General features: G+C 48.6%; 1 protein-coding gene across 4 annotated transcripts; it reads right to left on the bottom strand.

The window, feature by feature from the left end:
• Positions 1-28,185: 28,185 nt before the first annotated feature.
• Positions 28,186-100,166, bottom strand: LOC144670129 (AP-3 complex subunit beta-2-like). Of its 4 annotated transcripts, none has more exons than XM_078532579.1 (19): positions 100,090-100,166; positions 98,805-98,876; positions 98,644-98,706; positions 91,510-91,642; positions 90,147-90,256; positions 87,730-87,906; positions 84,540-84,726; positions 82,877-82,995; positions 76,282-76,338; positions 67,772-67,883; positions 61,466-61,625; positions 57,301-57,469; positions 54,300-54,375; positions 48,931-49,040; positions 47,330-47,588; positions 46,189-46,273; positions 43,030-43,127; positions 31,844-31,982; positions 28,186-29,457 (listed from the first exon to the last, which is right to left on the bottom strand). In XM_078532579.1, exons 1-19 carry the CDS (start codon positions 100,105-100,107, stop codon positions 29,307-29,309), a joined length of 2,295 nt encoding a protein of 764 aa, XP_078388705.1. In that variant the 5' UTR covers positions 100,108-100,166; the 3' UTR covers positions 28,186-29,306. The 4 variants fall into 4 exon arrangements, with proteins under 4 accessions (XP_078388705.1, XP_078388706.1, XP_078388707.1 ...); XM_078532580.1 differs by having other exon boundaries at positions 47,330-47,561; XM_078532581.1 differs by lacking the exon at positions 76,282-76,338.
• Positions 100,167-102,270: the final 2,104 nt, after the last annotated feature.

The raw sequence follows: 102,270 nt of genomic DNA, 5'->3' as shown, positions 1-102,270 counted from the left end.
AAATGTGGAAGTGGGGAAAGGGGGAGCAGGGAGGGGGAAATGGGGAGGGCGAAATGGAGGGAATGGGGGGAGGGTAAATACGGGAGCAGGGAGGGGAAATGGAGGAGGGCAGAAATAGGGGAGGGAGAGTGGGGGAGTGAGGGAAATGGGGAGGGGGTGAAATGGGGAAGGGGAAATGGGCAGAGGGGGAAAACAGAGCAGGGGAGGGGGAAATGGGGAGGGGAAATGGGGAGGGGGTAAAATGGAGGGATGGAAATGGGGGGGTAAAATGGAGGGGTGGGAATGGAGGAATGGGGAGGAGTAAGTGGGAGAGGGTGAAATGGGGGAGCGGGGAAATGGGGGTGTGGGGAGGGAGAAGTGGGGGAGTGGCAAATGAGGGAATTGGGAGAGGTAAATGGGCGAGCAGGGTAACTGGGGAGGGAGGAACAGTGGAGAGGGGAAACGGGGAGGGGGAAAAGGGGAGGGGTAAATGGGGGATGGGAGGGGGAACGGGGGTTGTGGGAGGGGAGGTAGGAGTGGGGATGGGGAGGAGGAATGGGGATAATCAGGGGAGGGGGCAATGGGAGGAGCGGATGGGAGTGGGGGAGCGGGGAAATGAGGAGGGAGGGAAAACAGAGGAAGGTGGAAGGAGGAATGGGTGGAAGTTGGGGCAATGGAAGGTGGAATGGGGGAGAGGGGGTTGGAGGATGGTGGAAGGGGGGAATGGGGAGGGGAGGGGATGGTGGCCGGATGGGGGAGGTAGGGAGAAGGGTGAGGGTGAGGGAATGGAGGAGGTATGGGGAATGGAGGAGGGGAATGGGGGAGAGGGGAATGGGGGAGGGAGGGTGAATGTGGGAGGGGGAATTGGGGAAGGAGGGGGGATGGTGGATGGAGGGGGAATGGGGGGTGGGGGAATCCGGGTGTGGGAATGGTGGGAAGGGGAATGGGGCGAGTTGGGGAATGGTGGGAGGGGCATTGGGGGAGGGGAGAATGGTGGGAGGGGGAATGGGGGGAGTGGGGGAATGGTGGGAGGGGGAATGGTGGGAGGGGGAATGGGGGGAGTTGGGGGAATGGTGCGAGGGGGAATGTGGGTGGGCAATAGTCGGAGGGGGAAGGGGGTGGGCAACAGGGAGGCGGAATGGGGGAGAGGGGAATTGCAGGGAGGGAGATTGGAGGATGGGGGTAGTGGGAGAGGGAATGGAAGGGAAAATGGGGGAGGGAGGGCATCATGGTATAGTGGGGGGGAGGGGGGAACGGGAGTAGCAGGGTGAGTGGGGGGACAGGGAAATGAGGGGAAGGTGGAGGAATGGGGAGGAAGGAGAACGGAGGAGGGAGGTGGATGGGGGAATGGGAGACGGGGTAATCGGTGGAGGGAGGCTGGGGCAACGGAAAGAGGAAGGGGGAATGAGGGAGGAGGAGGGAGGGGAGATGGAGGAGGGGAAGAGGAAATGAGAAGGGGAAGGGGGAATGTGGAGGGAGGGGAAATGGGGGAATGTAAGAGGGAGGGAAAATTGGGAGGGGACAATGCAGAGGGGCAATGGGGAGGGGGAATGGAGGAAGAATGGGGAGGGTGAGTTGAAGGAATGGGAGGATGGAGAGGGGGAATGGGAGGGGAAGGAATGGGGAGGGGGCATGAGGGAGGGTGAATTGGGGGGAGGAGGAATGGAGGGAGGGGGAATAAGGTGAGGGAGGTGAAGGCAGGAGGGGGAAATGGGGGAGAGGGAAGGGGAGAGCGGAGGTAGGAAATTGGGGAGGGTGAGTGGGGAGAGGGAATGGGGAGGAAGAGGAATGGAGGTGGAGGGAGGGACAGAGGGGGAGGGACAGAGGGAATGGAGGTAGTGGAATGGAGGGGGGAAACGGGAATGGGAAGAAGGGTAATGGAGGGGGAAGGGAGGACAGAGGGGAATAACAGGGGGAAGGGAGGGAAGGAGGAGAATAGAGAGAAAGAAGCGGAATGGGGATGGAGAGGAATCGAGGGGGGAAGGGGATTGGGTGAGGGAGCGGAATGGAGAGGGAGGATGGGAATGGAGGGGGGAGGGAGAAGAATAGATGGAGGGACTGGAATGGGAGGGTGGGAAGGAGCGAGGGAAGGAGGGGAATGGAGGGAGGGAGGGGGAATGAAGAGAGGGAATAGAGAGAGGTAATGGAGGGAGGGAGGGGAAGGATGAGGAATGGGGGGAGGAAGGTGGAATTGGGTGAGAGGGAATGGAGGGAATGAGAGGGAATGGAGGGAATGAGAGGGAATGGAGGGAGGTGAAATGGGGAAAGGAGGAGGAATGGGGAGGAAGGGAAATGGGGCGGGAGGGGGGAATGGGAGGAGGGAGAGGGGGAAGGATAGGAAGGGAAATGGGGGAGGTGGTGGTTTGGGGAAGGGGAGGAGGGGGAATGGGGGGAGAGGAGGAGGGGGAGGAATGGGGTGGAGGGAGAATGGGGAGGGGGAGTGAGGGGAGGGGAATGGGGGAAGGGAGGGGGAGGGAAGGAGGAGCTGAAAAGGAGGGGGAGGGAGGGAGCCACAGGGAAAAGAGGGAGGGAGGAGGGGGGAATGGGGCGGCAGGAGGAGGAGGGAAAGGAGGGAGAGAAGAGGAATGGGGGAAGGGAAAGGGTATGGGGAAGGGAGGAGGAGGGGTTGTGGGAGGGGGTAGGAGGGGAGACAAGGGAGGGAGAAGGGGAAAGGAGGGAGGGAGGAGGGGGAAATGAGTAAGGAAGGTGGGAGAAGGGGTAAAATGGGGGAGGGGAGTGAGGAGGGGAAGGAGGGAGGGAGGGCAAGAGGAGGGAGGGGGAAAGCAGGGAGGAGGGAGAAATGAGTGAAGTAGGAAGGAGGGAGGAGGGAAAGGAGTGAGGTAGGAAAGAGGGAAGGAGGGAGGGAATGAGGGAGGAGGGGAAGAGGAGGGAGGAAGGGGAAAGGAGGGTTTAGGAGGGCGATGGGGAAAGGGATGAGGGGGAATCAGGAAGGGAGGGGAGGGAGGGAGGGGGGGAAGGGAAGGGGGAAGGAGGGGAAAGTAGTGAGGGAGGGGGAAAGGGGAGTGGGGAAAAGGAGGGGTGGGAGGAGGGGAAAATTCGGGGAAAGGAGGGAGGGAGATAGGAGGGAGGGAGGAAAGGAGAGTGGAGGGGAAGGAGGTGTAACGGAGTGAGGGGGAAAGGAGGGGAAGGTGGAATGGGGGAAAGGAGGGAGGAGGGGGAAGCACAGGGGAGGGTGAGGATGAAAGGAGGAGGGAGGGAGGAGGAAAAAAGGAGGGGGGAGGATGGAGGCAGGGAGGAGGGGGAAAAGGATGGATGAGGGAGAGAGGAGGAGGGGAGGAATGGAGGGGGAATAGGGGTGCGAGGGAAGGGTTATCTCAGCAGGTACATAAGTAGACAGACTTATAGATAGACAGATAAATAGGCAGGTGGATAGACAGACAGGTAGCTAAATAGGAAGACAGGTAGTTTGACAGAGACAGATAAATAGACAGACAGGTAGCTAGGCAGACAGGCAGATAGACATACAGGCAGATACACAGATAGATAGACAGAAAGACAGACAGATAGATAGATAGATAAAAGCAAAATACTGCGGATGCAATACCCCTCAACACCCCTTTGTCCTTTTGTCTGTGACATCTTTGGCAGTCTCTTCTTGGCCTCCACCTATCACTGGCCCCCTCTCCAGCTCTACCTGTCCCACCCCCCTCTACCAGCTTATATTTCACCTCATTTCTATATTTTTTAATTCTGATGAAGAGTCATCAGAAATGTCAACTGAGTCCCTCTCCGCAGATGCTGTCAGACCTGCTGAGTTTCGCCAGGTACTTTTGTTTTAGATAGATAGATAATTGGTTTAGTGAAAAATCATCCTGGTTACATGTGCCGAATTAACGATGATATTAAATATAACAGGTAATCATAATTTGTAACAAAGTTAGAGACAATCATTAAAATAAAAATAAAGTATGAAATAATAAAGGGTTTTCACAATTGTGAACATTTCAGCATACAAATAATTACAACATGTTGCAAAATGCAGGTCCCCTTAATCTACAGAATAAAAATGAAAGGTTGACTGCATCTGCAGTTTGTATTAAAGTCCAGAGATCATATGTTGTCAGGTTGAGTTCATTAAATTCTCGATCATTTACATACTGTTCATGAGTTTTATAAAGTCGGGGATCGGGCTGTCTTGCAGGCTATTCATTCTATATATTATTTGCATCTTATAAGATCTATATCTTATCAGTGTCTTTTCTCCTTAATTCCAAAATTACAATTTTAATTAAAAATAATTAATTAAAATTATACACAGAAACATGACACTGAGCCATGCATGGAGATATTAGGTCAATGACCAATAGCTTAGTCAAATAAAGGGACAAGAGAGACAAAAACAGATCAGCAAAGAAAGATGAAACAAGAGGTTACGATTTAAAATTATTGCTCAATGTGGAGTCAGGATGCTGTGAAGTTCCCTGTCAAAAGATGAGGTGGGTTTCCTCAAGCTTGCATTGAGCTTGATTGGAACAGTGCAGCAGGCCAAGGACAGAAAGGTCAGACTGGGAGAATTAAAACGTCTGGTGACTGGGAGTTTGGGCCCACGCTCCTGGACTGAATGGTGGTGTACTGCAAAGCGGTCACCCGATCTGCCTTCGGTCTCCCCAGTGTAGAGGAGATTACATCGTGAGCAGTACCCCGGCCAATAATACATCAACCAAAACCTATAAATCTGGGTCATTGTCACACTGCCGTTTGTGGGTGTTGTTGTCTGCAAGTCGGCTGCTGAGTTTCCTACAGCAGCGACTGTACTTCATCGGCTTTAGGAAGTCCTGAGGTGGCGAAAGGTGATAAATAAATGCAGCCTTGCTTTCCAGAGGTCTGACCTTGAGCCTGGTCATGACTCTCTCCTGGAGCCTTGGGGACTCCTTGGTCACCTTTGAGAGGGATCCTGTCTCTGGAGATCTGTTGGCCTTTTGACATTCCAGTCAAAAGTGGTCCTGTTTCCTTGTTAGATGCTGAGTCTGGTTTTGTTTCAAAGTGTGATCATACTTTGGTCTTACACTAACCCACCGTCAGTAATTAGTGTAGTTCTCAAAGCAAAGGATGTTGGATTGAAGTGCTCATCGCCGAGTATCATTATTGGGAGCCTAGATCCTTCAGGACTGAGTCTAGAAGCTGGTGATAGGTTGGATGTATCAGTCCAGGCTGAGTGATTGCTGAGACGTTGGAAACTGAAATATCTGTTGTCCCATTGGATAGAGGTCCTAATGGCTATACCATGAAGCAACTCAAACCAGGAATCCAATTTCCAATCTGCACTAAGCACAGTGCAGCACTGAGGGAATGCTGCACTGTCAAGGTGCTTTCCTTCAGGTCAAACTGGGGTCCTGTTCACCAATCCAGGTTTGGCGTAATAAATCCCATGGCCCGATTGGGAGAAGAGTAAGGAAGTTCTCTTTGGTTTCCGGGCCAATATTCACCCCTTAACCAACAGCACCAGATTCAGCTGGTCATTATCATCATTATTGTTTGTGGGATCTTGCTGTGCACACGTTGGCTGCCATGTTCCCCACACTGCAGCAGGGAATATGTTGCAGAGATGCTTAATTGGATGTAAAGCGCTCAGAGATGCCCTGAAGTTGAGAGAAGCGTTTAATTAAGCGTAAATTTAGCGGCCAGTGATTTGATTTTCAATTTGAGGAATGGGATGAAGATGAAGGTTTGGAATGGAGGTGGAATACTCTTGGGAAAAGCCCTATATCCAAGCGAGAAAGAGTCATACGGACTCGAAACGTTAACTCTGTTTCTCTCTCCCTAGATGCTGCCAGACCTGCTGAGTTTTTCCAGCATTTTCTGTTTTTATTTCAGATTTCCAGCGTCCGCAGTATTTTGCTTTTATTTACCCCAGTAGTGGAAATAAATTTTCCCTCTATCCACCCGCCGCTTAATACCTTGAAAATCTCAATCGAATCTCCCCTTGATCTTCCACATTCCAAGGAATACGACCCTAGTTTGTGTAACCTCTCCTCGTCATTTAACCCCGGGGTCCAGATACCACACCGGGAAACCTGTGCTGCTCTCCCTCCGAGACCGGTCTGTGCTTTCTAAGGTGTGGTGCCCAGGGCTGCTCACAGCTCCCTAGGGGTAACATTTTTAGCTCAGCGGGCGGGCGCCCGACCCGCTCGAGCGTAAAATGACTTGCGCTAACGTCGGCCGAGCCTGCTGACGATTAACAGGCCTGTTAAGGGCATTAAATTATCACCGAACTTGAATTTCCCGCTGCCTGTCCAACCCTCACGGCCAAGCGGCCTTTGCACTTTTTATCCACGGGTGGGGTGAGGTTTCCTGAAGCAAATAAAAACATGAAATGAAATGTAAAAACTTAATTAATAACACGTCCCACGCTCGTGTGACGGAGTCGCTTGAGGGGGACACGTTTCACGACATTTTTATTTTCTTTATTGTTTTTTTTCAATGTAACACTTCACCTCCCGGAGGCCGCTCTGTGCTTCAGGGAGATTATGGACCGTGCACTGGCGCAGAGGTCGTGCTTGTCCGGCTCGCACTCCCCCCTCCCAACCCCCACCCCCCCCCCCACCCAACCCTCGCCCACCCCCACCACCCAACCCTCGCCCACCCCAGCCGAGCCCGCCCGACAGGGGTGAATTACTGCCCGGGTGTAATCTGACCAGCGATTTGTATAGCTGAGGCGTAAGCATCATTGAATGGTTAATGGTGTCGGGGCAACTCCCCAGAGTCACCCTATTTGTTCGGCAAAATAGGCATCTGCAGGGAGTACAGATCGTCTACATTTTGGGGGTGCAGACACTTCATCAATCCACACCCGAAAGGTACCTGTTCCCTTCACCTCCCTGTACCACTGGGGACAGAGTGAACAATAGCTGCATCGATCAGCTATGCTCTGATTAAACAGTGGAACGGGCTCAAATGGCCCCCCTCTCGTCCCCGCTGTCTGGAGTGCTGGGCCCCTGCAGTTTACATTTATTTACAGCGCTGGAGGTTGTAGCCCATCTTCCATCACTTAAGGAGTCTCAACTTTTCAATGAAATTTCGTCAATTTGTGCAGGTGATGGGGAGGGTGGGGGTGCAGTGGTGCATGGGGGTGGGGGGGGTGAGTGGGGAAGTGACTAGACGTTGGACCTCCCCAGTCTCGAGAACAAAATCCAGGCTGACACCCTTGTGCAGTACTGAGGGAGTGCTGCAATGTTGGAGATGCCTTTCCAGGCATCAGCTCCATCAAGTGGGGTGGATGACATCCCCTGGCACTATTCAATAATGGACAGGAAGACATCCCCCACCCCCCACTATTCAATAATGGGTAGGGAGACATCCACTGGTATTATTCAATAAGAGATAGGATTGAAAGGTAGAGAAGTTAGGTTAAACCTATATCGAACCTTGGTTGGACCACGCTTAGATAACTATACGCAGCTTTGATTGCTGTTTTATAGAAAGGATATCGAAGCACTGGAGAAGGCACAGAGAATATTTAGACAAATCAAACCAGAAATGTGTGGGTAAACATATCAGGAAAGGATTGACAGGCTAGGTGTCACCTCTCTTGAAATAAAGAAGGCTGGAGGGTTGATCCAATAGTGGTCTTTAAAACGATGAAGGGTTTTGGTAGAGTGGATACAGAGAGAAAGTTTCCTCTTGTAGGGAAGGGCAAATGAGGGAGAAGAGAATCGAGGGTAGATTTAGATGGGGAAAGGTGGGAGGGGGCTCGAGGGGAGGAGGCACAGTGCAGAAACAGGCCACTCAGCTCATGTAATCCTCCACAATATCACAGGAAACGGGAGCAGTGACTAGGGAGGTAAAAGTCCTCCAGGGAAGTGGCAGCATCGAGGTCGATCATTGTAACGCTGAGCTGACGAGGCAGTATTCCAACCCCAGTATTCGGGTTTCACAAGGCAACTCAGCCCTTTCTCTCCCCGGGATTGGAGGTTGCAAATATCAACCAATCGGAATGCTCGGAAGGCATGAGTGTCGGTCCAATCTTGGCAGTCGGAGGGCCGGACGGAATTCTGAGAGAGCCAATCAGGTCAGCTGTAAGATGGGCCGAGGCTGTCACAGCCAATTAGGCAGGTCTCAGGGTAAACTGGAGGTTGTCACAATTGATCAACCAGATATCAGTTTCACCCACCGTTTGTCGCACACAAACTCCAAGCAGGAATGTGTAAAATGAGTGTTGGTTCTGAGAGTCACAGTTTAGTGTTTTTTCTGCCAAGGATGTGCCTAACAAATACGACGCTAAAAATAAAGTTTCCTCAAGAGGAATTTTCAGGGACCTACAACTTGCTTTGAAGCAAATCCAACGCTCCCCGGTTTTATTTCAGTATTCGCACTTGTAGAATTGAGAATTAAAGGGGATGTAGGATTTTAAATGTTAATGAGCGTTACTTAATTTTGGAAATGATGCTGAAATCTCCCTGCAGAATACAGTCAAAGACTTGCACTTCCATAGCACCTTTCATATCCACCAGATGTCCCAAAGTGCTTTAGGAATGTCGGAGCAGGAGTAGGCCGTTCGGCCCATCAAGCCTGCTCTGCCATTCAATTAGATCATGGCTGATCATCTACCTCAATGCCACTTTCCCCCACTACCCCTTATACCCCTTGATGTCATTAGTATCCAGAAATCTGTTGCTCTCTGTCTTTATGCTCAATGATTGAGCTGCCCTTTGGGGTAGAGAATTCCAAAGATTCACTACCCTCTGAGCGAAGAAATTCCTCCCCATCTCACTCTTAAACGGCCTGCCCCCTCATTCTGAGACTGTGGCCCCTGGTTCTAGACTCGCCAGCCAGGGGAAACATCCTATCCACATCTACCCTGTCACACCCTTACAAGTGGTGAAGTAGGTTGGAGTGCAGTCACTGTTGTAATGAAGGAAATGCGGCAGCCAATTTGCGCACAGCAAGCTCCCACAAACAGTAAATTGAAAATGACCAGTTAATCGGTTTTTGTGATGTTGACTGAGGGATACATATTAGCCGCGGACAATTTCCCTGTTCTTCTTCAAAATAGTGCCATGGGACCTTTACATCCACCCGAGCAGGCTTAGAGTCCCATCCAAAGGACAGCACCTCCAACAGTGCTGCACTCCCTCAGTACTGCACTGGAGTGTCAGTCTCGATTTTTACACTCAAGTCCTGCGCAGTGGGGCTTACACCCAACAACCTTCTGTCCCAGAGGGAGGGGTGCTACTGACCGAGCCATGGCTACAGAAAGCTATAAAGTACCAAAAAATAGGCGTGAAATCAGGTGTAACAAAATAAATGAGCATTTCGAGACGTGTCCTCTTGGCTATTTAAAAAAAAATAAATTTGCTGCCTCTGGCGCTTGCGTTTTCCTTCAATAATTTCGAAATGGCCACTGCTTCAGGTTGTGTGGTTGTGTACCGTGTCTTTGCTCAAGAGAGGATTATATTTAGGTCTTTTTCTGAGCCGTCGGCCTTTTTTGAACTGCTTGGTCAGCCTTTACCGGTTGAATAGGAATTGGCCTGGATTCAATGATGTCAGTTTGCCAATAAAGCAGCGGGACATGATCTGAGGGGGCGTGATCCACGTTTTTCTGTGTCACGGTTACCCTGTTATCCCAAATTCCTCAAAAACTCTGAATTCAAGTTTTTCAAACTATCCTGCTGGAGATAGGAACACAAGTCTCCTGGGATTATTAGCCCAGGATTAGCCCTGAGATTATTAGCCCAGGATTAGCACTGAGATTATTAGCCCAGGATTAGCACTGAGATTATTAGCCCAGGATTAGCACTGAGATTATTAGCCCAGGATTAGCACTGAGATTATTAGCCCAGGATTAGCACTGAGATTATTAGCCCAGGATTAGAACTGAGATTATTAGCCCAGAATTAGCACTGAGATTATTAGCCCAGGATTAGCACTGAGATTATTAGCCCAGGATTAGCACTGAGATTATTAACCCAGGATTAGCACTGAGATTATTAGCCCAGGATTAGCACTGAGATTATTAGTCCAGGATTAGCACTGAGATTATTAGCCCAGGATTAGCACTGAGATTATTAGCCCAGGATTAGCACTGAGATTATTAACCCAGGATTAGCACTGAGATTATTAGCCCAGGATTAATAATCCAGCAACATATAACCACAACACTGCGATTTATGGCATTCCTCAGATATTGCTCGAAGGTCTATCCTCACCTTGAACCAAGACACAACAGATCCACTTGGTCATTAATTTCCACAAAGATACAAATCCATAGTTGGAGAGGCACCAACAATAAGAATAGGAGATAGGAGCTGAAGTAGGCCATTTGGACCTTCATGCCTGCTTTGCCATTCAATAAAGTCGTGGCAGACTTTCTACCTCAACTCCACCTTCCCGCACTATCTCCATATCCATTAACTCGCTTAGTACCCAAAAATCTATTGATCTCTGTTTTGAACATATTCATTGATTAAGCCTCTACAGCTCTCTGGGATAGAGAATTCAAAAGATTCACACCCTCTGATTGAAGACATTTTACTTCATCTCAGTCCAAAATGGCTGACCCCCTATTCTGAGACTGTGACCCCATGTTCTAGATTCCCCCAGCCAGGGGGAAACGTTTTCTCAGCATCTACCCTGTCAAGTCCTTGGAGAACTTCTTATGTTTCCATTAGATCACCTCTCATTCTTCTAAACTCCAGGAAATATAGGCCGAGTCTCCTCAATCTCTTGTCATAGGACAATCCTATGGGTACCATCTACAAGATGCACTGCAGGAACTCACCAAGGCTCCTTAGACAGCACCTTCCAAACCCACGACCACTACCATCTAGAAGGACAAGGGCAGCAGATATATGGGAACACCACCACCTGGAAGTTCCCCTCTAAGTCACTCAACATCCTGACTTGGAAATATATCGCCGTTCCTTCACTGTCGCTGGGTAAAAATCCTGGAACTCCCCCCCTAACAGCACTGTGGGTGTACCTACACCACCTGGACTGCAGCGGTTCAAGAAGGCAGCTCACCACCACCTTCTCAAGGGCAACTCGGGATGGGCAATAAATGGTGGCCCAGCCAGCGATGCCCACATCCCATGAATAAATAAAAAAAACCCTTATCCCAGGAATCAGTCCACTGAATGTCGTTGCGAGTATGTTCAACTTATCTCCTATGTATGGAGACCAAACTCTGCTGGTTCCCCAAAGCCAGAGATATGAATATATAAAGAAGCTATCCAGAGTGTAAGACCATTGTGTACATCAGTGCCCAACAGCCCAACTGCATTCAGCTGGAGTTACAAAGTCATTTATGCCCTTATATAGGCTAATAGATTCACAAACTGCAAGGGCTTTTATATAGTTAATATATGGGTGCTCAGCAATTCCAAACCGAGGATCTTACATGTTAGTGCAGAGAGTTTAGGATCACCACACGACTCCATTTCCATCCAGTTCTCTCTGGCTGCAGCATTTTAATGTGAGGATTGAGTGCAAGGCCAGGGGGTGGGGAGGGGTGGTTATGGAGATTTGGACAAAGGCTTAAAAAGGCAGCTAGTCACCTCAGATGTGCCACCTGCAGCACACAAAATGGGATTGTTTGTCACATAGGAGATATTCAGTGTGCTCGGACAATAACTCCAGTGCCTGGATCACTCGGAGTTTATAACAATGGGCCAGCCAGACTGTGCGGACTGATGGCGGAGGTCCCTAAGCAACTTTGTCATCCAACCGCAGAATCACAGAACTGTTGCAGTTCAGAAGGAGGCCATTCGGCCCATCGTGTCTGCACCGGCTCCCTCCGAATGAGCATTTCACCCAATGCCGTTCTCCTGCCTTCTCCCCGAAACCCTGCAGATTGTTTCTTTTCAAATAATCATCTAATTCCCTCTCGAATGCCTCAATTGGCCCTGCCTCCACCACATCCTCAGGCAGCGCATTCCGGACCCTGACCACTCGCTGTGTGAAAAAGTGTTTTCTCAAATCGCTTTCGCTTCTTCTACCAATTAAATTAAATCTGTGCCCTGGTTCTTGATCTCTCCACCCATGGGAACAATTTCCCCTCATCTACTCTGTCCAGACCCCATAGGGTTTTGAACGCTTCTATCAAACCTCCCCTCAGCCTTCTTTTCTCCAAGGAAAAGTGTCCCAACTTTTCCAATCTATTTAGCTTTGGAATTCCCTTCCTGCACCTCTCTGCCTGTTCCCCTCCCTTTAAGCTGTTACTTAAAACTCTTTGACCAGGCTTCTTAAAAGTTCTGTCACGGGACGCAGGCATCGCTGGCTGGGCCCAGTATTTATTGCCCATCCCTAATTGCCCTCGAGAAGGTGGTGGTGAGCCGCCTTCTTGAACCGCTGCAGTCCATGTGAGGGGTAAGTACACCCACGGTGCTGTTAGGGAGGGAGTTCCAGGGCCAGGATTTTGCCTTTGGCATGCAGGCGTGGGTCCCGACGCCATCGTGCTGTCTCGCGATATTTCATTTGGCGGGCGCGCACCAGAGTCAGCTGGGCGCCCGCCGATAATTGAAAGGCCTGTTAAGGCCATGAACGGACTAAATAACTTCAAATTTAAGCTGCCCGTCCAGCCTAGCGGTTGGCGGGAAGGCGAAAAGGCCAAGCGGCCTGTACATTTTTTAGGAAACCTCATCCACGAGCAGGATGAGTTTACCTGAAGCTTTTACAAATTAAATAAAAAACTTTCTTTTGACATTAAAAACGTGAGATGGGACACGTTTCATTACATTTTTATTGTCATTATTTATTTCTTTAACAATCGCTTCAATTTCCCTGAGGCATCTCCGTGCTCTTTCATGTGCGTGTGCGCACTGCGCGCTAGGCCTGACTCTCCCTCCTCCCCCCCACCCCCACCCCCACCCGCACAGGCAGCGCTCAGTGCTGCCGCTCGCGATCCCAAGCAGGGTGGGCCTTATTTGGCCCGCCCGTGTGACATCGCGGTGCGGAGCCAATCACGGGCGGCGGTCAGCTCCCCAACCACCCCTGCCCACTCCCGCTCCGAGCCCACCCGACAAGGGGGAAAATTCAGGCTCAGGATTCCGACCCACCTGACCTAATATGTACCTCAGTGTCAAATTTGGTTTCCCTGTGAAATGGCTTGGAAAGCTTTAATATTTTAACGGTGCTACAGTAATGCAGTTCGTTCTTGTTACACACAGGAACATAGAAACAGAGAGAAAATAGGAGCAGGAGTAGGTCATTCAGCCCTTCGAGCCTGCTCTGTCATTCAATATGGTCATGGCTGATCCTCTATCTCAACACCATACTCCCACTCTCTCCCCATACCCCTTGATGCCTTCATTGTCTAGAAATCTATCTATTTCCTTCTTAAATATATTCTGTGACTTGGCCTCCACAGCTTCTGTGGTAGAGAATTCCACAGGTTCACCACCCTCTGAGTGAAGAAGTTTCCCCTCATCTCAGTCCTAAATGGTCTACTCCCTATGCTGAGTTTGTGACCCCTTGTTCTAGACCACCCCAGCCAGAGGAAACTTCATCCCTGCATCTAGTCTGTCCATCCCTGTCAGAATTTTATACCTTTCATTCTTTTAAACTCCAGTGAATACAGACCTAGTCAACCCAATCTGACCTCATACGACAATCCTGCCATCTCAGGAATCAGTCTGGTGAACCTTCGCTGCACTCCCTCTGTGGCAAGTATATCCTTTCTTAGGTAAGGAGACCAATACTGCACACAATACTCCAGGTGTGGTCTCACCAAGGCCCTGTACAGCTGCTGTCACCAGGTTCGCGATCCAAAATAATTGAGGAAAACACATCCACGGCATGAAATAAATGAGAAAGACTTCAATAAACTACACAACGGATGACGTAACATTGGCATGGGGTGCAGGGACAATCTAATTAAATCAATCCCACATGATGAGCTGAGAAAGTTCATGCACTCGTCTGGCTGATACAAGGGAAAACAGCGTTGAGCAACACATCAATATCACACCCGCCGGCGACACTGCATATCACAATCGAACAAAAAGATAATAACCTGAAAGAACAGCAACATTTGCCGCAGGGAAGGTTTCCCTGGTATTGTACTGGCAGCATTTCTTAGCATCAGAATTGGTGTTAATGGATGCAAAAAAGGGCCAAGTTGGTTTTCGAAATGTGTTATCAGGTCCTTTACAGAACATTGAACTTGTCTCCATGTGTTAACAACCGCGCTTATACTGCCATAAAAACAGGAAATGCTGGTACAACTCAGCAGCTCTGGCAGCATCTGTGGAGAGAGAGTTAACATTTCGAGTCCGTCTGACTCTTCTTCAGGTTTCAGATTTATTTCAGGTTTCCAGCAGCTGCGGTATTTTGCTTTGACCTTTTAGTGCTTCTACTGCCCCCCCTCCCTCGGGTCTGGCCAATTTCGCCAGCTACAAGCTCAGGTGGGGCGGGGGTGGGGAGGTGACCATCAGGCCTGACTGCCTGTCTCCCTTCTGCGGCTGTGCCCCTGAAGAGGGAGCGGGGCAGTGCCTGCTGTACGCTTGAAGCCTCCTGCGGACTGGTGGGTGACGCAGGGACTGGAGGCCATGACTTTTTTTTGATTCATCCATGGGAATGTGCGCGTCGCTGGCTAGTCCGGCATTCACGGCCCATCCCTAACTGCCCTTGAGAAGGTGGTGGTGAGCTGCCCTCTTGAGCCGCTGCAGTCCAGGTGGTGTCGGTACACCCACGGTGCTGTTCCTGACACCAAGAGTAACATTACACTTTCATTTGTCAAGTTTCCTTTTGTTCTAGTTATAAAAAGTCCGTTGTTTGCCTCCACCTGGAGAAGCAGCTCTTCTGTTGATTATTTTTCTATTAGTGACGTCCGTGCCATCCTCATTGGCATCCCATAAGAGACAGCAACGCTGGTGCTTGGCATCTGGTCCGAGCAGAAACTTTTCCCTTTCCCCTGAGGGAATAGTGTGGGCCGTGGTCACCTGGCTGATTGTCTCCCCTCAGACTCCGTACCTGGAACAAGGATTGAGAAGGCAGAGTGTTCACTCTAGGGACAAACGTGAAACCTTACGGCACAGGAAGAGGCCATTCAGCCCCTCCTACGTGTACACAGTCAGGGACCCTCCAATATCCAGGAACAACTCCGCCGTGATGTAGGAATTTGTGCACAGCAAGCTCCCACAAACAGCACTGCGATGAAGACTGGATAATCTGTTTTTTATGATGTTGATTATTGAGCAGGACAATGGGGATAACTCCCTTGCTCTTCTTCAATGTAGGATAATGGGATCTATTACGTCCACCCGAACAGACAGACAGGGCCTTTCATTAACATCTCATGTGAAAGACAGCACCTCCGACAGTGCAGTACTCCCTCAGCGCTGCACTGGAACATCAGCCTTGATTTTTGTGCTCAAACCTTGGATTGGGACTTGCATCCAGGCAGTGGATTATATGGGGTCATGTGGTCCCTGACCGACTAAAAAGTCGGTGGCGAGCCCGCCCACAAGCCTGATGCCGACCTGCATCAATTTAACATTGGGAGCAGTGTCCGTTGCTTTAAGGTGAGACTTCCAGAGAGGAAGTCCCGCCTTAAAGAGCTGCCTGGCCTATTGGATGGCCAGGTGCTCTGTAGCCCCACCTAGTGGCACCAAGCGGGAGCAGTGGCCACTTCTGGGACCCTAGCCAGGTCTGAAGACTGGATTCGGAGGTAAGTCCAGGGTATCGCCAGGGCCGGGGCCAAGCGGGCAAGCCCCAGTGAGGGGTGAGCGGGAGTGGAGGGGGGCGGCCTGGTTTGAGAGGTCAGGTGGAGGGGGTAGTAAAGTAAGATCTTGGGTGGAGGTAGGGGATACCTCTAATGGACCAGGGGACCCACAAAGGAGGCCCCCCCCACCCCCCCCACCCCGACACCCACTTGCCCGACTCCAGTCCGCGTTGCTAAGCTATTGGGCTTCCTGCATGGTGTGAGCATCCCCCGCCATGGGTGAAATACCGGTGGGGTGGGGATGAGGCCCTTAAATGGCCACTAACGGGCAGATTGTATCAAACAGCATGTCCCTTTGGCTGTTCACAACAGGCAAACTACTGACCCTACCCAACCAGCCCATGCCCGCAAAAATCAAAACTTAGCATCCAACATTGGGTTGATTCTGCAGTTGGACAACACTTGCTAAACAATCCTGATTGTGCTAAGGATTACACTGAAAGCCAATTAAAAATTAACAGTCAGGCTTTCAGTGTGGCTCGCTTTTGCATGCTAGAAGCCACATAAATTCACACACAGGGCCCTGTCCTTTGCAGGCAGAAGGAACATTTTTATTTTATTCTTTCATGGGATTTGGGTATTGCTGGCTAGGTCAGCATTTATTGACCCTCCCTACTTGGCCTTGAGAAGGTGGTGGTGAGCTGACTTCTTGACCTGCTGCAGTCCAGGTGGTGTAGGTACATCCACAGTGCTGTTAGGGTAGGAGTTCCAGGATTTTGACCCAGCATGTCCACACGTTATGCCTTTTCCAATAAACAAAAGCTTGGGGGATAGCCATTCCCTGGTTCATTCCCCATGGCAAAGCCTTGACAAATCAGAGCCGACCTGCTTTGTTTGAATTTGAAACAAAAGCTTGGCAGTTAGTTGCTCCCTGCTACATTCTCCATGGCAACTACCAATCACAGCCCATTTGCCAAACAATCGGCACTCTCTCTTCATGCAGTATAAATTGTTGTTCCTTTTACTGTTGGTTTATTCTTGTGTAGCTGTCCTGATGAGTGCAAGATGAAGAGCTTTGATATCATGTCTCTTTCACTAATAGTCAAGTTTATTTTTTATACATTCATGGGATGTGGGCATTGCTGGCTGGCACTTATTGTCCATCCCCAATTGCCCTTGTTCAGAGGGCATTTAAGAGTCAACCACATTGCTGTGGGTCTGGATTTACATGTAGGCCAGACCAGGTAAAGATGGCAGATTTCCTTCCCTAACAGACATTAGTGAACCAAACAGGTTTTTATGACAATCGGCAATGGTTTCACTGTCATCGTTAGACTTTTATTAATTCCAGATTTTTATTGGATTAAATTCCACCATCTGCTGTGGTGGGATAAGAACCCAGGTCCCCAGAGCATTGCTCCTAGGTTTCCAGGTTACCAGTCCAGTGACAATACCACACTGTTCTGTACTACCTAATGACCAATTGGCTGTTTCTAGGTTATGAATCAATTTGGTTCTTACAGGGTCAACAATCCCCTGCTTCCTAAGATGTTACATTATCATGGCTGATCTCTGATTAAATGAATGGGTTGAATGACCATAAGTTAGATACTGTGATACTGCTGACAGGGAGTTGTTATGTTTGTAAACTAAGTGCTATAAATTACTGCGGATGCTGGAAATCCAAAACAAAATAAAAACAGAATTACCTGGAAAAACTCAGCAAGTCTGGCAGCATCGGTGGAGAAGAAATCAGTCAACGTTTCGAGCCCTCATGGCCCTTCAGCAGAACTGAAGCATAGTTTCAACAAGGGAGAAATATAAATTGGTTTAAGGTGGGTGGGGGGGAAGAGACACATTGAGGGTGTGGTGTGAGCAGATAATCAAAAGATGTCAGAGACAAAAGGGTCAAAGAGGTGTTGAAGGTGGTGGTCTTTGTCTGAGAAAAGTGCTAATTAAGAATGCAAGACAGGATATTCAAAGTACAGCTCTAGTGGGGGTGGGGTGGAAAGACTAAAGGTTTTAGTTTTAGATTTAAAAATAATGGAAATAGGTGGGGAAAGAAGAATCTATATAAATTATTGAAAAAAAAGGCGGGTGGGGGGGGGGAAAGAAACGGGGTGGGGATGGGGGGAGGGGGAGTTTAAGATCTAAAGTTGTTGAATTCAATATTCAGCCCAGAAGGCTGTAAAGTGCCTAGTCGGAAGATGAGGTGCTGTTCCTCCAGTTTGCGTTGGGCTTCACTGGAACAATGCAGCAAGCCAAGGACAGACATGTGGGCAAGAGAACAGGGTGGAGTGTTAAAATGGCAAGCGACAGGGAGGTTTGGGTCTTTCTTGCGGACAGACCGCAGGTGTTCCGCAAAACGGTCGCCCAGTTTGCGTTTGGTCTCTCCAATGTAGAGGAGACCGCATTGGGAGCAACGAATGCAGTAGACTAAGTTAGGGGAAATGCAAGTGAAATGCTGCTTCACTTGAAAGGAGTGTTTGGGCCCTTGGACGGTGAGGAGAGAGGAAGTGAAGGGGCAGGTGTTGCATCTTCTGCGTGGGCATGGGGAGGTGCCATAAGTGGGGGTTGAGGAGTAGGGGGTGATGGAGGAGTGGACCAGGGTGTCCCGGAGGGAACGATCCCTACGGAATGCTGTCAAGGGGGGTGAAGGGAAGATGTGTTTGGTGGTGGCATCATGCTGGAGTTGGCGGAAATGGCGGAGGATGATCCTTTGAATGCGGAGGCTGGTGGGGTGATAAGTGAGGACAAGGGGGACCCTATCATGTTTCTGGGAAGGAGGAGAAGGCGTGAGGGAGGATGCGCGGGATATGGGCCGGACACGGTTGAGGGCCCTGTCAACGACCGTGGATGGAAAACCTCGGTTAAGGAAGAAGGAGGACATGTCCGAGGAGCTGTTTTTGAAGGTAGCGTCATCAGAACAGATGCGACGGAGGCGAAGGAACTGAGAGAATGGGATGGAGTCTTTACAGGAAGCGGGGTGTGAGGCTCTCTCTGAACTCACTGCACTCCGTTCTCTCAGGTCCAACCCCAACATTGTCATCAAACCCGCTGACAAGGGTGGTACTGTTGTTGTCTGGCGCATTGACCTCTACCTCGCGGAGGCTGAGCGTCAACTCGCAGACGTTTCCTCCTACCTCTCCCTGGACCATGACCCCACCACAGAACATCAAACCATTGTTTCCAGGACTGTCACTGACCTCATCTCCTCTGGAGATCTTCCTCCCACAGCTTCCAACTTGATAGTCGCCCAACCTCGGACGGCCCGCTTCTACCTCCTACCCAAAATCCACAAACAGAACTGTCCTGGCAGACCGATCGTGTCAGCCTGTTCCTGCCCCACGGAACTCATTTCTCGTTATCTTGACTCCCTTCTCTCTCCCCTTGTCCAGTCCCTTCCCACCTACATCCGTGATTCCTCTGACACCTTACGTCACATCAACAATTTCCAGTTCCCTGGCCCCAACCGCTTCCTCTTCACCATGGATGTCCAATCCCTCTACACCTCCATCCCCCACCAGGATGGTCTGAGGGCCCTTAGCTTCTTCCTTGAACAGAGGCCCCAACAATCCCCATCCACCACTACTCTCCTCCGTCTGGCTGAACTGGTTCTCACACTGAACAATTTCTCCTTTAACTCCTCTCACTTCCTCCAAATAAAAGGTGTGGCTATGGGTACCCGCATGGGCCCCAGCTATGCCTGTCTCTTTATGGGGTATGTGGAACATTCCTTGTTCCAGTCCTACTCCGGCCCCCTCCCACAACTCTTTCTCCGGTACATCGATGATTACTTCGGTGCTGCTTCATGCTCTCGTCGGGACCTGGAAAAATTTATTAATTTTGCTTCCAATCTCCACCCCTCCATCATCTTCACGTGGTCCATCTCTGACACTTCTCTTCCCTTCCTTGACCTCTCTGTCTCAATTTCTGATGATAGACTGTCCACCAATATCCATTACAAGCCTACCGACTCCCACAGCTACCTCGACTACAGCTCCTCACACCCCGCTTCCTGTAAAGACTCCATCCCATTCTCTCAGTTCCTTCGCCTCCGTCGCATCTGTTCAGATGACGCTACCTTCAAAAACAGCTCCTCGGACATGTCCTCCTTCTTCCTTAACCGAGGTTTTCCATCCACGGTCGTTGACAGGGCCCTCAACCGTGTCCGGCCCATATCCCGCGCATCCTCCCTCACGCCTTCTCCTCCTTCCCAGAAACATGATAGGGTCCCCCTTGTCCTCACTTATCACCCCACCAGCCTCCGCATTCAAAGGATCATCCTCCGCCATTTCCGCCAACTCCAGCATGATGCCACCACCAAACACATCTTCCCTTCACCCCCCTTGACAGCATTCCGTAGGGATCGTTCCCTCCGGGACACCCTGGTCCACTCCTCCATCACCCCCTACTCCTCAACCCCCACTTATGGCACCTCCCCATGCCCACGCAGAAGATGCAACACCTGCCCCTTCACTTCCTCTCTCCTCACCGTCCAAGGGCCCAAACACTCCTTTCAAGTGAAGCAGCATTTCACTTGCATTTCCCCTAACTTAGTCTACTGCATTCGTTGCTCCCAATGCGGTCTCCTCTACATTGGAGAGACCAAACGCAAACTGGGCGACCGTTTTGCGGAACACCTGCGGTCTGTCCGCAAGAAAGACCCAAACCTCCCTGTCGCTTGCCATTTTAACACTCCACCCTGTTCTCTTGCCCACATGTCTGTCCTTGGCTTGCTGCATTGTTCCAGTGAAGCCCAACGCAAACTGGAGGAACAGCACCTCATCTTCCGACTAGGCACTTTACAGCCTTCTGGGCTGAATATTGAATTCAACAACTTTAGATCTTAAACTCCCCCTCCCCCCATCCCCACCCCGTTTCTTTCCCCCCCCCCACCCGCCTTTTTTTTCAATAATTTATATAGATTCTTCTTTCCCCACCTATTTCCATTATTTTTAAATCTAAAACTAAAACCTTTAGTCTTTCCACCCCACCCCCACTAGAGCTGTACTTTGAATATCCTGTCTTGCATTCTTAATTAGCACTTTTCTCAGACAAAGACCACCACCTTCAACACCTCTTTGACCCTTTTGTCTCTGACATCTTTTGATTATCTGCTCACACCACACCCTCAATGTGTCTCTTCCCCCCCACCCACCTTAAACCAATTTATATTTCTCCCTTGTTGAAACTATGCTTCAGTTCTGCTGAAGGGCCATGAGGGCTCGAAACGTTGACTGATTTCTTCTCCACCGATGCTGCCAGACTTGCTGAGTTTTTCCAGGTAATTCTGTTTTTATTTTGTAAGTGCTATAAATGACCAATTCTCCTGTGACATTGGCTGCCAAGCAGTAGAAAGGGAGCTTTACTAGTGATGTACCTTATACTAGAAGTGCTTGATTGCTGGTGGGAGATGCTTCACTCTGTTATGTGTGAGTGTGTGTGTGTGCATATATGTGTGTGTGTGAGAGAGAGAGAGAGAGAGAGACAGAATAGTCCTGGCCAATATTCCCCCATGGTGGAGTAGCTTGCCGACTGTCATTGCCAAGGCTCACATGAAGAAGAGCCAGTGGGTGAAGTACTCAGAGGTGCTCGTGGGATTACACCCCAGGCAAAAAGCAAACACCTTCTGGATCAGTGCCAAGTGGCAGACACTAAAGGAAAATATAATTTCTTGCTCGTAACTTATTTCCATTCTATGGCACAGCTCCCCGCGGCAGTTGTACCAAACGCGTTTCATGATTTCCACTGGGAATGTTGTTTTGTAGGTTAGCTCGAACAGTGACAGGATACAGATGGAGCTGAAACGGAATGAGGGCAGATTTCTCGAAATCCCACCCCTGATGATTTGGGCTGGAAAAGGCCACAGAGGAGATTTACTAGAATGGTACCAGGCATTGGGGGGGTGGGGTTCAGTTACCTGAGGGGGCTTAAGAAGCTGGGGTTGTTCTCCTTCCATCAGCAAAGGCTAAGGGGCAATTTATTTATTTTTTTATTCATCCAGGTGTTCGTTGGCCAGGCCAGCATTTATTATCCCTAGTTGCCCTTGTTCAGAGTACATTTAAGAGTCTGGAGTAGGCCAGACACGATAAGGATGGCAGATTTCCTTCCCTAAAGGACATCAATGAACCAGAGAACAACTGATAATGGTTTCATGTCATCATTAGACTTTTAATTCCAGATTTTTATTGCATTCAAACTCCACCATCTTCTGTATGACCCTGGGTCTCTGGATTACCAGTCCAGCAGCAATACCACTTTGCCATCGCCTCCCCCATTACTGCTTCGATAGAGGTATTTAAAATCCTGACAAGTTTTGATAGAGTTAGTGGACAGAAACTGTTTCCATTGGCAGGAGGGTCAGTAACCAGAGGACCCAGGTTAAATATAATTGGCAAAAGAGTCAGAGGGGGAAAAGTAGAATTATTTTTAATGCTGTTTAACGTTGTTGTGGAATTCACGGTCTGAAGAGGGAGTGGAAGTAATATTAACTTTCAAAGAGAATTGGATCCCTACTTCAGGGAACCTTAACTTTAAAAAATGCAGGGCTATGGGAAAAAGGCGAATTGGGTAGATCTTTCAAAGAGGGAGGCAAAGGTAGGATGGGCCAAATGGCCTCATTCTGTGCTCTTCTGTCCAATTTTTAAAAATTCTTTCATGGGATGTGGGCATCGCTGGCTAGGCCAGCACTTATTGCCCATTCCAAAATATACCCGGACTCAAAAACACTGGCCTCAAGTGAAGGGGCACACTTGGGCCACCTGTAGACAATGAAACCAGTCAATCTTCCTAGGGTCAAATCCTGCAGCAGAGAGTTAGTATCACTTCATTAATAATAATAAAAACTGGAAAACTCAGCAGGTCTGGCAGCATGTGTGGAGAGAGACACAGAGTTAACGTTTCGAGTCCGTATGACTCTTCTTCAGAGCTAAAGAGTCACTTCACCGTTGGGATTAAAGTGATTTGTTTCAAAATGATTAACTAATGCTCCTTAAAATAATTTCCCCACTTCAATAATTATTATTACTCCCCTCTTTAGGAATTCCTGTGCTACCATTATTTCCAGATGTTGACAGCGGGCATGTGCCCAGCTATCCGCTCTCAGTGAATGCCATTCTCCCTTCCGCTCATGGGGCCACAGTGATCTCCATTGCTTTTCTGGGGTGGGGAGTTCAGATGGGCTGAGTGGCCTCCCTCTTCTGTATTTACCTCATAGAATCAGAGGGATTCCAGCACAGGGGGCCCAGTCAGCCCGTCGCCCCCTCAACCAGAGTCGCGTTCCCCAGGAGCGAACCCCCAGAATTTCTTCAGCAATGGAAGCATCTCACAGCCAATCAGCTTCTGGCGAGGGCCCGACTGAGATCAGGAATCTGGTGACGAATCCTGGGAATGGACCTGCACTCAAGCCCAAGAAGCAGTTGCGTTTATGTAGCACCCTTTACAACCACAGGGTGTCCTTGAGTGCTTTACATCCTAGCAAGTCACTTTACAAGTGTTGTCCACTGTTATAATGAACCACACTCAGGTATAACACATTGTTGGACCAATACAGTGAGCTGATGCTGGATGGTTTATGGGCCATTTTGTGTTAATAGCGCAGAAGGAAAGGTAGATCACCCACATCAGTGATGGGGAAACTATTGGAAGCGATTCTGAGGGACAGAATTAATCTACACTTGGAGAGGCAGGGATTAATCGAGGACAGTCAGAATGGTTTAGTTAAGGGGAGGTCATGTCTGACCAATTTGATTGAATTTTTTGGAGAGGTGACCAGGTGTGTAGATGAGGGCAATGGATTTGACGTAGTCTACTTGGACTTCAGCAAGGCTTTTGATAAGGCCCCGCATGGGAGACTGATAACGAAGGTAAGAGCCCATGGGATCCAAGGCAATTTGGCAAATTGGATCCAGAATTGGCTGTGTGGCAGGAAGCAGAGGGTGATGGTCAAGGGGTGTTTTTGTGACTGGTAGCCTGTGTCCAGTGGGGTTCCACAGGGATCAGTGTTGGGTCCCTTGCTGTTTCTGGTATATATGAACGATTTAGACTTGAATGTAGGAGGGTTGATCAGTAAGTTCACGGATGACACGAAAATTAGTGGGGTGGTAAATAGTGAGGAGGATAGCCTCAGATTACAGGAGGATATAGACAGGCTGGTCAGATGGGCTGATCAGTGGCAAATGGAATTTAATCTGGATAATTGTGAGGTGAAGCACTTGGGCAGGACAAACAAGGCACGGGAATACACGATGAATGGTAGGACCCTGGGAAGTACCGAGGATCGGAGGGACCTTGGTGTACATGTCCACCGGTCCCTTAAGGTAGCGGGACAGGTAGATAAGGTGGTTAAGAAGGCAAAAGGGATACTTGCCTTTATTTGCTGAGGCATAGAATATAAGAGCAGAGAGGTTATGCTGGAACTGTATAAAATGCTGGTTAGGCCACAGCTAGAGTATTGCGTGCAGTTCTGGAATCCACATTATAGGAAGGATGCGATTGCACTAGAGAGAGTGTAAGGATTTACCAGGATGTTGCCTGGGCTGGAGAGTTTTAGTTATGAGGAGAGATTGGATAGACTGGGGTTATTTTCCATGGAGCAGAGGAAATTGAGGGGAGACATGATTGAGGTGTATAAAATTATGAGGGGCATAGATAGGGTAGACAGGAAGGAACTTTTCCCCTTGGTGGAGGGATCAATAACCAGGGGGCATAGATTTAAGGTAAGGGGCAGGAGGTTTAGAGGGGGTGTGAGGAAGAATTTTTTTCACCCAGAGGGTGGTGGGAATCTTGAACCCACTGCCTGAAAGGGTGGTAGAGGCAGAAACCCTCATAACATTGAAGAAGTATTTGGGTGTGCACTTGCAATGCCATGGCATACAAGGCTATGGGCCTAGTGCTGGAAAATGGGATTAGAATAGTTAGGTACTTGTTTGACCGGCGCAGACTCGATGGGCCGAAGGGCCTTTTTCTGTGCTGTAGACCTCTATGGCTCTATGACTATGACTGATCAATGAATAAATGCCAGAGTCTTGCAAAGGTTTGGGTTTCTCAGCAGCTTTTTAATTTAAGTTTTAGTACAATAAATTAACCTGCCCAAGCAGTCCCGTAGGCAGCCATGTAATACTGCACAACCAAACACAGCCACTGGAAAGACAACACCAGCAGGGAACCAGTTACCAACAAAACACACAGTTAACTGCATGAAGGAATAGGTCCTCTCTCTCTCTCTCACCCTTAACAACAGAGGAGGCAGGTGGGGGAAATCAGGGTTTTATTACTGTCTCTATGTCGGTGTTATCTCACTGTCAGTGTACAATTCTGGTGATCTTAACCATGATTTCAGGAAACGTCGCAATATGTTCAGAGTTAGGTTCTGGGAGCCGGGGTGTGGTTTTTTTGGGAGGAATGGCCTGCGGGAACAATTGCCTTACCCTACGAGGTGACCAGTAAAGAGAGGGGAAAAGAGTCCTGTGTCCCAGCTCTTGGTTGGAAACCGGAGCGTTGGGGGGTGAGTGACTTCGCTCCTCCCAGGCTCATTCGCCAGTCCGAGCCAAGGCCAGATCTGGAACCCACCTGCAGGGTTAGGTAGAAGTCAGAGCCCATGATGTTGAGGGATGGAATTTATATTTCTCACATCGACCTCTGTCATGGGGGAGGATGGAGGAGAAACTCTGAACGCCTCACCACAGTCCGAAACTTCAACTGGTTTTTCTACCAAGGAGGTGTGGCGTCAACCTGCCAAAGACCCCCCCCAACCCCACACACACACCGCCCCCCCCAACCCCAGCCCCCCCCACCCCCACCCCAACCCCACAAGTGTGGTCCCTTCTTTCTCACCCATGGATGTGTGAGGGGTAGTGGGCACATTCTGCAGTTGTCCTCGGCCTTCTCTATAAGGATCTGCTCTCAATTTGAAAATTCGAGCCAGGCCGTTGGGTGAAACCAGGGAAATGTTTTCCTCACACACATGCTAGTGGAAATTTGGAACTCTCAGCCTCTGAAAAAGCTGTGGCTTTTGAGATTAATCAAAATCTTCGGAGTGTTCGATTTTTGTTAGGGGAAGGCATCAAGGGATCGAAGACACAAAGACGGGGAGATGGGAGTTGAGGTGCGGATCCGCTGCGCTCTCATTAAATGGTGGAGTAGGTGAGGGGCTGAATGGCCTCCTCCTGTTCCTAATGCTCCTTCCTCCACACAGAATTTTGGATGGTGAAAATGAATTGCAATTGGAGAAGTTATTAAAAGATGTCTTCTATACCTTCCTTGTATGGAGAAGACAAGAAGAAATTGCAGGGATGTGTGGAAGAAGTGGAGAGCTGGGACTAATTGGATAACACTTCAAAAGAGCCAGTTCAAAGTAGATGGGCTGAGTGGCCTGTTCCTGTGCTGTCCTGTTCTATGACTCTATGCAGAGTCCATGTTGAGAATATGTGCTACAATGCATGACATGAGAACAATTCTGTCTTTTCACAAAAGGAGTTTTAAACACATCTTAATTGCTAAATGTTTGGCCAGCATTCCATTTTAACTTCCAATTGTGTTTATAACGATCAGCTTTGTGCAGTACAACTTTAATTCAACAGTGTTACAGGAAGCCCTATTTGTCAAGAGCTTAAATAGTTTGTTCGTAGGGATGCAATGCTCACACGTTTTGTGTTTCTGGAGAGTTCAGTACAAATTAAATATAATTAAAAAGCACATGAAAATAGAATAAACATTTGCAACTTCGGATCAGAACAGTGTAGAACATTTTTCAGATAGTGTTGTAGAATGTTCGGTATGCAGCTACCTCTAAACTAAAAATCCATTTTCCCGTTACATAAATCCCTATTTTCCACATATTTGATGGGAATTATCTATGCCGGGCGTATCCAACAGGTTGATGTGATGCGTCAGAGTGTGTGGGCAAAGAGAGTCGGCACACTTCCTGCTTTTTGTGTGCAAGTTTGCTTCTTGATTTCAATCTAGACTGCTGGCTAGCAGCTTCTCCACCAGCGAGTCCTCTGCTGTCACTCCTCATGACAACACGCTCACGTCCCTCACGTACCTGGGTTAAAGCTTCAGAGGAACGCGGAGCAGGTTTGACCTCAGGCACGCGGTGTGCAGGCGCACAGGTGTGTGAGACATGTGCTGGCGCTCATAAACCAAACTCGCAGTCATGGGTGAAAAGCTCTACTGCCTTGTGGATTCCGCGAGGGAGGTGAATGGCTAAAGGGGTAACCGCTGGCAAAAAAAACTGGAGTGGATATCCGAATATGTCACCTTTCTAGAAGCTCCTTTCACTAATTCAGTGCCAATTGCAGTGATCTACATTCCTTTGGCGGCCAAGAGGCCTGATGTTCGGGCAGTCCAAAGTGTCCATTAACTTTGCCCAAGCTCACACCCAAGAGAGGACACTCCAGTTTCGCTGCAGTGTTAACACAACACGGGAGGACGGCAGTTACAGTGTTTAACCACCAGGGCGCAAACCATCACCTCACGAGCTGGAAGGCTGCCAAAGAATGTCCATGCCGATTTCTCATGTTACATTTACCCTCGCTCTGGCGGAGGCTGCAGTGTCACCAGTGGTGGGAGGGTGTAATTACAGTGTGACGTTTACATGGGCAGTTTCCATCACAATTTAAAAGGTAGATAGAAAAAATAAGGACAAAATGTATGACTCTAAATTGGGGGGGGGGGGGGGGGGGGGGAGGTGAATGACATCAACATGACCGAGTCCAATTAATGCCTTTTAACAAACTCACTTCATCTAAAGATTACACTTTGGTTTTGACTCCCTTTGTGAAATAGCACAGGTGATTGATTAGTATGTTATTAAAAGCACTGAGTTGGAGTCTTTTTTTTGTATAATTTAGGCTATTGCCTCATTAGAAATCTATTTAGTTCTTGGATCCATGTGATCCACAGCTCCTTTATTCTAATCATCTTATTGGCCAATGGGAGCCACATGGCTGTTCTTATCATTAGTCAAAGTGATTGCTATTGGCCAATCTTTACCTGCAAACACTCTGCGGGTCTCTTAGCCTCTCTCGCAGCCCAACCCCAGGCACGTATCTTGCTCAGGTCCAGGGCCTGTTCCTTGGCTTTCCATTTTGGAAAACCCCCGCCTAAAACTGATTCCTCTGTCATAAAAACAGGTAATGCTGGAAAAAACTCAGCAGGTCTGGCCGCATCTGTGGAGAGAGAATTAGAGTTAATGTTTCAAGTCCATATGACGCTTCTCCAGAGCTGAAGAGAGGATTCCTCTGTCTCTGGTCCCAACACCTCACCCAGACTCACACCTACAGCATCTCCCTAAGTGTCACTTAGAGGGACTGGGTGCCTCCTGTCTCAGGGCTGCCTACCACCAGCCAACCCAAGGGGGTATCTCAGCGAACAGGCAAGTGCCCATGATATCCCACAATCCCTGTCCCAGTAAGGCCCAAGAAAGAGGCTGGCTTGCTGCTGCTGATGGAGAAAGTTGAGGCATTACCCAAGGAATTCTCAAGCTGAGGGGAAATTGAGAAAGATGTGTCTTAAAAGAACATCCCCGTAATAAATGCGGCAATGGTATTTGGAACTGTTAATGCAAAAGGCATTTTTTTTTTCATTCTTGGCCATCAAAATGGAAAATATTGATTCTTACAGGGACATGCGGCCATTTTGGGCTGCTTAGCAGGGAGTGTAGTTTGCTGATGGTTTAGACTTAGTTTGATGTACATCACATCGGCAAACCAATCACAATTCTACAAGAGACCAGCCCAGGAGACGGAGTACCTCATTGTTAAAGCGAAATCAGTCCAGGAGACCAAAGTGAGGAGAGGGCGGGGGGACACTAAAAGCCTGGTCAAAGTGGTAGGGTTTAAGTAAGGTCTTAATGGAGAGAGAGAGAGTTGGAGGGAGGAAATACCAAAAGGAGTAAGCACTCGTCATTAAAATCCGATCACCTGACCTCATTACAGCGAGTATCTCAAATAGAACTGGGGGGAAAATCCCTTATTCAGGGGCCCTGACCACCAGTAGAGTTCAAATTCTTCAATGGAGCGGGGACAGGACAAAGGGCTGGATGCTCAACTTTTATCAATGTCAGGAGAATGAAGAAACGCAGTCACCTTCCCTTCACTCAGGGTCCCATGTATGATAGGAGGGATACGGGAAAGAGGGATGCCAACTGCGATTGACTGTATTCCTGGAGGTTTCATTAGATGACTTTCCCCCACTTTCCCCCAATCCAGCCACGAATCAGCCAACACATCCATCCTCGTGATGCACGGCCTTCCTAGGCCAATTGGAAAGCAACAAGACTCATTACCCAATTAGGTGATGCTTGACTATCAGCCAAAGAGCGTTTATCCACCCCCACCACCCCCCCACCATTTTCCATATTTTTTAATATCTGGTAAAGAGAAATGTTCAAAGAAAATGACAATAAAACAACTTTTCTTAATGTCCCGATGATTTTCTTTCTCCGGGGTTGCATACAGTAGTGTCCTGGAGATTGATCTTCAATTCCTGGAGACTCCAGGCCAATCCCGGAGGGTTGGCAAACCAAATTGGAGAAGGTTCCCCTCCTAACTAAGTGGATGCTGTTTTCCGTCTGTGGGGCTGATTCTCCTGCGGTCAGCGGGGTTTCTTGAGCAGCTTGAGGATTGCAAGAACCAGGAGGCAGCCCCTCCCCTCCCGCGTCCCCCTTCCAAACCCCATGAGACGGAGAGACGTCTGAGCTGCCTCAGTGGGTCAGCGCCTGCATTATGTCTTTCACCATCATCGTGCCAATCACCATCTTCTCGCAGCTTATTGTCAGTTGGGCCACGCCGCCATCTTTGGTTACCAGGGTAACGAGAACCAAAGCGCCGCCACTCACCGTTCGGGCAGCGAACCTACCAGGAGAGAGCAGACAAAGCCTGTTTAAAGGCAGTTTTTAATAGCACACGTCACAGGTCCCAACGAAGGAGCAAACCCTCTGACCGAAAGTCTTCGATTGGGCAGTGACTGCATTTATGTTTAAATACAAAATTACTAATAGTGATTAAAGATTGCATTTTTAAATAACTTTGGCTTCTGCACATAGTTCCCAGTACTCAACACCTGGCCACACTTGGGTGGTGATGGGGGGGGGGTGGGGAGCCATTGAGGTTTCCAGCACAGGAGGCCATTCAGCCCACTGTGGCTGTGCTAACCCTTTGCTACAGTTAATCTGACTGCCCCCCTCCCCCATTCTTCTCCACCGCATCTGTTTAAACATTTTCCCTCTTAAAAGGTGCAAGAGGCCATTCCTTCAACTGCTCCCTCTGGCAAGATGATGTCTCACACCTCCAGATGAGCACCGTCTAGGAGACAAATCTCTTTCATTCTTGCAATTCAGTATAGATTGGCAGGTAGATCAGTTCTTGGACAATTCGGAGATAATGTCACAAAGCCTCATGAATAAACCGTATCTTATATCCACCAGCTGGGCTAACCATACTCGCACAGTGGAAAAAAGATAACAGTGCAACATTACCGGTCTCACACTCCTGTAGCAGTTTGTGTTTTGATCCAATTATCATTCCTCAGAGTTAATGTCTTGTCAATTACATGTTTAAGGTTTGTTAGTGTCAATCACATTGTTAAAATTCAGGGAAACAGGTGATGGGTATTAATTGTCTTTGAGCACATATAAATAGGGGATTCGAGGGGGTCCTCTGACCCGACTGTCTGCCCCTCTACCGTGGCTATATTCGTGGCCCGGAGGTCCTGGAGAGGGAGTACGCTGCATTGACCGGTGCGCTAGAGGCTTTCCATGACCAGCGGGCACCGCGGGGGCTGGGGTGCACCATCACCAGCGGAAATTACATTTTGATTTAATTTTGTAAGTTTCCTTTCATGTTTTTGTTTTAGTTACAGTTCCCCACCAGAGGCTGTCACCCCTTATTGATTTTTAGTTTACTTTACGGATTTTGTTTTTCAAAAAAAAAAGGGTATAAATAGGGGATAGCTGGGACACTGGGTGTGTGGGACGAGAGCTGTGAGACTGAACAAGTCAATAAACTCTCTCAATAAAGGAAAGCTCCATGTCTTGGTTTTGGCTTCACCAACCGGCTTGGATTCTGTTAACACTATAGGGGGCATTAGTGTGTGCTGTGATAGGTCTCTCAGTATATGGATAGGTTAGTATCATGCCAATGTTGCTCTACTGAAGCTGATCCATATTCATTTCCTGCATTCATGCCATCTTATTCTGATAGAAATATTGGATGGGCATTTTTTGCAAGCATCTTCACAGATGTTCCTTTCTAGTTTCTCCTCCCTTCAAGACGCCCACTCCTAAGCAGTTGCTGAGGGATATCTAATAGCCCGTAGGCTTTTTGCCTTGTCCATATAGGGAAAGACCAGACCTAGAACCTCCACTAGTGTTACAGCCAGGATTGGGAATGTACCACTGTGACGATCCTGGGACGCTATGCTGCAGTATCATTGTTTCACCAGTAGGCCGTGTAATTTGGATACTTGAAAACACAGAATCAGGCCATTCGGCCCAGCACGTCCATGTCAGTGAGTCTCCTCCCACTTCATCCTACCCAATCAGCCTATTCTTTTCTCCCTTGTGTATTTATCTAGCTTCCCCTTAAATGCACCTATGCTATTTATGCTATGCGACCAGGAGTAACGAATTTGAATGCGATTGGCAAACAAATTGCTTCTGAAGGATCATTTTTATTCATTTCAATTTTTGTCCCCATCCCTGATGAATGCACTAACTCGTGGTGAGGTCGGGTTCCACAAGTGACAGTCGTGTTTTGATACATTGTCGAACTGACCATTTATTCTGGCTCGGGGCAAGATAATGACATTCTTGAAGGATCGTTCCAAATGAAACCTTCATCGTCATCATCTTCAATCTGCCTACATCTAAAATAAACAGTCGCTTTGTAGTACAGAACTTGAATCTTGCTGAAAAGAGAGACATTTTGCTGAAGCTTTTTATCTTGAACTCATCAGGACAAATGCAGGAATGCCAAATTTCAAACAAATCACAACAATTTATACTGCAGGAGAAAAGGGTGCTGATTGGTTCCCTGTTGCTTTCTCCATGACAACACCTCAGCCAATCAGAGTTGGCTTGCCAACCAATCATCACTCTTTTCTCCTGTGTTATAAATTGTTGTGATCATTTGAAATTTGACACCTATTTCTTTGTCTAGTTGAAATCATTCCCCACACCCCACAATAAAAGCTGGTAAAGTAAAACTCCAGCAAATGGTCAGTTCAGGCCCCTCCATTTACCTGTATTCATTGTCCAGTCCACAGGGCACACGCCCAAGGTTAGCAGTAGACATCACCTGCTGGACAATGGCTTGGTCGCTCCGGCATTTCTCTGGGAGGGTCAGTTTCTCCTTAATTTCATTCATTCCCATCAGTTTCCCTATGTCACAGAGAGAGAGCTGGGTTAGGCCACTTCTGAAATGCCTCAATTTCCCGCCCCTATCCCTTAACGAAACAAAGATGCTTTCCTTATCGAGAAACAAAGTCAATGAAACTCAGGCCTGTTCTGGGTGGAGCTGGAAACCCACATGCTGAACAAGGGGGCGTTTATGGAATTAACAGGGTCTCTGCTCTCCCCTTTCTCAGTTTGTCACACCGTGGATTATTCCTTGGCTAGGGAGGACCTGCTGACAGCAAAACTGAGATTGGGAAACACTTTGATCCTGTCATCCACCCGAAAAACTCCGGGGAATCAACGCTCCCATTAAGATTTAGCAGCAGCGAGAAGGTGCAGCAGTGTGATGCAGTAAACACCGTGGTAGGTGTGCTTAGGAAAACTCTTGCTTTCAAGTTAGGGCAGGGGAGATGGTCTCATTTATTGTCAGGCTAATCACCTTTGAATGGTCTTCCTCCTCAGTGGGTGGACAACTGGAGGTGTGGTGGGGGTAGTGGCGAGGGGCAAGGCCCCTCGGTGTTCCGCCAAATGCCACCCATACAAGATGCCCAAGAATAGCCCGAGGGAATCTATCTGTGTTATCTGGAATCTATCTGTCCATCTCCTCAATATTCCTTGCCCATAGCCTGCCGCCCCTCTGTTGTAATATGCCTTTACGGGATCGCAGCATGCAATCCAAGTTTGGTTTCACTTTTGCTTTTCAACAGAGCACACACGCACAGCTCTGCAGCTCTGACGTCTTTAAAAGCTTTCTATCCATGTGTATCTGTTCCCCTGTGCCTCGTCTAAACGAATGAGCCCGCAACATGTTTACACAATCCCTCATGAGCGATTGGTGCCTTTATATCATTGCAAAAACACACGACGCTCTCTGCCATTGTCAGAGATTCAGAACGTAGCAAAACCACTGGCATCAACCTGTGTTCCATTCGCTTTGTGCTGGACTTTCCCATCGGCTTCCTTCTCCCTGATCACACTGCTGAACGGTTTGTGGGGTTGGGGTTGATCACAGGCTAGTGGATCAATCCCCAGAATCTGCCAACCGCAGCGTAACAGCACTTGATTCACTACCAGGTACCGGTCAGTTTGATCCCTGGTGATCAGCGTAAGCTAGTGATCAACCAGCTCCGTGTTTCTCTCAGTTTTAGAGAATCGGACCACTGCTGAGAAGGAAAACAGAAAACGGTTGTAGTGCGGTGATGGTGGATTCTGAGTGGGGGTTAGAGGGACAAGAACAGGCCCCTCGAGCCTGTTGCACCATTCAACTAGATCCCAGTTGATCTGCGGCTAAATGAAGCCACAGGGAGAGGCGGTGACCTGGTCTCCCTAAGCAGCGATCTCCTCTTTCCTAACTCTTGGAATTCTCAACATTCTTCATCGTCATCCACCCCCCCCACACACCACCCCACTGACCCCCTCCCCACCCCACCCCCCCTGCCTCTGCGCCACCCACCACCCCCCCTGCCCACATTGTGTTCACATTGCAGGAAGAGGCCTGGGAAATGAGAACAGTCAAACAGCCAATGCATCATTTTCCTCACAATGACATATGCGCCAAGCAATGCAATGTCTGAATGATGCAGCAACTCCGATTGAGTGCTAAACCAGCCGGGAGGAGGGGAGGGATGTGTGCCAAACACCACTGGACTCAAAACGAAAAACAGCAACTCTCCAAAGAGCAAAGACATGAATCAGGTGATGCTCTACCACTAGAAAGCACAGACAGTACAGACAAACACAGCGAGGGCAGGGGAAAGGAGCAATGTGCAGCAGGACCTGACACCCACATGGTTACACACTGACACCTTTCTTTGTGCGTCTACTTACCAGCGCTGGGGTTTAACAGTTGTTCTACGAGAGCAAGTGGGGAAAACAAAGTGCAACGAGGTAAAAAAAAAATCGACTGTGATGACTACACCAGTTGTACTTTGAGCTGAATCCCTGTCAAGTTTAGTTGGCTTCACCTCGCGCCAGGGTTCACAGAGCTGAATCAGAACGCCCTTGTCCGAGCCTTCATTACCTCTGGACCCGACTATTCCAACCCACTCCTGGCTGATTGCCTACATTCTACCCGCCATAAACTTGTGGTCATCCAAAATTCAGCTGCCTGCGTCTCAACTCAGAGAGACCCATTCCCCTGTCACCCACCCCCCTCTGTGCTCACCGTGACTGACCCTGGCTCCCGGTCAAGCAAGGCCCTGATTCTAAATGTCAAATCCCTCCATACCCTTGCCCCTCCCTATCTCTGTAATCCCCTCCAATCCTCCAAGATATCTGCGCTCCTTTAATTCTGGCCTCTTGTGCATCCACAATTATAATCACTCCGCCAACTGGTAGGCTTGCTTCAGCTACCTAGGCCCCAGGCTCTGAAATATCTGGATGGACAATAAGTGCTGGCCAAGCCTGTGACACCCACATCCAGTGAAAGAATAAAGAAAAAACATATTTTTCCTCCTTTAACACACTCCTTAAAACTTACTTCATTGACCAGGCTTTTGGTCACCTGACCCACGTGCCTGGTATCAGATTTTGTTTTCCAAAGCTCCTCTGAAATGCCTTGGCAAATTTTATTATGTTTGAGGTGCTATATAAATACAAGTTTTTGTTATTGAGGGTACCTGAGACCCCTTGGGCAAGAGTTCATAGGCAGGCTCCATGTTCTAACCCACTCACTCCCTCGAGGATTGGAGAAAGCCTCAGTCCCCTCTGGTGTGATGGTGAACTGAGCCTCAGAGCTAAAGGTTTATAGGGTACTGTTCTAACCCCAGCCCAGGCTAATGCCCTGGAGACATGGGTTCAAATCCCACTATGGCAACTGGCAGAATTTAAATTCAATTAATAAACCTGGAATTGAAAGCTAGTCTCAGTAATAGTGACCATGAGACTATTATTGATTGTTGCAAAAACCCATCTGGTTCACTAATGTCCTTTAGGGAAGGAAATCTGCCGTCCTTACCCGGTCTGGCCTACATGTGACTCCAAACCCACGGCGATGTGGTTGACCCTTAACTGCCCCCTGAAATAGCTGAGCAAGCCACTCGGTCCATGGGCAGGTTGGGATGTAGAGCAACTGCTGGCCTTGCCAGTGATGCCCACACCCCATGAAAGAGCAAAAGAAAACCCACTGCCTCATCCATTCCTCTCAGCTGTGGCTCAGTGGCTAGCACTCTCACCTCTCAACCAGAAAGTTGTAAGTTCAAGCCCCACTCTAGAGCCTTGAAGGCAGAACCTAACCTAGGTTGGCGGTCTGAGGGAGTGCCGCACTGTCAGAGCTGCTGCCTTTTAGATGAGATGCTTAAACCAAAGCCCTCCCTGTCCTCTTGGGTGGACATAAAAATGGCAATAGGTCAAAGAAGAACAAGGGAGTTTTGCCTGGATGATCTAGAAACATAGAAACTAGGAGCAGGAGTAGGCCATTCGGCCCTTCGAGCCTGCTCCGCCATTCATTATGATCATGGCTGATCATCCAACTCATCCAACTCCTGACTAATGTTTATTCCTCAAACATCATTAAAACCAATCTGATTGTTAACTTATTTCTATTTGTGGGATCTTACTGTGCATAAATCGATTGCCATGTTTTTCGATTTTACAACAGTGACCACACTTCCAAGTGTCGTTCAGGGGTTCGAAAGTGCTTTGGGACATCCCAAGGTTGTGAAAGGCTTTCCTCTACTCGAGCAACAAGCTACGATTGACCCCTGTGGTGAGTTTACCTGGAGCAGCTCCTGCCCTAAGATACTGTGGATGCTGGAAATCTGACCTTGCTAACTAATGCCACCCTTGTTCTGCTATAATCACATTCTGCTTTCTTACCTTTACGCCACTCTTAGCACCTTTTTTTTTAAGCACTCACCACAACCATTAACACTCCCTTTGTCCTTTAGTTCATGACATCTTTGTCAATCCCTCCTTTGTCTCCACCAATCGCTGGCCTTCTCTATCCAGCTCCACCTGCCCCACCCCTCCTTAAACAGTAAACTTAATCACATTCCCACTTCTCCGTAGCTCTGAAGAAGGGTCACACGGACTCGAAACGTTAACTCTGTTTCTCTCTCCGGAGATGCTGTCAGGCCTGCTGAGTTTTTCCCCTTCCGTGGGTCACCATGTGCCTGATCTGGAGAGCTCTCCCTCCCTTCCCCGCCCCTCCCCTGTCCTGCACTCCATCACTACCGAGCCCACAGGAAGATTAGGAAAAACAAGCAAAACTTGGAAATGACTGGTACTGGTTCTAACTGGAGTTCCATTTTAAGGTATACAAGGCCAGTTCGGACCAGTACCCAGAAATTTCCCAAATTTTTTTCCTTCTGCAAGAGTTCACCAGGCAGCCTCCCCGCACAGCAATGGTGGGAAGAGGCCCTTAATTGGCCACATAAATGGTTCTATTGGGCTCTGGGCAGGAGTGCCATCTGCCCCCTTCCGCCCCGCTGGCAAAGTGCCTTGACGGCGGGGAGACAACAGGCACGGCGGTGCCCTGCCCCCCTTCCCAACTGTTCGATCCTCCCGCCTCCTATCCTGCTCCTTCAGGCCCCGTAAAATAGGGGATAGCTGGGACACTGGGTTGAGTGGGAGGGGAGCTGCGAGACTGAACAAATCTCAATAAAGATTCCTTCCCCACCCAAGTGTCGGGCCGCATTGACAGCAAGTCTCCCTCGTTCAGGGCGTTGCTCCAAAGCTCCGGCTTTCCGGTCTTTGGGAAGCAGCTGGCATCTCGGTTGGAGAAGCGTGAGATAATGGGCACTTGGGGAGGGCTAACGAAAGAAGGGAATACGCAATAAATGACAGGATACTGAAAATGTAGCAGAACAGAGGGGCCTGGGAGTCCATATCTGCAGAACTCTGAAGGGAGGAGGACAGGCAGATAAGAGGACATACGGGGTATTTAGCAGAGCTGGGAGATTATGCTGGAACTGCGTTAGGCCTCAGCTGGAGTATGGCGAGCATTGCACTGTTGGGACGATGTGATCACACTGGAGAGGGTACTGGAGGAGATTTATAAGGATCTCCTGGACTAGAGCATTTTACTTACGAGGAAAGATTGAACAGGCTGGGGTCGTTTTCTCTGGAACAGAGGAGGCTGAGGAGAACCTAACTGAAATAAAATTATAAGGGGTCTAAATAGAGTGGATTGGAAAACCCTATTCCCCTTGGTTGAAGTGTCCCTAACCAGGCAGCAGAGATTGAGGGTAAGAGGTAGGTTTAGAGGGGCGTTCGAGGGGAAATTGTTTTCACCTGCCGGGGGGTGGGTTGGGGAACTCACTGCGTGAGAGGCTAGGGTTGCCAATCCTCCAGGATTGGCCTGGAGTCTCCAGGAATTGATGATCAATCTCCAGTTGTGCGCAAGCCTTGAGTAAAATCATAGGGGCATTAAGAAAGATTGTTTTTTTTTTGTCATTTTCTCTGAACATTTCTCTTTGCCAAATATAAAAATATTGAAAATGGGGGGAGAGCTGACAGTCAAGCATCATCCAGTTGGGTAATGAGTCTCTTTGTTTCCCAATTGATGTAGGAAGGCCGTACGTCACAAGGATGGACGTGTTGGCCAACTAATGATTGGAGTGTGGGGGCAAGTCATGTGGTGAAACCTCCAGCCATACATTTAATCATAGTTGGCGACCCTAGTCAGGCAAAAACCCACATATCAATTAAAAAGCACTTAGACATGCACTTGCTGTGGCATCACCTCCGAGGCTAGGGACCAAGAGCTGGGACGTGGAGTTAGACTGGATGGTTCCTTGGGCAGGTGGAGACATGATGGGCCAAATGGCCTCCTTCCACAGGATAAATCTCTCAGCAGCAGAGTGCAGCTGAGATTGCCAACCACGCGTGGAAGGTCACGACCCACACTCAACTAAAGTTCACTGAAGCTCCAAAGCACTGCTGTACCACCCTAGGGGAACAGTGCAGGGTCTTACCGCTAATCGATATGGCGTTCGCATGACCTCCACCACGCTGAAGGACAAGGGCAGCAGATGCAAGGGAACACCACCACCTGGAAGCTCCCCTCCAAGCCACGCACCATCCTGACGTGGAATTATTTCGCCATTCCTTCACCGTCACCGGGTCAAAACCCTGGGACATCCTACTCCCTCGAAAAGACAGCTCAAAGCTCTCACTTCTCAAGGGCAACAAGGGATGGACAATAAACACGGGCCTTGCCAGCGATGCCCATTTCCCACAAATGAATTAAAAACAAATGAATGCCACACAGTCCTGATTTGGACATCACTATCCTGTAGCACGCAGTCGCTCGGTGTAGGTACAAATCGCCCCCCAAAAAAATGGCAATGCACACGCGGCTCTTCACAACTAAAGCTCCAGCTTCTTGTTCACTGAGGGGGAATCTCACTCTCCCCTGGGCAGTGCCGCAGGAGATCCACATTCCAAAGGAAGTGAAGCTTGGCTGGAAATCCCGGCACGATGGTACAAGTTGCCATTTTGACCTGATGACGCTCCTTTGAAGCAGCCACGTAAATGCAGGCTCTTGTTGCAGCCCGGTTGGGGGTGGAGTCTGTCGGTCTTTCTCCGGGAAAGCCCGGAGGGAAATCCCCAGATATCAGGAAGTCCAATGGAGAGAGATCTATCGTAATGTCTTAGATTACATTGTGAAGATTTGTCAATTACCTTATTAACGTTAATAAAAACAGGTGATGGGCATTAATTATCTTTGAGCACATGTAAGAGGGGGAACCTTACGCGACCGGTCACTGCAGGGTCTGGGGTGCATCATCATCACCCCCTGGGAAATGATATTTTACTTTGATTTTGTAAGTAAGCTCCTGACTTAGCTCAGGACTCCGTGAGGGACTGTCATCCCCTTCCACTTGTAGATTTTTGTTTAATTTATTGATTTTGTCATTTAAAAGAATATAAAAAGGGGATCCCCAGGGGAGGGGCTCTCTTCATGGAAGTCCTCCTTTTCTCCATGGGGGACCTGGTGTGGAGGGCGTGCAACCCTAGGTTAAGGTGGCTCACGGACCCCCAGGCCGCGTGTGTTCTCCGCAGGCAAAGGGGAGCCCGTGTTCCGCCTCTACGTAGATTGCCCGAGGTTTTCAGCCCCTCGCTCATTACTTGAGGGGGCTGCTCCTCAAATTTTTGGTTGCACTTCAGCTCCACATTCCTGGTCTTTGGCCAGCCGCTGCGGGGAGAGGCGGGAAGGGAGGAGGACCTCCCTTGTAAACCCGCTCCTGGGCCTGGCCAAGGCGGCCATTAACAGGTCCAGGCAGTGGGCGGTTGAAGGGGTCGTCCAGCCTGACTGCCTGTCTCCTTCCCGCGGCCAGGCGGCACTGGAGAGGGAGCATGCGGTGTCCACCGGTACGCGAGAGGCCTTCCCCGATCGGTGGGCACCGCGGGGGCCTGGGGTGCAGCATTACCCCCGGAAAGGGCAATTTGATTTGATTTTGTAAGTTTCCTTTCAGGTTTTTGGTTTAGACAATGGCCTCTCTCGATATGTGTGAGTGGCTTTCTCCATGTCTTATCAAGATGCAGATTTCCGGTTATGTACTTGGAGAAACCACCCTGCCTCCCCACAAACTCCACCCCCCACTGCTGACAGCAGGAAGCGACCACAGGCCGGTGGTCTTGCACAGCCGTGGTGGGATTGATAAGGCATTGAAACCCAATCAGATGACCGAATAATATACGAACATAAGAACTAGGAGCAAAAGTAGGCCATTCGGCCCCTCGAGCCTGCTCCACCAATCAATAAGATCATGGCTGATCCATTTGTGTTTCAAATTCCACATTCCCATCTACCCCCGATAACCTTTGATTCCCTTGCCTCACAAGAATCTATCTACCTCTGCCTTAAAAATATTCAATGACCCCACCTCCACCACCTTCTGAGGCAGAGAATTCCCAAGACACACAACCCTCTGAGAGAAAAAGTTTCTCCTCATCTCTGTCCTAAAAGGGCGACCCCTAATTTTAAAACAGTTCTGGACTCACCCACAAGAGGAAACGTCCTTTCCACGTCCACCTTGTCGAGATCATTCAGGATCTTATATACTTCAATCAACTCACCCCAACTCTTCTAAACTCCAGTGGTATTACGAAAGTATAATAATTTTCATAATATTTTTCTAGCTTGTTGTAAAGTAGGTTTATGGGTGTGAGCATAGATAGTTCTGTCTGTGTGATTTTATTACATTTGGAGTCAGGTAGACTGCAAGCTTGAAATTATCAAAAGAAGCTAGGTGTAGAAATGTACTCGAAATGCTAATGAGTAAACATGGATGCTCTCTTAGCATGTAAGGTGCGAAGGGAATTTGCATTTTTACATAAGCGAAGGGATTGTTTGGATTTCAAAGGGATGTTAGTCTGTATGCAACTAGCCAGATGAGCAAGGCTAAGAAGTGTGTTTATTTTTCCCAAAGGTTACTGACAATATTGGCAACATGTAAGCTTTTATATTATGGGAAAAGTCCAGTTCCCAAAGACAAATGGAACAATGGAATTTACATATTAAAGAGAGAGAAACATATATAAAGGTGAATGAAATGGTATGTGGTGTGGGCCATGTAAGATCTAACAGGAGTGTGTGAAACAGCCTTGAAGCAACCTCCAGCCTTTTGTGCATAAGCCTGTTGTGTCCAGTAACTGAAGTTGGAGAAAGCCATCTGGAATTCCACTGTCAAGTGGGTACTATGCTAACTTGCTGTTTTAAAAAAAAAAATCTATTTTGGACTGTTGCCTTAAAGGGGGTGTAACTTAGAGTCAGGTTAAATACGAATTTTAGGAGTTATTATAGTATTAAGTAAGTGTAGTCTTATGTATGTGCTTGAAATCTTTTATTTTATTAATAAATATTTTAATTTAACTTCTAAACTCTCTAAAGGTCTTGGTGGACTCATTGCTTCTGAATGAACACATCTTGTCATAATAAATACAAATTGCAAAACCGTTGTGATAGTGCGGCCAAGTTTCCCTTGTGGATCTGGCCTGCCTGGCACACATCATCTGCCGTGCCAATACAGCGGAAACAAGCCCAGCCTGTCTAACCTTTCCTCAGAAGACAACCTGCTCATTCCAGGTATCAATCTAGTAAACCTCCTCTGAACCGCCTCCAACGCATTTCCATCCTTCCTTAAATAAGGAAATCAAAACTGCACACAGCATTCAAGATGTGGTCTCAGCATTGCCCTGTATAACTGAAGCATAACATCCTTACTTTTATGTTCAATTATTCACAATAAAGGATAGCATTCCATGAGCCTTCTTAGTTACTTGCTGCACCTGCATACTAACTTTCTGTGACTCATGCATTAGAACACCCAGATCCCTCCGCACCTCGGGATTCTGCAGCCGTCCTCTGTTTAAGTAATACTTTGCTTTTTTTATTGACCCGAGCAGTTTGGTTCGGCCTCAGTAGTGGGATGGAGCCGGTAGCTAGGGAACAGAATCTTGTGGCGCGGACTGAAGACCATGGCTTCAGTGATCCCAATAACTCCATAGCTATGAAGGGTCTGGACAGGGTAGATAGGGAGAAACTGTTCCCACTCGGGAAAGGATTGAGAAGGAGAGGGCGCCGATTTAAAATAACTGGCAAAAGAAGCAAAAGCACCACGAGGAAAATCTTTTCACACAGCGAGTGGCTCGGGTCAGGAATGTGCTGCCTGAGAGTGTGGTGGAGGGAGGTTCAATCGAGGCATTCAAGAAGGAATTGGATGATTAGTTGAAAAGAGACAATGCGCAGGGTTATAGGGAGAAGGCAGGGCAATGGGCACTAGGTGCAGGGTTATAGGGAGAAGGCAGGGCAATGGGCACTAGGTGCAGGGTTATAGGGAGAAGGCAGGGCAATGGGCACTAGGTGCAATGCTCATACAGGGAGCCGGTACAGGCACGATGGGCGGAATGGCCTTCTTCAGTGCTGTGATCCTGTGAATAGTTAATTGGAGGAGATTTCTGCTCATCCAGTACCGGGTGTGGAAAGACAGTCCGATAATTTAGCAAATAAGAGAGGGAGCGAGGGAGAGGTGGCGGCGAGGAGGTGTCATCAGCGTTTGCGCGAAAGCTTCCACTGGGCTTTCGGATGATGTCCCCGAGGGGCAGCGCGTGGGTGAGATGTTGAGAGGCGAGCATCAGTGCAAGGCTGGCACACGGACAGAACAAACCGTCTAAAACCCGAGCCCCCGCAGTCAGGTAGGCAGGCTCAATTCCTGCATCGACTTCCTTTGCCTTTTAATTGATTCTTGGGACGCGGGTGGCATTGGTAATGCCGGCATTTATTGCCCATCTCTGGGTGTCCTGGAAACAAGGTATTGGTTTTCTGGGCACCCACTTGCCTTGCTGCACCACTTCAGAGGGCAGGTGAGATTGGTTGGGGTCTGGAGTTGCATTTAGGCCAGACCGGGTAAGGATGAGAGATTTCCTTCCCTTAAAAAGCACCAGCAGTGAACCAGTTAAATTTTTAACCACAATGCAACAGCTTCACGGTCACTTTTTACTCAGGCCAGCTTTTCAATGTCTAATTTTAATTTTCAGTTAAGCCAATTCACATTTGCAAAATGCACTGGTGAGATTCGAACGCAAATTCTCTGGATTATTAGTCCAGTAATACGAGATCACTAATAAATGGGTCAGTTGACTCAAGGGGTGGGATAAGGGAAAGGAGAAAGTTGACAGGGGGTAGTTTCGCACAGGGTGCAAACTGGCGTTCCGCCTGATCCCGGGAATTTCCTGCCTGGGGACTTAGGATAAAAACAATGTTACAGGTTCCGGGTTCAGACAGGGAGAGGGGTTCCATGCTCCTTACGGTTCAGACAACCTCAGCTTAACCGCGGAGGTGTCAGCCTCCACAGCATAAAGAGACGAGGGATGGTGATCAAGTGATCAACTTTTTATACAGAGAGCACCTTCTCTTCATCGCAAAAACGACAGGGTGTCCAGGGGCAACTAGGAGTGCAGTTTCATTAAAGGCTTTGCTTAATAAACCCGCGAGACTATCACGTGTTAAACCGGATACAGTGCAGTTATTTATCATTGACGCGTGGAGATGCCTCCTCTGAAGTGAGCGGCTAATGGAGACACTCACCTTGTTCCTGTTTAAAAGTGTTCTCAGTCATGAAGACAGGCATCATTAGCTCACCCACCGGTGGCTGGATTGACATATAAAACTGCCTGGTCTGGGAGCTGAGAATAAAAAGCCAAAAAAAAAAACACCACAACTCAATTCCACAGCAGCCTTGAATGACATTGAGTGATGACTGTCATGTTTTACACAAACATTTGAACTTACCAATCAGGAGCAGGGGTAGGCCATTCGGCTCCTCGAGCCACCAATGGAACAGTTTCCCCTATCTACTCTGTCTGGACCCCTTATGATTATGAAAGACCATAAGATGTAGGAGCAGAAGTAGGCCATTCGGCCCATCAGGTCTGCTCCGCCATTTAATGAGACTATGACCATCTGATAATCCTCAACTCCACTTTCCTGCCTTTTCTCCATGGCCCTTGATTCCCTTACTGGTTAAAAATCTGTATCTCCACCTTGAATTTACTTAATGATCCAGACTCTACAGCCCTCTGCAGTAAAGAATTCCATAGATTCACTACCCTCTGAGAGAAGAAATTCCTCCTCTGTTTTAAATGGGCGACCCCTTACTCTGAGATTATGCCCTCTGGTCCTAGACTCTCCCACAAGGGGCAACAACCTCTCATCATCAACCCTGTCAAGCCCCCTAAGAATCTTATATGTTTCAATAATGTCACCTATCATTCTTCGAAACTCCAATGAGTACAGGCCCAACCTACTCAACCTCTCCTCGTAAGAAAATCCCTCCAAACCCGGGATCAACCTAGTGAACCTTCTCTAGACTGCCTCCAATGCCAGTACATCTTTCCTTAGATAAGGGGACCAAAACTGTTCACAGTATTCTAGGTGCGGTCTAACTAGTGCCTTGTGTAGTTTTAGCAAGACTTCCCTATTTTTTTACTCCATTCTCTTTGAAATAAAGGCCAGCATTCCATTTGCCTTCCCTATTACCTGTTGAACTTGTATGTTAGCTTTTTGGGATTCATGCACGAGGACTCCCAAATCCCTCTGTGTTGCAGCTTTCTGCAGTCTTTCTCCATTTAAATAATATTCAGCTCCTCTATTCTTCCTGCCAAAGTGCATAACCTCACATTTTCCCACATTATATTCCAACTGCCAAGTTTTTGCCCACTCACTTAACCTGTCAAATGCATCTGTAGACTCTAGTGTCATCCTCACCACTTCCCACCTATTTTTGTGTCATCCGCAAACGAAAATATTGGGAAGACTGAAGCCATGGCCTTCAGTCTACGCCACAAACTCATGATTTTGAACATCTCTATCGAATCTCATCTTAATCTTCTCCCCAAGGGGAACAGCCCCAGCTTCTCCAATCTATCCTTGTAACCGAAGTACCTCACCCCTGGACTCATTCTCGTGAACCTTTTCTGCACCCTCTCTAATGCCTTCACATCTCTCCTGAAGTGCAGTGCTCAGCCTGGAAACAATACTCCAGTTGAGGTTGAACCAGTATTTATTAAGTAAAAGCAGAAGGTGCTGGACAAGCTCAGCAGGAGAGAGAAGCAGAGTTAACGTTTCGAGTCCATATGACTTTGGAACCCAGTCCTGAAGAAGGTTCATATTGGACTCGAAAGGTTAATTCTGTTTCTCTCTCCACAGACGCTGCCAGACCTGCTGAGTTTTTCCAGCATTTTGTGTTGTGATTGCAGATCTCTGGCATCTGCAGGATTTTGCTTTATTTCAGTGTTTATAAAGATTCAGCATCACCTCCTTGTTTTTCTGCTCTATGCCTCTATTTACAAAGTGCCCTCATCATTCACCCATTGGGAAGCAGACACTCTTTGGCTTCTTGGGGTCATGTTGACCCAAAGAGTGGGTCATTTATTGACTTAAGATTATGACCACTCCGAGACTAAATGTGAAGGGGGGCAGGGAGTCATTGCTGACAGGAATAAAGGACTCAGGCCGCCCGGCTCAGGAGATGTGTCAGAGGCCTCTACCTCTTGAGACCAAAACATTGTATGTTTTCAAGAAGGAGTTAGATATAGCTCTTGGGGGCGAAAGGGATCAAAGGGTATGGGGAGAAAGCGGGAGCAGGCTATTGTGTGGGATGATCAGCCATGATCATAATGAATGGCGGAGCAGGCTCGAAGGGCCGAATGGCCTCCTCCTGCTCCTAGTTTCTATGGTTCTAAATATCATGCCAGATTTAGGCTTCGCAATAGGAAGGGCAGCAGTTCTCTTCTGACTCTATCGGTATCCTAAAGTGAACTTTAGTTCTGTGAGATGGCCCAGGTTTCTTTGCTCTTCCAGGCCCAGGGGAGTACTCCAATACACTGTCTGCCGTTAAACAGGACCCAGGGCAAAGGCAGGCTCAGGGTCATCCTGAGGGAGTGAAAAGCACCGAATAAACGTAGGGTCCTCCCTTTAGCATAGCAAGCAGAGACTGCCTCCATTGCTTTTGGAATCAGCCTGCATCGTGTAACCAGCTGTCTTGTGCTTCCTGCCGAACTGCTGCCTGTGTGAATGTTGTCGGTACATTTATATCCATTACACACAAATTAGGAGCAGGAGGAGGCCACTCGGCCCCTCGGGCCTGCTCCCCCACTCAATAAGATCATGGCCGATCTGATTATAACCTCAACTCCACATTCCCGCCTTACCCCCGATGCCCTTTCACTCCCCCCCCGTTGCTTATCAAAAATAATCTATCTACCTCTGCCTTAAAAATAATCAAAGACTCAGCCTCAACTGCCTCAGGGAGAGAGTTCCAAAGTCTCACCGCCCTCGAAGAGAGAAGATTTCTCCTCATCTCTGCCTTGAATGGTGACTTATTTTGAAACGATGACCCTTATTTCTAGATTCTCCCACAAGAGGAAACATCCTCTCTGCCTCCTCTCTGTCACGTTCCCTCAGGATCCCATAAGTTTCGAATTACACATGCAGGGAGCTGTCTTATAAAGTTTTTTACGCAGTCAGATAATTGAATTAGTTAAAGAATTATCGGGTGAACTCGACCTCAATAAATTCTCTGGTTCTTTAGTTTAGTTTTTTTCCTTCATCCCCAGCGTCGAAAAGGTTGTATTTTTTTTTTTTGTTTGGGCTTCTCCCGCAGCGGAAAACGCGAAGCGAGGTTTTGCGGAGGGGCCAGAGACGCGGCTCCGAGGACAGTGGCCACACCTCGTGACCCTCACTCACCACAGCTGGAAGTTGGCCGCTTGCGTGGAATCGCAGAAGTCGATGCCCAACGTATCGGTGACCACCTCACCAGGCTGGAGACTCGCTGGGTCACGTTGACGGGAAGTTAACAGGGGAGGGTAAGGAACAAAAGGAGGTAAAAAGAACAGATTTGTATTTCAGTCTGGGCCTTTTGTGACATCCCAAAGCACCTCTGAACCCTGAGCACTTCTGAAGCAGTGCAGGAAACAGTCAGTCATGAGAGGGCATCAGTTCAAGGTGAGGGGCAAGGTTTAGTGGAGGGGGGGGGGGATGTGAGGGAAAACTTTTTTACCCAGGGGGTGGTGATGGTCTGGAATGTGCTGCCTGGGAGGGTGGTGGATGCGGGTTGCCTCACATCCTTTAAAAAGTACCTGGATGAGCACTTGGCACATCATAACATTCAAGGCTATGAGCCAAGTGCTGGTAAATGGGATTAGGTAGGTAGGTCAGGTGTTTCTCACGTGTCGGTGCAGACTCGATGGGCCGAAGGGCCTCTTCTGCACTGTGAGATTCTGTGAAACATAGTGGCCAACTGACGGACAGCAAGCACCCACAAATAGCACTATGATAATGACCAGATAATCTCTTTTAGTGATGTTGATTGAGGGGTAACTATTGAGAATTGCTGAAAAAAAGAGACATGTCAAAGCTTTTCGTCTTGCACTCATCAGGACACTGCGTGTCCTGATGAGTGCAAGACGAAAAGCTTTGACATGTCTCTTTTTTCAGCAAAACTCAAGTTCTGTAATACCAAAAAGCTATTTGGATAATTACTGGTCAGGACACCGGGGAGGACTCTTCGAAATAATGCCACGGGATCTTTGACGTCCACCTGGCCAGCTGACCTCCTGTGGCATTGCTCAGTGCGAGTTGGATGGACAATCTCCACATGGGACCTGGTGGAAGAGACAACACGAGGGTATCCGAAGATCCCAACCTGTCCACCGGAGAATGGTTTTTGGGAGCACGGGAATCAACAAAAGGCAGCAAAATAAAAAAAAAAGTATTGGAGAGAGGACAAAAAGGTCACGGGGCCTGAAAACACCTGAACTCTCTCCGCAGATGCTGCCCGTTCTGCTGAATATCTCCAGGATGTTTACCGTTTTGCCCGGATTCTTACCAATCTCCTTGAATCCCTGCATCCTCATTCCCGGCTGGAGTTTGGGCTCGCTGATGTGGAGGTTCTTGAATTCCGTCGCGGAGTTGTTGGTGAACTGCATCTGGACAGATACCATGGTGTGGTCCGGGCTGAACGGCCGCCTGTTGAAGTTGTACTCCACCGACAGCCCCTCCCCCGTGACGCGGTGCAGCAGCTCGTAGGTTTTCGCCCCCGCCAGCGAGGGGCTCACCACCTGAAACAGACGACAAAGGCCGAGACCCTGAATGGGGAGGGGCTTCATCAGTTACCACCGGTCTAGGGATTCCGCTAGGTCGGGGGGAGGGGGTGGGGTTCAGCTCCAAACTGGGAGTCTGGATCGCTGGCCCCCCCGCCACGGAATTAAAAACACAGGGTCAGGAAGAGGCCATTCAGCCCCTCGGACCTGCTCTGTCATTCGGTTAGACGACGGCTGACCTGCATCTCCATTCTCAGTCCCAAAAGCACCAATTATCATCCAGCATCCACAGCCCTCTGAAGGAGCAAGTTCCAGATTCCTACCAACCAGAACGTGTTTCTCGATTGCCCTTTGAGAAGGTCCTGGCGCTACTTTTATAGATCCTCCTGCTTCTCCCGATCCCTTTGCAAGTGGGAATAGCTGGCTCTATATCGACCCTAACAAATCCATGCATTGCCCTTGCCGTGGGAAGAGGGGTGGTCATTTAAAATGTTCCTTCACCTGTCAAAGCAACGCAAAGCAACCAGGAACACCAAAAAAACACAGAGACTTGCATCTATATAGCACTTGTCACGACCACCAAGTGCTTTACGGCCAATGAAGTCCTTTTAAAGCGTAGTCACTGGTTTCCAATGTAGGAACCAATTTGTGCACAGCAAGCTCCCACAAACAGCAATGTGATAGTGGCCAGGCAATCTGTTTTTGGGATGTTGATTGAGGGGGTAAATGTTGGCTGGGGCACCGGGGAGAACTCCCCTGCCCTTCTTCAAAATAGTGCCATAGGGTCTCATACACACACAAGGAGGCAGATGGGGCCTCAGCTGAACCTCTCGTGGCACCTCCAACAGTGCAGCACTCCTTTAGTACTGCACTGGAGTGACAACTTGACTTACGGTCCTGAAGCTCTAGAGCGGGACTTGAACTTGGAACCTTGTGACTCAGAGGCGAGGGGGCTACCAACTGAGCCACAGCTCAAAGGCCATAAGAAGCCCCAGGCAGGCGCTTTTCCTGAAATCCTGACGTTTGGCATCGTGAAGCGAGATATTTAAAGAATGGCAAAGGCAGTCAGATGGTTTTACTGAAAGTCATATGAAAGTCGCTGCTATAATTTGGGCAGATGCACTCAACACCTGTCATCACCTCCAGGGGAAAACGGCAGAGGCTGTGTCAACGAGCGAGGGAGCCCAAGGAAGGACCCCTCGGCCAAAAACCCCCTCCTCCCCACCCCCTCCCAGTCCACATTCGATCGGAAAGCAGGCAGCCAGGATTAAAAACAAGGACATGCATTAAAAAAAAAGCCTCTTGACGAATTCACTGGATCCCGTGGGTAAGCGTTTGAAATTAAATTCTCAGCTTAACCTGAGTATCAAGGTATCACAACACTCACCTCAGATGGTAGGGTTGCGTCAGTTAACGTTAGTCCCTGTAGATCCAGGTTGAGGCTCTTAGACAATGTGTTGGGTGAGGGGCTGGTCTGGAAGGTTGGGGGTGAGCTGACTGTGGAAGAGAAAAAAAGGGAGGGAAGGGGTGAAAGAGAAGCATTAACTCCGGACAACTTTCACAAATCGCACAAACAGCCCTCATTGAACATCGATGTGCTCCAGTGCTGCTACACTAAATGGACCACCCGATCTAACTGACAGTGGCTAGTGACACGTGCCAATATCACCACAGGACACACATCTGCAACCTGATCTGGGTCCTCAGGGTAGTGTCCTCGGCCCAACCATCTTCAGCTGCTTCAATGACATTCCCTCCATCATGAGGTCAGAAGCGGGGTTGTTTGCTGATGATTGCACCATATTCAGCACCATTCGCGACTCCTCAGATACTGAAGCAGCCTATGTCCATATGCAGCAAGACCTGAACAATATCCAGGCTTGGGTTGATAAGTGGCAAGTAACATTTATAACAGACAAGTGCCAGGTAATGACCATCTCCAACAAGAGAGAATCTAACCATCGCCTCTTAACATTCAATGGCATTACCATCGCTGAATCCCCCACTATCAACATCCTGGGGGATTACCATTGACCAGAAACTGAACTGGACCAGACACATAAATACTGTGGCTACAAGAGCAGGTCAGAGGCTGGGAATTCTGTGGAGAGTAACTCACCTCCTGACTCTCCAAAGCCTGTCCACCATCTACAAGGAACAAGTCAGGAGTGTGATGGAATACTCTCCACTTGCCTGGATGAGCGCAGCTCCCACAACACTCAAGAAGCTTGACACCATCCAGAAAAAAGTAGCCCGCTTGATTTGCACCTCATCCACCACCTTCAGCATCCACTCCCTCCACCACCGATGAACAATGGCAGCAGTGTGTACCATCTACAAGATGCACTGCAGCAAATCACCAAGGCTCCTACTACAGCACCTTCCAAACCTGCGACCTCTACCCCCCTAGAAGGAGAAGGGCAGCAGATGCACGGGAACAGCACCAACTGCAAATTCCCCTCCAAGCCACACCCCATCCTGACTTGGAACTGTATCGCTGTTCCTTCACTGTCGCTGGGTCAAAATCCTGGAACTCCCTCCCTAACAGCAAGTGCCGGGTGTACCTACACCACACGGACTGCAGCAGTTCAAAGCGGCAGCTTACTGCACCTTCTCAAGGGCAGTTAAGGATGGGCAGCAAATGCTGGTGATGCACACCTCCCATGAAAGAATGAAGAAAAGAGATGGTGGACAGGCTTTGGGAGTCAAGAGGTGAGTTACTCACTGCAGAATTCCCGGCCTCTTACCCGCTCTTGTATTTAAACCTGTATTTATTATATTTAATCTGCACTTGAAAGTCTGCAACCATTGACTGGGTTGGCCAATTTTGGCTGAACCCGCGCTAAATAAAGGCAATGGAAACTCCAGGTGTGGAAGAATAAAATACATCTACAGGTCAACTAAGGGTTAAACAGTTAGCACCATGGTGGAATACTAGTTCCCTCTCTCGTTAGCACAATGGTGGAATACTACAGCACAGTTCCCTCTTTTGTTCTAGCAGGCACACCTGCAGCTGCCAGCTAATGGAGCAGGAGGGGAGAAAGGGGAGTGTCATGGGCAGGCTTCCTGGAGTTCTTGAGACGGGATGTCTGCCCCCAGGATCAAGCAATGGTTATCTATTCTCTGTCTCACTTTTATTACTACGTGAGCTTCCCCCAATATCCTGTATAGTCATAAACTTAGAATAGACTAATTGCGTGACAATGATTCTCAATGTAATTGATCATTGAAAGTTAGACAGCCTCATCACCTTCAAGCTCTTTGATATGTACAACTTCTACTATAAATACGTGTGTGTGCTCTGATGCTTCCTCAGAGTGTCAGCTAGCTACCTTGTATGCTACTGGGCTCTCCGTGATATCACGATTAATAAAGGCTTCCGAGACAAACCTCCTGGGTCTGAGTGTTCACTCTGATTTCCGTGACACCAGGGGCAGGGTTTTATGTTCTGAACAGGCGTAAAATCGCACGAGATGATGTCGGCGAGCGTCTCGCCATCATCGTCTCGCCGACATCGTGCAATGTTTTGCTCAGCAGCAGCAGGAGGAGCGCCCGCCACAGGTAAGGGGGCGATTCAGCCCATTGACGGCGTAATGGTCAGAGACTTTTCGTGGCCTGTCCAACCTCCCGGTTGGCGGACGGGTCAATCGGCCAGGCGGCCTTTACATTATTGATGAAACCTCAAATCCAAGGACGGGATGAAATCTCCCTTCGGAAATAAAATAAGAAGGAATGTCTGGGGACAGTATTTTCATGAGGGGATCCTTTCAGCTGCTTGATTGACGTCAGTGCCCGTGCCCTCTTCCTGCCCACACCCTGGCAGCGCTGAGCTTCCCAGTGCACATTTCAGGCTGGCTGGTTGTTAATTGGTCAGCCGGGGTGAAACCACATTCGGGGGGGGCCCATTTCCCGACAGCTCCCGGGCCCCACCCATAGCCCGTGCCCAGCGAGGGGAAAATTCAGGCCCAGGTTTTAGGCTTTGGGAGATCTAATCTGCGCCCGTGTGGGGAGTCATACTGTGGGTCAGGCCCACGGTTGTGTCTCTGTACATTATTTTTTAGCCAAGTCCCTGGGAGTGCACACCGGGCTAGATTTCTGTCTTTAACCACCCGGGCATCGCGCATCGCGATATTGTGTGAGCGCAGAGGAGAAAATCACCCAGGGATGTCCTCCGCCCTGGCCCAATGTTCACTCTCTCGTTAATGGAGAAGCAAGCAGGCTGTCTTCCCGCCGTGTGATGCTCCCTTTCAATTGGATAAAGAGGATCTTTTCCTTTCAGTCTCTCCAGAGACCTTCAAGCCTGGGGGTCCGCGGGGACCTGCTTTTCTTGGATCGCAACCAGATTTGAAGCCCGTTTCTGATAGTGCACTCTCCACCTCCACCTCCCTGTGGTTAAGATAGAAGACAGGCCTCCGTCTAACTCATCATCAATCTGGTCAGGTCTGGGTGAATACCTGGAGGGGCCCGTCTGTCCATTGCCGCTACTGCGATAAGGACGCACACGGCCTGCACTTGACATAATTGCAACTGGGAACTCCCAGAAAGGCTCCGCCATGGATTACTGCATTGCTGTATCTCAGATAGCCCCCTACACATGATAATCACAACTGAAAATCTAAATAGATTCATGGACTCAAGTAAAATGAAGACAATAGTTGAATCAAGGAAAATGCAGATCAAAATATTAAAATGCATCGCATTCTGAAAGAACTAAATGTGAAAAGACTTTTTAAAATGCTCTTTCACAGGGTGTGGGCATCATTGGCTAGGCCAGCAGTTATTACCCATCCCTAGTTGCCCTGAGGAGGTGGTGGTGAGCTGCCTTCTTGAACCACTACAGTCCATTTGATGTAGATACACCCACAGTGCTGTTAGGAAGGAAATTCCATGATTTTGATCTAGCAACAATGAAGGATTGGCGATGTAGTTCCAAATCAGGATGGGTGTGTGGCTTGGAGGGGAACTCGCAGGTGTTCCCATGCGTCTGCTGCCCTTGTCCTTCTAGATGGTAGAGGTCGCAGGTTTGGAAGGTGCTGTCGAAGGAGCCTTGGTGAGTTCCTGCAGTGCATCTTGTAGATGGTACACACTGCTGCTACTGTGCGTTGGTGGTGGAGGGAGTGGATGTTGAAGATGGTGGATGGGGTGCCAATCAAGCAGGCTGCTTTGTCCTGGATGGTGTTGAGCTTCTTGAGTGTTGTTGGAGCTGCACTCATCCAGGTAAGTACAGAATATTCCATCACACTCCTGACTTGTGCCTTGTAGGTGGTGGACAGGCTTTGGGGAGTCAGGAGGTGAGTTACTCTCCACAGAATTCCCAGCCTCTGGTGTGGTCTTGTAGCCACAGTATTTATATGGCTAGTTCGGTTCAGCTTCTGGTCAATGGCTACCCCCAGGCATGTTGATAGTGGGGGATTCAGTGATGGTAATGCCATTGAATGTCATGGGGAGATGGTTGGATTTTCTCTTGTTCATTCCCTGGCACTTGTGTGGCACGAATGTTACTTGGCATTTATCAGCCCAAGCCTGAATATTGTCCAGATCTTGCTGCATCCATAACAAGACATTTAGATTGTTGCTGCATTAGTGAGCAAGAGTTAATAACTTGGAACTGTCCAATGTTGCTCTATCACAATGCTATATTTCAGTACCATGGACAGCTCTAACACAGAAATACCACAATATAGAGATTGAGCCCAGAGAGCAAGGGGTGGTCCAGCCCAGAACAAGTGCTGCCCCCATAGCTCAAGTTTGAGCCGTAGTGATGTTACACCGACAGGAGCTTAGCACTAAAACACCCAGAGAAAATTCCAGAACAATCTGGGTTTAGACCAAGAGGATACATTTAGCACAGCCACATCATTTGCCAAAGCCAAAAGAGCAAAATGCATCACAACTCCTTGGAATCCTTTTGCCGAATCCCTGTACCTGGATCGTCCATTAACAGACTATGGAGTTCTGGCCAAATTAATTAAAGATTTGGAAAATGTCACAATAACTACATCAAGTCCTGACAGCTTCAGGTCACAGCGATTCCTTCACAACAGTCAAATGAGTGAGGACCTAGTAGTGATCGAAACATCACCTGCTCACGGCCATGAGGGATAGGCAAAAAAACGTGGCCTTGACAGAGTCGGCCGCATCCCGAGAATCAACTAAAAACAATCCTAAAACCCCCTCTCAATAGCCTGGCAATCAATCGGGATTATTTCGGTGCCCTGGGTGTAAAGGAAGTGGAAAGCTGCCTGCTGTGTGGATCACCAGTTCTGGAGTGAAACAAAGAACACATTCTGTGGGGCCAATTGGAGGTATTTGGGCTTCCCATCAAAATCATCACACCCTAAACCCTCGAAACTACAGAGCAACCTGCAATTGTCCCATTAAATGGCTGGTTAAACAGCCTCTATGCCTGGTACCAAGGCAGCGACATCTGTACATCATAGGACCTGACCCGAAACAGGCGAGTGCCTAAGACACCCATACAGAGGTCCTCCGGACAATGGTAATGGTGCCGCTGGCATGGCAACGCAACTTTTGAGCCCCAACGCCGGCAGAAATAGGTAAAAATTGGACATTTTGCTGTCCGCTTAGCATGTGCACACCTGGTAGCAAGCAGAGTTATTTAAATACGGTTAACTTGACAATCTGGAGCCTCAAAGCGGCATTGGAATTTCAGAGGTGAGCTCAATGCAGACACTTTAGAGTAATCTTAACACCTATTTTAACTCTTCTCAGAACTGCTGAATGCAAAAGACTCACAGTCATCCAGGTCGAGGAGGGAGATCTCCTTCTGTTTAGCATTGAGCGGCCTAGGAGGTGGTTTCGTTGTGGAAGACTAAAAGAAAAGATTGAGGCAAATCATCGGGAAGGAAAGGCCAATGAGAGTTTCAGGATTTATTTGTTAGTGTTTAATATTCCGGTTCTCCGATTTCAACCACATCCCCCCAATACCTCATCACACACCGTTCCGCAACCTTTCCCCAAAACCCTGCATTTGGACTCAATAATGGCGCGGAATCTGAGTTGTTCAGTCTGACCAGATGTACTGTACCCCAATTTCCCAAGATGCATAGTTTTGACGGGTGCTTCAGCCACTTATGAGGCAACTCGGATGTCCAGCTCATGAAGAGGGATTGGAAGGGAGGAGTTGCATTGAGACGATGGGGATGTAGGTAGGGGGATAAGGTGTCCCAGTGTTAATGTCACTGGGTTAGTAATCCAGAGGCCCAAACGAATGCTCTGGGGGTATGAGTTCAAATCCTACCACAGGAGCTGGTGGAATTTCTTGAGCATAAATGTCATATGATCAATTATCAGATCACATAATTGGTATTGTACAGAAGGTCATTTAGCCCATTGTGTCTGCACCAGTGCAAAAACCCATCTGGTTCACTAATGTCCTTTAGGGAAGGAAATCTGCCGTCCTTACCCGGTCTGGCCTACATGTGACTCCAGGCCCACAGCAATGTGATTGACTCTTAATTGCCCTCAGAAGTGGCCCAGCAAACCACTCAGTTCAGGGGCAATTATGGATGGGCAGCAACTCTGGCCTTGCCAGCGATGCCCACATCCCATGAAGAAACAAAGAAAATAAAAAGTGGAGTGGTGGAACTCAGCCATGTTTTGTTGGCTTAAGATTAAAAAAAAACTTCAGTTGCGGCCAGGGTTTTGAATCTTGAGGTTTTCCTACACATTGTTACTAATTTAAACTCCTCCCTTCTCTCCTCCACCCCCCACAAACATGGCCTGATGTTACACTGGATGACATGTGCGGGCAGATGTGTATGTATTGCTTCCTTGGACAGCCCCTTCCAAACCCGTGAATTCTATCACCTAGAAGGACAAGGGCAGCAGATAGATGGGAACACCACCACCTGCAAGTTGCCCCTCCAAGCCATGCACCATCCTGACTTGGAAATATATCGCTGTTCCTTCACTGTCGCTGGGTCAAAATCCTGGAACTCCCTCCCTAACAGCACTGTGGGTGTACCTACACCACACGGACTGCAGCGGTTCAAGAGGTTGGTTCACCACCACCTTCTCAAGGAGCAATTAGGGATGGGCAAGAAATGCTGGTCTTGCCAGCGACGCCCACGCCCTGTGAAAGAATAAAAATAAAATCCAAATGAAGTTTGGAGGGATGGGAATCAGAGGCAGGAACCCAGAATAAGTGGGGCCTCACTCTGATGACTGAAGAAGCCTGCACCAGGTTATGGCATCTTTCCATGACTGTACTGAGGAAATCCAGGAATATTGCCGAATAATCCAGCCTGATAATGATCCTATCGAAGCCTGTGGTATGTTTTACTGTCGATGGCGCTACATAAATGCAAGTTGTTGTTGTTGTTGTTGTTGCTCCCTCCAGTCCGGCAGGGGCCCAACTCTGGTCAAGGGCAGTCAAGTTCACCCCCAACTTCTCTTCAAAACCAGGTGAAGATGGGGCCCTCAATCCTAAGCCTCAATGGTTGATTTGAATGGGAAAGGATGGGAAGAGGCTGGAGTGGGGTATAACCACCAGCAAGGACTGGTTGGGCTGAATGGCCTGTTTCTGTGCCTGATATCCTATGCAAAGGCAGACTTTGAAAGTAATGACAAGTCTGAAGGGAGAAGGTTTCCAAATTGCAGGGAAATGATAGATGGATGTTTGAAGGGATTAGGGAAGGGTTGGGGCCTATCGGGGAAAGAGGACAATCTGGGCACATGTGGATGGGTGGAGCCCGAGGAGGAATTTTTTTTAAAAGTTTGCTCTTGGGGTGCAGGTGATCCAAACAGATGTTTGTTGCCCATCCCGATTTGGGCTGAAGGTCATTAGTCCAAGGGTACATGCAGTTTTCTGAAGGAGTTTCCTGGCTCCTTGTCCAAATCAATGGCAGGAGAACAGAAGTTCACCTCAAAGAGTCAACCACATGGACCTGACCTTGTAAGAGGAGATGATGGTGCGGTTGCTAATGTTGCTGGACTAGTAACCCAGAGGTCCAAGATAATGCTCTGGGGAGCATGGGTTTAAATCCCACCATCGATTGTCGTAAAAACCCATCTGGTTCACTGCTGCCCTTTAGGGAAGGAAATCTACTGTCCTTACCTGGTCTGGCCTACTTGTCACTCCAAACCCACAGTGATGTGGTTGACTCTTAAATGCCCTCTGAAATGGCCTAGCAAGCCACTCAGTTCAAGGGCAATTAGAGATGGGGAACAAATGCTGGCCTTGCCAGTCAGGGATGCCCACATTCCATGAAATAATTAATAAGAAGGGTAGCAGGTCCCTTTCACAGAGGGACATTAATGAACCTGGTGCTTGTCTAGAACTATATGGAAACTCTGCAGTCACTCCGGCATCAGCGGTCAAATTACCAGAATTTTTGATTTCGAGAACAATAATGAATAAAAACAGAAAATGCTGGAAACACTCAGCAGATCTGGCAGCGTCGGTGGAGAGAGAAACAGTTAACATTTCTCGTCGTGACCTTTCACCAGACCTTTCCACCATCGTTTTCCACTTTTGATGAAAGGCTATTGCCCTGAAATGTTAACTGTTTCTCTCTCCACAGATGCTGCCAGACCTCCAGAGTATTTCCAGCAATTTCTGTTTTTTTATTCAGTTTCAAGCATTCATAATATTTTGCTTTTGTATTATTGAATTCAATAGTTTGCCTCGATGGGATTTGAACTCTTGATTTCTGGGTTGGTCCAGTACATGAAACACCGGCTTCCTGCATCCTTTAAATGCACATCAACACAGACAGACTTGTAACTGGCTCACCTTCTTCCTGCTCTTTTTACCCGTGTCCGATTCCGAGTCCTCCTCTGACTCCGACTCTGACGAGCTTTTCTCAGACGAGCTTTCATCGGAGGAGGAGGAAGACGAGGAACTCAATTCTTCCTTGTCTTTCCGCTTCTTCACTGTCTTCTCTTCACCTTCACTTTGCCCACTGGCAAACACATCAACAAAAACAAAAGATTACCCATCTTCCAGGAACAAGGCTTCACACACATACACACACACACGTGTGCACACACACACACACACACACGCACACACACATGCAGGCACACACAAGCCACACGCAGGTGTGCACACACACACACACACTTGCACACACACACGTGTGCACACATACACACACATGCACACACATGCGCACACACATGCAGGCACACACACGCCACACGCAAGTGTGCGCACACACACACTTACGCACTTGCACACACACACACTTGCACACACATGCGCTTGCACACACACACATAAGCATGCTCACACACACAAGTGTGTACACACGCACATAAGTGCACACACATGCATGCGTGCACATATGCACATGCGCCGCACACATGTGCACACATACACACACATGCACATGCACACATATGCGCACACACATTCATGCACACATGCACGCACACACACCAAGGAGGGTCACAGAATGAGTCTCAATACAGAGTTCAGACGAGTGTCCTAATCAGTCACCAAGTTATCACATCAGACCAATCTCCAACAACAACAACTTGCATTTATATGAAGGCAAAATACTAGAGATGCTGAAAATCTGTAATAAAAGCAGAAAATGCTTGGAATACTCAGTAGGTCTGGCAGCATCTGTGGAGACAGAGAAACAGAGTTAACGTTTCAGGTCAATGACCTGTCTTCAGAAACGAGCTAAAAGATTAACTCTTTTATCCACAGACCTGCTGAGTATTCCCAGCATTTTCTATTTGCATTTATATAGCAACTTTAATGTGGAAGAACTTCTCAAAGCGCTTCACAGGACCGTTACCAAGTCAGATTTAGCACAGAGCTACATACGTAGACATTAGGACTGCGCTTGATCAAAGAGGTAAGTTTTAAGGAGTGTCTTAAAAAGAGGAAAGTGAGGTAAAGAGACGGAGAGGTTGAGGGAGGGAATTGCAGAGCTCGAGTCCTGTGCAGTTGAGGTCTGTCCACTTGACTAGCCCAAGTCCAGGGGCTCCCCCAGGACAGAGGCTCTGATATCCGTTCTGGTGTGGAATCTGTTTGATATGTTACTCAGCTTGGAGTGAGGCCCTTACACACAAGGAGTGAGATTCCCTCTCATCCTCGTCTTACTGGGCACCGTAACACAAGGACTGGGAGGACTTCCCAGGCCCCACCCGTGATCCGCAAATTCCCAATTCCTCTCACAAGTGTGGAATATCAGAGCAGTGAATCCCAAGTGTCAGTTCCAGGTGTGGAAAAATTTGCTCCATTTCAATTCTACAGAATGGGACTGACTGGGCTTTTAAAAATATATTTTTCGTGGATGGGATGTGAGTGTTGCTGGCTAGGCCAGCATTTATTGACCATCTCTAACTGCACCCGGAAGACTGTGTGCAGTTTTGATCCCCTGACCTTAGGAAGGATATTATTGCCATAGAGGGGGCGCAGCGAAGGTTCACCAGGCTTGTCCTGTGAAGAGAGATTGGGGAAACTGGGCCTGTGTTCTCTAGAGTTTCAAAGAATGAGAGGTGATCTCATTGAAAATTATGAAATTAAGACAGGGTAGATGCAGGTAAGATGTTTCCCCTGGTTGGGGAGTCGAGAACCAGGGGACACGATTTCAAAATAAGCGGGAAGCCACTTAGGACCGAGATGAGGAGAAATTTTTTAACTCAGGGGGTTGTGAACCTTTGGAATTCTCTACCCCAAAGGGTTGTGGAAGCTCAGTCACTGAGTATGTTTAAAGCAGAGATTGACAGGTTTCTAAATATCAAATGACATAAAGGGATATGGAGATAGTGTGGGGGAAAAAGGCATTGAAGTGGATGATCGGCCATGATCGTACTGAAATGGTGGAGCAGGCTCGATGGGCTGAATGGCCTTCTCCTGCTCCTATGTTCCTAATTTCCCTTGAGAAAGTGGTGGTGAGTCACCACCTTGAACCGCTGCAGTCCGTGTGGCGTAGGTACACCCACAGTATAATACAACTGAGTGGCTTGTTCAGCTATTGCAGAGGGAAGCTAAGAGTCAACCACATTGCTGTGGGTCTGGAGTCACATGGAGGTCAAATCTCCCCTGATGGACAATAGTGAACCAGATAAGTTTTTACCAAAATCTGTAAGTTTCTTGATCATTATTAACGAGGCTAGCATTTTATTCCAGGTTTATTAATTAATTAAATTTAAATTCCCCCACTGGCCTTGGTGGGATTTGAACTCATATCGCTGGAGTGTTCGACTGGGCCTTTGGATTACTAATCCATAATATTACCACTACTGTCTCCCATTGGCCATTGAAAAGTAGATGCAAACATTGAACTGAATTAGTCAATGGCAAGTGGTTTGGTCCAATTGAACACTATAGAATGATGGGGAGATGACTTTGGAGGCTGTTTGGGTCAACAGGAGACAACCAAATCCTAGGTACTTCTGTTGGGTGGATGTTCAATGTATCTTTACATCCTTCCTCTGACTGCTATTTTAACATAGGTGTTTATTTTGTTACAATTATGAGGTTTATAAGATTGTTGTGTATCAGGGTCTGTGTCTTTAATTTAGGGTAAAAATGAAGGGGGTCATGTGACCTGTTCTGAAGTATGCCTGACAGCAGGCCTCGGTGATTTGATTTTCGAGATTAAAGGGGGCCCAGATTGTTTTATTGGGAAGAAGGTGCAAGGTGTTTACACTTGGAGACGATGGCTGCAGCTGGGGTGCTAACAGTGGATGGACTGTGAGTCTCCAAAGTCCCAGAAAAGTGTTGAGAATGTAAACAGTGTGCTTTAAAATGTCCATTTACCACCAAGGTGGAAGGAAGTTGGGGTCTCAAGGATAACTAATCAGCATTTCTACCTGGATGCAAGGCCCATGTGATTCGCATTGCCATGGAGATGGGCTTTAAGAGGGGAAGGGTCAAAATTATCCCTGAAAATTTACAGACACGGTTAGTCTTCCAGAATTTGGGAAAGGGACAACTGTATGCATCAATATGCTGTGATTCGCCATGCAGGAATGCAGATGGGAGCATGTACTTGGATTGAAAAGACCTATTCATGATAAATTATGGAAGATTCCAGAGGCTGGAAGATTCACCTAGCTTGAGCTAGAGGAAGAATCTCCAGGAGGTAAAACCTCATTGTGAAAGATAGTGCTGAGATTAAAATTTCCTAGACTGAGGGAGGAACAGAACAGAAGTAAATCCTCAGGAGCAAGAATCACCTTGGACAGGTTCCAGTAGAATTGAATATCTTCCAAACCCACGACCACTACCACCTAGAAGGACAAGGGCAGCAGATACATGGGAACACCACCACCTAGAAGCTCCAATCCAAGCCACTCACCATTCTGATTGGAAATATATCGCCGTTCCTTCACTGTCGCTGGGTCAGAACCCTGGAACCCCTCCCTAACAGCACTGTGTGGGTGTACCTACACCACAGGGATTGCAGCAGTGCAAGAAGGCAGCTCAACACCATCTTTTCAAGGGCAATTAGGGACAGGCAATAAATACTGGCCTAGCCAGCGATGCCCATATCCCATGAATAATTTTTTAAAAGGAAACTTTAAAGTGTGTTTTTTGGCTGTTCTGGGTCTAAAGTATATCTTGCCTACATAAATATAGTGTTTAGCCAATAGTGCTTTTATTCTATTGTTACAGTAAAAGTCTTAAAATGTGAGATCTTGTTGTGTCACCCTTTCAACTATAAACCAGAAGCTCAATTTTCTTTTTATAAGTTACTGGACTCTGTGAAGATCATAAAAAAACTTGTTTAGTTTAAATGTTCACCCTACCCCTGCCCCACGAGCCCAGATGGCCCCCTTATCCAATGGTCTCATCTCCTCCACACTCCTCTGTAAGATGCATTTTAATTATTTAGCAGTTGGAAACCTCCTTCCATCAGCTTAACAAAGACAGGCGCAGCCTTGCAGAAGGCTGGGCTGAAAGTGCCAGCTCTCCGACGCACAACTCCACTGACCTGTCCTCGCTCTCATCTCGCTTCTTGCTCTTCACCTTCCTCACTTTCTTCTTCTTCTCATTGTCCAACTTGGTCTCCTCATCGCTCTCTTCGTCACTCCCTGAGCCACTCTCGCTTTCGATTTCACTCATGCTTTCAGACTCACTGGCAGTCAGGGACTCTGCGAACATTAGCCGACATTTATGGTGTTAGGGCCAGTTGGGTTGAATGGCCTTGTATTCAGGTTGTAAACTCTGGTGATGATATAGTCCAACACTGGGGATCGCGCCAACCTTTCTCTTCATCCCTTCATGGGATGTGGGCATCGCTGGCAAGGCCAGCATTTGTTGCCCATCCCTGAACTTCCCTTGAACTGAGTGGCTTGCTCGGCCATTTCAGGGGGCAGTTAAGAGTCAACCACATCGCTGTGGGCCTGGAGTCACATGTAGGCCAGACCAGGTAAGGACGGCAGATTTCCTTCCCTTAAGGGCATTAGTGAACCAGATAGGTTTTTACAACAATCGAACATTAGTGAACTAGTTTTTATGACAATCGATGATAACTGACCATTACTGACTAGTTATATTCCAGATTAATTAGTTGAGTTCTAAATTCTACTAGCTGCCCTTGTGGGACTTGAACCCATGTCTCCAGAGCATTAAGCCTGGGCCTCGGGATTACTAGTCCCATGACAGACTCAGACTTTAGGCCTTCCTCATCTATGAGGACAGCAGGCCAGGTGCCCGAGGTAAGGGAGGAAAGACAATCCTGCACGTGTGGCCTCTGTTTCCTACCACACTGCCCTCTGACCTCACTGGGGATCCCTCCAATGTGCTGAACTGGGCTGGACCTGCACTAGGCCCAACCGTGTTCAAAAAATGATAAAGCGACTCAATAGAGCAGAAATGGAGAGGCCATTTCGTCTGCTGGGGGTGAAAACCAGAGCAAAGGGGCAGCCCCAATCTTAAAATTTGAGTCAGGCTGTTTCGGAGTGAAATCAGGAAGTGGTAGTCTGGTACTCGCTCCCTGAACAGGCTGTGGAGCTATAGAAACTGTTAAGGCAGAGATAGAACTTTTATGAGGTGAAGGTATTGGAGGAAGTGAGTCAAAGGCAGGTAAATGGGGTTGAGATGCAGATCAGCCATGATCCAAGTACAGGTGGTGGAAAGTCCCACTGAACTTGTCTGTTTCCGAGACTGATTTTCGATCAGTGTTCACGAAAATCCAGACCAGGGATACAATTCATGAGTTTGCCCCCACGTTGTACACAATTCCCCTCTGATCGAAAGGAAAACAGACTCTTATCAGCTTCTCCAAGCAGGCTCTCAGGCAGTGCCATCCCCTGTTCACACCGAAGGCCGGAAAGACGATGAGCTCGGCCTACATCACGTGCCTGCGGCCCAGTTGTTTTGTGTCAGTGTGATGTCTTTCAGTTAGACGTCGGACGTCAGAGTCATCTCATTTTGGGACTTTTAAAAACTTAAAATAAAATAAAACACAGGGAATGCAGTCAGGCCCACCCAATGGGGGGGACAGAGGAGGGGGTGGAATCCCTCCAGAGGGCAGCTTTTGGGTTGCACCCTCGCCCAGGCAGGCAGGATGGGCCTGGAGGCCTTTCTGGGACACTCGCACCCCAGCCTGCCACTGGGTAGCCGCCTCCAAGCAGTTAGACATCTCCCCTCGCCCCTCACGCCAGGACTGAAAGCCAACTGGGATTTCCTAGTCATTCTGGGGCTCTTGAAAGCTTTGCCATCACAAAAGTTACCCCTTCCCAGTGCAGATTTTTGGCCTCCACCAGGGGCAGGGTTTTTGGGTCCCGCCGGGGTTGGGAACGGAGGCAGACGGGGGCCCAGAAATACCAGCCGGCTGGTGGGCCGTGTTCCCGCCTGTGTCGCTGTGGGGTGTTGAAGTGCCCCCTCTCTTACTTACCCGCTACTGCAGCCTGCTGCTCCTCTCAGGTTGGAAGGCCTCTGATTGGCCCCCTCCCGCTTCAAACGGCCCGCCCTGCGCCCTTAATTGGACATACAACCTGTCTCCATGCCGATGGGGGGGGCGTTTTGGGACATGGAAAGTCTCCCTCGACTCCTGGTTCCCACCCTGGGAGGGGAAAATGCAGCCCAATATATCGATTGCCCCGCCAACCTGCACAGTGGGTGGCGGGGGTGGGTGGGGGGCGGTTAGATTTACAGAGAGCACCAGCCCTTGTGTGGAAAAGTGCTTCTGATTTCGCCTCTGAACAGCTGGGCCCTCATTTTAAAGGACGTGTTCTCTGAGGGGTCCCGACTGGCGCCAGGGGCACAGGGCGGGATCGGCCCCGATTCCCGCTCCCTGTGGTAGCGGGTGGCGGGGAAACGGACATTTGATCCACCGGCTGCGCTGCAGGCAGCTTTCCGCGCCGTGTCGCCCCATTTCCGGCGTGTTCCGCCTCATTAATAATTCATTCCCGGGAATTCACTCCTCCCATTCGCGCCCCCCCCCGCCCCCGCCATAACCTCAGGCCTTCAGCAATCCGGGCGCCACATTTAAAGGCCGGCCCCCCTGTACAGAGCCGGCTCTCTTCCAGGGATGGGAAGCCGCTGGGGACTGACGGCTGCCAATGAGAGGAAACGTGCTACCCCCAAATTTAGTGATGCCTCCCTCGAGCGCCGACTGGATGCAGTGGAGACTCACCGTGATGCCCTCTACCCCCCTGCTCTGGGCAAAGACCAGCAAACAGGGTCGGTCACCAATCCAACATGGGAAGCAGTGGCACCCGGTGGTCAGTACCAATGCCCTGCAATAGAGGACAGCCACCCAGTGCCAAAAGAGGATGAATGATCTCCTCTGTTCCGCCAGGGTAAGTCACTCTTCTCATCACTCCCAACTCACACACTCACAAACCCATCACACATCCACAGGGATCTCACTCACTGCCAGTGCAAGGGACATCACCGTTCACTCTCTCACACCCACCTTAATCAGGCCCTGAAGAAACCTCTGGAGAGGAATCTGGAGGGACCCTCCCTGAAGTCCCGTCACAGCCTCACCCACACCCTCCACCAGCGCAGAGTCATACAGCTCGGTGGGACCTAGCTGTAGAGTAGACCCGGGGTCACAATCTGGTGAGCACATCACACTGTCTGATCCACAGCAGGCGGAGACAGGGACTTCCCAGGTCCCCGGCACTCGGATGGCTGCTGGAGGCCAGAACGTTGCTGAGTCCGAGTCAGATGAGGAGCCTCTGGACTCGGTCATGTCACAGCTGCTGGAGCTGCAAAGACAAGCTCGGGAATATCAGGAAGGGATGTCCGCTGCACTCCTCAGATTGCAAAGCACGATGGAGGAGTCCATGCATCTTCAGGCTGAGGTGATAACGCCAGCATTGCTAACGCACTGAGGTCAACACTGGCAGGATGGCGGCCTCCATGGAGACCTTGGTCCAGGACATCGCTCCTGCACTGCTGCACGGACTGAACTCCATCGCTGATGCCATAGTTGCCCTCCAACAGTGTCAGTGTGAGAGGGGTGTGGGGCAACTTGATCTCACTCCAGATACCCCTTCTCCTCAAGGAGTCAGCCAGGGACCCTGGGGCACCTATAGGGAGGAGGATCAGCAGGTGCACAGCCCGGGGCCATCAACCCAGGCAACTCAGGGAGTGTCCGGCCCAGCCAAATCCCCTCTTCCTGTGACCCCAGCAGCTCCAGCTCCACAGGCTGAGGAGGGTGACACAGCCACATAACAGGATACTGAAAGCAGGCCGGGGCTCTCCAGGTCTCGGCCCTCCAGAGGACGCTTGTCAAGGTCATCACAGACAGGGTGTCACAGTCAGCAGGCTGAACCCACCTCCGCTGTGGATGTCCGGGGAGCATCAAGACATAGCGGCAGGGTTAGGAAAGTGAAGAAGAATTAGTTTCACAGCCTGGGCACAGGTGTTAATCACTTGTACATAATGTTCACTATTGTCAATAAACTCCCAAGAATGTCTCCCTGCCTATGGTTCCTTGTTCTGATGAGCAGTGTTCGTGTCACTCAGATGTGAAGCCTTTCTGCACAAGATAAAGGCAGGTGTCTCAGTCCAGGGCCTATTCCCTGTGCTTTATGCAGTCCTCCCAGCACTGATGGTGCAGCTTCACTGTCTCTGGACACGTCAGTCATGCCTGCACCTCGATGGGGCTTATCAATTGCTGCCTGAATGCCCTGGGCCAGTGGCACAGAGCTCTGTATCTCTCTCTCTCTCTCTCTGTGCTCCCAGCAGCTTTGAGGTGTGGCTGACCCCCCATCACACCAGCATCTGTGACCGGTGACAGTGTGGTCCTGAAGGGCTCCCCTCATGAAGGATGCCATAGGACCAGGAGAAGTTCAGTTTTCCCCGCTGCATGCAGTCCAGTGGGTGAAGCTGCCACCAATCGGCCGGGTGAGGTGGGGCGGAGGTGGGTGGGATTTCGGGCAGCCGTGCAGCTCACTAATCTCTGGCTGTCCAAGTGGTGGTCAGCGCTCTCCAGCACCAAGGGGGGTTCTTAGTGCACCCACGCTAACTCACGCGTCTCTCTCTTTCATCCCGCAGCGTAGAAAAAGATTGGAAGGGGTTGGGTGGGACTTCATTTGGGGGAGGAGGGGGGGGTGCCCTGTGCGCATTGGTGGGGCACCACCCCCAAGATTGTACCCTCCTCCTTTGTTCCTCCGTGCCTGGCCTCCAAATCCCGCCCTCCCACCCGAGGGTGCTGGATCCCTTCCCACCCTAAAGGCGCGGGCGGCACTTACCTTAGTCTGGGATCCACTGCTCTGCTTGCAGTCCCGGCCGTGACCACTACTCAGCTCTGGCGCTGCTGGAGCTGCTGGCCAATCTGATTGGCCTGCAGCCCTTGAGGGCGGGACTTCCTCAAGGTGGGTGCAGAAGGCCCACTCTCTGCTCTGACTGTGATATTTCTGCCTTTCTTTACGTCACTCGGTTTGGAACTGACTTTTGTCAGGGGGGGTAGGTGCAGGAGCTATACGCAGCCTTCAGGAACACGAGGAAACTCTCCAGCTCCCTCGAGCCGCTTGGATCATGGCTGACCTGTGTGTCAACACCATCTACCCACCTTGGCTCCAGCTCTCTCCATACTCATACCCAAAAAATCAATGCCCTTAATCATGAATGCTCCAATCTTCATATGACCCTGTTCACAGAGCACAAGTGAGGTGTCATCAGCCAGACAGGGGTCAGACATTCACATAAGCTGTCTGAGGATCTATGGAGTGTCCCCACTGCCGGTCGTCATCATCCTCCTGGAATGTAAGGACTAAGGGCGTCCACTGTGTCCCCATGACAGGAGCCTTATCACAGAGGGTATGTGCGCTGCCATCAGCCAGACTGGAGCCAAACGTTCACAGATGCAATGTGAGGATCTATGGTGTCTCCTCACTGCATGTCGTCATCATCCTTCAGGAATCTAGCAGCTATGAGGGCCTCCCTCATCTGGACAATGTGATGGCCTCATCGCCGTCATCCTTGTCTTTGAGGACCTCCTCCCCGTCAGCCTCCTCCTCATCGGAGGAGATGTGCAGCTCCTCCATCTTCTCCTCAGTCAGGTCCACCCCTACCCCAAACCCCCTCCCCGTTGCAGCGCTAGGCTGTGAAGGGCGCAGCAGGTGACAACGATGCGTGACGGACTCTGTGCAGGTCTCCACCAAACCGGTCCAGGCCCCCGAACCTCATTTTCAACATTGCAATGGTCTGCTCCAAGGTGCGAGTTGCAGCCTGGGCCTTGTTGTACCTTCTCTCCGCTGTGTTCCGAGGCCACTGCGCGCGTGTCATCAGCCACAGCCTCTGCAGGAGGAGTACATCAGGAGCATGGGGCCCGGTGACCTAGCTGTATGCTTCATGGTTTACAGAGAGCGGAGACAAAGAAGAAGAGAGCAACGGAGGCGTCTGGCTGCACAAGGAGAGGAACAGCACCCTCAGGAAGAAGGGGCTGGCACCTTGGGGAGGAGGGCTACCCACAGAGAGTTGGCCTGGAGTCTCCAGGAACTGAAGATCAATCTCCAGGACACTGCTGTGTGCAACCCCGGAGAGAAATCATAGGGACATTAAAAAAATAATTGGCGTTTTTTTGTCATTTCCTTTGAACATTTCTCTTTACCAGATATAAAAATATTTAAAACGGGGACAGACAAGCATCATCCAATTGTGTAATGAGTCGTTTTGCTTTCCAGTTGATGTAGGAAGGCCGCATGTTGAGCAACCATCACAGACAGGTTAGCAGTTTAAGAGGCGTGCACACAAAATAAAATGCAAACAATCCCGGGAAAGGAGACGGTGAAATTATAACTTCCGTCGCTCGCGATCTACATCACACATTACTAACCGCTGTCAGCCGATTCTGTAGGTTCAGACTCCAGCTCCGAGTCAGAATAGAATGGTTTCTCCACTTTCTCCTTCCTCTTCTCTCTGCCGCTGGGCTTAGTCCATTCCGAAACCTGGAGGGGGGGCATTAAATAATCATTCGTCCGTTCCACACCAAGGAAAAGGAAAATCAAATGATAAAACAGGCGGCGATTTTGGGTCAGAGTATGATTTGGGGGGGCATTGGGACACTGGTCTTGTAATTACTAAATTCCATGGTTCATTATCCAATCTATTAATGGTTTGCAGATGGACACAGTCAGTGGAGGGCAGGGATGAATATTACCTTGGATTTCCACCACATGCTGTAAGTGGGACTGTTATATAGCCATGCTCTCAAGATGCCTGTAGGCCTTAGCAGCAACATGCAGGCAAGAGGACACACAAATCACACTAGGCCCACACTCCCCTCCCCAGGACACATGCGTTAAGCTTAGTTACAAAGTGTAGGAATTACTCAGCCTTCTGTGTTATCATCAGTTCAGTGTGATAATGGCCCACTTGATTCCTAAGAACAGGAGAAATAGGAGGAGGAGGCCATTCGGCCCTCCGAGCCTCCTTCGCCATTCAAGAAGATCACGGCTGATCTAATTGTGATCTTAACTCCACTTTCCTGCCTGTCCTTCACTCCCTCGCTGATCAAAAACCCGTCTAAACTCAGTCTTGAATATATTCAATGATCCCAGCGTCCACAGCTCTCTGGGGTAGGGAATTCCAAAGATTAATGACCCTCTCAGAGAAGAAATACCTCCTCGTCTCCGTCTTAAATGGGAGGCCCTTAGTTCTAGTTTAACCCCATGAGGGAAACATCCTCCCAGCATCCTCCCTGTCAAGCCCCCTCAGAATCTTATAACTTTCAATAAGATCACCTCTCATTCTTTTAAAAGCCAATGTATATAACCCCACCCTGCTCAACCTTTCCTCATAAGACAACCCCTTCATCCCAGGAATCAGCCTAGTCAACCTTACCTGAACTGCTTCCAATGCAAGTATATCCCTTCTTAAGTATGGAGACCAGGTTTGTACACAGTGCTTCAGGTGTGGTTTCATCAATGCTCTGCACATTTGTAGCAAGACTTCCCTACTTTTATACTCCATCCTCTTTGCAATAAAGGCCAACACTCCATTTGCCTTCCTGATTACTTGCTGTACCTGCATGCTAACCTTTTGTGATTCATGCACAAGGACACCCACATCCCTCTGTATTGCAGCATTCTGCATCCCCCTCCATTTAAATAACATTCTGCTTTTTATTCTACCTGCCAAAGTGGACAACCTCGCATTTACTCACATTATACTCCAAACTTTTTCACTCACTTAACCTATCCATAATTGCTTTACAGATTCTTTGTTTCCTCCTCACAACTTGTTTTCCTGTCTATCTTTGTATCATCAGCAAATTTAGCTGCAATAGAGACGGTTCCTTCATCTCCAAGTCACTAATATAGATCGTTATTGGTTGTGACCCTGGGCCTGACCCCTGTGGCAGTTTACTAGTTACAGTTTGCCAACCTGAAAATGATCCATTTATCCTGGCTCTCTGTTTCCTGTTAGTTAGCCAATCCTCTGTCCATGCTAGTCCATGAGCTCTTATCTTGTGTAGTAACCTTTTACGTGGCACCTCATCGAATGCCTTTTAGAAATCCAAGTACACCACATCCACTGGTTCCCCTTTATCTACCCTGCTTGTTACATCCTCAAAGAAATCGACTAAATGTAATAGATTCAAATACGATGCGACCCAGCATAGTCCAGATGCAGAGAGAATGTTTCCTCTTAGGAACAGCATAACTAGAGGCCGTCAATATAAGATGGTCGCCAAGAAATCCAGTAGGGAATTCAGAATAAACTTCTTGAACCAAAGGGTGGAATTTAATGCCAACCACCACCCACCCTGCCCCAATGCCCAGAGGTGAGTTCCCAGACTGGGGCATTTAATCACTGGGAGGATTTGGTTGGGACCCAGCTGCATTCCCGCGTTAGGCCCATTAAGTCCAGGGCAGGAAGGCTCGTGGACAGTCTTATAGGCAATTAATGCCCACTTAACAGCCTCATCCACCTTCCCTCACATTTATCAGTCAGGGAGCCCGAAAGGCTTCCTGAATGAGGGACCCAGCATCGGAAAGTCGGGGGGCCTGCAGAGAGCCATCATCCCCCCATCCTTACCTCCGACTCCCCTCCCCCTACCATGACCCTACCCCACAACCCCCATCCTGTCCTCACTCCCCTTTGGCCTCAGTCCCTTGTTGATCCTAGGCCTCCCACGGGTGCCTTGCTGACAGCTGCCACAGCTTCAGGGGGCACTGCCCACAATAGATTGGCCGGCAGCTCCTTAGAGGTGGGATTTCCACCACCTGGCTCTTTAGTCCTGGGAAGGCCCGATGGTGGCCAGGTAGGTGCCTGATAGACACTTAACTCCAGTGGGCCTTGACCAATGTGAGTGACACAGGGCTCCCACTGGCTCTTCAGCCCCTCGTCACCTGTGTTAAATTCTGTCCAAAGTGTGGTGAGAATGTGGAACTCGCTGCCACAGGGAAGCGGGTGAGGTGAATAGTATAGATGCAGCTAAAGAGAACCTAGACAAGTGTATGAGGGAAGAGGGACAGAGGGTTACAATGGTTGATTTAGATGAGGAAAGATGGGAGGAGGCTCGAATGGAACTTAGACACCAGCATGGTGGTTTGATTGGGCCAAATAGCCTGTTTCTGTGCTGTATATTCTATGTAACCCTATATAGTACAGTATGGCCCAATTTGATACTATATCGGACTGGGCCATATTGTATGGCCCCACGTGCTACAGAGTATGAGGCAGCTCACTATAGGAATGTTCATCTCAGTACAGCACTGACTGCCATGGGTACAGCATTACCCAGTTCAGCACAATAACACCCACTTGAATACAGTGGCACCCATCCTTTAGTATAATCCAGCTCGCGTCCGCTAATAACTATGGACAGTACTAAACAGCACATTCTACATCCTCCTCCCTCCCCCGCCCACTGTAGTACCGACCGGTGCCTTACAACAGCAGAAACCTCAGTACGAAAGCTCGATAAAGTGTTTGGAAACTTAGTCTGGGGATTTGCAGCTAACTTGGCCTGGCTCTCCTTCAGCAGTTGAGTTGCCTGACTTTCTATTGGTCAAACTTCATTTGGGAACAGGCTGTCTGGAAACGAAACAGTCTCTGGGTTGAAGTGTTGCTGGTTCATTGCTCGGTGCCATGTCGACAGTCCCATTTGCCGAGTAGCACCGGTGGTTTCCATGGTGACCACTGCATCGCCTTGTGTAACGTATCTTGGTTTCATTCTGGCTCTGCTCCGTTTAATGGGACCTCTTCTCTGATATTAAATCTTAACGCATTAGCGCTAAGCCAGTGAGAATCGACATCAGGAAAGTGACAGGAAGAGGCCTGGAAGAAGCAGTAGGCCGGGAAGGGGAGGGGTAACATGGTACAATAATAAAACTTCAAACAGAAGTTGGGCGAGACCCTGTATTGAGTCACACATTACTGGAGTGAGTTATTGGAGTGAAAGGTAGACGATTAGAGTAAGGTGAATCACTGTGCTGAACAGTGTGTATACCTGATTGAATTTGGTGACAGTACATTAGGTCATTGATACTGATTCATTTTGGTAGGAAGAATGCGGGGAGGCAATATTAAATGAAGGGTACAATTCTAAAGGGGGTGCAGGAGCAGAGGGACCTGGGTGTATATGTGCAAAAACCATTGAAGTTGGCAGGACAGCTTCAGGAAGTGGTTAATAAGGCAAGTGGAATCCTGGACTTTATAAATAGGGGTGTGGAGTACTAGAGTAAGGAAGTGTTGATAAACATTTATAAAACACTGGTTCGACCTCAACTGTAGTATTGCAGTTAGCTTGTTGGTGGATGGTGGCGTAGTGGTAATGTCACCGGACTAGTAACTTAGAGGTTCCAGGCCAGTGCCTGGGGGACATGGGTTCAAATCCCACCATAGCAGCTGGTGGGATTTAAATTCAAGTATTATTTCTGGAATTGAAAACCAGTAATGGTGACCATGACAACTATTACTGATTATCATAAAAACTGGTTCGCTAATGCCCTTTAGGGAAGGAAACCTGCCGTCCTTACCTACCTACCTTACCTGAGTCCAGACCCACAGCAATATGATTGACTCTTAACTGCCCTTTGAAATGACCTAGTAAGCCACTCAGTTCAAGGGCAATTATGGATGGATAACAAATGCTGGACTTGCCAAGACTCGCATCCCATGGAAGAATAAATTTAAAAACGTTTAGGGCGCCACATTTCTGGAAGGATGTGAAGGTATTAGAGAGGGTGCAGAAGAGATTCAAGAGAATGGTTCCAGGGATGAGGAACTTCAGTTACATTAGTAGATTGGAGAAGCTGGGACTGTTCTCCTTGGAGAAGGGAAGGTTGAGAGGAGATTTGATAGAGGTGTTCAAAATCATGCAGAGTCTGGACAGAGTAGACAGGGAGAAACTGTTCCCATTGGTGGAAGGATCGAGAATCAGAGGATGTTAATTAAAGGTGATTGGCAAAAGAAGCAATGGTGACATGAGGAGAAACTATTGTGATGCAGCAAGTGGTTAGGATCTGGAATGCACTGCCTGAGAGTGGTGGAGGCAGGTTCAATCAAGGCATTCGAAAGAGAATCTGAAGAGATAAGACTTACAGGGTTACAGGGAAAAGGTATGTAAGTGGAACCAGGTGAGTTACTGTTACAGACAGCCAGTGTGGACACAATGGGCTGAATGGCCTCCTCCTGCACTATAACCATTCTATGATATTGGTGTAAGCTATTGCCAGGTGAAGCTGTATGATATTGAAGTAAGATCATTTAAACTGGAATGAAGTGGGTGAAAGCTGTAAGGTGCTGTGCTGTACTTACTGGATCATACAGTCATTACAGAACAGGAGGCCATTCGGCCCACGGAGTCCAGGCTAGCTCGCTGTAGGGTAATCCAGTCAGTCCCATTCCTCCTCTCTATCCCCACAGCCCTGCAAGTTTATTTCTCTTAAGCGCATGTCCAATTTCCTTTTGCAATCATTCATGGTCTTCGTTTCCACCCTCTTAGGCAGCAAGTTCCAGGTCATTACCACTCTCTGCGTGAAAAAGGATCTTCCACACATCCTCCACCCCGCACCCCCTACATCTCTTACCCAAATTCTTAAATCTGTGTCCTTATCATCAGCTAATGGAGTCAGCTTCCCAAAGTGTCATTGGAACACAGGAACCCAGGACTTAGGAGCAGAAGGAGGCCATTCGGTCCTCTCGAGCCTGCTCCGCCATTCAATAAGATCATGGCTGATCTGGTTGTGGTCTCAACTCCAGTCTCCTGTCTGCCCCCCATAACCCTTGACTCTCCTGACTATCAGAAATCTGTCCAACTCGGTCTTGAATAAATTCCATGACCCAGCCTCCACTGCTTTCCGGGGAAGAGAATTCCATAGACTAACGACCCTCAGAGAGAAGACGTTCTCCTCATCCCTGTCTTATTCTTAAACTATGTCCTCGAGTTCTAGTCTCCCCCACAAGAGGAAACATCCTCTGGGTAGTCACCCCATCCAGTCCCCTCAGGATCTTATATGTTTCAATAAGACCACCTCTCATTCTCTTGGGTATAAATAAGATCTTCATAAGATAAGCCCCTCATCCCAGCAATGGGTCAAGTGAACCTTATCTGAACTGCTTCTAACACAATATTATCTTTTTTCAAATCAGAAGGCCAAAACTGTACACAGTATTCCAGATGTGGTCTCACCAAGGCCCTGTACAGCTGTAGTAAAACCTCCCTACTTATATATTCTATTCCCCTTGCAATAAATGCCAACATTCTACTTATCTAAACCTGTCATCATTTTGTACACCTCTATCAAATCTCCTCTCAATCTCCTTCGGTCCAAGGGGAACAATTGCAGCTTCTCCAACCTAACCTGTAACTAAAATCCCCTCATGCCTGGAACCATTCTGGTAAATCTCTGCACCCTCTCAAGCCTTCCGAATGTGTGGTGACCCAGAACTGGACACAATACTCTAGCTGTGACCTAACCAGAGCTTTGTGAAGGTTCAGCATGGCCTCCCTGCTTTTGTACTCAATATCTCAATTTATGGAGCCTGAGATACTGAATGCCACGCTAATGACTCTCTCAATGCGTCCTGCCACCTCCAAAGATCTGTGCCCACGAGCTGCCAGTTCCCTCTGTCCGTGCGCACTCTTTGGAACTGTGTTATTAAATACGTGTTGCCTCTCCCTACTCCTTCTGCCAAAATGCACCCTACTTGGTACAGCTAACACCCAATTCAGTATAAGTTACTCCAGCAGTTACTGTACCAAGCTGGGAGCTGTTAATCCAAAATGGGCATTACAGGATCGACCCGAGCAGAACTGGTTACCACGAGTTGAGTCGAGCGTCTTAACCCAAACACCAACATGGCAACACAGCATGGTCAGGTCACATGGCCAAGGACAGTATTGCATGCAGTGGGATGGATGTGTGAAGATGTGCACACCAGACTTTGAAATGCTATGAAGTCCATCAATGAAACGGAGGCTGACTTTAACTAAACCAGTCTCGGATGTGTTCCAAACCGAGGCTTTATGACTTTGTGTTGTTGCCTGGGAGCAGCTCTCCGCTTCAGAGAGTGAGAAAAATTAAATGCAACCTGCAGCAATATATGATTTGATACCAGTGCTAATTCACAACTATTCACTGGTATTTGTAATAATTATCAGTCAAACAAACCAAAGCAACATGCAAAGCTCCTAATATTGTTCATCTAGAGAACAGAAAAGCTGCTCTTTCACCACTCCTTCATTGTAAAGCTTTTGTTAACCATCAGGGACAAAATGGTTGGGTCCCTGCTCCCGGCACCAATCATAAAGGTTTGAGAGGTTTTGGTTCAACCGCATTGCACAATATGAACACAAGAGACTGCGTCTCCATTGCTGGAATGCAGTCCCAATCCATTTAAGTGAATAAACATAAGCAAATGGGCAAGGCCAGGGAGCCAATGGGTATTGTGCCAGGGAGCCAATGGGCATGGCCAGGGTGCCAATGGGCATGGCCAGGGGGCCAATGGGTATTGTGCCAGGGGGCCAATGGGTATTGTGCCAGGGAGCCAATGGGCATGGCCAGGGAGCCAATAGGCATGGCCAGGGAGCCAATAGGCATGGCCAGAGGGCCAATGGGCATGGCCAGGGAGCCAATGGGCATGGCCAGGGGGCCAATGGGTATAATGCCAGGAAGGGAGATCAGCAGTTCCCAAAGTGTGGCCTGCAGGCCACTGGGAGCCCGCAACACCACAGCCGAGGCCATACAAAGGAAGAGGCCATAAACCTCACTCCCCAACACTCGCGGGACATTACACAACCAGCCCAGCTCCTGTTTGTGCGTTATAAGCACAGTCAACAACAATGTTGTTTTTTTAACAAGATCTAAGTTCTGGTCGATATTGTTTGATTAAAATCGATGTAAGATAAATATTAGTTTCTCAGAAGATTATTGTGATGATTTTAGAACACATCTTAGGGCCTTTAAATAAACATGTTCTTTTGTACTATGAAGATAATATGAAGATGTCTTTACTTTTGTTTCTGGCATGAATTAATAATTTACTTATGGTGCATATTAAAAAAAAATAAACATAAGTTTATTACATTTAGTGGCAAATATAGGGTCTTCTGCCCCGCCCAAGTGGTCTGTGGACAAAAAGGTTCAAGGACCATTGAGGTAGCTGAATACCCACTTTCAGTTCTGATGTCTTTTCCTGCCCGGTTAAGGGGTGATCTCAATACAAAAAAGCTAAAATGACCACACGTTTTTCGTCAGAGGGATAGGGTAAGGTTCCTTGTTGAAACCCAAAACGGGTAGAATCCTTATCCAATCCCTCGGTTAGTTCTTGCTGCCAGTGTGGGAGGGCCGACAATGGAGGGCACACGAGTTGGCAGCAACTTGTTACTGCGGTTTTCCATAAAGAGGGTGGGCGTTAGCTGGTGGATGTCAATACCAGTGTAATTGATGGGACAAGCAGGTGAAGACAACAAAGCGTTATGTGGCGGGGGGCAGGACTACATGGTTAGTGGCACACGACATAGCGACATGGGAGATGAGATGAAAAGCTTTGCTTCAGAGCAGAAGTGGTACCTTATACGTCCAATGGTTGCCAATGTCATGTTGACCAACGCCATGGTAACAGTGTCCATTGGACTCAACATTCAGGGGACCGCAATCAAAATTAATCCAATCAGAATCTTTTAACTCTATCGTTCTTGTCAAATAACCAGCCTTAATGTACGTGACTGGGTTCTGCAGTTTGATGTGGCATTGGGTGTGTTTTAATCTGAGCCCAGGTAAAATGAGCTTCATCTGGAATCCAACATCTGTGTGGATACCCGAGTGACTGAATAATCAGTGATCCCCAATGTAAAAGCACACGGCACTGCAAACAACACACACACAGCCACACCTCTTTCCAGTCTCCCAGCAATCCGATTCGCACCTCCGTTTCCACGAGTGCTTCCTCCTGTGGGCAGCATTGTAGAGGACACTCCCAATCAGACAACTACAATACAGCAAACTGCAGCACTACAGCACTGCAATGGCTTCCCCCGTCACAACACTCCACCCCTCCCCCCATCATCCCCCCCACCCCCCAAACCCTTCCCTGCTCCAATTCCTATCCTTCGGCCTCTGTCGTGATTACTAATTCACATTTCTGAATCTGCTTCGTCTAGGGAATTTAGGAGTAGGCCATTTGGCCCCTCGGGCCTGCTTCACCATCAACGGCTGATCTACGGAGGATTCCGTGATCCGGGAATTGTTGAGGAATCAGACGCTTTGTGTTTCACTCCAAGAAAGATCAGCAATTGTCGAGGGTATGAATCACTTGGGAATACTGCACCCCACCCCCCTCCCAACCCCGAGAGCTTTGTTATGGCCTCTATTGCGAACAGCAACTCACAGCCTTGCCTTAACTCACTCTGAACCGCATTGGTCCCAACTCTTGTCCAAGTAGTCAGGCCTCACTGCTGGGATTTGTCCCTGGCATTGTGCCTCTATTTTTATGATACTATTGGTCAGGATCACAAAGAAAGTGTAATCAGGGAGAAAATGGAGCCATTTAATCTATCATCTTGCGTACACTGAAGCTGAGGCAGTGTACGGGAACATTAATTATATCACATTTCACGCAGAAGTTAGAGGGAGGTTTTCTGCTTCAATAACATTGATCAACTTAAAAAGACAAAAGCAGAATTCCTCTTAGCTAACAAGACTTGCACCCAGATAGCACTTATTGTGGCCAATGCGCGCGTCAAAGAGCTTTACAGCCAATGACGCACTTTTAAAGTGTAATCCCTGTGGTGATGTAGGAAATGGAGCAGCCAATTTATGCACAGCAAGCTCCCACACGCAGCAATGTGACAATGACCAGATAAATCTGCTTTTGTGGTGTTGATTGAGGGGTAAATATTGGCCGGGGCACCGGGGAGAACTCCCATGCTCTTCTTCAAAATAGTGCCACGGGATCTTTTACATCCACCCGAGAGGGCAGATAGGGTTCAATGTCTCATCTGAAAGACAGCGTCTCCGACAGTGCAGCACTCCCTCAGTACTGCACTGGAGTGTCAACCTTGAGTTTTGCGTTCAAACCTCAAGCGGTACTTGAACTGAGAGGCTAGAGTGTTACCAGCGGACACTCTTAGGGCACCCTGTACAGTTTCAACAGTTAAACAGTTCTGCTAGTCCTGTTGGGGAGGGTTGAACTAGATTGGTAGGGGGATGAGAACCTGAGGGGAAATTCGGAGTAGAGAGGAGAAAAACCTGGCAGTGGGAAGCAGAGAACTATTATCTGATAAGGAGGATATATCAGAGAGTAGTATCAAGGTAAATAGAATACTTGGAGACTTGGATAGAATTGGAGTAGGCAACAGTAAGTCATCTGGGGTCAGAGTAAGGGAGAAAGTAAAACAGCCTAAATCAGGATTAATGTGCATGTATGTGAACGCACAGAGTGTAGTTAATAAGCTCGGTGAACTGCAGGCACAGGTTGACAAATGGAGTTATGATATTATTGCTAAAACAGAGACCTGGCTCAAAAAGGGACGGGGTGCTAAATATTCCTGGGTACAAGGTGTTTAGGAGAGACAGGAAAGGAAGAAGAGTGGTGGAGGTGGGTGGTTGGTGGGGGCGAGTGGAAATATTGTTTAAAGATGGCATTACAGTGGTGGAGAGAGAGGATGTTCCAGAGGGTTCAAGGACGGAATCTCTCTGGCTAGAGGTGAGGAATGAAAAAGGTGCAATAACATTGATCGGTGTAGTATATAGACCACCAACTAGTGGAAGGGATGTGGAGAAACAAATTTGTGAAGAAATTACAGAGAGACGTAAGAATTATACAGTAATTATAAAGGGGGATTTCAATTATCCAAATATAGACTGGGATAGGAATAGCACAAAGGGACAAGAGGGGCGAGAGTTCCTGGAATGTGTTCAAGATAATTTTCTGCAGCAGTATGCTTCCAGTCCAATGAGAGGACATGCACTGTTGGACCTGGTTCTGGGGAATGAGTTGGCCCAAGTGGATCAAATATCAGTGGGAGAGTCTCTAAGGGACAGTGATCATTGTATCATAAGGTTTAGGTTGACTATGGAAAGGGACAAGGGGCAATCCAGAGCAGGGATAATTAATTGGGGGAAAGCCAACTTTGATGGGGTGAGAATGCACCTGAGCCGAGTGAGTTTGAATCAAATATTGACAGAAGAGATGGTGGCTGAACAATGGGCCACCTTCATTGGAGACAATGTCAAGGTATATTCCCTTGAAGGGGAAAGGTAGGACAAATAAATCCAGAGCACCCTGGATCTCAAGAATGATAGAGGTGAAGATGAAAAAGGAGAAGTGCGCATACAACAGATGCCAGGTACAAAATACAATGGAGAATCAGGCTGAATATAGAAGGGCCAGAGGGGAAGTGAAAAAAATAATAAGAAAAGCAGGGAGAGAGCATGAAAAGAGGATGGCAGTTAACATAAAAGGGAGTCCCAAGGTCTTCTATAAGCATGTAAATAATAAAAGGGTGGTAAAAGAAAGAGTAGGGCCAATTAGGGGAAAAAAGTGGACATGCATATGGAGGCAGGAGAAATAGCGGAGGTATTGAATGAGTACTTTGTATCTGTTTTTACAAAGGAAAAAGATGCTACCGAGGCCGAGGTGAGAGAGGAGGTAACTAGTACACTCGAAAAATTTACAATTGAGCAAGAGGGGGTGTTAGAAAGGCTCTCTTTACTTAAAATAGATAAGGTACCAGGTCCGGATGGGATACACCCAAGGGTACTGAGGGAAGTGAGAGAGGAAGTTGCAGAGGCTCTAGTGATAATCTTCCAGTCTTCCTTCGACACAGGGGAGATGCCAGAGGACTGGAGAACTGCGAATGTTACACCCTTGTTCAAAATGAGGTGCAAGGATAAAGCCGGCAACTACAGACCAGTCAGTTTGACCTCAGTGGTAGGGAAACATTTTTTGGAAACTATAGCTCGGAACAAAATCAATAGTCACTTAGACAAGCATAGGATAATTAAGGAAAAATCATGTTTAACTAAATTGCTGGAGTATTTTGAGTTGGTAACAGAAGGTTGATAAGGGCAAAGCTGCTGATGTGGTGTATATGGATTTTCAAAAGGCATTTGCCACACAATAGGCTAGTGAGCAAAATTCTAGCTCATGGAATAAAAGGGAAAGTAGGCACTTGGGTAGGAATTGGCTGAGTGGTGGTTAATGGATGTCTTTCCAATTGGAAAAATGGTTTGTAACAGAGCTCCCCAGGTGTCAGTGTTTTTTTTGAGTTGTTCATGGGATGTGGGTGTCACTGGCTAGGTTAGCATTTATTGCCCATCCCAAATTACCCTCACTTAGAGGGCATTTAAGAGTCAACCACATGGCTGTGGGTCTGGAGTCACATGTAGGCTAGACCAGGTAAGGACAGCAGATTTCCTTCCCTAAAGGGCATTAGTGAGCCAGATGGGTTTTTATGACAATTGGCAATGGTTTCACAGTCATCATTAGGCTTTTTAATTCCCAATTTTTATCAGATTCAAATTCAACCGTCTGCCATGGTGGGATTCAAACCCAGGTCCCCAGGGCATTACCCCTGGGTTTCAGGTCCAGTGACAATACCACTGTGCCACCACCTCCCCTTGCTCTTCCTGATACATATTAATGACCTAGACTGTGGTGTGCAGGGCATGATTTCAAAAGTTGCAGATGATACAAAGATTAGAAACGTTGTCAACTGTGATGAGGATAACCTCGAACTTCAAAAGGACAGAGACTTGTTGGTGGATTGGGCAGACAAGTGGCAGATGAAGTTCAATGCAGAGAAGTGTGTGGTGATTGATTTTGGCAGGAAGAATATGGACAGACAGTATAAAATAAAGGGAGAAACCCTAAAGGAGGTGCTGGAACAGAGGGACCTCAGTATAATATGTACATAAGTCACTGAAGATGGCAGGGGAGTTAATAAAGCATATAGCAACTTAGGCTTTATTAATAGGGGCATTGAGTACAAGAGTAAGGAGGTCATGTTGAACTTGTATAAGACACTAGTTCGGCCTCATCAGGAATACCGCGTCCAGTTCTGGGCACCTATTTGAGGAAGGATGTGAAAGTATTGGAGAGGGTACAGAGGAGATTCACAAGAATGATTCCCGGGATGAAGAGCTGTAGTTATGAGGATAGATTGGAGAGGTTGGGAGTGTTTTCCTTGGAGAAAAGAAGGCTGAGAAATGACTTGATAGAGGTATTCAAGATCCTGAGGGGTATAGACAGGGTAAATAGTGAGAAACTGTTCCCACTCAAGGGAGCATCAAGAACTAGAGGGCACAGATTCAAAATAATTGGCAGAAGGGGTAACAGTGAGGAAACATTTTTTCACCCAGAGGGTGGCTGGAGTCTGGAACGAATTTCCTAAGAGGGTGGTGGAGGCAGGTTCGATCGAGGTGTACAATAGGGAATTGGATTGCTACCTGAAAAGAGAGAATGTGCAAGGTTACGGGGATAAGGCAGGGGAGTGGGACTAGGTGGAATGTGCTTTCAGAGAACAAGTTCTGACTCAAAGGGCTGAATGGACTCCTACTCTGTAAAGGTTCTGTGATTCCACTATAAACAGATTCTAATGTGGTGAACCGATCCTCCAGGTTCACGTATTCCCTACAGCCAGAATTCCCAGAAAGCACCTCACAGGATAAATCGTTGGGAGGCCACACTGCTGACAGACTGGGGATGAATATGACTAAAAACCGGCCCTGTTACACTTCTCCACACAGAGACTAGTGGGGACAGACAGGCGGCAGGAATCGTCTGTTTAACCAAAGTTGCATTACATCCTTTCAATAATCCAGTTTGTGCAATAATGTGATTGCGAAGGAGCTTTTTCCGTTGCGGACATATTTTAAAATATCAATGGCGTCTCGGTGGTTAGGAGAAATCGCAGTTAAAGGCCCAAATCACCAATGAAGCAGGTATCCTCTCTAAGAGTATACCAGCATCAACAGGTCATTTCATTCAGATGTTTTCTCTCAATCCTGGTCTCGTTCTTGTGGATCTTTCATGCGTCTTCTCCAGTGCCTGTGTATCATTCACTATATCCCAAGTGTGGTCTGGCCAAAATTTGATTTAATTTGAACACAAGAAGTCTAGGCCTCTAGAAATGAACCCTCATGATTTATTCAAACGCTTTCAATTGTCTTAATTCCATTTGCCTGCCTTGGTTCTGTAAAACCTAACAAAAATCTATCAATCTCAGCGTTGAAATTTTCAAATGACCCCCCCCTCTCTCCAGCTCCCGCAGCCTCAACAGTTTTTTTGGGGAGAGAGCTCCAGTTTTTTCACCTCCCTTTGTTTGAAGAAATGCTTCCCAACGTTGTCCCCGAATGACCCAGTTCTGATTTTAAGCTTCCTATTTATTCTTTCATTGGGATACCCGGCTTCGTCTGGACTCCCCAGACCTGAGGACGTAGGCCGGGATTTTCCGGTCCCGTCTGCAGCGGGAACCATCGTGGGCCGGACGGAAAATTTGACGTCCGTTGACTTCGGGCGGGAATTCCCGGCCCTGCGGCGAGCGGGACTGGAAAATCCCGCCAATGGTTTTCTCCCTGGTTCTCTACTACCTGTAACTTTCCAGTGAGGGGAATCTCAAGGCAGTCCCCACCTCCAACACTCTCCCCAAAGGCTAGCTGTAGAGTTCAAGTGCCGTGCAGCAAAGCGCCAAGCCCAACTCCTTCGCCAATCCTTCGGGCCTGTAAAGAAGGCTCTAACCCACGCCCTGCCAACCTGTGTGACCTGTCCCTCACTCAACTTAAGAAGCAAGGCGATTTGATGGAGACATCGTCTGCTTACTTCACCTCCGTAACATCTTCCTCCTCCAGCCCACCTGCTCCCGAAACCCTCATCCAGGACTTTGTTGCCTTTAGACTGGACTATTCCAATGTGCTCCCGGTCCGTCTCCCATTTTCCATTCCCAACAAACTTGAGCTCCCTCGAAGCTCTGCTGCCCGTATCCTAACCCGCACCAAGTCCCGTTCACCCGTCACCCCTGTGCTCTCCGTCCTCCCAGTCGGGCAACACCTCGATTTTAAAATTCTCATCCTTGTTTTCAAATCCCCCCCCCACCCCCCCAGGGCCTCGGCCCTCCCTACCTCTGGAATTTCCTCCAGACCCACAGCCCTCCGAGATGTCTGCGCTCCTCCGATTCTGGCCTCTTGAGGGTCCCTGGTTTTAAATCGCTCCACCGTTGGCAGCCGTGCCTTCAGCTACCTGGGCCCAAAGCTCTGGAACGCCCTCCCCAACCCTCTCCGCCCCTCTCTCCTCCTTTAGGGCGCTCCTTAATACAAGGCTTTGGTCACATGACCGAACATCTCCTTATATGGCTTGGTGTCAGGTTTTGTTTGATGACGCTGCTGTGAAGCACCTTGGGACGTTTTACTGCATTAAAGGCGCTATATAAATGCAAGGCACCATCGATCCTAACAGTTGACCGTTACTCTGCTTATACCTGGTCATTTACCTCCACATTGCGGACTGATGGGTCAGGGGCGGACTCGGGCCAATCCGGGAGCTCCTGGTAACCTCCGGCCTTGCTGTTGAGCAGGTGGGACAGCGAGCCAAGCTGGAAGTGATCCCGATCTGCCGGGAAAGGCAAATCCCAAAATTGTAAAAACTGTCTCCGCATCGCTTGTCTGACTCACATCAACTCCTGACCAGAGAGACCACATTAGAAAACAACAACTCAACATGATTCATACACTGCTTCAATCAAATGACCTGATAACTGAAACGGCTTTTAAACACTAAACTCCCACGTTGCTAAAAGTCTGAGTTACTGCTGAAAAGAGAGGCATGTTACTGATGCTTTGCATCTTGTGCTCATCCGGACAAATGCAAGAATTCCAAATTTCAAACGCTCACAACGATTTATACTACGGGAGAAAAGGGGAGCTGATTGGTTGGCTAGTCGACTCTGATTGGCTGAGGTGTTGCCGTGGAGAGAGCAACGGGGAACAATAGGCTCCCCAAGCTCCCGGGTAATTCAAAAAGGGCGCAAGGCTCGAACTTATTCCTTTTGTTTGCAGAGGATGGGTCCCTGTGTCTGAATGTATGTTGCTTCTAGCAAGCATAAATGAGCCACATTACAAACTCGACTGAGTATCTTAAATTGATTGTCTGGATTCATGAAGAATTTAACTGAATTTAGGTTGCTCCAGATTATCAAAAGTAAACTGTATAGGTTTTAAAAATCTTTTTAAGTGAGAGCTCTATCTCCTGGCTTGTGTGTTAAGTTATGCATGTTTCTTTTTCTGGATTACGTTAGCAAAGTAGCTAATAGGGCAAGAATTGTGATGGTCCTCCCCAGGGGTACATCTTCCGAGATGTAATAAGTTCAGATCAGAGGGCAGAAGGAAATTGCAATGATATGGGTAAAGTCAGGTGAGGATGACTAATTGGCTTGCTCTACGAAAGATCAGGCATATACTCGAAGGGCCAAATGGCCTCCTTCTCTGCTGTACGATTCTATGGTTCAAGGTGAGGCTACAACATCATGATCCTGAATCTGCGGGGTGGAGAGGGAGGTGGGGGAGGGGGTGTGGGGGTGTGGGGGTGGTGGGGGGGGGGAGGGGAGAGGTGGGGTGTTGTTTGCCCAGAACACGGTGGTGGGGGGGAAGCCTGAAAATTAGAGCCAGGCTATTCAGGGGTTCAAGAAGCACTTCTTCACGCAAAGGGTAGTGAGTGAGAAATCTGGAACTCTCTCGCCCCCCCACCCCCGAAAAAAGGCTGCTGAGGTTAGCAGGTCAACTGGAAGCTTAAAAACCGAGATCCACACATTTTTGTTCGAATTGTTTTAATTATTTGCTCGAAATCGGTATTATGGAAACAAGGTGGGCAGTCGGCATTGTGGTCTCATTGAATGGCGGAACTGGCTGAAGGGGCTGAATGGCCTCCCCTCCTGGATCCTGAGACCCAGCAGCGGAGCCCCCTTTAATGTCAGCCCTGATCAGCATAAAACAACCAGTTCAACTCGATTACTAGGAGGTGTGGGTGCTCAATCAGCAGCGTGTCAGACCTGTCAAACACTGGGGCTCACACACATCACAAGCCCATTGTAACCCCCACTGCTCTCGCAGCTCAAATAAACACAAAGTCAGCATCACCGCGCGTCAGAACTCTCCTACCTTTAAAGGAAGACTCCAGGACTGGGGCTGGCTTCTGTGCCAGGAACACCTTCTTGGCGTACTTGCTCAACACCCCGCTTTTCTCCGTGGGAACGATGAGCTGGCGAATGAAACGGGCTCGGTCACGGATGTCGTAGTTCTGGTCATACTTGGCCAGGTTAAGGACGTACTGGGTCAGCAGTTTGGTCTGGAGGTTAAAGGGGGAAGAGAAAGCTCAAAGCGAGTCTAAGAGGCATGCAGCATGAGGACGATGGGTCAGCCATTTTCTAAGAGCCTTAGAGCGGGACAACAGAGTCGGGCGGGGGAAGGGATGGTGGTTTAGTGCTAATGGCACCGGATTAGTCACCCTCATGGTCTAGGTTAATGCTCTGGTGACACGGGGGTCATAATCCCACCACAGCAGCTGGTGGAGTTTAAACTCAGTTATTATTTCTGGAATTGAACGGTGACCATGACAACTACCACTGATTGTCATTAAAAACTGGTTCGCCAATGCCCTTCAGAGAAGGAAATCTGCCATCCTTACCCGGTCTGGCCTACATGTGACTCCAGACCCACAGCAATGTGGTTGACTCTTAACTGCCCTCTGAAATGGCCAAGCAAAAGCCACTCAGTTCAAGGGGCAATTAGGGATGGGCAACAAATGCTGGCCTTGCCAGTGATGCCCACATCCTGTGAAAGAATAAAAAAAACAGAAAAAGACCAGGAAGAAGCTGTGTGGACTAATCAGAAGATGTGTAAGTGAACGTTGTTTGATGCATTGGGATGGTTTCCACTCCTTCCACGTAATGTGGAGCCAACAATATGTTGGAAGGGACAGGCTTAGCATGGAGGATATTTGGGGCCTGTAACATGAGGCCTAAGCTACCATCAGGGGGCCAGATACCGTGCAGGGGACTAGGGTCCCAGCCATAAGGCTCATTTAGTTGACCTCCCCATTATGTACCTGGGTCACTTGAGATTTGAGCAGCCCTGCAATCACTGGGGCGATGGGGATGGGGAGAAGCTTTCCTCTATAATACAGCCTCTTCCTCACCAATAAGCACAGAGCTTATTGGCGACAAAATCCTCTCACCAAGCGGGAGAATGCAGCAGCAGCAAAGTTTAAGAGCACGGCGGCAATAACTGGGAAGCCAAGAACACAAGAAATAGGAGCAGATGTAGACCATTCGGCCCATCAATCCTGCTCCGCCATTCAATATGATCATGGCTGATCTTGGGATTCAACTCCACTTTCCCACGCATTCCCCATATCCCTTGATGCTCTGAGGCCAAAAATCTGTCCATCCCGGCCTTAAATATATTCAACGATGGAGCATCCACAACCCTCTGGGGTGGAGAATTCCAAAGATTCACAATCCTTTGAGTGAAGAAATTTCTCCTCATCTCAGTGCTAAATGATCAGCCCCTTATCCTGAGACTGTGCCCCCATGTTTTAGATTCCCTGACCAGTGGAAAAAAATCTCTCAATGTCCACCCTTATCAAGCCGCTTCAGAATTTGAGGTTTCAATGAGATCGCCTCTCGTTCTTCTAAGCTCCAGAGAACATAGGCCCAATTTCCTCAACCTCTCATCATCGGGCACCCCCCTCATTTCAAGCTCCAACTTAGTAAACCTTTGTGTGCCATCTCCAATGCAAGTTTATCATTCCTTAAACATGGAGCCCAAAACTGCACACAGTATTCTAGCTGTGGTCTCACCAAAGCCCTGTACAATAATAGCAAGACTTCTTTATTCTTATACTCCAATCCCCTTGCAATAAAGGCCAACATGCCTTCTTTAATTCTTTAATTGCTTGCTGTGCCTGCATGCTAACTTTCTGTGTTCCTCACACCAGCACACCCAAGCCAGCGGCCCTTTGTCGGCTGCTGGTATAGACATGCTAGCCCTGTCAGTGTGATGCCCCCAGTGAATAAGCTGACCTCACACAATACCTGCGCAGGCGGGGAGTTGGGAGCGCTCGAACCACAGTGTTTTTCTTATTCACCCCTCTGAGTTAAAACTTCAGGGCTTTTACCCCTTAAAGTGGGGAGTGGCCCAGTTCTGGATGTGCGCAGAGATTGTACTGTGTAGGAGGTTAAATGTTAACTTGAATAGGGGAGGCATAGTGGGAATATTGCTGGAATAGTAATTCAGAGGCCCAGACTAATGCTCTGGGGACATGGGTTCAAACCTCATCATGGTAGCTGGTAGAATTTGAATTCAGTTAATAAATCTGGAATATAGTAAGGGTGAAAATATTATCAACTGTTGTAAAACCCCCTCACAGAAGGAAATCTCCCAGCTACATGTGACTCTAGACCCACAGGAACGTGCTTGACTCTTAACCATCCCCTGAACTGGATAGAGAACAAATGCTTGGCCTTACCAGGGATACCCACATCCCATGAATAAAGACTGATGGTGAGTGCCCTGGACTAGTTTCAATCACCTGTGGTTTTTTTTGCAGAGTTTTATTAGCTCTGGAGATGAGGGTGGGGCACATGATGAGCCAGAATGCTCCGGCCATCACGATGTGTAGGGCCAGCTGGTCTTTTCCTACCCGTGAATTTTGTCCATTTGTACAAAGGGAGCGGTCAATATCTTTCCCACTTTCCTAGCAGCCCCTCTCAGTTCAACCCTTTCCTTCTTCGGTCATGGGGTGTGGGCGTTGCTGGCTAGGCCAGCATTTATTGCCCATCCCCAATTGTCCTTGTTCAGGGGGCATTTAAGAAAAGGGGGTTAAGGATTCAGGCCAGTTGAGGACAGTAGACTTACTTCCCTGAAGGGACACCTGTGAACCAGGTGGATTTTTATGACAATGGTTTCATGGTCACCATTAGACTTCTCCTGAATTCAAATTTCACCATCAGGCTGTAATAATGGGATTTGAACCCAAGAACCCCACATTACCCTGGGTCTCTGGAATACTAAATCCAATGACTCTGCCACCACCTGCCCTATGCCTCTGTCTCTCCTTGAGAATGCAAGCGCCTCAGCAATGAAATTTTAATTTCATCGAGTAAGCTTTCCAAACGCCAACAGGATCAGAGATCGGCCTTCTCAAAGGTCACCTCATTGGAAAAAGGAGCTGGATAAAAAGGGGCAACCCCATTACGCGGTAAAACCATGAGCAAGTCTTAACATCGACGCCTCCCCCCCTGCCACCCTTGCCCACATTCATCCACTCTACAACAGGAGAGACCAGAACCTGTTTGGAATTGGTGAGGTAAAGCTTGGCGGCCAGGTTAATGATTTGCAGCTTAACAATGTCTTCCTCGTTGGTGAAGGACTTGGCCATCTTCCGAAGCACATCGGGCGCGATCTTGGGCACATGCTCACAGTACTCTCCAATAAGCCAAAGGATGCTGGCTCTTGCCATAGGAACCTGCCCAGAGAGAGGACGAGGGAAAATTAATCAGTAAAATGTTTCTGTGTCGGCAAATCCATTGCTCTTTAGGTGTCACCAAGCCGCACCTAATGCTGTTTGGTGTCACCTATGGCTCGGTTGGTAACACCCTCACCTCAGTGTCAGAAAGCTCCAGGTTCAAGTCCCACTCTAGGCCTTTGAGCTCAAAATCAAGACTGACCCTCCAGTACAGTGCTGAGGCTGTCTTTTGGGTGAGATGTTAAACTGAAGGCCCATCTGCACCCCCTCAGGTGGATGTAAAAGATCCCATGGCGCTATTTCAAAACAAGAGCAAGGGGAGTTCTCCCCAGTGACCCGGCTAAGATTTAATCCTCAACTAACATCGCAAAATAAAACCCAGATTGGTCATTATCCCATTGCTGTTTGCGGGAGCTTCCTGTGTGCAAATTGGCTGCTGCACCTCCTACTGTACAATGGTGGCTGCACTTCAAAAGGGACCCCGTTGACTCTTGGGATGTTCTGGGAGTGGTGGTCACTCCTGGAGTTACAGGCAGCCCCCAGCAAAGAGCAGCTAAGGAGCCAGACACCCAGCGGAGTCAGGATTTCTCCGGGACCAAGCTGGTAGGGTCCGGGAGGGAAGGGGGGAGGCCTCCAGGGTGCCCAACCAGGAGGCAAATGCTGTTTTACCGGGTAACCTCACCAAGCGGACTGGGCACACGCGTCACTGCAGATAAAACACCTGTGGTGAGAAGAGGTCCTTAAGTAGCTGTCAATTTGCCATTTAAGGACCTCGCTTGGCCCACGGAAGGCCCATATCTCCCCCAGCGATGATGGATTGGTGATGGGCATGGTGCCAACAGTGCCGCCGAGATGGCGGCTAATTTTACACCCCTACCCGTCTGCCGGCCCCCCCCCCGCTCACTGGAGGTGGTGGGGGTGTGTGGGGTGGTGGTAAAATCGCAGCCACAGCTACAGAAAACATTCCGGCGTCAATGGTCGGAAATTCTGAGGTCCTCTGGGGTGAAATGTTTGGGCATAAGTGCGGCCAGGAATCTGGGTCAACTCTTGGATCAACTGCGCTAAGGATTTGGAAAGAGTAAGGAGCTCGATCACCTGAAGATGGGCATCGAGAGATTAGAGCTTCTCGGTCATGGTGATAATGGCAGACAAGCCTGGAAATCAGAACTGACTCCAAACACGGCACTTCCTATTTTGGCAGGGGCGGGACTGCATTGGGGCCCAGGGTCTTTGGAAGCAGCTCGCCATTCAATCATCAGCTGCCTCCAGTAAAGTGGGATTTTGTTTGGTCAGGAGTGGGAAACCCACTGTATGCAGGTCAGACCAGGTAAGAGCTGGTCTGAACTTGGTGGGTTCGATTAGATAGCCAGGGGGAGGTAAGGTACCCCTTTGGATCTGATCCCAGGACATCTGTAGGATAGGTCATGTGCCCTTTGGAATTGTTAAAATTAGGCATAAATGTGCGTAAAAAGTGCATAAACTCATTACTATCAAATTTATTGGAAGTGGGAACAGACCTTTCAAAATCAACTGTCAAAACTGTCAGAAGCACTTGCCAAAACGATTTGTCTAAGTGAACTGTCAGAACTGTCAAGAGGACCTGTCAAAAGCAACTGTCAAAGTGAGCCACAAAGGCGTTTAAAAGATCTGTCCTTTAAACTTTTGAAGAAAATGTCTGGAGTGTTGAAAAAAAATTGCTTGCAATGGTGCAGGGCATGGGTTGGCACAGGGCATCTGGGGGACACGGGGGTGGGTAGAGGGGCATAGGTTTGGCATGGAGACTATGGGCGGTAGGGGGATGGGTACAGGGCACAAGGTGCCATGGATTTGCATGGATAGGGCACGGGGAGTATGTGGGGGAGTGGGGAGGGTAGCGAGCTGGGGAATGTGGTTTTTTTTTCCCGATCTTTCACACAGTGCCAGAGTACAGAGGCAGCCTTTCCAGCCAGGACACCTCTGCACCTGGCAGCCTCTGCGCACATTCGGCAGGGGGTGCTGCTCTAGGCCTGACCCCTGTTTCACCCTGCCCACCCGGAACGAAAATTCCAACTCCAGGGCCTCTATCCCATCATGGAACTGGGAAACGTCCTGACTGTGCTGCGGACCCAGGAGCGAAAGTGCAGGCCTCAGTTTCCATTAATAGGGTGATGAAGGATATCTACAGTCACGAATTGAAGGATTATTTCAGGGAGAGCAGTATAAGGGTGCTTCCTGCCCTTGTACCTCACCCTGACACTCACCATGATGTTATCAATGAGCTTTGCCATGTGTCTGATGATGTCGCTATGCTGTGACGGTTGCATCTGTAGCAGCTTCTTAATGACGACCACAGACTCTGCCACCACCAGCTCTGCAATAGAATGGCAGCCGTGTTATAAAGCAGCAAATCCCTGGGCACCAGCCGCTTCGCTCTTCAGTGCCATGGGGCAAAGGGGCAGAGAGCACAGACACGACATGTGTGTGACAGAGTGGGGAGAGGGCGAGGCAGCTCCTTGCTCTGAGACGGGGAACAGCAGGAGATTAGCGAGAATGCTAACCGGATGACAGGAGATGGTGGTGTAGTGGTAGCACCACTGGACTAGCAATCTAGAGAACAAGGCTAACGCTCTGAAAATATGGGTTCAAATCCCACAATACCAGCTGGTGGAATTTAGATTTGATCGCTGAATGTGGAATTCAAAGCTAGTGTCAGTCGTGATAACTAAGATCAAATGTCATAAAAACCCATCTGGTTCACTAATACCCATTAGGGAGGGGAAATCTGCCATCTTTCAATGGTCTGGCCCACATGTAACTCTATTACTACAGGAATGTCTTAACTGCCTGCTAAAATAGCCCAGCAAGCCACTCAGTTCAAAGGTAATTAGGGATGGGCAACAAATGCTGGCCTTGCCAGAGGTGCCCACATTCCATGAAAGAACAAAAGAAAAACACCAGGGGGAGCCCTTCCTGTATGTACCAGCTGCTGCATTAAAACAAACAAATTGGCTTGACACAGACTAACAATACAGTGCGGCCCTTAATCAAATGTAAGCTTCTTGTAACACTTTACCTATCATTTATCAACTGCTCCCTCTGCTTCTGGTGATTCAGTGAATCAGGAAATTTCAGTAAACCAGATTCCCATTGGACTCAAGAGACCGTGAAGAATTGATGGCAACATTATTTTGGACAAAAATCAAGAAAAAACAGTTTTTCAAATAAAACACTTAAGAAATGTGTTAACACCTCATAGGATTCGAAACAATGTCCCTGGGATTAAGAGCCTGACTATCACCCAACTGAGCAAGCAGGGCCATGGGAGAGAGCGTGTGCTCCTCACACAAGATCTTAACCTGAGGGACACGTAGCATTTTAATAAACTTGTTAATTTTGTTTATTTGTGTGGGGGTGGCTGCGGTGATCCCCCTGTGGTAACTCAGATAGAGACAAGCCCCATCTTGCCGCCGGCGCTAGGGAGCAGGGGCGCGTTCGAGCGTGCACGCACAATGGTGCCGCACCACCGGTGGTCGGCAGGAGTTACCACGGCTTAAACCTCGCGTCACACGCTAAATATTTTGCTGCTCAGTGCTTGCTGCTGGCCGTCTGCTGCTTGGCCCTCACCGTCTCTATTGGACAGCAGTTGAACCAATCCGTTCAGGCAGGTGTCACGGACCTCATCAATGTTGGTGGCACAGCGCCCAATAGCCTGTATTGTGCCCGCCACAAAATCCTTGTCCTGGCTTTTGATATACGTCTAAAGAGAAAGACAAAGAGTGAAGGCAGTATGATCATAATGGTTAGGCAACACTGTCTCGGGGAAGAGGCTGACGGTTGGTGGTGATGTCTCCGGACTAGGAACCGAGAGACCCGGGCTAATGCTCTAGGAAAAACGTAAAATACCGCGGATGCTGGAAATCTGAAACGAAATCAAGAATTGCTGGAAAAACTCAGCAGGTCCGACCAGCGTCTGTGGAGAGAAAGACAGAGTTAACGTTTCGAGTCCGTGTGACTCTTCTTCAGAACTGAAGAGAAGTAGAAATGTGGTGAAATATATACTGTTTAAGAGGGGGAGTGGGACAGGTGGAGCTGGATAGGGGGCCAGTGATAGGTGGTGGCAAAGGAGAGATTGCGAAAGATGTCATAAACAAAAGGTTGAAGGAGTGTTGACGGTGGTGATATTAGCTAAAGGAGGGGCTAATGGTGACATTAAGAGTAGAAAGCAGGATGAGCAAGTGACAGATGGCCCTAGTGGGGGTGGGGGTGGGGTGGGGGATGGTGTGGGAGAAGAGATCAAAATAGGCTAATGAATGGAAATCAATTTAAAAAATAATAAGAGTGGAAATAGGTGGGCCTCCAGTATTCTCCCTCCACCTGGACCCCTCCCGCTGGCCTCTTACCTTCTCTTGATCTTTTCATTGAGAACTGTCGGCATGACATCAGTCGTCTCAATTTCTCTGCTCCTCTCACCCACTCTAACCTGTCTCTCTCTGAACTTGCCGCACTCCGTTCTCTCAGGTCCAACCCTGACATTGTCATCAAACCTGCCGACAAGGGTGGTGCTGTTGTTGTCTGGCACGCTGACCTCTACCTCGCGGAGGCTGAGCGTCAACTCGCAGACACTTCCTCCTACCTCCCCTTGGACCATGACCCCATCACTGAACATCAAGCCATTGTTTCCAGGACTGTCACTGACCTCATCTCCTCTGGAGATCTTCCTTCCACAGCTTCCAACCTCATAGTCTCCCAACCTCGGACGGCCCGCTTCTACCTCCTACCCAAAATCCACAAACAGGACTGTCCTGGCAGACCGATCGTGTCAGCCTGTTCCTGCCCCACGGAACTCATTTCTTGCTATCTTGACTCCGTTCTCTCTCCCCTTGTCCAGTCTCTTCCCACCTACATCTGCGATTCCTCTGATGCCCTACATCATATCCTGTTCCCTGGCCCCAACCGCCTCCTCTTCACCATGGACATCCAATCCCTCTACACCTCCATCCCCGACCAGGATGGTCTGAGGGCTCTCCGCTTCTTCCTTGAACAGAGGCCCGAACAATCCCCATCCACCACCATCTCCTCCGTCTGGCTGAACTTGTTCTCACACTGAACAATTTCTCCTTTAACTCCTCTCACTTCCTCCAAATAAAAGGTGTGGCTATGGGTACCCGCATGGGCCCCAGTTATGCCTGTCTCTTTATGGGGTATGTGGAATATTCCTTGTTCCAGTCCTACTCCGGCCCCCTCCCACAACTCTTTCTCCGGTACATCGATGACTGTTTTGGTGCTGCTTCATGCTCTCGTCTGGACCTGGAAAAATTTATTAATTTTGCTTCCAATTTCCACCCTTCCATCACTTTTACGTGGTCCATCTCTGACACTTCTCTTCCCTTCCTTGACCTCTCTGTTTATATTTCTGGTGATAGACTGTCCACCAATATCCATTACAAGCCTACCGACTCCCACAGCTACCTCGACTACAGCTCCTCACACCCCGCTTCCTGTAAGGACTCCATCCCATTCTCTCAGTTCCTTCGTCTCTGTCGCATCTGTTCTGATGATGCCACTTTCAAAAACAGTTCCTCTGACATGTCTTCCTTCTTCTTTAACCGAGGTTTTCCACCCACGGTGGTTGACAGGGCCCTCAACCATCTCCATCTTCCGCGCATCCACCCTCACACCTTCCTCTCCCTCCCAGAACCATGATAGGGTCCCCCTTGTCCTCGCTTATCACCCCACCAGTCTGCGCATTCAAAGGATCATCCTCCGCCATTTCCGCCAACTCCAGCATGATGCCACCACAAAACACATCTTCCCTTCACCCCCCATCAACATTCCGCAGGGATCGTTCCCTCCGGGACACCCTGATCCACTCCTCCATCACCCCCTACACCTCAACCCCCTCCCACGGCACCTTACCATGCAAGTGCAGAAGGTGCAACACCTGCCCCTTTACTTCCCCTCTCCTCACCGTCCAAGGGCCCAAACACTCCTTTCAAGTGAAGCAGCATTTCACTTGCACTTCCCTCAATTTAGTCTACTGCATTCGTTGCTCCCAATGCGGTTTCCTCAACATTGAAGAGACCAAATGCAGACTGGGTGACCGCTTTGCAGAACACCTTCGGTCTGTCCGCAAGCATGACCCAGACCTCCCTGTCACTTGCCATTTGAACACCCACCCTGCTCTCATGCCCACATGTCCGTCCTTGGTCTGCTGCAATGTTCCAGTGAAGCTCAACGCAAACTGGAGGAACAGCACCTCATCTTCCGACTAGGCACTTTACAGCCTTCCGGACTGAATATTGAGTTCAACAACTTTAGATCATGAACTCTCTCCTCCATCCCCACCCCCTTTCCGATCCTCTTTTTCCAGATATTTATTTTTAAATTTTTATACATTTTTTTTCTCACCTATTTCCATTATTATTATTTTTAAAATTTATTTCCATTCATTGTTTTATCCCCATCTTTTAGTCTATTTTGATCTTTTCTCCCACACTGTCCCCCACCCCACCCTCACCCCCACTAGGGCTATCTATCACTTGCTCATCCTGCTTTCCACCCTTAATGTCACCATTAGCACATCCTTTAGCTAATATCATCACCATCAACACCCCTTTGACCTTTTGTTTATGACATCTTTCGCAATCTCTCCTTTGCCTCCACCTATCGCTGGCCCCCTATCCAGCTCCACCTGTCCCACCCCTCCTTAAACAGCTTATATTTCACCACATTTCTACTTCCCTTTAGCTCTGAAGAAGAGTCACTTGGACTCGAAAGGTTAACTCTGTCTTTCTCTCCACAGATGCTGTCAGACCTGCTGAGTTTTTCCAGCTATTTTTGTTAATGCTCTAGGAACATGGGTTCGAATCCCACCTCGGTAGCTGGTGGAATTTAAATTCAATTAATTAAATATAAATCTAGTCTCAGTGATGGTGACCAAGAAAAAACCCATCTGGTTCACTAATGCCCTTTAGGGAAGGAGATCTGCCGACCTTACCTGGTCTGGCCTACATGTGACTCCAGACCCACAGCAACGTGGTTGACTCTTAGCTGCCCTCAAAGGACATTTAAATTCAATTAAAAAATTAGAATATAAAACTAGTTTTAGTAATGGTGACTACGATAACTATCACTGATTGTTAAAAACCCATCTGATTCACCAATGTCTTTTAGGGAGGGAGATCTGCTGTCCTTACCCGGTCTGGCCTACATGTGACTCAAGGTCCACAGCAAAGTGCTTGACTTTTAACTGCCCTCTGAAATGGTCTAGCAAGCTCTCAGTTCAAGGGCAATTAGGGATGGGTAACAAATCCACCACCCACACCCCATGAAGAAATTTTTAAATAGGTGTGGTTATAGTCCGAAACTCCTTCAACTCTGGCCTCTTGCTCGTCCCTCATTTTAATTGCTCCACAGTTGGTGGGTGTACCTTCAACCCTCTGGGCACTAACCTCCGGGATTCCCTCCCTAAACCTCTCTGCCTGGGTCTTCTCCTATAAAACGCTCCTTAAGACCTACATTGCTAATTGACCTTTGGGTGACCTGTCCCTCATTTGCGGCTCAGGGTCATATTCTTCCTTTAGAACGCTCCTTGGGAGGTTTCGTTATGTGCGAGCTGCTCCATAGCTGTAGTGTTTTATATCAGGCGCACTCTGACAGCGCCCTGGAGATTAGCTGTGGATCTGCGGAGAAGCCGCAGCAATCCGAGAGAGTTGGTAACTCCCTGCGAGTTGTGTTTACAAAATTCAACTTCCTTTTCCCAGCACGCGGGTCAGAAAGGCCAGTCTCCCAGAACCCGTCTGCCAACAGGCAACAGCAGCAGTTCGAAACGACACTAAACTTGGGAGCATTGTGAACTGTGGGGAGGAGTGTGTAGAACCTCAAAAGGACATAGACAAATTGGTGGAATGGGGAGACAAGCAACAGATGAAATTTAATCAGAGAAGTGCGGAGTGATTCATTTTGGTAGCGAGAACACAGAGAGACAATATAAAATAAAGGGTATAATTCTAACCAGGGTGCAGGAGCAGAGGGACCTGGGGGTATACAGGCATTGAAGGTGGCAGGACAGGTTGAGAGACCTGTTAATAAAGCATTCGGGATCCTGGGCTTTTTAAATAGGGACATAGAGAACAAAAGCAAGGAAGTTATTTACATTAACACTGGTTTGGCCTCAGCTGGAGCATTGCATCCAGTTCTGGGCACCACGCTTTAGGAGGGATGTGTAGGCATTAGAGAGAGCACAGAAAAGATCATGAGAATGGTTCCAGGGATGAGGAACTTCAGTTTCGTGGAAGATGGGAGAAGTTGGGGTTGTTTTCCTTGGAGGAGAGAAGGCTGAGAGGAGGTTTGATCGAGGTATTCCAAACCATGAGGGGTCTGGACAGAGTAGATAGGGGGAAACTGTTCCTACTGGTGGAGGGATCAAGAATGAGAGGACACAGATTTAAGGTAATTGGCTAAAGAAGCAATGGAGACAGGAGGAGAAACTTTTTCACGCAGCGAGTGGTTAGGGTCTGGAATGAGCTGCCTGAGGGTGTGGTGGATAGAGGTTCAATCGAGGTGTTGGACAGGGAATTGGGTTGTTACCTGAAAAGAAAGAAGGTACAGGGCTAGGAGGAGATGGTGGGGGAATGGCACCAGGCGCCTTGCTCACTCGCACAGCCAGCACAGACAATGACGGGCCGAGTGGTCTCCTTCTGCGCTGTAACAATTGTGTGATTGAATATAAATTAGCAGAGTTGAGCTGAAGTAACTAACTCACTAGCCCATTAGGTTGTCCATTGTGTTTGTGCAGCCGGCCTAGTTAATTCAGGTCACATTGCACCTGACCTTGGTTTGACCTCTTGTTTTCAACAAAAGATGAGATGATTCCACCTCCATAGGTTCCAGGGTCCATCTGATCAAAGGAGAATTATTACAAGCTTTACCACCAGAATCCCTTCTGTTTGTTGTTACTCTGAAGACAGGGATTCGGATCTGGGACTTGGTGTCGGGGTTATTATGGGGTGGCTGAGGTGGGAAGACAAATAGAGGATTATCTTAGCAGACCTGGCATTTCAGACACTTTACCCAGAGTTTGAGTAACAAAGGTCAGCGGCCTCTTTACTCAAGGAAAGGATTTTATATAATCATTAAATAAATTTCTTTAAATAGAATCAGCACGGAAACAGCCATTTAGCCAAACTGCATTCCACTAGAGCCTCTTCCTACTCCATACACTCTCACCTAGTTTCTGTTTCTCTCTCACTTTTTCTGTCTATCTCCCCCAGTGTGTTTTTCACTTTCTCTCTCTCTCCCCCAGTTTCTGTTTCCCTCTCTTGCCCCCAGTTTCTGTTTCTCTCTCTTTCTCTCCCCTAGTTTCTGTTTCTCTCTTTCTCTCCCCCAGTTTCTGTTTCTCTCTCTCCCCAGTTTCTGTTTCTCTCTCTCCCCAGTTTCTGTTTTTCTCTCTCTCTCTCCCCTATTTCTGTTTCTCTCTCTCCCCAGTTTCTGTTTCTCTCTCTCCCCAGTTTCTGTTTTTCTCTCTCTCTCTCCCCTATTTCTGTTTCTCTCTCTCCCCCTATTTCTGTTTCTCTCTCTTTCCCACCAGTTTCTGTTTCTCTCTCTCTCCCCCCTAGCTTCTGTTTCCCTCTCTCTCCCCCAGTGTCTGTTTCCCTCTCTCTCTCCCCCAGTTTCTGTTTCTCTCTCTCTCTCTCCCTCCCCAAGTTTGTGCATTTTTCTCTCTCCTCCTCCAGTTGCTCTCTCAGGACTCATTGTTTCCGGGTGATTCTCATTGGCCCCAAACACCATTATCTTCACAACTGGCACTGAAGCCATGCATTTGGAACAAGGGTGGGGTGGGTGAGGGGTGTAGACCAGGGGGGCTAGGACAATGCGGCCTGATTGTATGCCGCATCTTTGGGGTGCTGTGCATTGCATGAATAGCCTACACAAGGATTATTTCTCCTCAGTCACCAACTGTTGCTCCTGGGAGACAAGTCACTCATTCTTCTACCTACTTTCTGTTCTTAAAAGAGCACAACTGTCAAATTCATGGGCTCTGCTCCTACAACAGCTGGTGTTAGATAATCCCGCATTCCAAACTCCCCGTCTGTAAAGATATTTTTCTGACCCTCGCTCTACAATCACTAGAGTCAATGTTTAGCTAACATTATATTGGAAGATCAGTTGAGCTGGAGTGGTTGACCTACACTGGGAGTGAGATGGGGTGGAGGGATATCACTGATCCAGATATCGCCCCATCTCATTCCAGATGTGGCGGGAATATCCCTCCGCCCCATCTCACTCCCAGTCAGGCAGTGGTATCCCTCCGCCCCATCTCACTCCCAGTCAGGCAGTGATATCCCTCCGCCCCATCTCACTCCCAGTCAGGCAGTGATATCCCTCCGCCCCATCTCATTCCCAGTCAGGCATTGATATCCCTCCGCCCCATCTCACTCCCAGTCAGGCAGTGATATCCCTCCGCCCCATCTCACTCCCAGTCAGGCAGTGATATCCCTCCGCCCCATCTCACTCCCAGTCAGACAGTGATATCCCTCCGCCCCATCTCACTCCCAGTCAGACAGTGATATCCCTCCGCCCCACCTCACTTCCAGTCAGGCAGTGAACCCTCCACCATATTTCACTCCCATGGAGGGATATCTGCCCCCAGTGGGAGTGAGATGGGGTGGAGGGATACCTGCCTAGAGTGGGAGTGAGCTGGTATTGATTACAGTTTGTTTTGCACATGAGTAACACAAATGGCTGCTCTTTCCTTACCTGGAACTCGCGGAGAATGGTTGATATGTTAGTCTCACTGGCCAGGTTGGTCAGGACCTCCAACTGCACAAGACAAGGGAAGAGGGGGATCAGGATAATGGGGCTTTTCTAGTGTGTAACACAGACGCCAGAATCAACAGGAACTGTGAGTACAGACCCACCTTTAGCACTTTAATCTGTGTAGGGTCTGTGGACCTGATGTAGAAACTCTTCAAATGGAGCTCGAACATTCCCTTTAAGATCAAAGTCAAAGCGATATTAATGATCAGTCCAATGACAGCAGAGATTTGACCGTTTATCAGCAACATGGGTTCAAAATTCGACATGAACCAAATCTTCGTTAATCCTCAGTCATTCTCACCTTTAATTTTACTCCCAGAACTTCATCCTCACTTTTCCCTCATCATCTGTCCAAGCTTCTGCTTAGATCTGTTCACTCATGAACTCCATTGAACCAGACATACGGCAAACAGGCCATTCCACCCATCGCGCCTGTACCGGCTCGTTGAAAGAGCGATCCAATTAGTCCCACTCCCTCTGCTCTTTCCTCTATACTTTCTGCACATTTTTCCTCGTATTTTCTCCTCGTCCCTCCCCCACAACCCCCACAGCTCATCAGACAATTATCTTAACTCTGTGTCCTTGGGTTACCGACCCTCCTGCCACTGGAAACAGTTCCTCCCACCTGCTCTGGCGAAGCCCTTCATCATTTTGAACCCTTCTATTAAATCTGCAGGTCATGTGTGGAGCAGTGAGGAGTGTCCCTGTCTCTGAGCCAGAGGCTCTGGGTTCGCGTCCCACCCCTGGACTTGATGGACGAGGGAGATGTGTTCATAACACGGCCTAAATAGGTTGAATATCAGCCTGCCAATCCTACCGACACACACCAACAGCAGGTGGTAAGAGTGGGAGAGATTCCTGGTCAGCCTATGTGATGGGAAGAACATTGGACCCTCTACCATCACTATCCATAACTCCAGACTACAACATGCGTGTGAAAGTGTGTGTTGCCATAGCAACTCAGATTCCCTGAGTAAAGCGCACCATTGCACTTATTAAATCTTCCCCTTAACCTCCCTTGCTCCTAAAGGAGAATGATTCCCAGCTTCTGTACTCACTCCTGATTGGTGACAATTCATCCAAGTTGGTGGTCGATATCTGTTACCCACTTCCAATGTTGACAGGTCTCCGTTCCCATTCCCAACATTAGTCACACTTCGACCACATTAAACCCAGCCCCACTTCCACCAATCATTCCCTCACTACATTCCGGTCATGCCCTGATGTTGTCAGTCAGGCTAGACATGTGAGCAAAGGGACTCCTGTCCTGCATGCTTATAGCATCAGTAACAACAGATAAACCCATCAGGCTGATTTATAAGCACAGTTGCACAGGTCGGCTTCAGATTACTGTAACAACTGGTAAAGGCACGAACAATGACTCACCCTCCGCTTGATGGACATGGAGGCAACATTCTGCAGCACAACAAACTGCACCTCACTGTGTGGAGAGAGAGAGAGAGAGAGAGAGACAGTGAGAATTAACTTGAAGCAACCACAGCCAAACCCAGCCCGAATATTGTGGGATTGAGGGCCAATAACACACTCGATTACGTCTGCCCTGACAGGTGGATATAAAAGATCCCATAGCACTGAAGAGGAGCAGGGGAGTCCTCCTGTCTCCACCACGCCCTCAGGCGGTGCATTCCCTCACGTCTCCATTGCTTCTTTTGCCGATTACTTTAAATCTTCGTCCTCTCGATCTTCGATCCTTCGTTTCTTTTCCCTGTCTCCTCTGCCTGGACCCCCTCATGATTTGGAACGCTTCTACCGAATCTCTTCTTCAAGCAAATCAATCCCTCAACCCAACGTGACTTGAAAAAAAGGTAAATGATCTGGCCAATGCCATGTGGGCGTCTGTGGGATCTTGCTGTGCGAAAATCGGGCTGCTGTGTTTCTCACATGACAACGATAGTTACATTTCAAAAGTACATCTTTCAGCTGTGGGTCGCTTGGGGTCGTGAAAGTCGCTATATAAATGCACGTGTTGCGTGGGATGCTGATCAGTGCACTGAAGGCGGTGTTTTGGTTCATTGGGCAGGTTCCAGTGAAGAATGGACATGGATTTGCATCGACAATCCTACAAAACCCTGGACCTCAGGAGTAAGTCCCAAAACTGACAGCGGAGAGCAAGCTGACCGGAGAAGAGGGTGCTCGCCATGAGACACGGAACCAGGGGAATCAAACCGTGGACCATTTCCTGATCACCCCTTCAATCACCTCCAGCATCTCACCTGAAACCAAATCCATCGGCTAAGAGGAGACGTTAATGAGTCTTGAAATTCTCCGTGATGTCTGAGGTCCAGCTGGTCAGTGTATTGAAAGGACATCACTGACCCTCTCGGGGGTTCCCCCATTGCTCTGTTACTGGGAGGAATTCCTAACGGTGCTTAACTCTGAATTAAAGGTGTGAAGGCATTAGAGAGAGTGCAGGAAAGATTCACGAGAAAGGTTCCAGGGGTGAGGAACTTTAGCTACGTAGATTGATAGGAGGCACTGGGACTGTTTTCTTTGGAGAAGGGAAGGTTGGGAGGAGATTTGATCGAGGTGTTCAAAATCGTGAGGAGCCCGGACAGAGTAGATAGGGAGAGACTGTTCCCATTGGTGGAAGGATCGAGAACGAGAGGGCGCAGATTTAAGGTAATTAACAAAAGAAGCAATGGGGACAGGAGGAGAAACTTTCTCCCCCAGCGAGTGGTCAGGATCTGGAATGAGCTGCCCGAGGGTGGGGGCAGGTTCAATTGAGGTGGTTGACAGGGAATTGGATGGTTATCTGAAAAGGGAGAATGTGCGGGGCTGGGAGGAGAAGGTGGGTGGATAGCACTGGGTGAACTGCACCCTCCCTAACAGCACTGTGGGTGTACCTACACCACATGGACTGCAGTGGTTCAAGAAGGCAGCTCACCACCACCTTCTCAAGGGGCAATTAGGGATGGGTACTAAATACTGGCCTAGCAAGCATCCCGTGAATGAATATTTTAAGATTTGGAGAGCAGGCTCAGGTATAATGGGCTGAATGGCCACCTTCTGTGCTGTACCAATTCTGTGATTCTGTAAAAACTCAACTCAACACAAAGGCCAATTCATTGCACGATTCACAAAAAATTGGCCGGCAAATTCGCAAGTTAGAGGATGCGCAGGATTGGCCGAGGTGCTGTTTTCCTGTATACAGGGAACTCAGGGCAGTGTCTTACTGCACACAGAGAGGGTGCTGGAGAGGCTACTGTGTGTTTCTTTTAAATACTCCCGTGGGATGTGGGCATCGCTGGCAAGGCCAGCATTTGTTATCCATCCCTAATTGCCCCTCGAACTGAACAGCTTGCTTCAGAGGGCAGATAAGAGTCAACCACATGGCTGTGGGTCTGGAGTCACATGTAGGCCAGACCGGGTAAGGAGGGCAGATTTCCTTCCCTAAAGGACATTAGTGAACCAGATGGGATTTTACAGCAATTGATGATAGTTGTCATGGTCACCATAACAGAGGCTGGCTTTCAATTCCAGATTTTAAAAAAATTAAAAGTTGAATTGCTTAATTAATTAAACTCCAATTCTACCAGCATTGGGATT

This window comes from Cetorhinus maximus, chromosome 30 (assembly GCF_964194155.1).
Source record: "Cetorhinus maximus chromosome 30, sCetMax3.hap1.1, whole genome shotgun sequence".
NCBI lineage: Eukaryota > Metazoa > Chordata > Chondrichthyes > Lamniformes > Cetorhinidae > Cetorhinus > Cetorhinus maximus.
The sequence above is the reverse complement of the archived record's forward strand: the minus strand, read 5'-3'. Positions and strand labels throughout refer to the sequence as shown.

Bases quoted from the DNA above. Each gene is read 5' to 3' on its own strand.
- LOC144670129 (XM_078532579.1), bottom strand. The intron at 57,470-61,465 runs GTCAGTGGAGTT...TGTGTTTGCCAG, and splicing joins CGAGATGAGAGCGAGGACAG to TGGGCAAAGTGAAGGTGAAG. The intron at 31,983-43,029 runs GTGAGTGTCTCC...TCTGTGACATAG, and splicing joins CACTTTTAAACAGGAACAAG to GGAAACTGATGGGAATGAAT.